Source organism: Carcharhinus amblyrhynchos, chromosome 18, assembly GCF_965287045.1.
Source record: "Carcharhinus amblyrhynchos chromosome 18, sCarAmb.v2.hapA, whole genome shotgun sequence".
Lineage (NCBI taxonomy): Eukaryota > Metazoa > Chordata > Chondrichthyes > Carcharhiniformes > Carcharhinidae > Carcharhinus > Carcharhinus amblyrhynchos.
The window spans coordinates 40,922,110-41,066,288 of NC_137341.1; the positions used below are offsets into that span (position 1 = coordinate 40,922,110).

Here is a 144,179-nt window from a genome sequence, read left to right on the forward strand (position 1 = left end):
TAGCATTTTCTGTTTTTGCTTCAGCTTTCCACACTCCTCAATGTTTTCCTCTCATACTAATGTTTATTATATTGATGTGCAAAAAGAATATAAAAGAGTTTAAGTGTACATAGGGAGGTTTTACAACTTGAAGTAATGAAACCGGAGCACCCAGAGGAAATCCACACAGGCATGGGGAGAATGTGCAGACTCCGCAGACATTGGGAATTGAACCCAGGTCACTGGCGCTGTGGGGCAGCAGTGCTAACCACTGTGCCACCCATATTTCACAGTTTGTGAACACATTATTTTGTAATAAAAATGGCAAAACTGTCAGTGTTCTTTGTCATTACTCCTCTGAACTTCAGCAACTTTGGGAGTCTGCATGCACATAGTTAAACACAGAAATACAGTAGTTGCTGTTAGTGATTCTACATTTTCCATATAGTGTGCTCACGAATTTCCTCCACACCCCTTCCAACCTGCAGTCTGGAATCAATTTTTAAAAAGTTGGGACTGATTAAAGCTTCCACCTTTATGCTATTAGTTTCATTGTGAAAACCTTTGAAAACATCACAACTTGTTGAATGAAATATAAACAGGTTTTTAACAGCATACAAAATTTTTAATTACTACTGAATAACCTCACTGGCCTCAACAAATTAATTTTATATTTATAGAATGTCAAATGTCTCCATGATGATATATTTTTTAAAGTTTATGATTTTGAGCTTCATCATAACCTTAGTATATATCCCAATCATTTCTTTTGCTCTCTGTAAATATTTTTGCATTTTGCTTCCTGTTTTGCAACCTTTGAGAATAGTTCGATATGATTGGCTGCTTACCATGCTTGGTGATATGACTATTGTTGGATACCTCAAGATCTTGTATACTTGGCACCAGATTCAAACTGGCCTCAAAAAATTCAAAATTCATCCCTCAGAGATAGCTGGATCTTTGTGGGTAGCTTTCTTTAAGGTCAAGATTGAATTCAGTAGCAGGAGAACAGTGGTGAGAGATGGAAGGATGATGTTTATGTCGCTAGACCAGTAATCCAGAGCTCAGGCTAATGCATCTGGAGGAATTTAAATTCAATTAATAAATTCTGGAATTTAAAACTAATCTCAGTAGTGGTAACTATGAAAACGACTAACATCAATTGTTATAAAAACCCACCTGGTTCACTAATGTCTTTTAAAGAAGGAAATCTGCCACCCTTACTTGGTCTGGCCAACAAGAGATTCCAGGCCTGCTGCAATGCGGTTGACTCTCAATAGGCCTCTAAAATGCCCTAGCAAGCCATTCAATTCAAGTATAATTAAGGATGGGTAACAAATGCTAGCCTTGACAGTGTTACACATATCTCATGAAATAATAAATCAAAAAAAGTCAAGTGAACAGCTTTGTTCTGCATGGTGTCATGCTTCTTGACAATTGTAACAGCTGTAACCTGTTCAGGTAAGTGGCAAGCACTCACTCTCTGAGAAAGTGATGCAAGCAGATTCACTCAAGATTTTTAGAAGAAAATTGGATCATTATAAGAAATTGCAAATCTACAGGGAAAATACTGCGGTAGGTGGGTTGTTTGTTATCATCATTGTGGGTCTTAAATGGGGTTGTCCATGACCAGAATTTACAGATACTGCTGGAGGCAAGGCTTTTAAACATTCTACCATGCACAGTATAAGGCTTAGCACGAGGTTCAATATAGAACTAGCTCTCAGCATAGTTTGTCATGTGATCTTACATCACTGATGATGTTGTCTGTCTACTAATACATTTAACATTAATCCTTTATACATCTAACCAAAAGTCTCTGACTGTATTAAATACATTATTTACATTGTCCTACAATTCTCCCCCAGTCTTTGCCTTTATTCATGGTTCACAGAGATAAGCTTTGTGGAGATCACACCAATCTTCCTGACCTTGTTCTCCGCTTTGAGGTTGTATAGGAAACAAGTTCTCCATGTTCTCTCTCAAACTCTGTAATAGTATGTGAATCAACCGAGATCATTGTTTCTCTTTCTGATCACCTGGATAGTCAGTCCATTCCATTAATAGTGGTCTTCTTGCAGATACAAGTACACTGCTGTTTCTTCCCACTGTTTCATTTCTAGTTTCTTCAGGATACAATCACGGATGTGGTTCGCAATTCACCCAATTTCAGGCTAAGTGCTCTCGCTAGCACAAAAGTGGGAGTGAATCACACCGGCACAAGGAGCATCTGTCAGGTGGGATTCATCAGACCCCCCCCACTCAGGCCGACCTTCTGCCATGTGCCTCGACAGTGCACTGTGCCCTAGCACACAGACCTTGATGTCTTGGGCCCCAGAGGGAGTCAAGGGGCTAAGTGATCTTCTCTCCTCTGCTACTGCTAGGCTGCAGAGGTAGGGTCTCCTGAGGGTTCTGGGGATTGGGTAGACGAGCTGGGATCAAGTGGTTGACCTCGCTACTCTCTCATGGGATGCGGGTCTTGATGCTAGATTGTCCCTTCTAGTCCAGGCAGTCCTGAAGATTTCAGGCAGTTCTGTGATTAACATCTTCATTCCTATCCAGTCAGCTGTGAAGATTTGAAGTGGCCTGTTTACTTAAACTCCATGTCCCCTGGACAGCTGGCAGGCTTTTAATTCGCAGTGGCACCCCTTTCTGCAGCAGGGATTTCCCTTTCTCTTGTCAGAAACTGCAGGTGTGAGGAGATTTCTTTGAAGTCCTGTGATAGAGAGATGTCACTTTCACCAGGGGGTTCTCTTCTCTGCAGCTGTTTGTTCAGCTCAAGTGTATTCACACAGCTTTTATTTGAAGTCTCTGAGCCTTCCTAGAAAGCTGAAATCTTTGAAACCCTCCCCATTCTATTGAAAACATTTCAACTTCATAGTGCATTGCTTTGAAATAGGCTTTGATTGACAGTTTGCTGAATTCCTGCTCAGCCTCCAGTCAGCTGAGTACTTTTACCTTTCCCTTCCCACTTGCATCTCAAATATCGCTGGTGTTCCTCATGCCAATGTTTACAAAGACTCTATGCCTGTGGTTTCTTCAAAGGGAGTAAGTGGTCTGCAAAAAAAGTGAAACTCTTGATGGCTTGAGAAAGTTTTGCTTTACTCACCGTTCTGTGTCTGAAAGAATTTAAACCCCTGCTCCAGTGTTTTATTGACCATAATGTCTGCGTCCAATAGCTGTTATTTGATCCTATAATTTCTCCCAAGAATGGTGCTTTGTTATCTTTTTCAACTTCAACTTTTTGAATGCTATATGATCTAAATTGCTTTGTCTTTAATTTTTGTGTTGGGAGGTTTTTGCTGTAGCATACTGATTTTAAATATAATTTCCCCCTACAGGAATGGCAGTCCACATTTCTGCTACATCATTCCCCATACCTATGCTGACCTTTCCCACTATAGGGAGAATATGGAATAATGGCAGCTGTCACACCCTCTTCTCTTCTTTCCCTGTTTTGCATTAGGTGTAGTGCTACTTCTGCGTCAGACATCTTTTTCCACAAGATTTCTTTGTCATCCTGAACAGCCTTTGATAGGGTTGGATTTTCCTTTGACTGTAGAAAACCTGATGTAATCTCCTCTAAGACACTTACAACAATACAGTCCCAAATTAATTTGTCTTTCTGGGTTCTACATTCACAATTCTCAGATAATCAATAAAAATCATTCAGTGAAGGATTTTGAGTGCCTCTTTGTTTATGCCCTGTCTGACTATTACATCATCTGCACAACTACTGATGGCATGAAGAAGTACTGACTACATAGTACTGACCAATTCCTTATTCATCTTCTCTGCTAGTCCCTAACTATTCTACATTTGATAAACCTACAGCACCAGTCCTGCCACGTCTCAGCTCAGTCCAGGCCTTCAACATGGTCAAAGCATTCTTGTAAAGAAAGGATATTCTTTGTGACTTGTCTTCACTGCAGCCTTTCTTCTGGTTCTGCTGGCAATTTTCTCCATGTTGTCCTTGTCCTGCAGCCATTTCTTTTGATGCGTCTTGCAGTCATCGGGCTTTTTATTTGGTGTTTTTTTCTGTCATGGTTTCCATTGTCATCATCTGTTATCTTCATTGTGAGTCTTTGACAGGGTTGTCCATGGTTAGAATTTATAGATACTGTTCATACAAGGCTATTGATAAACTTTACCTTTTATCAAATGTTCTACTAAGTACAAGTACGAGGCTCTACATAGAACTCTCCCTCAGCGTACTCTGTAGCCATGTGATCTTACATCGTTGATAGTATAGACTGGCCATTTACATGCTTACCATTAACATCTTAGATTGTAAGTTGCTCATGCAGACGATTGGCATGGACATGTTGGACTGAATGGCCTTCTCTTCTGCTGTAACCATTCTATGATTCATTGTAAAACGATTTAATTTTTGCAGATGGTGCTGAGGTACTGAGGTCAGCCACTTATCACAGGGTACCTAGCTTTTTTCTTTCTCTTGTAACTGTAATACTGATGCAATTAGTTCAGTTAAGCTTTTACACGTTCTGAAAATACTGAAATTCCCCCAAGAATTTGCATTAAACAATTAATTCGGTGAGCATCTTCTTTGATATTATAGACTAACAAGTTAAAAATATCAAAAAACCACAACCTCCTTGAAATATAGTCATTTTTTCTAAAGCTTAATTTCAGCCAAAATTATTTAAAAATAGTGGATGTTTATTGCTTAAAGGACTTTGAAAGACATTTTATATTGCGCATGTCGGTATTATGAAGCTTAGGTCAAACAACAAACGGCTTCTTGTGCTCAGATACTATCCACTAATTTTGTGCAAATGTGTTTTTTGTGAAATTCAATTCCTGCCATTCTATTGTTTATCAGCCGTACATTATACAAAACTTCACTGAATTTAGCAGCTGTAGAATATAAATGACACAGAAATGTACAACTGGGATGTGCCAAATCATCACTTGGGATGTGGCAGAAACATCGCCGAGATAAAGTTGAAAAACAGTTGGCTTGTTAGTAGCACCAACGCTGAAATGCTGCATAGCTGAAGCACTGTAACATAGTCCTACACATGGTTGGCTGGAAGCCAGTTACTAATATTGTTGGCCAATGGAAGTACAAGATTGGGAATAGGTTGATTTGGTCTGTCATATTCAATCGCTAAATGTCACGTGGTGCAGACACAGTTATTGTAAAACACTCGTGATTGATGTAGTTAGACTGTTGATTTTTTAAAAGTGCTATAACCTGCAAGGTTACAGACCAGGTGGTGGAAAGCAGGATTGAAACGAGCAGTTTGTTTTTTCCTTCTCCTTTTTTTGGCTGGCACAAACAGGTCTTTCTTTGCCATAACTTTTCTATGGTTCTAACTGGTGATAATTCTGAAGTGAAGAGTAGCATTCAACAACCAAGTTTTAAGAAGGCCCTCTTGAGCTTCCTTGCCAAAATTCTCCTTGATAAATCTTATCAAAAATGAAGGAAAATATTTTCTCTTAATTCCAAATGCAATATGCAAGATAAAAGTATATAGAAAAGTCAAAAAGAATGGTTGGACAAAGTCTTCTCTTAGGCAGTTCCTCAGGAGCAAGGATGATTTGTTTTGACTCTAGTTCAAAGGATCCTGAGATGGTTGATAAGTTCAAAGCACAATCTGCAGATTCTGCCCGCATGCAGGGTAAATGGTGCTTGAAGGGTTGGGTAGATGAATTGTTTGGAGATTTGTGCACTCCCTATGGTGGCCTGACTTTGCCTCTCCATGCTCCTGAATTCTCTCCCAGGATGGTCAGAATTTTACCCGCCCCACTGCCATGGGAATCAGAGCAGGCGAGAGGCAGATAAGGAGAAGGTCCGTTGATTTCAGGCAGCGTTTTATGGTTTCAGGACGAGTGAGTCTGTAAAATCCCATCCAAAGTGTTTGCTGCCTATCTGAATAAACCTTCTCCATTTTGTTCGTCACAGGCTAGGGACTTCCAATGAGTAGGCAGGGATGTTCCTTCTCTTCAGGGAAGCTTTGAGAACATCCCTAAAGCGTTTGCATTGTCCTTTCAAGTGTTTCCTGCTACTACCACATTCCAAGCAGAGCAGTTGCTTTGGGAATCTGGTATCAGGTGTACAAATCACATATCCAGCCCAGTTTTTTTGGGTGATTAGTGCCTCAACACTGGCATGTTGGCTCAGGAGAAGAAACTGTTGTTGGAGTGCCTTTCTTGCTACTGTATTTGGATGATCTATCGAAGACATAGCTGATGGTGCTTCTCCTGTGCTTTGCATTGTGCAGCAGATCAAAGAAAAATGCAAGGTAACACCAACCACTATACATGACTGTGTTTGGCCTCACTGAAAGCTTTTGACTCTGTCAACTGTGAAGGCTGTAGGAGTATGTTCCTCAAGTTCAGCTGCCGTCAAAAATTTGTCACCATTCTCTCCCTATTTCATGATGAAAGGCAAGCGTGATCCTCACCAACGGAACTATTACAAACCCTATTTGACTTCACTGAAGGTGGAGTCATAAGAACATAAGAACATAAGAAATAGGAGCAGGAGTAGGCCATCTAGCCCTTCGAGCCTGCCCCGCCATTCAATAAGATCATGGCTGATCTGTTGTGGCTCAGTTCCACTTTCCCGCCCTCTCCCCATAACCCTTAATCCCCTCTCTTATCAAGAACCCATCAACCCGCTTCTTAAAAATATTTAGCGAGGCAGCCTCCACCACTTCAACGGGCAGAGAATTCCAGAGATTCACCACCCTTTGAGTGAAGAAGTTCCTCCTCAACTCCGTTCTAAACCGCCTCCCCTTTATCTTGAGGCTGTGCCCCCTAGTCCTACTGTCTTTTTTGAGCGGGAAGAGTCTCTCCACCTCTATCCTATCCATCCCATTCATCATCTTATACGTCTCAATGAGATCTCCCCTCATTCTTCTAAACTCTAACGAGTACAAGCCTAGTTTATTCAGCCTCTCCTCATAGCTCAATCCCCCCAACTCCGGTATCAGCCTAGTAAACCTCCTCTGCACTCCCTCCAGGGCCAAAATATCCTTGCGCAGGTGCGGCGCCCAAAACTGCACACAGTACTCCAGCTGCGGTCTCACCAATGCCCTATACAGCTGCAGCAAGACCTCCCTACTTTTATATTCAATCCCCCTCGCTATGAAGGCCAGCATCCCATTCGCCTTCCTGACCACCTGCTGCACCTGCAAGCTGGGTTTTTGCGACTCATGCACAAGGACCCCGAGGTCCCTCTGCACCGTCGCCTGCTGCAGTTTTTCGCCACGTAAGTAATAGTCCTTCCTACCATTCTTCCTACCAAAGTGGACCACCTCACACTTGCCAACATTAAATTCCATTTGCCATTTCCTGGCCCATTCGCCCAGCCTATCTAGATCCTTCTGCAGACTCTCCACACCCTCCGCACAATTTGCCTTTCCCCCAATCTTGGTGTCATCAGCAAATTTCGACACCCTGCACTCGGTTCCCTCCTCCAGATCATCTATATAAATGGTAAATAGCTGAGGCCCCAGCACCGACCCCTGGGGCACCCCACTAGAGTCAAACCAGTCTATGTCATTGCACCAACCCTCCTCTCTATGCCTTGCTGCAATAATGCATCTCACCTCCAGCAAGTTATCCACAGCTGTGGAGATAATTTACAAAATAGACAGGAAATTGTTCAACCTATGCCACCTTCAATCTAAAATCAAAACCATTCCTACTTCAGTTGTTGAGCTCCAGTAAAGAGATGATGCTTGTGTATGTGCTCACTCAGAAATGGAGTTCCAGGCCAACCTTGTCTGCAGCATATGACAAAATAGCCCTTATACTAAACACCCAGAAATCTAAGGCTGTCTCTCAATCAGTTCCACAAGGTGACATCTCTTTGCATTGAAATCAATAGCAAGAACTTGGAAAATGTGGGTCCACATTTCAGGAGCCTCCTCTCGATGAACGCAGACATAGTGAAATTCATCATCACCTCCCATGTGCCAGCTTTGGTCAACTAAAGGAAAGAGTGCTTGAGGACCAGGATATCAAACCTGTCACTATGGTCGTAGCTGAGCAGGCAGCAGCGATTCCCACATATGCTTTGGAGATTTGAACACTATATGCTTTGAAGATTTGAACAACCTACAGCAGGTATCGCAAAGCACTGATCAGAGTGAAGACTAAGATCAAAAAGAATCCCAGTGTCAAAATCCTGGGGTGAACATGCCTAAATGTGCAATGAGTCTTGCTTTCAAAATAATGGGATGTAGGCAGGAGGATGTTTTGAGTATGTATTTGAAGTTAAAACGGATAACAATGTTCCAAGGACTAATAACCATTGTATACCAATAAAGTAGAAATGATGGGGTAAATTGTGATAAGAGAGAGAGGGAGGGAAAGGGAGGATGGATAAGAATGGCATATAAATTCAGAGACTATACAATACTTTGTCATAATCTCAAAACCATTGCCTGGGTATTTGAATTAGATTCTTAAAACACCTGCTAATGGAGCTCTTTGCCCTAATAATACATAACAGGTATTTCACACTGTAAATACCAATCATAATGTCATCTTTAGATGTAACAGCTAATAAGGGTAAATGCTTACCCCTTTGACGAAGCCTAACATAAGAAGTTTGAGGAGAAATGTTGTGACTCACAGCATTTTTAATATACAATGAATTGGCTGAACATTATTAGCAATGGTTTAATATCTATTGCTCTTTTTACTGATACGGCAAATTAGGAAATGCATTTTTTTAATGCACAATTCTTCAAACTAAGTATTTCGCATTTATTTAATTTTTACTTGGGCTATCTTGAGCTTAATTCTATCGCTATTTAAAGACGTGTTTTCAACTGTTTATTAATGCTTTTCCAATTGCTCCTTTAAGACTTCTCATTTCCTATCTTTACTGAATCCTGCCATATTTAGCATTTTTCATACATTGCCTCACCACCAAAATCTCTTTCCTTTCCTTTCACTTAACAGCACTGCTTTATTATTACGATTCATGCTGAAAAAAATAGATTTTACACCTTTTTGTGGGGGCTGGGGGGTGGGGGGAGCAGGCGGTTTTGATGGTTGGCTATTGGTATTAAAACACCAGATTCTGGAATGAAGCTAGTGCATTATATCTTCATTGTACGTAATGGCAGATGCTCTTTATATACTGACCAATATTCATGAATGTCTTACCACATAGACTTAATTTTCCAAAAACATTTGCTGTATAACAACTTCTGCTTGCAACATATTATCTTCAGCAGTCCTATTTGCTTTACAACTAATTTTATTTTCTCATGTAATGCTTGTTTTTTTGCTTTGTGAAAAGGGAGGCTGGGTGAGCAGAAAGGCACTATAGAACTGCAAGTCTTTTTGCCATGTGAAGTGGGAATCTGGGTGGGTGGATGGGCACTATAGAAATGTCGGTCTTTTTGCTGTGTGAAGAGGGAGTCTGAGTGAGTGAAAAGGAACTACAGAAATGCAGAACTTCTTGCTGTGTGAAGAGGGAGTCTGGGTGAGTGGAAAGTGGTGTCGAAATTTGCTGATGACACCAAGATTGGTGGAACGGCAAATTGTGCGGAGGACGTGGAGAGTCTGCAGAAGGATCTAGATAGGCTGGGCGAATGGGCCAGGAAATGGCAAATGGAATTTAATGTTGGCAAATGTGAGGTTGTCCACTTTGGTAGGAAGGACTATTACTTACGTGACGAAAAACTGCAGCATGCGACGGTGCAGAGGGACCTCGGGGTCCTTGTGCATGAGTCACAAAAACCCAGCCTGCAGGTGCAGCAGGTGGTCAGGAAGGCTAATGGGATGCTGGCCTTCATAGCGAGGGGGATTGAATATAAAAGTAGGGAGGTCTTGCTGCAGCTGTATAGGGCACTGGTGAGGCTGCAGCTGGAGTACTGTGTGCAGTTTTGGTTGCCGCACTTACGCAAGGATATTTTGGCCTTGGAGGGAGTGCAGAGGAGGTTTACTAGGCTGATTCCGGAGTTGAGGGGGTTGAACTATGAGGAGAGGCTGAATAAACTAGGCTTGTACTCGTTAGAGTTTAGAAGAATGAGGGGAGATCTCATTGAGACGTATAAGATGTTGAATGGGATGGATAGGATAGAGGTGGAGAGGCTCTTCCTGCTCAGAAAGGACAGTAGGACTAGAGGGCACAGCCTCAAGATAAAGGGAGGGTGGTTTAGAACGGAGTTGAGGAGGAACTTCTTCACTCAAAGGGTGGTGAATCTCTGGAATTCTCTGCCCGTTGAAGTGGTGGAGGCTGCCTCGCTAAATATTTTTAAGACGCGGGTTGATAGGTTTTTGATAGGCAAGGGGATTAAGGGTTATGGGGAGAGGGCGGGAAAGTGGAACTGAGCCACGACAGATCAGCCATGATCTTATTGAATGGCGGGGCAGGCTCGAGGGGCTAGATGGCCTACTCCTGCTCCTATTTCTTATGTTCTTATATTCTTAAAGTCACAATAGAAATGCAGGTCTTGCTGCTGTGTGAACGTCGGGTCTGGGTGAGTGGAAAGGCATTGTAGAAATGCAGTTTTTTTTTGCTGTGCGAAGAGGGAGCCTGGAAAGGTGCTATAGAAATGCAGAACTTCTTGCTGTGTGAACAAGGAGTCTGGGGAGAAAAGGCACTATGGAAATGCAGGTCTTTTTTGCAGTGTGAACAGGGAGTCTGGGCTGGAAAGGTACTATAGAAACGCAGGTCTTTTTGCTGTGTGAACAGGGAGTCTGGGGAGAAAAGGCACTATAGAAATGCAGGTCTTTTTGCTACGTGAAGAGGAGCCTGGAAAGGCACTATACCAATTCTGATATTTTTGCTGTGTGAACAGGGAGTCTGGGCTGGAAAGGCACTATAGAAATGCAGGTCTTTTTGCTGTGTGAAGAGGGAGTCTGGGGAGAAAAGGCACTATAGAAATGCAAGTTTTTTTGCTATGTGAAGAGGGAGTCTGGGGAGAAAAGGCACTATAGAAATGCAAGTTTTTTTGCTATGTGAAGAGGGAGCCTGGAAAGGCACTATAGCAATTCCGATCTTTTTGCTGTGCGAACAGGGAGTCTAGGTAAGTAGAAAGGCACTATAGAAATGCAGGTCTTTTTGCTGCAGGAACAGGGAGACTGGGGAGAAAAAGCACTATAGAAATGCAGTTTTTTGTTGTTAAGGAGTCTGGGTGAGTGGAAAGGCACTATAGAAATGCAGGGTTTTGTTTGCTATGTGAAGAGGGAGCCTGGAAAGTCACTGTAGAAATTCAGATCTTTTTGCTATGCGAACAGGGAGTCTAGGTGCGTGGAAAGGCACTGTAGAAGTGCAGGTCTTTTTGCTGTGTGAACAGGGAGTCTGGGGAGAAAAGGCACTATAGAAATGCAGGTCTTTTTTGACGGAAGGTGGAGGTTTATTTACTCGAGGTGGTTGCTCTTCTTTTTTTGTGCTGTCTTCTCTCTCTCTCTCTCTCGCTGTCCGTCTGTGTTGTGGGGTTGAAGCCACACCTCTTGCCTATGTGTGTGTAGTGCCGCCACCGCCATGTTGTGGAGGGGCGGACTGCAGTAGCAGCTCGAGCGAGAGAACGCTCGGCCGTTAGCGGGGGAAACGCCCAGAAGCTTCTAGGCGCCGGCGCCCGGGTGCGGCTGCGGAGCTGCCATGGAGGTAAGAGCGATTGAACAGTGGCTAGAGAGAGGGAGGGGAAAGGAAAGGAAAAGAAAAGGAAGGGGAGAAAGACATTGTAGAACGTTTGAGGAGAAAAGCGGGGAGAGAGGGGGGGGTGACAAGGAAAGCCGGATCCTTCTCTTTCTCCCCTCTAAAACAAAACCTCCTCCATGTCTTCTTCATCCACCCAGGGGCGAGCGCAGGCTTCGACCAGCAGTCAGGCCCGCCCCGGCTTCAAATTTGTCCTTCTTATCTATCATTTGCTGGCGCCCCTCTCCCAAGAGAGAGAAAATAAAATTTGCACCGGTTGCAGGCTGGCCGAGGGTGGTTTAAAGGGATCGGGCGATGTTGCTACTAGGTTTGTGTTGCTTACTAACTGTGCGGCATACCACCACCCCCCGCCCCAAGTCAGTATCTGTCAATGTGACTGAGGAGTGTTTTAAGATGATTTCAATAACAGGCTTGCCGTCGCAAGTCATCGCTCCAGTCTACTATGAGCTGTAAAAGCCATCAACCTGCTTTAGTTACCTTCACAGGTTTATTATTGAAAAAGAAAACAAGCCACTGTTTAAAAAAAATACAGAAGCTTACATCAATTCGTGTAAATAAGTTCCTTTTTTCTTGCAATGTAGTCATGTACCAGGCATAAAATTTTAAAAATATAAGTCTGGATGTTGATCAACTTTCAGCAGTGTCTGTCAATCTCCCCTCCCGTTTTGTTTTGCTAAATGTAACCAGGCATTTCTTTCTCCAGCTGATCTTTGGTTGATCATCATTGATTTGTGGCCTTCATCCCAAAATGGATGGAATATGAGAATTTGTTCCCCCGAATCTTGGAATTTTCTATTTTTAAAAAAGGACTTACTGTAAACCAGTGATCTTGATATTTGTTTCATTTTAAACAAAGGAAGAATAGTTTACAGAATTTGAATTCAGGCAAAAATATTTTTCAGGAAAGTTAAGATGAGGATTATAATGAAGGTGGATTAAAGAGTAAAATGTGTTTACAGTGCATTTTCAAAGACATGCATTTGTTCAACATTTTCACTGCAGGGTATCCTAAAACATTTCATAGTCAATCAAGTACTTTTGAAATCTTGTCATTGTTGTAAACTGGAAAAAAAAAGTTAACATCGTATTAATCGGAATATATTTTGCTGTCACTTTTGTTCATAAGGCTCAACTTTAAGTTACTCAAGAATGATGATTCATATTTTAAATTGCGCAGCTACTTGTAGGTTGTGGTGAGTTAGGAAATTTGTGACTTACAAGACAACTCAGATTCTAAGAATTTATATGTAGGTTTGGACAGAAATATTTGCATCTTTCTATTGAGTAAATTCTTGTCTGTTCAGTCACGTTCTCATTCTGACACACCTCAAACAATAACTAAGGTGTGTATTTCTATGTTCGTAAATGGAATTGGTCCAGATACATGACGGCATAAATTATATAATTATTTTGAGTGTTTTGCTTACACTGGTTTTATTTAGTGGAAAAGGCAGTGCTGCTAATACCTGCAGATTAAGAATATTAAAAGCTTTCAACTCTGTTACATTTCTTAGTAGTTTTTTTAAGTCTGATGGTTGTCGTTCAAAGCATTTGATTTCACTTGATGTAATGCATTTTTGAACTTGGTGAATATGATCTACTCTACTAATTTTTGGTAAGTATAAAAGACTTATATACTAAGTGGAGTTAAGATCTATGTTTAAGTAAAATCCATTACTTTGGAACTCAGTATCAGCAATGCAGCATTTTGTGTGATCTTTTACATGCTCTTACATGAGCTTTATCGGGTACAGCATTTGGCTGGTGGATGGTAACCACTAATAAGGATTATCCTTTAGCTCGAAGTTAAATGTCACCAAGCAGTTGGATTGACTTTTATGACAAAAGTTACTAAGCAATTGTGATTTAACACAAAGATTGTATTACATGTTGTATTTATTTTAGATGAGCTGTTGCATGTTCGAAAATATTCATTCAGGTCTCTTGGCCCTCCAGTGTCGGCTGTATGTGCTGTCTTTTAATTGCAGCTTTAACATCTTCTAAGTAAGGGACACGCCTCTGACAATGCAGAGTGCTTTACCAAAGTGTTGATCTAGATTATGTACCCAAGTTTTGGATGACACTCAAGCTTCTGTCTCCAGGTCTAGAATGCTATTAAGCTGGCACTCCCAAAAGCATATTTTCCTGACCCATGGTGATAATGCTGAAAACTAACCAGTAGAAGGTAATGTAACAACCGTACACTGGTACTTAATAATACAACCTTCCTCTCCTGTGGTCACCTGAATCAGTTGCAGTAGCATCCTTCCATTACTGGGCTTTCTTCTACAGCCTGTCACTTTGGGGATATATATTCATGTGTATTACATTAAAATATAATGTATTAACCTCTTATCGTACACTTGTCAACATTTTACATCATGAATTCCTTTATCTACATTTATGATAGAAATTGTCTATATAAACTTGTTGCACAAAATCGCATTCTGTTGCCACTGGTACTGACACATTAACTGCCCTACTTTGATACTGCAATTGTCTTGTAATATATGGATGAGGTGGGAATGGCGTGACTGCCTCTAGACAATACAAAGAAAACAGTAACTTGTAGGGGGCGGTACAGTAGTACAGAGGTTAGCACTGTTGCCTCACAGCATTAGGGACCCATGTTTGATTCTGGCATTGGGCAACTGTCTAGCTGTGTGGAGTTTACACATTTTTGACAGGTCGAGGTAGCAGGTAATCCATCCTGACTGTTTGCCCCTCTACTGCGACTATATTCACGGCCAGGTGTCCACAGGAACAGTTGATATCTTCTGTGCTTGCTGGACATCGCAGGGGCTGGGATGTATTATAGCCCCCCGATAACCATACTTTGATTTGATGTTTTAAATCTCTAATTATTCGTTCGTTCGGATCCCCCTTTTTATCCCTTAGTTAATTTGATTTTGTAAAATTGGTTGGTATCTGAAAAGAAATCCCCATGTCTGCATGGGTTTCCTCCCACAGTCCAAAGGTGTCCAAGTTAGGTTGATTGGCCATGCTAAATTGCTCCTTAGTGCCACAAAGATGTGTAGGTTAGGTGGGTTAGTGGGGTAAATACATGGGATTATGGGGCTAGGGCCTGGGTAGGATGCACTGTTGGAGAAGAGTTGGTGTCGACTCGATGGGTCAGATAACTTTCTTCTACACCTGTAGGGATTCTGTGAACTTTTGTGAAATATTTAAGCTGGATTGTCAAGAATTTGTGACTGTGATATTTGTTACAATAATTAAGCATGCATGCGGTGTATAGTTTTGCAATACTTCATGACAAATCTCAAGGGCTTAACATACAACGAATAATTTAAAGATTATTAACGTATGCTTTTGCAATTATTAAGATCTTACAAGCAGCATTTGAGGTGAATGATCTGTTCTTGGTACTATTTGGAACAAAATATTGATCAATGTTTAAGAAAGTTTCATAGGATTTTCAATGTGAATTACTGGATGATCAACAACAAGAGAAATGTGCATTTAAATAATACCTCTAAAGTAAAATGTTGCAAGGCACTTCACAGGAACAATTGTTAAATAAAATTTGACACCAATACAGGCAGGCATTCTTTGTTTAACATCTATTGCATGGTACCTTCATAATGTAAAATTCCCTCAGAATTGCATTGTACTTTTGTGATTCAGTAATTTCAATCAATAGGTATGAGTCTTAGCAGCCAAGTCAAGCTGATATACTTTGATTTATTATTGTCACATGTATCAGTATGCAATAAAAAGTATTGTTTCTTGCGCACTATACAGACAAAACATACCATGCATAGAGAAGAAAAGGAGAAGGTGCAGAATGTAGTGTTACAGTCAAAGCTAGGGTGTTGAGAAAGATCAACTTAATACGAGGTAGGTGTGTTCAAAAGTCCGATGGCAGCAGGGAAAAAACTCATCTTGATTTGGTTGGTACATAATTTCAGACTTTTGAATCTTATTCCTGGCAGAAGAAGGTGGAAGAGAATATGTCCGGGATGCATGAGGTCTTTGATTAGGCTGATTGCTTTTCCGAGGCAGTGGGAAATGTGGATGGAAGGCTGGTTTATATGATGGACTGGGCTTCATTTCACGACCCTCTGTCATTTCTTGCTGTCTTGGACAGAGCAAGAGCCATATACCAAACTATGGTACAATCAGAAAGAATAATTTCTATGGTGCATTTATAAAAGTTGCTGAGAGTCGTAGCAGACATGACAAATTTCCTTACCCTCTTGAGAAAGTAGAGGCGGTGGGCTTTCTTAATTGTAGCTTTGGCTTGGAGGGACCAGGACCGGTTGTTAGTGATTTGAACACCTAGAAACTTGAAGCTCTCAACCATTTACATTTCCCCCCGTTGATGTAGTTGGGGCATGTCCTCCACAATGCTTCCTGAAGTCGATGACTATCTCCTTTGTTATGTTGACTTTGAGAGAGACATTATTATCATTGTACCAATTCACCAGATTCTCTATCTCTTTCCAAATGGCAAAATGCTGGAAAATCTCAGGTCTAGCAGCATCTGTAAGGAGAGAAAAGAGCTGACATTTCAAGTCCAGCTGAACGTTTGTCAAAGTTGACAAAGCAACTTTGATAAAGGGTCATTTGGACTCAACGTCAGCTGTTTTCTCTCCTTACAGATGCTGCTCGACCTGCTGAGATTTTCCAGCATTTTCTCTTTTGGTTTCCGATTCCAGCATCTACAGTAACTTGCTTTTATTCTCTATCTCTTTCCTGTACTCGGTCTTATCATTGTGAGAGATCCGATCCACTATGGTGGTGTCATCAGCAAACTTGAAAATAGAGTTGGACGGGAATTTGGCCACACAGTCATGTGTATAAGGAGTATGGCAAGGGGCTGAGGACATCCTCGTGTTGAGGATGATTGTGGAAGAGGTGTTGTTACTTATCCTTACTAATTGTGGTCTCTGGGTTAGGAACTCTAGGATCCATTATTATTTGCAATAGTAATGAAATTTAGTCCTACCTTTCCTTAATATAGTAAATGTTACTATCCAATTATGAGAATATTTTTCTTAAGGAAACCATTTTTATTGGTTTAACAGGTCTAATAATGAATGGACAGTGATTTACTGTACTTGTGACTTTCGTATCATGTTTATTCGATTTTGTGTGTGTTTCTATATAAAATTTAGCAAGTAATTCCAGATTTTTGGCATTCCAATATTTTGGGAAATGGGCGAAGGAGAAGAGCATGTTGTGACTGAATTAATAACAAGTCTCACTTTCCAAGAACCATCCAGAGATCACGATAATTAGATGTGAGATCTGGAGGACTCACGTAAATTAATTTATCCATTAGAAATCCAAATGTTTCTTCCCCCCCACCTCACATTGTAATCATGTCTGTACGTTTATTCCATACATTGATCGCTCTGTGAAGAAGTTAGCAGTATCACTCCTAGAATTGCCCTTTGTTTTAAACCTATGTTACCATGTTCTGTTTCCACAGTTTAATTGAAAGATATATTTTGCTTTAACGTTTACCCTAACACTTTGAAATAGTTCCATCACACCTGCCTTAGGTGAAAATCCCCCACCTTGTATTATGCTGTTTGGCTGTGTTCTTCAACATGTTAACTCTGCATTGGTCAGACATATTTGGCACTGAGTCTATTCAGACATCTTTTTCAAATTTAGTTTTGGTTATTTGAACACTATTCATGAAATATAAACGTTGTCTTTCTTTTGTCCTATACATAGCAAGTTACATTAGTCTAGATTAAATGTCATCTCCTGTTGTTCTGCCACTGTGTTTTGTTATTCATTGTGTTACAATCCCAGTTGCTGTTAGTACTAGACAAGTTAGATCCTGGAATGAAACCTGGCTTGATAGGTGGTTTTTGTAGCCGTGGAGGAAATTTGCCAAACAAATTCACAACTTTTAATACAAGGAGTAAAATATTTATTAAAACAAGAAGAGAACACTACACCAGGCAAAATGTTGCAAAGATCCCAATACAAGCACAAGAAGATCATTCAAATTTCTACTATTCCTTTACCCCAGTAATAACTTTATAGGCACAAACCATTGGACAAGCCCAGATATAGACAGCCTTCATCTCGTGAATTTCTGAGCATTTATTTGATGCTTCTCACTTGTATCTCTCCCTAAGACATCCAAAAAATGCACTCTAACTCACTTTCTTCAACTACAGAGCAAACAAATGAGTTCCGTAGACTCAAGGCTTCAGGAAAAACTTTGCTCAACTGATCTCTTTACTGAGTCCCATAACTGATCACACAGTTAACTTGCTCTTCTCCGACAGCTTGAAATCCCTCCCTTTTTCTGATACAGGTGCATGTGCACACTAGGAACAGATCTATATAGACTGTCAGGCATAAACAAACAAACTTAGGTGCATAAACAAACTAAATGAAACTGAAACAATTTTTACCTTTCCTAACATACATATACAACTTAAAATATACATTGGAAACTAACAATTGTTAGTTTCCAAGGAAAACATCAGAACCAAATTTCAGATGATTACAAAGGAAACGAGTAATTATCTAGGGGAGGACGATGAGAGAGGCGGTCTTGATCATTCTGTGGTGAGAGAGTGGGGAGGGAGGACGGGGTGAGTCAGATGTACTTCTGGGAGGCCAGATCGTTCTCTTTTTTGTGGGGGTGGCGGATAAGATGTATCTGTAGCTGGGGGAGAGGCCCAATCGCTCACTGGTGGGGTGGGTTGAGAGTGGGGGGAGGGCAGGGGGGTCTGCAGCCACTCTGTGGGCAGTTGGTCGGGGGGAAGGGGGCAGGGGGTCACGATTGGTCTGGGTAGCAGTGGAGTGGTGTGGGTAAGGGGGACAGTGATGTCTGTGGATGCCATCGTTCCCACTTTTTGCTCCCAGGCCACTTTCTCCGCTTTCTGTGACCTGGGAGCAATCTGACACAGGGATGTCTTTTCAAATTTTTTTTTCTAACTGCACGTGCACAGTTCAGACCAGCGATCGTTTTGGGTGTGCTTCCCCCCCCCCCCCAGCATGATTCAGACTTGCGATTTTTTTTTTCAAGCTAAGAGGGGTGTCTGAAAGCAGATTTCCAACTCAGATCTGAATTGCGCCGAGATTCAGCACTTAGAATGAAAATGGTAAAATTGGGCTCCATGTCTGATTTCCTGACAACAATACCAAAATACAAAAACAGAGGACACTAGGAATGCTTTCAGTTCTTCATGCATTGTGTAACTGAACTTCACTGTAATTGGAGCAGTAGTGTATAATGGGTGAATTCAGCTAGTTGTACAAATTATGTCTTTGAATTTACTTAAATACTTTTATTTTGAAAACCACATTTATTGTATACATTGTGTTTTTGAATGCTTTTAAGTATTAACATTGTATTACACTTGGTATAAAATACCATGATTATGCAATATTAAAGCTCTAATGTCAACCTAAGGAGGCTGTTGAATTTTCTTAATATACATCTATGGCCTTGGTCAGTCAGTCTGGCAAGATGTTTATGGCTGTTCTAGCAGGCTGAGGTTACAGCAACACCTCTGGAGCAAGTGAGAATAACATGCAATATGGTAGTATTTCTTTTAGAAGTACTGGAAAAAATACAAACACCAGTTGGACATCAAATTGGTAACTTTTAATCAATCATAGCTTGCATACAATTGGGCATTGGTACCAATTATAATCTTCAGATGAAGCAAAAGTAGTGTTTGCAGACGTCATTTACTCTACGTCTTAAATGTTGTCCTTTAGTTTTATGTATCACTTTGATTTTATTTAAATAAAAGTTATAACTAAATTGAAAACGTTATTTGGGAATCAAAATAATACAATTGTTTGGAGTACGTAAGTACAAGGAGCTGTACTACAGCATGAAGCTGCAAATGAAAAATTGAGGCAGTGCACCAGCATTAGGAAGAGAGTTTAATTGTAATGGCTTCAGTGGTTTCACTAAATTGATACAAATTTATGACAAGAACATGACAACAGGGAATAAGGTTTTGTAGATAGAAAGTGATTTTTACAACTCTTTAAAATGCTCATCGCAGCATTGATTTTTTTCTTTTAGTAAAAGGTACATTTTTAATGTGACCTTAAATGGTAATGTGTTCTGGGGATATGATTCACTGATTCCTGTTGTCATATCTGAATATTGTGTATCAGGCACCAATGGTCTATATTTTTACTTTTTTCTAAGGAGGTTACAAAACTTTTTTTTTCCACAATGGTTATTAAAGACATCCAACTATAGTAAATGATGTACAGATCCTTGTTTCTACTCTAATTGCATGCTGAGATAAATATGAAATAATACTGGACCTTCCTAAGATCTTGGACCAAATTCTTAATCAAGAAAATAACAATCTAGTCTTTTAAGTGTGCTTTTTATGTTGGCCCTTTTGGAGTCATCTTCATCAGTGAGCTCTGGTACATGTTTTTTTCCCAAAAATGTTGACACCATGGAAGCAAAGGTGTTTAATAATTAGTGTAAATAGTTGTTCAAATTATTTTCCAAACTCTGTTTCATTAGAAATAGGATGAGGGAAATGGTTTGGTAAAGACTAATTTAGCAGCAATTTATTGCCTGAATCAGAATATCTTAGTTGTACTTTGGTAACACAGTGGTTAGCACTGTTGCCTCGCAGCAGTCTGATTCCTGGCTTGGGTCACTATCTGTGGAGTTTACCCATTCTCCCCGTGTCTGCATGTGTTTCCTCACATAGTCTGAAAGATGTGCCGGTTAGGTGGATTGGTCATGCTAAATTCTCCCTCTGTGTACCTGAACAGGTGGTTACATTGACACATTGTTGTGTTAATGTAAGCCTACTTATGATATTAAGAAATATGCTAAACTAAAAAAGTGGCTGGAAGGTTATATTTCTTTGAGCTTAGTTTCCTCTTGCCTTTTACTTACTAATGAGGTTCATATGAATATCTGGTGACACAACTTAGTTTAGAATTTTACTGCAGAAGAACCGTAGACTCTAACCAAATCCCATCACATCAGAAGAGTTAGAGACATGGATGAAATTGATGTGATCCTACATTGTCTACTATGGTGTGCACAGAACTTAATTATGCTGACTATATATACTTTAATTCAGTGTCTCCAAAGTTTTTAAGTCCAAGATCACTTTTAAAAACTGAACGCCGCACAAGATCTACTTTTAAAAGTTTGTAATATATATATAAATGACTTGGAGGGAAATGTAACTGGATTGATTGGTAAGTTTGCGGACAATACAAAGGTTGATGGATTCGCAGATAGCGATGAGGGCCATCAGAGGATACAGCAGGATTTGATCACAATCATCGAAATCGTACAGTGCAGAAAGAAGCCATCTGGTCCATTGAGTCTGCACCCACCACAATCCCACCCAGGCCCTACCCCAATATCCCTATATATTTACCCGCTAATCCCTCTAATCTACACATCTCAGGATACTAAGGGGCAATTTTAGCATGGCCAATCAACCTAACCTACACATTCTTGGCCTTTGATCTTTGATCAGTTGAAAACTTGAGCAGAAGAATGGCAGATGGACTTTAATCTGAACAAATGTGAGGTAATGCATTTTGGAAGGTCTAATATAAATAAGAAACATACAGTAAATGGCAGACCCCTTATGAGTATTGATAGGCAAAGGGACCTGGGTGTACAGGTACACAGGTCACTGAAAATGGCAATGCAGGTGGAGAAGGTAGTCAAGAAGGTATGCAGCATGCTTGCCTTCATCGGCTGAGGCATTGAGTTTAAAAATTGGCAAGTAATGTTGCAGCTTTATAGAACCTTAATTAGGTAGTACTTGGAATATAGTATTCAATTCTGGTCGCCACACTACCAGAAGGATGTGGAGGCTTTGGAGAGGGTACAGAAAAGATTTACCAGGATGTTGTCTGGTATAGAGGGCATCAGCTATGAGGAGAGTTGGAGAAACTTGGTTTGTTCTCACTGGAACAATGGAGGTTGAGGGGTGACCTGATAGAAGTCTACAAGATTATGAGAGGCATGGACAGAGTGGATAGTCAAAGCTTTCTCCCAGGATGGAAGAGCCAATTACTAGGGGACGTAGGTTTAAGGTGCGAGGGGCAAGATTTAAAGGAGATTTTTGAGACTTTTTTTTACACAGAGGGTGGTGGGTGCCTGGAACTTATTGCCATGAAAGCTGGTGGAAGCAGATACAATAATGACTTTTAAGGGGCGTCATGACAAAGACATGAATAGGTTGGGAATAGAGGAATATGGTCCTTGGAAGGTTGGGAGTCTTAGTTAAGTTGGGTAGCATGCTCAGTGCAAGCTTGGAGGGCCGAAGGGCCTGTTCCTGCACTGTAATTTTTTTTGTTCTTTACTAAAACCCCCAAAAATGTAAGATATGAATAAAACTCAGCTATTCTTAGTATGATATCTATGCTTGCACACTATTTGAGAGTGCTTTGAAGTTTGGGCCGTAAAATGAGATGGCCAATCTCATTCAGTCCACCAAATGGTCATCTGTGAGATGAGTGCACTTTTTGGACTTGATGATTTTCTTATCGGGAAAAGCCATCTCAGAATATGTGGAACCAAAGTATGCCTTCACCTTGAGTGCCCAGGATGTCAGAAGAGGATACTTCTCTCTGTTTACAAGTACTTAAAATTATTTTTCCCTTGACCTAGCTTTCAGCTCGATGGTATTTTGCATAGTGTTGATTTCCTTGTCAAGTCCAGTTTTGTTCAAACACCTGCTGAAATTTTGCGTCAGTTCTGCAGTGTTCACTTGAAGAAAAGGATTTCTGACAAACCTAATGATTTTTTTTCCATTTTGTCTACTTCCTTTTCCAATTTGTTCAAGTGAGCACAGAATTATTTTGATTGGACCGTCAGGTCGCTGTACACCTTATTTCTTGATTTAAGCAAGGTGGCAGTTCTGGGGAGCAGATCTAAAAATTTTTGGAGCAATTTTCCTCCATTTAACCATCTCACGTCTACATGAAGGATTAGCTCACTACAGGTGGCATCAAACTCATTGATTAATGATTTGAACAAGTGATATTGCAGAACTCTGGCAGTGGCATGAATTAAGTTGACAATCTTGATAGAATGTTATTACATTGTTCACTAGCACTTCTTGGTGGATAACACTGTGGTAATTGACAAAGCAGAAGATTTCAGAATCATTTCTACAAAAGCTGTATTGACACAGTGTTGGAGGTGTACCATCAGTTGTGATTGAAACCAGTTTCTTAATTGGAATGTTCTTGTCAGTCACATACCTTTTGAATTTGTTGTGAACATCATTATCCCTTGCCCTCCCTTTTGAGTGGCAGAAGAGTGAGAAAATCCTCCATTGTTGAGTCTTTGAATGTTGACCCATATCCATCATGTCTATTGACTCATCAAACTGCAGTGAGAAATATTCACAGCCTGATTAGTCTTGATGTATTTGCTGAGACATCCTCAGACAACAATTCCACCTTTTCTGGTTACTGTTAAAGCGTCAAGCAGCATGCTCTTGATGACTGTTATAGTTTCATCTTTGTTCTTGAAGTCTTTGAACAGTGTGTCGGCAGTAATCATCATAGCCTCCTTAATAACTTTGCCATCAGTGAATTGTTTCTTGTGTTTCACCAGCAGATGGCTAATGCAGAAAGACACCTATTTGCTGGCCTTGCCTTTAGCCACAGATTGTAAGAAGAGTGACTATTGAGCTTTCAAAATTCCTTTTAACTTCCCAGTTTTCATCTTCTGAATTGCACTGTGTACAGTGAAAATTTCTTGGAATTTTGCATGCATTGTCTTATGATGCCATTCCAAATTGCCTCTTTTACTGAAAGCTACAGTCTGGTGACCAAATGAAACAATTTGTGGGGAGGCAGTGGTGTGGTGATATTGTCATTAGACTAATAATCTAGAGACCCATGGCGACATCTGGGGACCTGGGTTTAAATCCCAACATGGCAGATGGTTAAATTTGAATTGAATTCAATAAAAATCTGGAACCAGTTTACTGATGACCGTGAAACCATTATCGATTGTTCTAAAAAATCCATTCTGTTCACTTGTGCTTTAGGAAAAGAAATCTACTGCCCTTACCTGGTCTGGCCTACTCCTAAACCTAGATCTACAGCAATTGATTGCCATTCAAATGCTGTCTGAAATGGAGGGCAGTTAGAATTGGGTAATAAATGCAGGCCCAGGCAACAACACTCAGTCCCGTAAAATAAGTTTTTAAAAATTGACATTTGTGATAAGAACTTCACTTTTTTATTCTTAGTTGAAATGATAAATTTTTGCCCTTCGATCTCCCTGACTCCTCGCTCGTCATTTTGCCTTTATCCAGCTTGTTCCAAATTTTGGTGCCAGCAAGAATCCTGTTGTCTGAGTCTCTTGGATATTTGGCGCAGTTCAGCAGGTAATGAGCTGATTCATCTGTGTGACTTTGGGATCCACCTGCTAACAGCGATCGACTATTTGGAGATCACAGTTTTAATTGTTTCATGTATGTGAGATCTGAATAATGTTGATATTAGTGCAGTTCAGGTATATATTTTACACTTTAGTGTGTATTTATTGAATTTTCAGTGCATTTATTTTTAAACCAGATGTTAATATTTTTATTCCAGAAGGATTAATGCTTGTGTTAAAACAAAAATGTGTAGTACATATTTGTATGCGTTCAACTGCAAAATCTCTTAAAATTCACTGCACTATATCATAATGCAAATTGAAGCCATTGGATAGAGGTTGTGTTTTATGCTAGTTTTATTTTTGAACTTGCACTTGAAACTTCAGAACAGCAGTGTTGATACAGAATGGCCTTCGTCATAGAAAGGATGTGACTATCTAGTGCATGTAGCCTGTATTGCCTGACTGATACTGCATTACTTAAATTCCTCACTTGAGCAGACTGATTGGCATGGTAATTCCCTAGACTAAATGAAAAGCCTGGTGCCATACTGTTTCACGGGGCAAGTCCAGGGAAATCTGAAACCTTTTGTTTGCTGAGACAAGGCATGCTATCTTTGATTCTATACTTGATCCTAAGATAAACTTCTGACTGCATCTTTGCACCATCACTAAGACTGCTTTTTTCCCACCTTTGCAATGTTACCAAATTTTGCCCCATCTTAGCTCATCTGCTGCGGAAACTCTCATTCATGTCCTTTTTGACTCAACGATTCCACTGCACTACTGGCTGGTCTCTCACATTCTACCCTCTATAAATTTGAGGTCATCTGCTGCCCATGTCCTAACTTGCACCAAAACCTGTTCGCTTTTCATCTCTGTGCTCGCTGATCGATATTGACTTCCAGCCAAGCACAGTCTTAATTTTAAAATCCTCATCCTTGTTTTCAAATCCGTCCATGGCGTGATTCCTCTCTATCTCTAATCCAACGCCTGAATCTTCCAAGATATATATGCATATCTAATTCTGACCTCTGAGTGTCCTGATTTTAATTGTAACATCTATTTGTGGTTGTGCCTTTAAATTGCCTTGGTCCCAAGCTCTTAAATTCCCTACTCACACCTCTCCACCATTCTATCTCTCTCTTGATTTAAGACACTTCTCAAAACATATCTTTTGACTTAGCTCCTTATGTGGCAGTGTTATATTTTATTTCATAATGCAGTACCTTGGGAAGTTTAAATGCTAAATAGATTGTTGTTCACACTTGTGTTGCATTTATATACCTTGAAAATGCGTGACTACAAATGTCAGGCTACAGTTCCATGAAAAGGCAAAATATCTCATTTGAACAACAGTTTAATCAAGCTATTTTATGCTATTGCTATGCAGTGGCTGTGTGAATGGTAGTTTCCACTAACAAGGTGCTTATGTCCATCCAAAAACATATTCTTATAATTTTAGAATCCCTACAGCACAGGAGGAGGCTGTTTGGCCCATCAAGTTTGTATTGACCACAGTCCCACTCTGGCCACATGGCCGTAACCCCACACATTTACCCTGCTAATCCCCCGACCCTAGGGTCAATTTAGCATGGCCAATCAACCTGACTCGCACACCTTTGGACAGTGGGAGGACCCAGAGGAAATGCACGCAGATAAATGTGCAAACTCCACACAGACAGTGACCCAAGCCAGGAATCAAAATACTTGTTGAAGAGTTCTGAGTGTGCTAATAGCTATACTAACAACCAATTGAAGATAATCAGTCAAGCTAATAATGTGACTCATGTACTTTTGTTAGAAGCATCATACATTCATACACAGGGATTCGTTCTCTGCAAATAATAAGAATATGTTCAATCCTTGTGCCTTTTTGAATTACCTGGAGCCTGTTGTTCCCTGTTCCTCCATGGCAGTGCTTCAGCTAATCTGTTGACTTGCCAACCAGTCTGCATCTGTAATACAAATTGTTGTGATTATTTGAAATTTGGCTTTTTTGTGTTGTCCTGACAAATGCAAGAAGGAAAGCTTCAGCAACTTGTCCCTCTTTTCGGTGATATTCAGATTTGAATTTTCTTTCCAGGAGCAATTGCCAGTACCTTGCTTTTGAATCTATTTACAGAAAATCTGATGATCCCCATTCATGCCTTTTAGTAAAAGAAACAGGGCATGTTTTGGCAATAATTTTCTGAACATTTGCTGACAGCTGTTTCCTTCGTCAAAGAGTAAGTTTCAAAATCAGTGCTTCAGTTTTAATTGCTATTGAATGAATTTGAGTTTCCAGTAATATTGATAGAGGTGATCATGAACTCGAGCTAATATCATGCTATAATCTGGCCAGCAAAAATCCTCAACAAGATCACCACCCATATTTTTACAAAATTATTTGCTATTAGTGTGGTTAAATTATATGTAGAAAGTCTGTTGAACTTTATCTAAGATTTGATAAATGTAGATTTTTTGAAGTTAAGTTTTAAATACTGTAGCCTTAATAAATGTTCTTTTTCTTTCACAGGTACTTTGCCCAATGAAAATTATTTTTGAAGGAAAGAAATGATTTCAGCAGAAGACCCACAACACATGTTGAAATATACAAAGATTTTGAGTGGTATTCCCAATAACAACTATTGGTTTTAAAAATTATTTAATACCATTTGAGTTATTGAAAGAAGCCTGGATTAATTTTTGACAGCTTTCATCATGACTACATCAGCTATTCGACGGCAAATGAAAAACATTGTAAACAACTATTCTGAAGCTGAAATTAAAGTACGTGAGGCAACTTCCAATGACCCTTGGGGACCTTCTAGTTCCTTAATGACTGAAATTGCAGACCTAACCTATAATGTAGTAGCCTTCTCAGAAATAATGAGTATGATATGGAAACGTCTCAATGATCATGGCAAGAATTGGCGACACGTTTACAAGGCTCTTACGCTGTTAGACTATATGATAAAAACTGGATCTGAAAGAGTTGCACAACAATGCAAGGAAAACATCTTTGCTATTCAAACTCTGAAAGATTTCCAGTATATTGACCGGGATGGCAAAGATCAAGGCATAAACGTACGAGAGAAGTCAAAGCAGCTTGTCACTTTGTTGAAAGACGATGAACGGCTCAAGTCAGAGAGAGCCCAGGCGCTTAAGACAAAAGAGCGTATGGCTCAAGTAGCCACAGGAGTAGGAAGCAATAATCAAATTACTTTTGGTCGTGGATCTAGCCAACCTAATCTGTCAACGAGCTATTCAGAACACGAGTATGGAAAATCAGGAGGATCACCTGCTTCATATCATGGTTGTAAGTAAACTTAATTCCTCGTATTTTTTTTTTGCTGTTACTTGATCATTACATCTTGGAGTTTGAGTATATTTTGTTATCCTAGAGACTTGTATAGAATACTTATGACACACTACTTTAGGGCTAATATTTTTATAGAAATTTAAAATTAAATTTATTGAGCTGTGAGGAGGATACAGAGATGCTGCAATGTGAATTGAACAAGCTGAGTGAGAGAGCAGATGCAGTGTAATGGGGATAAAAGTACGAGGAGCTACAAGGGTGAGAGAACAATTTTAAATCTGTCAACAAAGAAAACTGGCGCCAGGAAAATATGGAAACCACTGAGATAGTGAATTCCTTACAGATGGATGTGTGGGCATTCTAGTTTAAGAACATAAGAACATAAGAAATAGGAGCAGGAGTAGGCCATCTAGCCCTTCGAGCCTGCCCCGCCTTTCAATAAGATCATGGCTGATCTGTTGTGGCTCAGTTCCACTTTCCCGCCCTCTCCCCATAACCCTTAATCCCCTCTCTTATCAAGAACCCATCAACCCGCTTCTTAAAAATATTTAGCGAGGCAGCCTCCACCACTTCAACGGGCAGAGAATTCCAGAGATTCACCACCCTTTGAGTGAAGAAGTTCCTCCTCAACTCCGTTCTAAACCGCCTCCCCTTTATCTTGAGGCTGTGCCCCCTAGTCCTACTGTCTTTTTTGAGCGGGAAGAGTCTCTCCACCTCTATCCTATCCATCCCATTCATCATCTTATACGTCTCAATGAGATCTCCCCTCATTCTTCTAAACTCTAACGAGTACAAGCCCAGTTTATTCAGCCTCTCCTCATAGCTCAATCCCCTCAACTCCGGTATCAGCCTAGTAAACCTCCTCTGCACTCCCTCCAGGGCCAAAATATCCTTGCGCAGGTGCGGCGCCCAAAACTGCACACAGTACTCCAGCTGCGGCCTCACCAATGCCCTATACAGCTGCAGCAAGACCTCCCTACTTTTATATTCAATCCCCCTCGCTATGAAGGCCAGCATCCCATTCGCCTTCCTGACCACCTGCTGCACCTGCAAGCTGGGTTTTTGCGACTCATGCACAAGGACCCCGAGGTCCCTCTGCACCGTTTAAGATTGCATGCAACTACTTTATGGGGAAAAATAGTGGCTGTTATTGTAATGAATTGGATAATCTAATACTGAATGGTTTCTTTTCATAAAGATTTGCATTTGTACTATCAGATTTAAGTGTTTCCCATACTGTGAATTACTCAAGGTACAGTGACTGTTAGAAACAAATGTGCAGAAACTTTGCATATGCTAAGATCCCAAATAGTAATGAATCACTTCAATTTCTAAAGTAGGGCACCTCAAATTACTTTACAGTCTGTGATAGTTTGGAAGTGTAGTCACTGTTGTAATGAAGGAATGCAATGAGGTAAATGATCAATTAATCAGAAGAGTCTATGATCAGAGAGCATATTCTAAAAATTATAGCCAGATATTTTAGGAGTGAAATTAGGAAACACCACACACAAAGGCTGATAGATGTTTCTGTTCCACAAAAAACAATTGATACCAGAGCAATATTAATGCTAGATCAGTTGTTGAACTTAAATCTTAATTGAGATCTGAGAGACCATAAAACAGGTAGTAACTCCCTGGTTAAAATCTTCCAACTCTGTACATAAGAACATAAGAAATAGGAGCAGGAGTAGGCCATCCAGCCCTTCGAGCCTGCCCCGCCATTCAATAAGATCATGGCTGATCTGTCGCTGCTCAGTTCCACTTTCCCGCCCTCTCCCCATAACCCTTAATCCCCTCTCCTATCAAAAACCCATCAACCCGCGTCTTAAAAATATTTAGCGAGGCAGCCTCCACCACTTCAACGGGCAGAGAATTCCAGAGATTCACCACCCTTTGAGTGAAGAAGTTCCTCCTCAACTCCGTTCTAAACCGCCCCCCTTTTATCTTGAGGCTGTACCCCCTAGTCCTACTGTCTTTTTTGAGCGGGAAGAGTTTTTCCACCTCTATCCTATCCATCCCATTCATCATCTTATACGTCTCAATGAGATCTCCCCTCATTCTTCTAAACTCTAACGAGTACAAGCCCAGTTTATTCAGCCTCTCCTCATAGCTCAACCCCCTCAACTCCGGTATCAACCTAGTAAACCTCCTCTGCACTCCCTCCAAGGCCAAAATATCTTTGCGCAGGTGCGGCGCCCAAAACTGCACACAGTACTCCAGCTGCGGCCTCACCAATGCTCTATATAGCCGCAGCAAGACCTCCCTACTTTTATATTCAATCCCCTTCGCTATGAAGGCCAGCATCCCATTCGCCTTCCTGACCACCTGCTGCACCTGCAAGCTGGGTTTTTGCGACTCATGCACAAGGACCCCGAGGTCCCTCTGCACCGTCGCCTGCTGCAGTTTTTCGCCCTGTAAGTAATAGTCCTTCCTACCATCATTCCTACCAAAGTGGACCACCTCACACTTGCCAACATTAAATTCCATTTGCCATTTCCTGGCCCATTCGCCCAGCCTATCTAGATCCTTCTGCAGACTCTCCACACCCTCCGCACAATTTGCCATTCCCCCAATCTTGGTGTCATCAGCAAATTTCGACACTCTACACTCGGTTCCCTCCTCCAGATCATCTATATAAATGGTAAAAAGCTGAGGCTCCAGCATCGACCCCTGGGGCACTCCACTAGTCACCATCCGCCAATCCGAATAGCACCCGTTGACCCCCACTCTCTGCCTCCTATTTGACAACCAATCCTCTATCCACGCTAACACCTTACCCCCAACTCCATGTCCCTCGACCTTCTGCAATAACCTCTTGTGAGGCACTTTGTCAAACGCCTTCTGAAAATCTAGAAAGACCACATCCACCGGCTCTCCTCTATCCACCGCCCTAGACATATCCTCATAGAACTCCAGTAAATTTGTCAGACACGACTTCCCTTTAATGAAACCGTGCTGCGTCTGCTCTATCAAGCAATTCCCTTCAAGATGCCTCGCAATTTCCTCCTTAATGACAGATTCTAACATTTTACCTACCACAGACGTTAAACTAACCGGCCTATAATTCCCCGCCTTTTGCCTGGCACCCTTCTTAAACAACGGTGTAACATTAGCCGTTTTCCAATCATCCGGCACTTCCCCGGAATCCAGCGACGTCTGGAAAATAACCACCAAGGCATCCACTATCACCTCTGCCATTTCTTTCAGAACCCTCGGATGCATTTCATCCGGTCCTGGGGACTTGTCCACAATCAGCCCCTCCAGCCTGTCAAGCACCGCCTCTCTAGTAACAGTAATGTCATTAAGGCCCTCCAGTCCTACCACCTTTCCATCGCTAACAACCGGCAAATTATTCACGTCCTCCTCCGTGAAGACAGAAACAAAAAAGTTATTCAATACCTTAGCCATATCCTCATCCCCTACCACTAGGTCCCCTTTCTTATCCTCTAAAGGACCAACATTCACCCTAGCCAGCCTTTTCCTTTTTATATATTTATAAAAACTCTTGCTATCCTTTTTTATATTAAGCGCTAGCCCAGCTTCATAGTTTCTCCTACCCTTCTTTATCAACTTCTTTGTCAATCTTTGTTGACATTTAAACCTCTCCCAATCCGCTTCTCGCCCACTACTCTTAGCTACTCTAAACGCCTCCGCTTTTAATTTAACACTTTCCTTCACCTCCTTCGTTATCCACGGCTTATTACCTCTCTTCCTACAGTCCTTTTTGACCATCGGAATAAATTTCCGCTGAGCACCAAGAAAGATCTCCTTAAAGATCCTCCACTGCTCCTCAACAGACCCTCCCTCCAACGTGCTCCCCCAGTCCACATTCGCCAATTTTTCTCTCATCCTACCGTACTCCCCTCTATTCAAACAAAGGACGCGTGTCCGGGAACCCACTTTCTTCTCCTCCATCTGCACCAGAAACTCCACCATACAATGATCACTCTCCCCAAGAGGATCCTTCACTGCAAGGTCCCTAATTCTACCCGCCTCATTACATAGCACCAGATCCAAGATAGCTCGCTCCCTCGTCGGCTCCAACACACACTGTTCGAGGAAACTATCCCGGCAGCATTCCAAGAACTCTTCCTCGAGCCCCCCACGTCCAATATGGGTCGACCAATCAATATGCAGATTGAAATCCCCCATAACTACAGCCGTCCCATTCCTGCACGCCGCACTTATTTGCGCGTTAACAGCCCACCCCACCTCCAGATCATTATTCGGAGGCCTATAGACGACACCCACCAGCGTCTTCCTCCCTTTGCTGTTCCTAATCTCCACCCACAACGATTCCACCCTCTGCTCCTTGGCTCCAATATCATCCCTTGCTACCACCGTGATGTTATCCTTAATCAGCAGAGCTACGCCCCCCCCCCCCCCCCCCCCTTTTCCCTCCTGCCTATCCTTCCTAAACACTTGATAGCCCTGTACATTCAGCTCCCAGTCCCTGTCACCCTGCAGCCACGTCTCTGTAATGGCCACCAGATCGTATCCATTTGTGTCGATCTGCGCCACCAGCTCATCCACTTTATTCCGAATGCTTCGTGCATTCAGATAAAGTGCTTTCATCCCAGCCTTCACCTGGACCTTATTTGCCGCAACGCCACATCTGAGTTAAAAAACACATTAGCTGTGTTTAGACCTCACCAACCTGTGGAAGACCTGTTTAAAATGATGGCTTTTTATGTGTAGAAGTATGTCAGTTATTTGGGTGGGGGGAGGAGGGGGGGGATGCGTGGCTGGGGAGGAGGAACTTAAGTTGCTGGCTTATGCTTGTTTTTTGTGCCAATTTAGATATTGTGATGCCGATGAAGTTAATGTTTTCCTTATATGTTGTGACTTTATGTTTAGTGGAGGGGCAATGATTATTGAGGATGTTGATGAATTCTTCTAATTTTGCTTCTGCTGAGTCCAAATACCCCATATGTCAACACAAGCACAGAAATTAATGTGACTGCATCACCTAAATAATGATTGGTGAGAATGAAAAAGGGGCCTCTGAAAACCAAAAGTCCTTGAGAAAATTTCGAGAAGAGCCCTTGATTAAGAATAACTTGAAACAGATCAGATTTTTGAATTAAATGTGACAAGTAATGACCATGTAAGATTCAGGAGTGACTACCTAAATACAAGATTTAAAATTCAAATAGAAAAGGAGAAAGTTTGCAGAAAAGCAAGGGCAGCATGTTGGGCTAAGGCAGAGCTAGCTGAGGCAGAAGTAGAAATGAGCACGAAGAACAGTATTTCATCCATTGACTTTTTAAAACCTTAATATTTTTAAAAATGGTCACAGATTCTGTCAAAAGATTAGAGCATCTAACATTGAAGAAGGCATATGGGGGTCTATACATATGACAGTGGGATAGCAAGAAGTCAGTTTGAGGAGAAAACTCTCCAAAAAAGCTGTGTCAGTAAAAAAAAAAGTTGAAAAATGAGGTTGTTTTCTTGAAAGGAACAGATAATGTGTTAATCTCAGAGTAATAAGATTTGCAGGTACACTACTGGGATCAAATCCTTAATAGGTTAAAAGTGAGATGAGAGATATTGCAATAAAAATGTTAAGCTGACCTGAAAAAGGTCAATACTTCAACCTAATGGGATACACCCAAAAATTCTGAGGGAAATGAATCAGAAATTGTAGAAGCCCTATAAAGTTATATTGGGTTTCTGTTGAGAGCAGATGTGTGGTGGAAGACTTTATTTACTTCAACTTTGTCCCTCATGGGACTGAAAGAACTATGGAAACTCTGCCACCAGCCCTATCCTTTATTAAAGCCTCTTTTGCTGCAGCCAGATATCCATCCCACTCTTGAAGGTCCTTCTTAACATACTTCGCTAAGTCACCTTTGGCTGGCCCCAACTTATTCCTCCTGATGCATCCACTCTACTGTCACTCCAGTAGAGTATACATCTGGGAGGCAAAAGACTGACTAATGCCACTTTTCAAAAAGGATGACAGTGGTTAGCACTGATACCTCACAACGCCAGGGACCTGGGCTCAATTCTGGCCTTGGGTGACTTGTCATGTAGAGTTCGCATGTTCTCCCAGTGTCTGCATAAGTTTCCTGAGTGTTTCGGTTTCCAGCCTCCGTCCAAAGATGTGCAAGTTAAGTGGATTGGCCATACTATATTGCACCTTAGTGTCCCTAGCTGTGGAGACTATGGGCATTAGTGGGTAAATACATGGGTTATGAGTAATCTTGGACGGTATTAACTATGAGGAAAGGTTGGATAAACTCGGTTTGTTCTCACTGGAATGACGGAGGTGGAGGGGCGAACTGATAGAGGTCTACAAGATTGAGTGGCATGGATAGAGTGGATAATGAGATGCTTGTTCCTAGGGTAGAAAAGTCAAGTGCTACGGGACATAGGTTTAAGGTGCGTGGAGAAAAGTTTAGAGGAGATTTGCGAGGCATGGTTTTTTTATACAGGGTGGTGAATGTCTAGAGCAGGCTGCCTGGGGAGATGGTGGGAACAGGTGCGATAGCAGCATTTAAGGGGCACTAAATGAGACAAATACGTGAATAGGATGGGAATGAAAGGATATGGACTCGATAAGTGTACACAGTTTTAGTTTAGGCAGGCGTTATGATCGGCACAGGCGTGGGGGACCAATGGGCTGTTTCTATGCTGTACTTTTCTTTGTTTTTTGAATGCTCTGTTGGAGAGTTGGTGTAGATAGGCTGAATGGCCTCCTTCTGCACTGTAGGGATTTTGTGATTTATAAGTTGATAAATTGCAAGACAGTTATTTAACATCTGCAGTTGAGAACATTTCAGAATCTTTAATTAAAGATGAAATTAATAATGGAATAATCTACACTTGCTTGGATAAGTGCAACACTGGAAGCTCAAAACCATCTATAACAAAGCAGCCCACTTGATTAGATCCGTCTACCACTGATGCACAGTAGTAGCAATGTGTACTGTCTACAAAATTGCTGCAGTAAATTCACCCAAGGGCTCTTCAACATCACCATTCAGACTCTCAACCTCTAGCAATTAGATGGACAAGGGTACAAGTTCCCCTCCAAGCCATACCATCCTGACTTAGAACTATATGCCTAGCTTGGCCAAAATCCTGCAACTCCTCTTCCCAATAACATTGTGGGTATTCCTGCAACTCTTGAACTGCAGCTATTCAAGGGGGCCCTCCTTCCCAAGGCCTATTGGGGATGGACAATAAATGCTGGTCTAACCAGCAATGTCCAAATCCCATGAACGAATAAATAAAAGAATATTAGGAGAAAATTAAAGCACCCAACATGGATTTCAGAACGGAGACTATGCTTGAGAAACCTGAGTTCTTTGGAGGAGTTTTCTGAAGGAGTTCAGCAGCTAAATTTTTACAACTTTATGCTCCCAATGCTGACGATCTCAGTCTGCATTTTTAAAATAAAGTATGCTTTTTCTTTGCGAATTATTGAACATGGTAGGAAGTGCTTATATAATCTATTGCAAAGATTGTGAAGAGCTGTCATTTAAAAAAATACACCAGGCAGTTGTTAGTAAATGCTCATTTCTTGATTAAAAATAGATCAGCCACCATAAGCAAGGATGGTTGAGTTGGGAAACCGAAAGATCCATTGACTAGCAATTGTCCCAGCAACTGCAGTAGAAAAAGCTGAACATGTATTTGTGGAAAAAAAATAATTGGCTGAACTCTGTCTTCAATGATCTGTCTTAACATTGCAATATTCCTCTGTACGATTGCTGAGAGAATTTATCCTAATGATCATATGGTATGCCTTTCAACGGTCATTTTTATGTGATCATGTGCAAATTTAAGTTTCACAGCTCAAGGTCTTTGCTGTTCAAAACAAATTAAAAGAGACTGTTATTTTTTTGACAGGTTATTTGAGTGATTTATTTTAACCACCTGTTGTGAAGAAAACAATCCAATAGTGTTGCTGGGTCTTAAAATTTGAGATTAGAAAAATGTGTTTTTGAAATTTCCAAAATATTCTCTTGATGCTTTTGGTACCTGGCATTCCAGAAGCAATGTCCATGCTTTTCTTTTTGAAGGACTATTGAATAGAATTGCTGCTACCTGGTTCTGGTAACATGTAGACCCTATGTCTGTGATTAATGTAGCCATGTCAAATCCAGAAATCAAATCAGCTCTTACAAGCTTTAATTCATGATTTGGCCAGTTTGAAAAATGGATTCGCTTGAAGTCCAGGATGCTGATGATGATGGCATGAAATTTAAATAGAAATTATCAGGAGCTATCTGCTGGGTGGAGGTCCTATGGCTTAGTGATCACATCCCTACCTCCTGGGTTCAAAGCTCTGAGTTCAAGTCCTATTTTAGGACTTAATGGCCAAGGAAGGTGTGTTCATAATGTGGCCAAACAGGTTGATTATCAGCTTGTAAATTCTTTGAATATGCCTGATTGCAGGCGGTAAGAGCAAGAGAGTTTCTAATCAGCCATATTATAGAAGGCAACAGCAAACAACTGCAGTCACATATAATCACAGACCAGTCTACCCTCTTTGAGGATGTTATCTGAAGGAATTGGACCTACTGGGTTTTTGGGTTAAATCCAAGTTTCTAATCAGTACAAAATGTTAAACCTACTCAAGCTGGGTATCTCACATAACTTGGAAAAACTACGGTATACGTAATGCTTATCATTCCTGTTGGAAAAGCTACTGTTGTATGGATTTCAGCATACACAAGTGAGTTTTCATAGGTAATTGTTTGACTACTTCTCTGTATCATAATATCCTAATGCAGTGTGATACTGAAGGAGGCCATTTGGTATTGTACCTGTGCTGGCACTATAGAGCTAGCTAATTAGTCCCACTCCCCTGTTTATTCCCAATAGTCCTGAGGTTTTTCCTTCATATATTTATTCAACTCCCTTTTAAGATTCACTATTAAATCTGCTTTTACCACTCAAGTAGTGTTCCAGAACCTAACTTACTGTGTGTGTTTTTTTTAACATGTTTCCACACATTGCTTCTAATTTTTTTTGTCATTTAAAGCGGTGTCTTCTGGTTGCAGACTGTTCTGCCCTGGAATCTGTTTTGCCTTGGTTGCTATGTCAAAACCATTTATGGCTGAACACACATCAATTTTTCTCTTAACGTCTCTATTTTAAGAATAACTCTACCTTCTACAGCCTCTCCACGTAACTGCAGACCCTCATCGCTGGCAGTATTTGAACAAATCTCCTCCACACCCCCATCCAAGTCTTGACATTCGCTCTGAAGTATGATGCTCAGAATTGAAAACATTGTTCAGCCTCAGCTGGAGTAATCTTTTATAAAGATTTAGCACGACTTCCTTGCTTTGTATTCAGACTTTTATAACAGATTTATCAACTTCTGGGATTTGTAGAAATGTAGTCCCAAGTCTTAGTGTTCCTGTACTCTGTTTAAAGTTGTACCCTTTACGTTAATATTGCCTCCCTGCATTAAGTTTCAACTGTCACATATCATTTAACCAGCTGTATCCACCTGAAGTCTTAAACATGTAAATATTAATGGAGATAGATGGTCTTGTGTCAGTTAATTGTTGCTATTTTGAATGGAATTCTAGATGGTTTCACTGAACTTTCGGGTTTGCATAAAGTTTTGAAATTTACTTTAAATTTCCATTTATACAATTATTTTTGAAAACAGTTTAATCCAAGAACCATGCACCTAAAGAGATGTTTGAATAATATTTGTGTAGCAACACTGACTGAATATGATCTTATAAGTGTTAAAATTGCACTCAAATGAACTAAAAGCTAAAAAGTTGGGCATTAAATTAGTCATATAAAAGGTTAATTACAAAAGTAAGAGAACAGTATCAAAATGAAGTGTACAAAGTGGGATGCAAACATTAAAATGAAGCTTTACTTGTGAATAGCCTATCCTAGTCTGTAAAGTTTTTTTTTACTAACTTGCTTCAGTTTTTATGAACATGCATTCGCATTTTAGCTAAAACTGTTCATTATTGCCATGCTACTGTCTGAATTTGGAAAAGCTTTTTAAAAGTTCAGGTATTATATAATGGTGTAACTTGTAGAATTACAGTATTTTACATAAGACCATTCTGTGATTCACAATTAATTCTGTCAGGCTAAAGGGCTGATCCACTTATTTTCATTCCAGCACGTTTTCCCCTTGCATATGTCAGATCTTTAATGCAATAAATTCTTAGCTGCAGTAACTATTCATCAACAGAATATTTTCAAATAGTAAACAACTGACAAATATTTGTTTTAATTTTTATGTCTTTCAAGTTATGAGAAGGCAGCTGACACAAATCATGCCTTAGCACTGACATCATAAGTGGAAAAGAAATGGTGAAGAATTTAATTTTTTAAAGCTGAGTACAAATGTTTGCTTAACTCCTAAATTATTTGTTTGGCTCCATTTAGAATTATCATATAAACATGAAGTCAGCTTTGGGAGCACACAACTTTTATATTTTAAATGTTTGAAATGGATATACTTTTAATTTCAAGCATCACTAGCAGTGTCTCCTCTTACTGTACCTGCACTGTCGCCTCCGGAGATCCCCCAAGGTCTGTGGTTTCTTTTGCTACGTGCTGACCCTCAGTTATTTGGAGGCATCGGGACAGCTATAAATGCAAGCTGATGATATTCAACTCTAGTTCTAGTTCTCATTGATTCATTACAACACAGAAGAAGGTCATTCGACTAATTAAATTTATATAGCGCTCTGCGCAGCAATCCAGTCAGCTCCATTTCCCCGTTCTTATCACTGTGGCCCTGCAAGTTTATTTCCATCAAGTACCGGCTCAATTCCTTTTGAAATAATTGATTGTCTCCTCTCCCACTATCCTTGTAGGCAGCAAGTTAAAGGTCATTGTCATTTGCTGCATAAAACAAAAATGTTTTCCTTGTATCTTTTGCCAAAAACGTTAAATCTCTGTCCCCTAATCCTTGTACAAATAGCTTCCTTCTGTCTACCTCATCTAAAACTATCGTAACTTTAATGGATCTCCTTTCAATTTCCTTTGCTTCAAGCCAAAAACCTCAGCCTCAGCAACTTAACCCTGTGGAAAAATTCCTTCATTTGTGGAACCATTCTGGTAAATGTCTTTTGCACCTTCTTAAAGAAACTCACATCCTTCCTAAAGTGTGATGACCAGAACTGAGTTCCTAACTGGAGCTTCCTGAAGGTTCAGCTCAACTTCTCTGCCTTTGAGCTCCACATCTTTATTTATGAAACCCAAGATTCTGTATGTTTTGCTAATTGTTCACTGAAATGTCCGACCATCTTCAAAGATCTATGCACATGTCCCCAGACCCCACACTTTAGGATTTTGCCATTAAGTCTATATTCTGTCCCTCAACCCTCCTGCCAAAATGCATCACCTCCTTACAGTTCCGTGTATTAAATCCCACCTGCCACTTAATTGCATTTTCTATTAGCCTATCTATAATATGTTTCAGTCAATTTAGTATCATTATCACTGTTAACTGTACCTCCAAGTTTGGTCGTATCAGTAAATTCTGAAATTTTACTGTCTTCCCATATCTAAGTCATTTATACAATATAAGAGTATAGATACGTCCACATATCAAAAAATGTGGTGATCTTGGCATGATTTCTGGGGTACATCGCTAACTACCATACTCCACTGTGTTTTCTTTATCAAAAAATTCAAGTTTTTAAAATTTGTCCATGAAATTTGGGCATTGCTGGCAAGGCCAACATTTATTGCCCATCCCTAATTTCCCTTAAGAAATTAGTGATTAGAATAGTCAAACACTGTCTTTTGCAAATTTGTTCTGGCTCTCAGTTAGTCAAATTGGGAGGTGAGGGGAGTTGGGAAGTGGTGTGGATGAATGGATTATCCCAAGCCCTTCAGCTGCTCTGCCCTGGCTGCATGAGGTGTTTGTGTAAGACTAGGTTTCCACAGCAGCCCGAGATACAGCCTCATCGATTGAAAGCAGCCATTGGTGTGGGGCTAGAGAGGATTTGTTGACAGGGCTACAAGGCTGAGAACAAAAACAACCTGTATTTATGGTTGCTTGGTATTGCAAATTTGAACGTTGCTGACGAGAGTGATGTGGACCTGAGTAAATATGAACATAAGTCATTGAATATTTTTGGACAGTTTGAGAGCGTGGCTAATATAGCATATAGAATACAAGAGCAAGGAGGTTATGTTGAATTTATACAAGAAACTAGTTTGGTCTCAACTGAAGCATTGTGACCCATTCTGGGCTCAAGACTTTAGGGAAGATGTGAAGGCATTGGAGAGAGTGCAGAAAAGATCTGTGAGGATTGTTTCAGGGATGAGGCACTTCAGCTATGAGGATAGATTGGAGAGATTAGCACTGTTTCCTTGGGAGAAAAGAAGGCTGAGAGAAAATTTGTTAGAAGTATTCAGTCAGGAGGGGGCCTGGAAAAAATACAAAGGGAGTAAGTGTTCCCACTCGTGAGGAGATTGAGAATAAAAGGGTGCAGATTTTTAAGTAATTGCTGAAAAAAGAAAAAGCGAAGTGAGAAAACTGCTTTCATGAAGCAAGGGCCTAAGGTCTAGCATGCACAGCCTGAATGTGTCATTGCAGGCCTGTTCAATTGAAGCATTCAGAAAGGAATTAGACTGTTATGTGAGAAGGAAATTTGTAAAGGGTTGCAGGGAGAGGTTGGGAAATTTACTTGGGGCCATTCAGAGATCAAGTGCACACAGATCAAATGGTATCTATCTGTGCTACAATGATTCTGACGTTGAAGCTTTTTATCTTGTGTGAAAAGCTGATGGGAACAGTGGTGACAGCCTGCGGCATTTCATTATTCCTTTTAGTTATACTTCTTTTAAAAATATTTTAAATCTGAGATGGTGACATTTATTTCAGCATCAACATCTTGCAGATCAGACATAGAACATTTAAATGCAGCATAAAGCTCCCTTTACCTCTGCAAATCTACTCTACTGTGAACAAAAGAGAAACTACTGGAAAATCTCAGCAAGTCTGGCAGCATCGGTAAGGAAATAAAAAAGCTGAGGAGCTTTGACAAAGGGCCATCTGGACTCAAAACATCAGCTTTTTTTCTCTCCTTACAGTTGCCAGCATTTTCTCTTTTTTGTTTTCAGATTCCAGCATCCGCAGTAATTTGCTTTGATCCTGCTGTGATATTTTCTCACTGTGCTGTGATTTGTCTGGGTAAGATTGCATTGTGAATTGTGGGCAGTTTTGAAGGAAGGAGCTGTGAGAATTGGATAATAGTTGGTGCTTGTTGTCCTTCAAGTTTGAAGAAAACTATGAAAAAGCAGACCAGTTAATGATGAACACAGAAGTCGATATGTAGTCCCAACATGATGCATAGAGTTGGAAACAGTTGAGGTGTTGGAACTCCTGTGTTGTGACGTGGACAAATGCTGTTCTATGATGTTGTTCATGGACGTGATACTTTTCAAAAGCAATGGAAGCTCTGTGGATCAGGGTTTTCCACTGAGTTCCTTCTCGTGCTGATTCTTCCGACTCATTAAGCTCAATGCCACACCACTTCAGATTTCCCTTGTAACCCTTGTGTTGCTGAAATTGGTTTCTTTTGTCAGATGCTGGCACTCCAACCAGCAGCTGTTTCAGAATGCAATGGTCCTCAATTCTAATTGCATGCCCTACCCAGCGCTGTTGAGTTCTCAGGACTATTGCCTCAATACTTGTTGTTTGGGCTTAATGTAAGATTTTGAGGTTTGTGATCCAGTCTTATCAGTGGATGCCAAGGATGGAGCAAAGAGTGTGCACAAAGTTTTTCCAGCTGCTTTGTTTATGGTATAAAGTCTAAGACACTCCGTTGTAAAGCAAAGTAATGACAAGAGCATTGTACAACTGGAACTTTGTGGACAATCCAGTGCTGTGGTGGTAATTATTCTGCTGTGAAGCCATTTAAACATCTGGCTTACCATGCTGATCCTGGCTGATATCTCATTATCAAACGCGTCATTGTTAGATGTAATGGTTCCAAGATATTTGAAGCTGTGAGCATTCTTCAGCTCTGTATCATTGATAGAGATGCCTGGTTGAACAAAGCTGGAATTTGACAAGAGCTCTGTTTCCAAAATGATAGTCAATCCACACAGCTTTGATGCCTCTGAAAACCTGTCTGCTATGATCTATAAATTTCTGGTTTTGAGTTACTTGGGCGCACTCATGAGCAAGAAGGGCTTCCTGAATGAGTTTCTTAGAAGTTTTGATTTTTGCACTGAGACATTTTAGATCAAAAAGTGAGCCGTTAAAAGAACAAAGAAAATTACAGCACAGAAACAGGCCCTGAATCTCTCCAAGCTTGCACCAATCATGCTGCCCGACTGAACTAAAACCCCCTACCCTTCTGGGGACCATATCCCTTTACTCCTATCCTATTCTTGCATTTGTCCTGACGCCCCTTAAAACTCACTATCATATCTGCTTCCAGCAGCGAATTCCAGGCGCCCGCCACCCTCTGTGTAAAAAAAAACTTGCCTTGTACATCTGCTTTAAATCTTGCCCCTAGCACCTTAGACCTATGCCCCCTAGTAACCTGGGAAAAAGCTTCTGACTATCCACTCTGTCTATGCCCCTCAATCTTGTAGACTTCTATCAGGTTGTCCCTCAATCTCGATCGTTCCAGTGAGAACAAACCAAGTTTTTCCAACCTCTCCTCATAGCTAATGCTCTCCATACCAGGCAACATCCTGATATAAAAAGCTTTGGGATTTTCCTTAATCCTGCTGGCCAGTGATTTTTTTGTGACCCCTTTTAGCCCTCCTTACTCCCTGCTTAAGTTTCTTTCTACTTGTATTCCACACTTGCTTCGTGTGTTTCCAGCCTCCTAGCCTTGACAAATGCTTCCTTTTTTCTCTTTTGACTAAGCTCACAATATCTCATTATTCAGGGTTCCCAAAACTTACCATACTTATCCTTCGTCCTTATAGAAATGTGCCAGTCCTGAATCCCTATCAATTTACACTTGAAAGCCTCCCACATGCCAGATGTTGATTTGCCCTCAACTATCTGCCCCCAGTCTACATTCTTCAGTTCCTGCCTGATATTGTTGTAATTAGCCTTCCCTAGTTTACCACCTTAACTTGAGGACTACACTTTTTTCTTTATCTGTCAGTATCTTGAAGCTTATTGAATTGTGGTCACAGTGAACTGCTCCCCTACTGAAATGTCAACGATCCACCTGGGCTTATTCCCCACTACCAGATCCAGTATGGCCCATTTCATAGTTGGACTGTCTACTATTTAACAGAACTAGAGGGCACAGCCTCAGAATAAGGAGTGGGGGGGCAACTTAGAACAGAGTTGAGGAGGAACTTCTTCTCTGAGAGGGTGGTGAATCTCTGGAATTCTCTGCCCATTGAAGTGGTGGAGGCTACCTCATTGAATATGTTTAAGTCACAGATAGATAGATTTCTGATAGATAAGGGAATTAAGAGTTATGGGGAGCAGGCGGGAAAGTGGAACTGATCACTTCAGATTAGCTATGTTCCTATTGAATGGCGGGGCAGGCTCGAAGAGCTAGATGGCCTACTCCTGCTCCTATATCTTATGTTCTTATGTACATACGGTTTCAAGAAGGCCTCCTGGATGCTTCTTACAAACTCTGCTTCGTCCCCGCCCCTAGCACTGTGAGCCCCAGTCAATATAGGGGAAGTTAAAATCGCCCAGCACAACAATCCTGTTACTTTTACACCTTGCCAAAATCTGCCTACATATCTGTTCTTCTTAATCCTGCTGGCTGTTGGGCGGCCTGTAGTAATCATCCAACGTTGTGATTACATCCTTCCTATTCCTGAGCTCTACCCATATTGCCTCGCTGTATGTGTCCTCCTGCAGTACAGCTGTAACATTCTCCTTAACCAGTAGTGCAACTCCCCCATCCCTTTTACATCTCCCTCTATCCCACCTGAAATATCTGTATCCTGGAATGTTAAGCTGCCAATCCTGTCCTCCCCTTAACCAAGTCTCTAGCAACAACATCTTAGTTCCAAGCACTAGTCCAAGCTCCCAAGTTCATCTGTCTTACCTGTTACACTTCTTGCATTGAAACAAATCCTTCACTGTAACACTAGCAAAGCTTCCGGCCAGAATATTTATGCCTTTCCAGTTTGGATGCAACCTATCCTTCTTGTACAGTCCCACTTGCCCTGGAAGAGGCCCCAGTGGTCGAGATATCTGAAACCGTTCCTCCTACACCAGCTGTTTAGCCATGTGTTGAGCAGCACTATCTTCCTATTCCTAGCCTCACTGGCATGTGGCACAGGGAGTAACCCTGAGATTACAACCCTAGAGGTCCTGCTTTTTAACTTCCTACCTAACTCTCTAAATTGCTCCTGCAGGACCTCATCACTCTTCCTTCCTATATCATTAGTACTGATATGTACCATGACCTCTGGCTGTTCACCCTGTCCCTTCTGAATGCTTTCTGCCTGTTCAAAAACATCCTGGACCATGAATGGGATGGATAGGATAGAGGTGGAGAGACTCTTCCCACTCAAAAAAGACACTAGGACTAGGGGGCACAGCCTCAAGATAAAGGGGGGGCGTTTTAGAACGGAGTTGAGGAGGAACTTCTTCACTCAAAGGGTGGTGAATCTCTGGAATTCTCTACCCGTTGAAGTGGTGGAGGCTGCCTCGCTAAATATTTTCAAGAAGCGGGTTGATGGGTTTTTGATAAGAGAGGGGATTAAGGGTTATGGGGAGAGGGCCGGAAAGTGGAACTGAGCCACGACAGATCAGCCATGATCTTATTGAATGGCGGGGCAGGCTCGAAGGGCCAGACGGCCTACTCCTGCTCCTATTTCTTATGTTCTTATGTTCTTAACATACCATCCTAAAGTGTCTTTCACATCCACAGAAGTACCTTTCTACACCCCTTAAGGTTTTATTGGAGATATACTCCCTCTTTAAGATCCTTGGCAACATGGCTAAGGTAAAGAACATAAAATGGACTAATGCTAGATTGCACTCCTTCTTCACTCCATTTGAGATCTCCAAAGGGAGCTGCTGATACACTAATTAAAAGAACTGGTGGTATTTCCCAGGGATCAGTGTTGGGACCTTTTGCTTTTCCTAATGTTGTTGATTTGAACATTGGAAATTGACAGATGATATAAAACTTGGAAGCATTGTGAACTGAGGAGGATGGTGTTGCACTTCAAACAAACATAGACGAGCTCATGGAATGGGCAGACACATGAAGTGATTTATTTTGGTAGGAGGAACATGGAAAGATTATATAAATAGAGATGAGATAAAACTTTAAAGAGGGTGCAGGAGCAGAGGAACCTGGGAAAATATATACATCAGTCATTGAAAGTAGTAGGGCAGGTTGAGAGAATGGTTAATAAACCATACTATATCCTGGGCTTTATTAATAGGGCATAGAGCATTATGTTGAGCTAAAACACTAGTTTGGCTTCTGGATACCACACTTTTTATGCAGTATATGACTACATTTTGAGGGAATTCAAAAAAGACTCACTGAAGAATGTCTCCAGGGATAAGGAATTGTTAAATAAAGATTGTTCGGACTGTTTCCATTGGAGACATGAAGGCTGAGAGGAGATTCGATAGAGATTGGGGATCTGGGCAGAGTAGGTGGGAAGACTCTGTTCCCATTTATAAATGGATCAAGGTCGAGACGGCACAGGTTTAAGGTGATGTGAGAAAAAGTTTTTTTCACACAGTGTGATAGCAAGATCTGGGAATGCACTGCCAGTGTGTGTATGGGGGTGGCAGGTTCTGTCAAAACATTCAAGGGAATTAGATTGTTAACTGAAAAGGAAGAATTTACAGGGCGAAGGCAGGAGAATGGCACCAAGTGAATTGTTCGTTCAGAGAACTGGTACAGACACAATTGGCAGAATGATTTGATTTATTGTCACATGTATTAACATATAGTGAAAAGTATTGTTACTTGCGATCTGTACAGACAAAGCATTCCGTTCATAGAGAAGGAAATGAGACAGTGCAGAATGTAGTGTTGCAGTCATAGCTAGGGTGTCGAGAAAGATCAGCTTAATGCAGGGTAAGTCCATTCAAAAGCTTGACAGCAGCTGGGAAGAAGCTGTTCTTGAATCAGTTGGTATGTGACCCCAGGTTTTTGTATCTTTTTCCTAAAGGAAGAAGGTGAAAGAGAGAATGTCTTGGGTGCGTGGGGTCCTTAATTATGCTGATTGCTTTCCCAAGGCAGCAAGAAGTGTAGACAGAGTCAATGGATGGGAGGCTGATTTGCATGATGGGTTGAGCTACATTCACGACCTTTTGAAGTTCCTAGCAGTCTTGGGCTATGAACTTTACAAGAGCAGGAGCCATCCCAAGCTGTGATACAACCAGAAAGAATGCTTTCTATGGTGCATCTGTAAAAGTTGGTGAGCGTCGTAGCTGACATGCCAAATTTCCTCTTGTGCTGTAATGATTCTTAGATTCTGAAATCTTTGCAAGTGCCTTTTGATTCTGTCTCTCTCTCTCTTCTCCACCTCTCTTCCCCACCCCCCCCCCCATTGCTTTTAAAACCTTACCCATCACCTTTTATTCCATGACAACCCATCCATGTTGTCAAAGGATGCTACTCAACATTAATCATTGAACACGTTACATCCTTCTCCAATTTCATGCTGGGAATATCAAAGCTATTGTTTACAGCATCTACTATAAACTCTCTTGCCATGATTCCATCTTCCTCTGTAGCCATTTGTTGGAGATGAACTAGACAAATGTGTGCTGTTCAATGTTGATCTGAGCTTGTATTCCTGACTTTGTTATCCTCAAGACTTGGGATTTTTACCTCTGCAACATTACCCACCCTTACACCTACCCAACTCCTGTACTCTGAAAGCACTGTCATATTTTTTGTCATTTCTCATCTCTATTACTAATGCCTTTCTTTCTAGCTTTCTGTTATTCACTGGCCAAAAATTCAAATTTACTCTAAACCCAGCTGCCTATATCTTGGATCTTAAATCCAGTTCTTGCTGAGCTTATTTGTCTGAATGCCTAAGAAAGTGTATTAAAGTGAATACCATGACTGGTGGCATAGCTTTCATCGGCTTTGATGATCTTCACAAGTATTCCCCCTCGTAAACTGACATCTACTCTCTTTTCTTGAGTAAAAAAAATTATTTCACCATTTTCACCCACCCAATCTTTCTTTGGTGAAACAACATCAGTTTACTAATTTATTTTGTGAAGCAGCTTGAGATTTTTCTTAAAGGTACAGACTTTTGAAGATGATTCATAGCTATAATTTTCTGCCTGTAGTAGGTAGCTACTAGGCAGTAATTCAGTTGTGTTTTCTGACAACACCCTGAATTATGAGTGAACTTCCCTGCAGGTTGGAGATCTGTGAGACTGAATCTCTTTTGGCAATTCCTTGGATCAAGGATGATTTTTTTCTTGCAAATGAGTGGAAGGAAGTAAGACATCAGTGTTGGTTGTGGGTTTTTCAAATGGCTTATGAGCCTTGCTTTGCCTTTGCAGGCCGTCTCTCAATGAGGACACAGGTTGTGAGCTGGTAGAGGTGGTAGTGGATTGTTGGTTTGAACAACTGCACTCTTCTTCTCTATCTCTCACTGTGCTCTCTTCAATTGCTGCTTTTGTTGATTGTTTGGAAGCTCTTGCCACCATTTTAGTCACAATTAGGCATCTGCCCCCCATGCCTGGACGTTAATAGAACAGATCTTCATGGAGGCTTTGAGATTGTATTTGATTTTCCCTGGATCCCGGTGTGAACATTCTCCCTCAGGTAGCTCCTGAGTAAAGCACCTGTTTATGCAGTCTTGGAATTCGGCATCCTGACTATGTCTGATCCATCTCAATTGATGTTGCTTTATCGTGGCCTCTACACTTGACATCAGTGTCATTTGTTTTGTACTTTCTCACTTGATTTGCAACTCCTCCTAAGCAGAAATGGTGTTTATAAGTTGTCCAAGCTTCAGCAATGTAGAGAAGCTTGCAGCAAACCACTGCGATAGACTTTTTTAGTATTGGGTCTGGCATCTGATTCTTAAACTTGAGTGTCATAGATTGAACTATTCCCCTTCCAAAAAGTCAGCCTTTTCGAATAGATAGCTCCCAAAATATGGGAAGTGAGGGACATTTCACCATCAATCTGAATTGAAGACATTGGATTTAATACATCTTTTTGGTAGAGAACTTTGGCCTTCCTGGTGTTAATGGCAGTTTCCATGCTCTTGTAGATTTCAACAAATACATCAAGTATCTGTTATTTTTCAGGATGAGCATTAACTAGTGCATCATCATACTGCACATCTGTTATGGAAGTGTTTGTCTTGGTTGTGCCCTTTAGCTGGTTGAGGTTAAGCTGTTTACTATCACTACAGTTAGGTTATTGCCTCATCTGGAGGGACCCTGTCAGTATTGTAGTAAGTTTTGGCTTTTCTGCAAGGAAATTTGAAAATAGAATTGATGTAATAACCCCTTCCATTTCCAAACATGTCAAATAAAAAGTGTTATGTTGTGGGGCCATTGCACAGTACTGTTATTTACATTTGTCATGAAAAAGACTCATGATGTTTGTGAACTTAGCTGGGCATCTGTATTGTCTTAAAGCAGTTTCCAAATGGTAGTTTGATTCACTGAATCAAAGGCTTTTGTGAGATCAAAGAAAACTGTATACAAAGGAATGTTCTGCTTTCTGCACTTTTCCTGAAGTTAGTGTGCTGTGCAGATCACGTTGATTGTTCCATTGGTCAGTCAGAAGACACACTGGGACTCTGGAATGACTTCTGCAGTTCAAGAGGTGAGTTCTAAGATGTAATTTAGCTAGGAATTTGCCAACAATTGAGAACAAAGTTATGTCCATGTAGTTGCTACAATTTAATTTTTTTCTGTTCTAGAAAATTAAGATCATAATGGTGCCTCCAAGCTCACAAGAATTTCTTCTTTGCGCCAGAGCTTCATAAATTAGCATGTTTCTGGGAGATCATTATGACTCCATATTTCAATACTTCCACAAGACTACTCTGAAGACCAAAAGCTTTTGTTTAGGATCATTGTTTAGTTTATTTCCAATTGTATGTTGTGGGAGGATGCCCAATAGATACCTGCCCATCTGTGGAGTTTTCATTGCGTAGTTCTGTGAAGTACTCTTTCCATGTCTTCATTGTATCCATGCTTTCAAAGTTTTGCCATCTTTGGATCCTGGTGTTGTGGGTCCATAGGTATCTTGGTTGCCTTGAAAAAGTTGTACGTGCCATGCATGTAACCAAGAAGTTGAATTTCTTAAGCTTTCTCTGTCCATTTCTTCAAATTGCTGGTTCTTTGAACTTCTAGCTTTGACTAGTGGATGAGCTTCTTTACTGTGGAGTTTGGAACTTATCGCCAGGATTTCTGCACCTCTCTCATCAAATCAGTCTTTAGGCCTTTAGTGGTATACTTACAGATTTCTTAGTGATAATGGTTTTGTATAATTGCCAGTCATCTTGAAGGTTGTCTGATGGTGTGAAAATCATTCCTGTGGTTTGCAATTGACTTGTGGTTGAATGTTCAGGATCTGAACAATATCCAGGTTTGAACTGACAAGTGGCAAGTAATGTTTGCGTTGTACAAAAGCCAAGCAATGACCATTTCCAGCAAGAGTGAATTTAACCCTTGACATATAGTGGCATTACCTACACCATCACTATGAATGTCCTGGGGGCAGGTGGGGAGGGAGGGGGTTACCATTTTTGGCCACAGCTTGAACTAGACTAGCCACATAAATACTATGGCTTCAAGAGCAGGTCAGAGGCTAGGAATCCTGTGGCATTTAACTCACTTCCTGACTCCCTAAAGCCTATGGAATACTCTCCATTTGCCTGGATGAATGCAGTTCCAAGATGACTCAAGAAGCTTGACACTGTCCAGAATAGAGCAGCCTATTTTATTGACACCCCATCCATAAGCATTCAATCCTTCCACCAGCAATGCACAGTGGCAGCTGTGTATACCATCTGCAAGATGCAGTGCAGAACTCAACAAAGCTCCTTGGAGAGTGCCTTCCAAATCCATGACCTCCACCGTCTAGAAGGGCAGGGGGAACACAGCTAGAAGTTCTACTCCAAGCCACTCACCATCCCAATTTGGAAATATATCACCATTCCTGGATCAAAATCCAGGAACTCCCTCCCTAACAGCATTATGGGTACACCTGCACCACATGGATTCCAACAGTTCAAAAAGGTCGCTTACTACCACCCCCCTCAAGGGCAATCATGGATTGGCATTACATACCGGTCTAGCCAGTGATCCCCACGTTTATGAATGAATAAAAAGCTTTGATTAACTTATGGGTCAAGCTGATGTCAAAATGCAGATGCACGTGTAAAGTAAATTTTAAGCGTAAGTGCGCCTTTCAGAATTAAGTTGCTTTCGTAGGATGTGTTTATCTTTCTTGAATTCTTGTATTTTCATTCTGCATTTGCAATAACCAGTTGCATTCACTTAAACCTGAAGTGGATATTCTGTTACTGCAGTTTGCCATTCCTATGGTGTCATGAAATCAAGGTGGGGATACTACTGTTTGACTTTTTGTTTTAATATATACCATTTTCTTTTTAGCAACCTCTCCACGAGCTTCATCAGAGTTGGAACAGGCTCGACCACAAACCAGTGGAGAGGAAGAACTTCAGCTGCAATTGGCTTTAGCCATGAGTAGGGAAGCCGCAGAACAGGTACAACCTGCATATTAGTTTCACTTCATGTTTCTAGTATATTACTTATCAACAGTTAGGCTGAGACCCCTCTTGTTCACAATGGACAATCGCTTGTTGATATTGTAAGCTGATTTGTAAAGTTCATGTTTTTAAAGGACTGCATTTCTTGCAAGGAATCTCAAGTGCCAAATCAGGAGATTCTAGGAAATATATCATTCTGTTAAAACTTTTATATAACAGTTTGACATTAGATATTCTGTGTAAAAATACAACTTGTGAACATCCTTCCATCATCTCAGAAAAATTTGATCTAACTTTTAAAATTAAAAAAGGAAATGTTGAAACTTGGTTTCAGATTTTTTCATTATTTTACCAGCTGTAAGAGTGACCAAAAGAAGGAAAATTTATATTATTCCTTTTTATTTCTCCTTCCTGCCTTCTGTGACAGATTTTGCAGTTTTCTTGCCTTCTGGTTCTTAACTATTACTTCAAGTTATTTTGTGTAATCCCTTTAATTCCTGGCTCTTTGACTGTCCTGAAGCTTGGTAAGTTTCCCTTGCTACCCATTAGGGCGGTGTGGGCGGCATAGTGGTTAGCTCTGTGTCTGCGTGGGTTTCCTCTGGGTGCTCCGGTTTCCTCCCATGGCCCAAAGATATGTGGGTTAGGTTGATTGGCCATGCTAAAATTAACCCTAATGTCAGGGGGTTAATTAGCAGGGTAAATATGAGGGGCTATGGGAATAGGGCATGGGTGGGATTGTGGTCGGTGCAGACTTGATGGGCAGAATGGCCGCCTCCTGTACAGTAGGGATTCAGTGAGATTAAGAGGATTATTTGGAGTTGAGTGGGAAGAATCCCAGCCCCAAGTGACGGGCTTGGTCTAACAGGTTACATTAGTGAGCTAGGCTAGTCAAGTTGTTATTAGTGTCATAGGTACTATGGAGATGCACAATTTAGGATCAGCTTGTGTTATCTTCTGTGATGAGTTGACCATTCCCAGTAATAATAATCCCCATAATTTCCAACAATCCTCTGACACATCATCTTGGAATAGTCTTGGTCCTAAAAGATACCTGTGCACTTCTTTCTCTCTGGTCCCCGTACAGTGCGATTGAGTAGTTGATGATAACAGACAGGAAAGGTTTTGAGATCTCACTAGGTAAACAGTAGGTACCAGGAACTCCTCACAAACAGCATAATGTGCATCACAACTGACTAAAACTTTTGATGAGGACCCACATAGGTTCATTAACAAAATTGGAGCACATTCAATTGGGAGTATATGGGTACGGATTGAGAATCGAATAACAGAAAACAGTAGAAAAAATGGTTCACTCAGGATGGCAGGCTGTTACTGGTGGGGTTCTGCAAGGATCAGTGCTGACTCCAATCTATGTCAATGATTTGGATGTGAAGACCAAATGTAATATTTTCAATTTTGCTATTAAACAAAACAAGGTGGGAATGTAAATTGTGAGGAGGATGCTAAGAGGCTCTAAGGGAACCTGGACAGGCTAAGTGAATGGTAGAGAGCATGGCAGATGGAATAATTGTGTGGTCATTTGCTTTGGTAGAAAAAAATTAGAAAGTGGCAGGGTATTTCTTAAATAGTGAGATGTTAGGAAGGGTTGATGTCCAAAGGAACATATCTGTTCTTATTCATGAGTCACTAAAATGTAGCATGCAGGTACAGCAAGCAATTAGGAAAGCAAATGGTATGTAGGCCTTCAGCACAAAGGGATTTGAGTACAGGAGTAAAGATATCTTGATGTACTTGAATAGAACTTGGTGAAACCCCGCTGGAGTATTGTGTAGTGATTTGGTTTCCTGATCTAAGGAAGGATATACTTGCCATGGAAGGAGTACAACAGAGGTTTAACAGATCTAGCAATTCCAAACTATCAGATCCATGGGCTATCAAAGCAGCAGAATTGCACTGAACTATAATTTATAACCTCATGGCCCACCATATCACTCACTCTACCATTACCACCAAGTCAGTGGATCAGCTCTGGTTCAATGAAGAGTGCAGGAGGGCATGCAGGTGTAACACCTAGCATATCTAAAAATGAGGTGTCAGTCTGGTGAAGTTACAAAACAGGACTACTTGTCTATCAAATGGCATAAGCAGTAAGTAATAGACAATGTTAAGCAATTCCACAATCAATGGATCAGAACTAAGCCTGGCAGTCCAGCTACATCCAGCTGTTAATGGTGGTGGACAGTTAAACAGCTCACTAGAGGTGGAAGTTCCACAAATAACTCCATCCTTGATGTTTGATTGAGGACCCCAGCACATTGTTGCAAATGCATCTTCTGCACTAATCTTCAGCCAGAAATGTCAAGTGGATGATACATCTCTGCCTCCTCCGGAGGTCTCCAGCATCACAAATGTCAGTCTTCATCCAATTCGATTCATTTCATGTGATACCAAGAGACGGCTGAAGGCACTGGATAATGCAAAGGCTATGGGTCCTGACAATGAGAGCCTTTTTCCTCGGATGGTGACGGCTAACACGAGGGGACGTAGCTTTAAATTGAGGGGTGATAATTATAGGACGGATGTCAGAGGTAGGTTCTTTACTCAGAGGGTAGTAAGGGCTTGGAATGCCCTGCCTGCAGCAGTTGTGGACTCGCCAACTTTAAGGGCGTTCAAATGGTCATTGGATAGGCATATGGATAACGTTGGAATAGTTTAGGTTAGAGGGTCTTTAGATTCGTTCCATTGGTTGGCGCAACATTGAGGGCTGAAGGACCTGTACTGAGCTGTAATGTTCTATGTTCTAATATTCCAGCAATAGTATTGAAGATTTATGCTTTGGAACTTGCCACACCCCTAGCCAAGCTGTTCCAGTAGTTACTGCACTGACAGCTACCTGAGAATGGAGAAAATTGCACAGATATGTGCAGAAGAAATAGGATAAATCCAACCCTGTCAATTATTGCCCCATCATCTATGCACGATCATCAGTAAGGTGATGGAAGGGGTCATCAGCTCTGCTATCAAGTGGCACTTGACTTAGCAATAACCTGCTCACTGATGCTTAGTTTGGGTTCTGCCAAGATCACTCTGCTGCTGATCTCATTATTGCTTTGGTTCAAACATGGGTAAAAAATCTGAACTCCAGTGGTGAGATGAGAGTGGCTGCACATGACACCAAAGCAGCTTTGATTGAGTATGCCATCAAGGAGCCCTAGCAAAACAAATTGATGGGAATCAGGGAGAAATAGCACCACTGGTTGGAATCATGCTTGGCACAAAGGTGGTGATTAGAAGTCAATCATCTCAGTTCCAGGACACCACTGCAGGTCGTCTTCAATGTAGTGTCCTAGGCTAAACCATCTTCAGCTGCTTCTTTTATGACCTTCTTTCCACCATAAGGTCAAAAGTGGGGATGTTAGCTGATTGTTCCGCACCATTCATGACCCTCAGATACTGAAGCAGTCCATTTCCAAATTTAGCAAAACTTGGATAATATCCAGGCTTGGGCTGACAAATGGCAAATATCATCCATGCTGCACAACTGATGGGCAATGACCATCTCCAGCAAGGGAGAATCTAATAATTGCTCCTTGACATTCAAAGGCATTACCATCACTGAATGCCTCACTACTAATACTCTAGTGTTACCACTGACCAGAAACTGAACTGGACTAAACAAACACCGTGGCTACAAGAACAGTTCAGGAGCTAGGAATTCTATTCTGTGAATAACTCACCACCTGACTCCCCAAAGCCTGTCCACCCTCTGTAGGGCACAAGTTGGGAGTATGATGGAATACTCTACACTTCCCTGAATGAGTGCAGTTCCAACAAAACTCAAGAATCAACACCATCCAGGACAGAGCAACCTGCTTGATTGGAACCCTTTGCACAAACGTTCAGTCACTTCATCACCGACAAACAGTGACAACAGTGTATGCCATCATCAAGATTCACGGCAGGAACTCACCAGGACTTCTTAGGCAGCTCCTTAGAAATTTATGATCACTATTATCCAGAAGGACAAGGGCAGCAAGTACTGGGGAATGCCACTACCTGGAGGGTCCCCTGTTAATCATTCACTAACCTTACATGGAAATGTATTGCCATTCCTTCACTGCTGCTGGATCAAAATCCTGGAACTAATTGCCTAACAGCACCAACTGTACCAACGCTTCAGGGACAGCAACAGTTCAAGGCAGCAGCTCATCACCACCCCCTCGAGGGCAAATAGAAATGGACAATATTGCTGGTCTAGCCAGGTACACCAATAATATGGTAAATTAGTAAGTAAAATTTTAACATCAACTTCTTTGTCTTAAGCTGTTATCAGTATCTCACTGTAGGATGTAAGCGATTCAGAGATGAGAGAATGAATTTCAGACAAGGCAATACTTCATGAGTGGCATCAGGGCAATTTTATTAAGCAACAAAAATTATATTTGCCAAACTAAAGCAATCGGTATCCTATTTCAGATGGCTCTTGATTCTCATGACTCTAGGGGTATAGATGCTTGTGATTTATTTTCTCTTTTCTGTCTACTTGAAATCTTGCATCAAATCCCTTCTCTGTCCTTATTTATTCTCCGCAGCAAGAGATTTTTCATGTGTTTTAATGTTGCTGCCATGGTTTGATCTTGTTATTTCATCTGTCAGTACTCTTTAACTCATTAATTGTGGTCATGACCTGAAGAACCGTTCCAAAAAGTAGTGAACCTAACTTGTCATTGTAAATAAAGGGAATTCTTTCTAATTTTATACTGTGATCCTCATCAGGAAGATCGCCTTCGCCGTGGTGATGATCTTCGACTTCAGATGGCCTTGGAGGAGAGCCGCAGAAATTCAGCTGTAATAGTGGGTAGCACTGCTCCAAAGAAGAAAAAGGTGAAGGTTTTCTGCATCTGAATAGAATCTAGAAGCCATCAATATGAGATAGTTACGAATTTTTCAGTACGGAATTCAGGAGAACCATCTTTAATCAGAAGGTAGTTAAAATGTGGGACTCGCCACCGTGGAGTAATTGAGGTATAAATAGCAGAGATACATTTAAGGGAAACTAGGTAAGCACGTGAGCAAAAACAAATAGGGTATGTTAATGGGGTTCAATGAAGAAGTATGGGAAAATACCATTCTATGCTTGATACTGTTGAGGGTTTTATTTCAAGATTCAAGGTTGTAAATGAATTTTTCTTGAAAGTTAAGGCAAATATTTTAAGATTAATCTGTTGGGGTAAGGTATGGAGTTTGTCTTAATAAAAATGAACATTTAAGGTGTATCTTTTGGTTACAAAACATGTGGTTTATGCCTTCTGTGATCAATATAATGTTTCGAAATACTTTATCATTCTTCTAGCAGTACTGTACAAAATGTTACTTTTGTTAATCACATATTATTCCTATTCCCTTGTCAGAATTGCAATTACCTTTATGGGAGCTAAGGCTTAGCAGAAGGGGCATGTAAACTCCAAATGGATTTAGCTACAAAAACCAGAATATTGAATGTTAGTCTATCTTGGAATACAGGAATACCAGCTTCTATCAGTCTCCATTTATTTTATGTGGACAGCATGGTGGCGCAGTTGTTGGCACTGCTGTCTCGCAGTGTCAGGGACCAGGTTTGATTCCTGGCTTGGATCATTGTCTAATCTGCATGTTCTCCTTGTGTCTGCATGGGTTTCCTCCAGGTGCCCTGGTTTCCTCCCACAGGCCGAAAGACATGCTGATTAGATGCTTTGGCCATGCTAAATTCCCTCTGTGTATCTGAACAGGCACTGGAGTATGGCAACTAGGGGATTTTCACAGTAACTTCACTGCAGTGTTAATATCAGGTTACTTGTGACGCTAATAAACTTTAAGCTGTTAAACTTAATTTACTAATTTCTCAGTATCCATCATGCTATTATGGGACGTGATAATCAGATGAACACTTTCCATAGAAAGAGTCAGATTGGCCCTTCTTGAACATCTCTTGCAGTCAATTGAAACTGCCACTGAGAGAGATTTGTCTACTTGTACTTTCATTTGTAGCTGGTGCATGAAAGAAATACCAGTAGGGGGAACTTCTCGTCTGCACCATTTCAAAAAAAACATTCGCTCATAACCTTTCAGTCCTGAATGTAAGGGATAAATTTCAACTGTATAATTGAATGGATTTGAAGTGGGTTAAAAATCAGGAAGCCCCAAGAGTATGAGTTGTATAGCCTTAAATTATACAAAAAATAGTACAGACAGGAAATATTTTTAAAAATATTTGCCCCAATTTGGAATCTAAAAAATCTGAAAATTCAAATTTGGCATCTGAAAATACTGTGAATGATGTGTCAGCTTAGACTAAAAGATATAGGAGCAGACGTAGGCCATTCGGCCCATCAAGTCTGCTCCACCATTCAGTCCTGGTTGGTATCTTTCTTAACCCCATTCTCCTGCCTTTTCCATGAAACTTTTGATCCCCTTACCAATAAGAACCTATCTACTTCCGTCTTAAGTACACTCCATGATCTGGCCTCCACAACCTTCTATGACAATGAATTCCATAGGTTCACCACCCTCTGGCTAAAAGAATTCCTTCTCATCTTGGTTCTAAAAGGTCGCCTCTCTATTCTGAGGCTGTGCCCTTGGAGCCTAGTCTCTCTTAGTAATGGAAACATTCCCCCCGCTTCCCCCCCCACCACATCCACTTTATCCAAGCCTTTCAGTATTCTCTAAGTTTCAATGAAATCCACCCCCCCCCCCCATCCTTCTAAACTCTAACCTAGAGTCCTCAAACGCTCTTCGTACATCAAGCCTTTCGTTCCCAGGATCATTCTTGTAAACCTCCTCTGGCCCCTTTCCAAGGCCAGCGTATCCTTCCTTAGATACAGGGCCCAAAATTGCTCACAATATTCCAAATGTGGTCTAACCAGAGCCTTATAAAGTTTCAATAGTGCATCCCTGCTTTCATATTCTAGTCCTCTCGAAGTGAATGTTAACACTGCATTTACCTTGCGAACTACCAACTCAACCAAGTGAATTCTGACCTAGGACTCTCAAGTTCCTTTGCACTTCTGGTTTCTGAATTTCCTCCCTGTTTAGAGAATAGTCTATGCTTCTATTCTTCCTACCAAAGTGCATAACCTCACACTTTTCCTCGTTGTATTCTATCTGCCACTACTTTGCTATCACTCCTAACCTGTCCAAGTCCTTCTGCACCCTCCTTGCCTCCTCAATACTACCTGTCCCTCCATCTATCTTTGTATCATCTGCAAACTTAACCATACTGCTCTCAGTTTCTTCATCTAGATCATTGATGTATAAAGTGAAAAGTTGTGATCCCATCACTGACCCCTGCAGAACTCCACTAGTCACCGGCTGTCATCCTTAAAGGACCCTTTATCCCCACTGTCTGCTTTCTGCCAGTCAGCCTATCTTCTATCCATGCTCATAACTGGCCCCTAACACCATGGGCTCTTACCTTACTCAGTAGCCTCCTTTTTATGGCACCTTGTTAAAGGCCTGGAAATCCAAGTAGGTAACATCCACTGGATTCCCTTTGTCTAACCTGCTTGTTACTTCAAAAAATTCTAACAGATTTATCAGGTATGCGCCCCCCCGACTTTGTCCCTATTTTAATGCTGACTTATTTCAATATGACTTTGCCCTATTTTACCATGCTCTTCCAAGTATCCCATCCTTAATAAAATCCCATCCTTAATAAAGGACTCTCAAATATTAATAATGACTGAGGTCAGGCTAACCAGCTTATAATTTCCTAAGGAAAGGGATGACTTCCCTCTTTAAACAGGGGTATTACATTAGTGATTTCCCAGTCTTCTGGGACTTTCCCTGACTCCAGTGATCCCTGAAAGATCACTATTAATGCCTTCACAATCTCCTCTGGGGTGTAGTCCATTTGGTCCAGGTGATTTATCCACTTTCAGACCTTTCAGCTTTTTGAGCACCTTCTCCTTAGTAATGGTTACCATACTCACCTCTGCCGCCTGACTCTTGAATTTTTGGTATGTTACTGATGTCTTCCACGGGGAAGACTGACACAAAGTACCTATTTAGTTCCTCCGTTTCTTTGTTTCCCATTGCTACTTACCCAGCGTCATTTTCCAGTGGTCCAATGTCCATTCTTGCCTCCCTTTCATTCTTTATATATCTGAAAAAACTCTTGCAATCTTCTTTTATATTACTTAACCAGCTTACCCATATATTTCATTTTCTCTCCCCTTGCTTTTTTTTAATCTATCCTCTGTTTGCTTTTAAAGGCGTCCCAATCCCCTGGTTTCCTGCTAATCTTGACCACATCGTATGCTTTATCTTTAGCTTTTATGCTGTCCCTGACTTCCCTCGTCAGCCATGGCTGCCTCATTCTCCCCTTGGTATGCTCTTCTTGGGATGAAATTTTGCTGTCTCCCGAGTTACTCCTAGAAACACTCATCATTGCCTCTCCATCGTCTTTCCTGCTAGACTCCCCTTCCAATTTTTGCTCCAATCAACCTTTTACTCAACTGTAATACGGTCACATCCAATTCCGGCTTCTCCCCGTCAAACTGCAGAGTGAATTCTATCATATTATGGTCAGTGCCTCCTAAGGGTTCCTTTATCTTAAGCTCCCTTCTCAAGTGTGTCTGATTGCACGTCACCAAATCTTAAATATAATCCAGGTCCGAATTTGTTCCACAATGATTTTTCTTGTCGTATTTCTGTCAGATGACTTTTTTTCCTTATTAAATAATAGGCATCCGCAGTTACCCTGATGGATCCCTTGCCAACTGCAGCAACACAGAAAGCCTGGGGAGTAACTGTCCGACCAGTTATTATAGGAAAAGATGACCCATGGGGGGAAGTAAGCAGTCCAGTAGCGTCGGATCCATGGCAATCTGTTGGTAAGATTACTTATATGGTGAAAGTACTCCTCCTTGCATTTGTGTGTTGTGATAATGTTGCAGGGTCCTTTGGAATTCAGTTTACATGGTTTAAGTTTTCAGTACTAAATTTTGACTTTGCTGTGTTATTACTTTGATTAATTTAGTATTTCAGATTTTCTCAGTGTGAGAAATAATATTTATCAGAAGATGCCAATTTAGACTTAAATTTACAGGTCCTGCCCACAGCAAGAACTGTCAAAGGCGGAGGGGAAAATTTTGACGGGCCAGCAAAAGGTTCATTGACTTCGGGTGGGAATTTCCTGGTGGAACCTTAAATCCCTACCATTAATAATGAACTGTAAAACCTTTCATCCTGAATTAAACACATTGAAACTGTGCTGATATCTAAATATCTTTGAGGTATTGGGTGACTAGAGTACAACTTAAGCATGAACTGTGAGCCAAATATGATTAATTTCCTTTGTGTGATCAGAGATTTCTTTAGGCAGTGCCATCATAGTAAACTTAATAGTGAATTATTTAATAATTCATTACTGGACATTTTTTGAAGTTTAGTTTTTGAAATAATTACTTGAGTCTTATTTTTAGGTTGTAATCATCATGGACAGCACGGTGGCACAGTGGTTAGCACTACTGCCTCACAGTGCTAGGGACCCAGCTTCGATTCCCAGCTCGGGTGATGGTTTGGAGTTTGCATGTCTCTCTGTGTCTGCGTGGGTTTCCTCCCACTGTCTAAAGATGTGTGGGTTAGGTGGATTGGTCGTGCTAAATAGCCCCTTCGTGTCAGGGGGACTAGCTAGGGTCAATGCATGGGATTATGGGGATAGGACCTGGGTGGGATTGTGGTAGTGTAGACTCAATAGTCGAATGGCCTCCTTCTGCACTGTAGGATTTGATGATCCTTCTAGTTGCCTGGCCAGGAAATGGCATTATCCATCTATTGTAGGTAACCCAAGTTCATACTGTTACTGAATGGAAATTAGAGCCACATGTGATTATTTCATTCTTACAAAATTTGCATTAAAATAGTTTTCAGGTACTTACAAGGTTTTTGTCTTATTTGGTTCTAGATACCAAGACAGCTACTGCTGTTGATCCTTGGGGAACTTCTTTATCTGCCACGCAAACTGTTCCTAAAAGTGTGGACCCATGGACCTCTTCGCAGACCACTTCTACTGTTCTGAAGCCTTCAACTGACCCATGGGGACCAGGTCCTTCAGCTGATTCTGTTTCTGGTAAGTCTATTGAATTCTGTGAAGGTGAATGAATCTGTTGTTTTCCAGTTTGCCATCTATTGTCGATATTATGTACACCAAGCACAGACGTAATATGAGAATTATGCATAGCAAAGACCTTTGAAGTTGCTTCACATCATCTTCAAGCCCATGCCAATCATGATGCCCCCACTAATCTAAAAGAAATCTTCTGCCCTTAGTCTGTATTCCTTTCCTATTCATGTGCCCATCCACATGTCTCTCAAAAGTTGCTAATGTGCCTTCTGCCACCACCCCCTCTGGCAGTGTGTTCCAGGCACCCACCACCCTTTGCGTGAAAAACTTCCCCCGCACATCTCCCTTTAAACATTCCCCCTCACCTTCAACCTGTGTCCTCTTGTAATTGACACTTCCACCCTGGGAAAAGCCTCTGACTATCCACCTTTCTATACCTTCCATAATTTTGTAGACCTCTATCAGGACTTCTTCAGTCTCCATTTTTCCAGTGAAAACAATCCTACTTTATTCAACCCCTCCTCATAATCAACACCCTCGAGACCAGGTAACATCCTTGTGAACCTTTTTTGCACTCTCTCTAGTGCTTCCATGTCCTTCTGGTAGTGTGGCAACCAGAATGCACGCAATATTCTAAATGTGGCCTAACCAAGGTTTTATATAGTTTCAACATGATTTGCCAACTCTTGTCCTCAATGCCATGGTCAATGAAGGCAAGCATGCCATATGTAGCCTTAATCACCTTAGCCATCTGTGTTGTCACTTTTAGGGAACTGTGGACCTGCACATTCAGCTTCCTCTACGTTAATGTTTAATCCTTTGAATTAGAATTATCCATCTGAATGAAACTTGATATCATTTTGGTGCTGAATTCTGAGCCCATTGGACATATAGATGGTACGTTTATCAATCCATCTTGATCTACACATCTTTGGGACACTATGGAGCAATTTAGCATGGTCAATCAACCTAACCCGCACATGTTTGGTCTATGGGAGGAAACAAGAGCACCTGGAGGAAACCCACGCAAACACGAGGAAAATATGCAAACTCGACACAGTCAGTGACTCCAAGCCAGGAATCGAACCCAGGTCCTTGGAGCTGTGAAGCAGCAGTGCTAACCACTATGCTACCGTGTCTTCGATGGAATGGCAGCTAATCTTCTACCCCTTGCATATTTCCGGTATATGGATGATAGCTTTGCTGCATTTCAATCTGCAGCTGTATATAATTTTCTTACTTGTTTAAATAAGCTCCATTCTGTGCTGAAATTCACATTTGAAATGAAGCAGTCAACTGATCTCCATTTCCTTGACATACTAGTTCAGAAATCTGATGGGGTGCTCTACCATGACTATGCGTGTTGGGATTTTTATAGTGTCACATGCTATAAGATTGGTCTTATTGGCAGCCATTTGCTCACCATGCAACCTTGATACTGAAATAGGCAGTATTAGAGATGTCCTATGGGATAATGGATATCCTGATCAGATCATTTCGTGCTTTATCGAGCAAATTCATGAACAAACCTTAAGTCATCACTTTTGATCCCTAAAATTGCCCAGTCTATCTCAGATTATCTTGGGAAGGCAAGGTATCTCAAAAATTTGAACAACGGGTGAAACATCTAGCTGTTTCACACTTCTATTATGTAGTAGCAACACCAGTGTTTGCCACTAGCAGAATGGTGCTTTCAAGCCAAAAGGACATTCTGCTTATCTCTCAAATCAGAGGCAGCACGGTGGCACTTTGGTTAGTACTGCTGCCTTTCAGCGCCAGGGACCTGGGTTCGATTCCTGGCTTGAGTCACTGTCTGTGTGGAATTTGTACATTCTCCCTGTGTCTGCATGGGTTTCCTCCGGGTGCTGCGGTTTCCTCCCACAGTCCAAAGATGTGTGGGTTAGGTGGAATGGCCATGCTAGATTGACATAGTGTCAGGGGATTAGTAGGGTAAATATGTAGGATTACGGGGAATAGGGCCTGGGTGGGAATGTAGTAAGTGCAGACTCAATGGGCTGAATGGCCTCCTTTTCCACTGTAGGGTTCTATGATTCAGTCATGTGATATATGAATTTCGAGGCCAGTTTAATGGTAGGTATGTCCCAGAGACTGGCAGAACGAGTCAAGTAGCATATCCCAGCCACAATTATGGGCAAGGTATAGACCATACCTAACCAGCTCATGCTTACAATACTCAGAACTTGTGTTCTGAGTATTGTGATATTAGATGTGATTCTGTGGTTGGCTAACCACTTACTAAGTAATCCTGTGTGCTGAGAATTATGCTGACAACCAATTTAAGATTGTCAATCGAGATTCCAAGTGGCACATTTGCATGTATTAAAAATTACATATATTAATACACAAAGCCCAGTTTTTTACAGATAAGACAAACCTGTACAAGCGTTGCACATGTTTCAGCTAAACGAAATAAATGACAACCATTTGCTAGTTCATTCCCCAGGACAATGCCTTGACCAATCAATCAAGATGCCTGGCTTAAATTCCAAACAATGCTTTGCTGTTATCATCAACTAGTGTGTTCTCCATGACTTCACCTCTACTAATCAGAGTCCACTTGCCAACCAACCGGCAATCTCTTCTCATGCAGTACAAATTGTTTTCCTCTTTTATTGCTTTCTTGTGAAGTGTCTTTGAGCACAAGACAAAAAGCTTCAACATGTCCTTCTTCAGAAATACTCTGTACTACCAAATGACTAATAAATATTCGGATAGATATAACAAGAATATTTAGCAAATATTGTGTCTGATCTTATTTACAAAGCATATCAGTGATGCTGAAGGACAGTACATCTTTTATTGTATCTGTTTTAAATGGATTGCCTGATGTTCTACAAGACTAAATAGTTTTAAGATTATAGGATTTAGTTTGCAAGGCTACAAATTAAGCATGGAATTTTAAAGCAAATTCTCTGTTGTTCTTGTTTGGCTGTTTGATAATTGATAACCAACTTTGCAGTGCACTTCAGTCAAGTACACTGCACTCTTAAATGAAAGCATGCTTTTAAAAAAAGCAAGTAAAGATTTGGCTGATGTAAATCTTGGATATGTTTGTCTTTGACTCATAATCCAGTTCTCAGAATTGAACTGTGTAATTTGTTAATCACGATCTAAACACCAATAAGCTGACTTAAGATCACAACTGACTTAAATGAATTGCAGTTTGAAGTAAATCTTAAATTACAATCTCCATCTCTAACACTCCCACTGCAGGCAGTACAGCTTTTGACCCATTCAGCACATTAAATGGTGCAGCAAAAGACGACTTTGCTGATTTTGAAGATCTCCGAGCTTCATCAAAAAGAGCAGGTAATGAAATGTTTGTTTTGTTTACTTGTGCCTCTGCCATTTTCCCTCTTAATCCTGTTAATTTCCTGTTTCAGCATGTAGCCACATAACCCAGATGGGTGTCACTGCAATGATCTCTACAATGTTTAGTCCGATAAAGTGGTTCTGTTATTAGAGATGTCAGCTCACAGTTTACTTATGGAGACAGTGTCTCAAATATGCCATTTCCAATGTTTTCTTCAAGAATATGCTGTTGCTTGTTGATTTCAACATACAATTGTGCTTCATATAATTTAGTGGTAAGCCTTTGAATATGGATTTTAATTCTCTAAATAAATGCACAGACTTGTAGCTACAGCATTCAAGTAATTATGTGCCCTTTGTTTGAGAGTTAACTGATATTCAACAACTTGCTGTTGAACATTTGTTTTATGTTCATTACTGGTCAGCAATCATTTCTGGGGCTATAATTTATTCATACTTAAAATTATCAAAAAAAAATGGAATTAGCAATTTCCAAAAGTCACAACCCCAGGATTACAGTGCAGTCTTAAAATCCATACCACACTTTTAAACAGAATTAGTATTTATTTTCAATTAACTTTTTAAAAATTTATGTTCCTTAATTAAATTTAATGCGGGTAAAAGGATACTAGTAGTATTTTCATATGATCTGGCATACAGTAATCCAATTGGCCTTTCATCATTTGTACTAAGTTCTTAAAATTTTTGGAAGATAACTGATCACATTTTAACCTAAAGTTATCTTCATATCCTTAGAACCTGACTCATCTGTCAACTCAGTGCAACGGAAGCTGTGTTCCTTTTGTATAAGGCATATGCACACGTCAAGTTAACAGGAAATTTATTCATTCATGAAATGTGGGCATAACCGGTTAAGCCAGCATTTATGGCCCATTCCTAATTGTCTTTGAACTGAATGTCTTGCTGCTATTTCAGAAGATATTTTAAGAGTCAACCATATTACCACTGATCTGGAATCACATGTAGGCCAGACTGGGTAAGGACAGGAAATGTGTTTTTACAACAACTGCTTCATGGCCTTCTTTTAGACATTACAAATTTTACCATCTGCCATGCTGAGATTCATACCCAGCATCAAAATCTCTGGATTGTATTAGTCTAGTGACAATACCACCATGCTACTGCATCTCAGCTCTGCCACCCACTCCCCCAGCCTCTCATAGTGCTATCCCTTTTGAAATTTCTTTTAGTTTGATAGTTTCATGGAATTTGTAAGTCTGCATAATGTTTATTAATCTTCTATTGCAATGAGTTTTATATCCTTTTTTAAAAAGTGCAGAATACATTGGAGCGACACAGTGGCACAGTGCCTGGGACCTGGGTTCAATTCCTGGCTTGGGTTACTGAATGTGTGGAGTTTGCATATTCTCTCCATGTCTGCGTGGGTTTTCTGTGGGTGCTCCAGTTTCCTCTTGCACTCCAAAGATACGTGGGTTAGATGGATTGGCCATACTAAATTGCCCCTTAGTGTCAGGGGGACTAGCTAGGGGAAATGCATAGGATTATGGGGATAGGGCCTGGGTGGGATTGTGTGGTTAGTGCTGACTCGATGGGCTGAATGGCCTCCTTCTGCACTGTAGGATTCTATGAATTTCTATGGTTCAGGTAGCTAGCAGGAATGCAATGGTGCTGGAAAGATTTCCAACAATAATTGATGTTTCCATGTTTACACGGTCAATGGTAGGTATCAATAAATAAAAGTTAAGTATGAAAGCTGTGGGGACGTTGAGCAGAATTTTGATTTTCATGGTTACATGATACTGTAGGTGTGCATGTGGTGTTTGGCAGCACTGCTAACATCTGCAGAGAACTGTTATCTGTATAGTAAGAATGCAGTATTTATTGGATTGCTGTTAAAAATTTAATTTTGTTACTTTGCAAAGGAAATACTAGGGACCAACGGATATAAAAATGACAATTTAAAATATTATTTTCGTAGCATTTGAAAGCTTTGCACCCTGCATTATAGAATTAGCTCAAAGATTTTTAATTTTGAATTAAGTGTCTGTCAATTTTTACTTCAGGTGAAACTGATATGTTGGGAGGAAGTTCTAAACCCAGTGGTTCAATTAGTCCAGATTTATTTGATGCTCAACTTAGCAGTTCAGCGCCATCAAAGCAGACTGCTGCTCGAAAAACACCAGAGTCCTTTCTGGGTCCTAATGCAGCGTTGGTGAATTTGGATTCCCTAGTATCCAAGCCTGTGCAACCTTCCAGTATATCTAATCCTTTCCTGGCTTCAGGTATGTATTTAGGAAATGTTTAAGAAAAACATAAGAAATCTTATGTTCTTATGTTTTCCTTGTAAATTGAACTGGGCTTCCCATCCTGAAGGGTAGTGGTGATGCTCTGTAAATCAAAACTCTTAAGATTTTGATAAGAGAATTTTTTCCATCAGCTCTTTCCGTCTCCATCATTCCTTTCTATATCGACTCTCGCCTGCTTCCATCATTCCTTTTCATAGAGATTCTTTTTGAATTCATTGAGATTATTTTATGTCAGAACTTGAATCTTTTGGTTTCTTTTGATGTGGTGGAATTTATTGAAATAGTTTGAGACTTTCATACTAGCATTCAACTATATTTCAGTAAAATGGCTAATTCTAAATCTAATTAAAAGTAATTAGGTTACACATTTACCCATGCCCTACACTGGTTTAGTATTGCTTATTTTCCACCACATTTGAAAGATAGTTTCAACTGCTGTGTTTGTCATACAAAAATACCAGAGCTGTTCTAAGTGTTTTCAGTTATCGTGGTTCCTTCCAAGTCAAAAGAGCATTATTTTGTGATCCCTAGTATCACGGATGCCAATCTTTAGCCATTCTAATTGACCCCACATGATATCAAGAAATGGCTGACAGCCATTCAGCATCATTCATGACTCAGAAACTGAAGCATCTGTGTCTGTGTGCAACAAGACCTGGAGAACATTCAGGTTTTGGCTGATAAATGACAAATAACGCGGCATCAAGTGCCAGACAATGACCATCTTCAGCAAGAGAGAATCCAACCATCTCCCCCTGACGTTCATTGGCATTGTCATTGCTGTATCCCCCTCTGTGGGTTACCATTGACCAGGAACAGAACTGGGCTAGCCAAATAAATACTATGATCACAAGAGCAAGTCAGACACTTGAGGAATTCTGTGTCCTGTAATTCATTCCTTGCTTCCCCAAAGCCTTTTCACCATCTACAAGGCTACAACAGCACTCGAGAAGCTTGATACCAGCCAAGACAAATTAGTCTGCTTGATTAGCATCCATCCACCATCTGTGCACATTGTCAGATTGTGCGCCAGATGCAATGCAACAACTTACCAAAGCTCCTTCAAAAGCACCATTCAAATCTGTGACTGCTACTTGAAAGGAGAAGCAGGTGCATGGGAATGCCATCACTTGCAAGTTCCCACACTTTCCTAAGTTGGTACTATATTGCTGTTCTTTCATTGTAGGTCAACATTTTGGACTCCCTTTCTAATAGCATTATGGAAATTTCTCCACCACATGACCTGTAGTGATTCAAGAAGACAGCTCGAGGGCAGTTGGGGATGGGCTATAATGCTGGCTTAGCCAATGATACACACACCCTGCTGAAGAATATAAACCACCTCCTTTTTCCACACATCATTTCTTACCTCAAATCGACCAGTGTCTCAGATTGAACCAAACTATCTGTATATTCGGTATCTTATTCAACCCCAACTGAAGCTTCTAATTGCATATACTTTCCAATGTATAGGCTATCTATACATTGTAACATTCTTAATTGGGGATGGGCAGTAAATACTGGCCTAGGCAGCAGTCTCCATATCCCATGGAAAAAAAAAGAAAATCCACCTCTTAATATCTCTTCCTTTTGTTTTAACATTCATTTCTGTCTGGTTATATCTCTCTGAAGTATCATGGGACGTTTTTCTACATTAAATTTCTACATTAAAATGCTTACTTTATGAACTACTTTTATTCTGTTTTATAACATTGTATTTCTCAACCAGGAAAAATATCAAGGTGCATAGAATAGAATTCAAAATTGTACTCCGTAGTGTGCAATACAGATGCAAAAGTACATTACCATTGTAAATAAATTTCTGATTGATATATGACTAGAACTTGTGTTTTTCTATTGTGATATGTTTTTAAAAAAACAGAAGTGATTGAATTTCTTAAGGAGATGAGGTATTTATTAATTCTACCTATTATAGTGGCCGGAATTCTCCGGTCGTTCACATTAGTGGGATTCTCTGGTCCCCAGTGGCTCACCAGTTGCCAACGATTCCTGGTAGCATGGGGTGGCTTAATGGGAATTTCCATTTAAAGTGATGGAACCAGAGTCTCTCCACAGTCAGCGAACAGTGCACCACCTCCTGTTGAGAAAAATGCTGAACAGAGGCCAAAGAATCCTGCCCAATTTGTAGCCAAATAAAAGTGAGACCAGTGAAAGACTTTATAAGATACAAAATGGGCAGTTAACTTAAATACTTTCTAAAATTATAATTTAACATAGTAATATTTGTGCCTTGTCAAACCTTATTTCACTGATATTCAATTTACATTTGTTTTTGTAGGTTCAGCTCCAGTCCAGGTCACTCAGATTAATCCCTTTCAAATAAACCAGCCGCAGCCTCCTACACTGAACCAAATGCGAGCAAGTCCTTTGATGGCCTCAGGACAGTCTACATTTGGCACCGTACCTGCAGTCAGTATGGAACCAATGCCGCTCAGCTCCATGTCAGCACCAATGGCAATGGGCATGGTTCCAGTGCCAGTTATTGGGAGGATGGGTACAGGAATGAACATTGCTGGAACAATGCCCCAACCACTTTTATCAACAGGCATCCCTCCACCTACATCCCAGACGTCTACAACTAATCCTTTCTTATTATAAAAGACCAGAGGAAATATCTTCATAACAGAGAGAATATCTAGATAGGAGTGTGGCTAGCTAAGTTAAATGTATTCTAGACTGCATTTATGGCTGTGTGAGAAAACCTTCACAGTAGGTTCAGATTTTGCTGTGTTGGTTTTTTTATGAAGTGTATATTGACAGTGGTTAATTTTCACTATTTTCTAAAGAAGCTATTTGCTGCCAATGGAGGTATCATATGGTGACTGAACATGTAGTTGAACAATAGTAAAGTGAATTTAATATTCACAACTAATGAATCCTCCAATCCTTAAGTGCATATTACAGTTTGTCCAAAGGTAACATAGTGTTTTGTGTGGTATAATCACTGTTCTGCATATTTTGCAAGTCACCTGACTATTGACCTGTTTCAAAAAAAATTATACGGCCACAAAGACAGTTTTCGGGAGTTAGAAATTTGCTTCCTAATCATAAAAGCAAATATGGAACTTAGCCAAAATCACAACACCGATAAACCTATAAAACCCTGACTTCATAGCTGATGGATTGAAAATAATTTTGCAAACCTGTTCATAGCAGTGAGGAGTTTTCAATTGTGCTATCTTCTGAATAGGCTGTTAAAAAATTGCTTTTGAATTTTGACTCTTGCATGCACCTTTAAATTGCTGTTTGAAGTAACGTTCTCGGCACCAGATGCTATTTGAGCAGAAGGTATCAGTTTTTGTTCAGTATTAATCATGATTCAGTACTGATAGGATTTAAATTCCTTGGAAAGTTATGATCATTAAAAATCATTGCAACGAATAATGAACAAACTATTTACACAAGCTTCAGTAATTTGGTCGGCGGGGGGTTAAAGTGGGAGAAAGCTGCATGCATCAGTCTTTTCTGTTATTGAAATCTAAGATTTGCTAATGATGACAATGGCTATTCTCTAGACTATTTAAAACATGTGTCTAGGTGAGAGGTTGGGTGTAGTTGTTCAGCATTATTAATGAAACAAATTAGACACCAGACAATAGTAAAATAGAGTTTAAAGGAAAAAACTTACATCAGTGTAACTTTGGAATCTAGGTGCTTTTTATTTTATTTCTTTTAAATTTTACCAAGTAAAGCAAGCATTAAGCTAATTCAGACTCAACATCGGTATATGCAGTTAATCCTGTACACTTTGCACAGCTTTTTTAAATAGATGAGTCTTCATGTAAAAGTTAAATAGCCAAGTTTTAGAGTCTGTAATTTGCAACCATATTGTAGTTTACAGAAGTTTTATGCTATTTTTAATCTTTCTGTCTAGGAATTTTGGTAAGATTTTGCAAGCGTTTTTTATCTGCTTTAAAACATTGTGTTGACAGGTGCCATGGAATGTGTGGTCCAAATTGTATCTTTGCTTCATTGTCGAGTTAAGATTAAGCTCTGTATTTCAGAAAGAGAAAAGGGAATCCAGTAACTGAAGAGTGCATTTGTCTGTTGTGTTAAGTATGTCATGTTGGTTCAACACTAAGTACATAGCCGTTTATAAGTTTTGTAAGAATTTGAAAACAGATTTTCTTTTTGCATCAATGGATGACCTGACAGGTACTTGAGGATGAATTGCTATGCAGTGAAGCTAAGTAGTAGTCCTATGTTTGTATTTTAGTAACTTAATGGATAGACTGCAGTGATCAGTCCATGCATTGCTTTTAATAAATGAGGAATATTTCTGCTGAGTCCTCTTAAGAAGGCAGGAATGGGTTATGATTTTTGAGAGTGTATTTTTTTAATTTCCTTTCTTTGGTTCTCAATATCCTTATTTTTTGGCTAGGAAATGAGTTTGTAGACATGGCCAACAACATGTTAGTATTCTTTTAAAGGGAAAGTGAAAAGCTTGGATTTATTTTCCTTATCCACACATCTTTTTACAAAGAAAAAACAATAACCTTCATTTCTATACCATTAAGTTACAGTGGTGTCTTGGAGTGCTTGACAGGGCAGTGGATAGTGAGCAGTCTGGTATATAGTAGTGATGAACATTTGCGCGATATGGAAATTAATTGCTGGGTAACATTTCTTCCCATAACACTTGACATGCGTATAAAATATTTCATACCTACATTGGATAACTATTGTGAATAATCTGTTGCATTTTTTCTCCTGCTCAGATCTGCATTCAGAAGCTGAATAGAGATTTGTTCTGTATCACCTGTCATCCATATTTAAGTAAAATGCTGAGTTCCAACTGATATCATTTTGCTTAGAAATAGGCTGTGAAAAAGAAAATCACAGTAATAATTTAAAATATGGATGTGGAATAATTATTTGTCAAACTAATTTGTCTAGTTATAGCATTTACAAGCTACAGTGGTGTGCACCTTATTTTTTTTAAAGTCATTACTATCAATAAAAGTATGGCATATTATGTAACTTTTGAATTCTCAATTTCTGGATGAGTATTGCTCTTTGCAGTTAATTTCACTTTTTTTATGCAGAAAGTGGTGATCTGCATACCAAACATGGAAGTGCCACAAACAAAATTCATGCTAAGCAAGTTCATTTGAAATGTGACCCTATTTGATCTACCGCATATATGTTTATATTGTTCAAGTTCAGAAGAATTTATTTTGAGTTTTTGGGGTTCATGCAAGTGGGTGAGAGTATGCATGCAAAGAGTGCAGCCACTACCTGTACAGTCTTGCATTTAGTCACTAAAATTTATACAAAGCTTCTGGTAAGATTTGTATCAACAACTGTTTTCATTATGTACTGTAAAAAAAAATTGCTGTCATTCTATTACATAACTGCATCAGTGTAAATGTATGGTAGTGTGTCACCTGTAACTTGTGTAATTTCAGTGTACTATTGCTATGTATTAATTTTACTGCAGGAAGCTGTACAGTAGGTTTTGGTCACTTGCATAGTTAAGACTATAAATGCTTGTCCTTTATCATTCACACCATGAATTAAGTAAGCCTTAGAACTGGAAAATCAAAGAAAGGCATTGAAGATGAAAGCTAACACCCTACACCCACTTGCTTATCTTTTATTTCCATAAATCCTAATCTGTTCTTTACATTGCAGCCTCTCCTAACTGCCACATGTGTGACTTTGGTTTAGTTTATTTTCTGTACTAAATCATTTATTTGGTGATGGATCAGGGCTAAACCCATGTTCCCACTATGCATGGAATTCAAAATACCTTAAGTGATTGCAGTGATTCTTCCTGCCCTGTGTCACACTAATATTTAGAAACGCGTGGAGAGTAGCAGGGCCAAATGAACTGTCTAAATCAAAGTATTTACATGATCATGCTAACCTATTGTTCTGGCAATTTAAGTAGGTATGGACCTGCTTGTTAATTGCCATTTTGTTAAGTCATAGATTTTACCCCTATATGTGCTAGCAGACTGGAGAAAACCTGGGTTGTGTAAACCATTTGGTAAACTTCAGGGAATCTGAAGATTCCGACAAAATAGTTGCACAGAAGTGTTTATAGGAGCTGGACAGAGAACAAGAAAGCTAATTGGCTTACCAGAAGGCAGTATTCCGGACATTAGAACAAAATGATTGGTGCTCACATTGAGCAGCAAGGTCACAGCAAAACTACCTCAGCCACCAGTACTTTTTCATTGTTTGCACTCCTTCCAAAAAAAAATTAATAATTTCTCATAAAATTTACTTAGTTTCATATGTACATTTAATCTAGGATACATATGTGCTAATTTTATGCTTTCATTCAGTTCTTTAAATTTTGATTCAAAAATATTAAACTTATTTTGTCCTCTAATTGAGATAAAGTAGAAGTGTTTTTTACTGAAGGTGGATGACAAAGTCCCAAAAGTTTCAACAAAATGCACAATTGTTGTGCATTATTTATAATGCATAAACTTGAAGACATTTTTGAATAAAAATACTTTCTGGAATGTGTGGCAATTCATGCTTCTACCTTAACGTGTATCTTCGTTATTTCCCCAACTTATTTAGGTCTCTAAATTATGTACAATTTGTCATCCTGAAAGTATTTAAGCATTTTGCTTCCAAGCTTCTGTCAATAGTGCTCTTCTCCCTGACATAAAGAGATGGATAAGAGCGAATGAATGATGTCTTATTCCTTGCTGCTGTAGGGAAACGGCTGAAATCAGAAACCTGAGAGTGGCAGACTGTGGCTGCAAACCTGTTTCTGTGCCTTGACATAGTGCTGCATGAAGTCCTAAAAGGCTTGAAACCCTTCATAAGCAAGTGTCTATTTGATCTGTTTTAAATTAATGAATTGAATGACAAAAGTTTTTTTTTGCTCTCAACTGAGAACTTTAGCTTCCTCCAAAACTTTGCACGCGCAGTTATCTCTTGCACTTTGTCAAGATTCATTTTCATGATTTGGTTTCAAAGGTTGTCATATTATTCAGCGTGAGTAATCAGTATAATCAGATGATGAACTTTGGACAAGTGCAAATACTTTGCAATTAACTTTGGTATGTGATTGCTGTAATGCAAATTGGATTAAGTGTCTATTCTAGTTCTTAATTTGGAGCTGATATATTCTTACAGTACTCATTTCAAGTAGATTGTGGTGGAGACAATATAGCCACAGAAGCATGACATTCTTAGACATGAGATTGGTTGATTTGGTTTGGTTTTAGACTAATTTACACCTGTTTATTTAAAAATTAAAGTCACCATTTTTCTCAGTGGGAATTAGAGGCAATGTGCACTTACTATGCCAAGGAAAGCAAATTAAGATATTGATTGAAAAGCCTAGTAGAGGCACTGATACCTTTAATTTTCCAGTTGTTTGGCTTACATCTTTTAGGACAAAGGATGAGGACTACTGCACATAATGGTGAGTAACCTACCTTTTATGTTTTGTATATCTACCAAACTCATTCATGATGCTGGGAGCAGGCTGCTTTTTATGATATTGTGCTCAACTGTCATTACTGTATAATATAATTTATCATTTGTACTATTGTAACATATGTTCTGTATCTTATTTTCTATGTAATGGTTTTGTAGCAAGTCACACAAAATCTTATTGTTTATGCCATTTGAACAGCTGAAAAGATCCCGGGGCCTGTTGCTTAAATGACGGAATTAAATTGTTGGTATCTGTTACTGTGGTTTTGATAATTCATTTATTTTCCATAAGAAAATATATTTATATGGTTACTAATTTATATGCAAATCCCAATTTCTGTTCTTGATTATGTTTTATTAACTATATAAACTTGCATTATATACATACATGATTGCATTATTGACAATTGGCCATTAAATGGGAAGTGTTAAACATTGGAGTTGACAAGGAAATGTATTTCATTGTCATCATGCATAACAACAGTAATTGCACTTCAAAAGTAATTAATTCATTGTGAAGCGATGTGGTACATCCTAAGGATGTGATGAACTGCTGTATAAATGCAAGTCCTTTGCAGAACATGGAATAAAATATCAACGTGTAGTAGGCATTTATCATTTTCACTAATCAATGGAATTGTCTTGCCAGTTCATAAACCTAAGCCAATGCTTTGTAATGGATATTATGGATTACCAAAACTGAATACAAGACTGAGGGATGTTCCTGGTCATTGTGGCTTTCACAGCAGGTGGCCAAAATGCAGTTAGCCACTCAGTTTTGACAAGAATCTTAGATATTCTAATAGTACTCAAATTGGGTAGCACTTGCATGAAAATTATTTGTTTAATAATACAAACTTGAGTATTTTTTGGGAAAAAAGAGACATGCTGTTGAAGCTTTCCATCTTGTACTTATCAGGATAGATGCATGAATGCTAAATTTCAAGCAAGTAAACTCTGATCAAAGCATTGTCATGATGAATGCACCAGGGAACTACTGTCTCCCAGAGTTTTGTTTAATTCAAAAAAAAGGTGCAATGCTTGGATATATTCCTTTTGCCTACAGAGGACAGGTCCCTGCATATGAATATATGTAGTTTCTAGCAAATATTAGCCATACTGCAAACCCAACTGATCTTAACTTGGTGTATTCTTGGCTCAAAAGGTTGTTCAGCAAGTACAGAGCAATCGCAATCACAGCTAACATTGGGCATTGTTTTCTGAGTTTTGCAAGCACTGGCTGGTTGAGTTGTTAGTACTCTACCTTTTGTAAGCAGCCAGAGGGGGGCACTGTTTAATATCTTCTTGCCAGTCTTTGGGATGTACGGCCTTACATTGGCACTAAAGTTCATACTCGTTATTGATGTTTGTTTCGGGCAGAACATCTTTTTGTCCTGCCTACAGCATCCTGTTAGCAGAAATATTACTATTTTCAGATCACTTATCCTTCACTGGCCACCTTTCAGGTCCAAGATGGCCTCTTTAAGTCCATTTGCAAAAATGTGTAATACACAGTGAACAATGATCAGATCAAGGTAGTTAGCCTGCTGTATAATTTTGCACCCTACTTCAGTGTCAGGCTTGCACAATGAGCAAATGTGGGCTCTATTTACAAGATCCCAAATAAGGTCAATCTTGTAGTGCAGAAAAAAGGAATTCTCAAATGTTCTCAAAGGTTACGGGATTGGTTTCACCTGAAAGTAGGGTTGGCTGAGAAACCGTCTCGCTCTCTGTAGCCAGACATCTATGCGACCACCTGGTAGTGGTAATCATTAGAAAGCAAGATGGATAGGAAGGACCCAAAAAAAATGATCCTAGTATTAAGGTAACTGGAGTGGCCATGTCCAGGGAAATGGGAGAAGTGGTTTCCTTGTGGAGACTGCTTCTGCATTTTGTTCGTTGTTAGAATTCTCTAGTGGCAAGCTATTTCACCTTTGTGCAGAACGGTAGAATCTGAGGCCAAGGTTTGCACTAGAAGAAAAGTAATTTAAAACTAGTCTGAGAGAGCAAGTAGCCAGACTATGGAATGGGCTCCTATTATTTGCAACAGTTTCCAGTTATTCAAATACATCACCAATGCTATTTGGCTCAGTGTAACAGTATGCATAGAAGACCAAGGGTTTTCTCTGCTGGAGACTATTTATCTCCATTCTGATCAAATTAAATGAACAACTGCTAAATAATGCCAGTCTCATTGGTCAAAGCCTCAATCTTAGATGATCATGTGATATTGCTAACAGATTTCTGAAATGAGAATAGTCTTGATACTGAGAAAAACGCATCGATAGAAGTAAAATTCTGTCTCTTTAGTTTTATTAAAATATTTTACATAAAATTTACGATAGAAAATTCACCCCATAAACTCAGTTCAAATTTTCTTGAATCATAGCTATTTCAAATGCATTTTATTATAACAAGATATTATGAAAACATGCTATGTGAATATATTACACGTTTGATCATTACTTCAAACAAGTCATGGAGACCTCCTGCCTATTTAAAATGTCTCAGCAATGGAATTGATGAAGTATACCTTCACCTCAGTTAGCATCAAATAAAAGGCACAATACTAATATTGAGCCATGGCTAACACCTGTCAGAAGTTCTGAGAAAAAAAGTCAGTGGTGTTGAATAATGGATTTTATTGTGCATCTGATGTGGGCAAGTGCAAAGTTACCCACATCAAAGCCCTTATCTCTGGTTTCTGAAATGTTCAAGACAGTAACGTTTTGGAGACCTTGCCTGTAGAAGATTTTTTTAATGTATGTAATATCATACCACTTGGCTCAGGCATAGTCATATAGCCCCAGTGTTTTGTTTTTGTATGGTACCATAACCAGTAGCAATTGATTGAATAGTTGTGAATACTCTTAGTTCATATGATCCAGGGCCTTGAATACTTTTAAGACAGAACACTGATACATCTAATGTATTTTTTAATATATTGTATGTTATCTGGATCACATTATTTAGCTAATGCTTTCCTGATCAGAGAGGATTTGAGGAGTAACTAGTGATAGTTAGGAACTTTCAAGTGCTTATTGGATAGGCATATGGAGCACTCCAAAATTATAGGGAGGGGATAGCTTGATCTTGGGATTGGACATAGTGTTGTACTGTGCTGTAATGTCCCTATGATAATGAGTCTGATAATAGCTACTGCAGATATACAAGCATAAAGTTGTTTTAAAAAAAAGTATCTGCTAAACAAGGATTGGTCAACAGTTCAATAAAAACACATCACTTAGACATCTGACAATACAGGATTATTAGTAGGGATTGAATCATAGCCAAGTTTCTTCAAATCCTTGGTGACAATGTTGAAAGAGATGGTAACAAAGCCTTGTGACAAAACCCTGGTCACTAAACATGCAAAAGAAAATAGAATTTGTTGCCATTAACACAATTGTTGTAAAAAAAATTAAATGTGAAATCATTCCTTGTATTTAAACTAATATTCTCTATTTCCAAGTTGCATAGGAATTGCTAAATAAGCAAATTCAGCCCTTTAGCCATGATCTGATTGAATAGCAGAGCAGGCTCAATCTCTCCTTGTCTCAAATCCACCTCCCCACTCTTTCTCCAGATGTCTTTAACCTTTTTTATTAGAAATCTATTTATCTGAAGTGCATTTTTGATTAATTCTTTTAAGGTACAGGGCAAGCCTGTATCTGTCTTGTCTTGTTTGCTCTAAAAACCAAATTCAAATTGAATCCAATGATGGTCACCACAAGAGAGACGTACAAGATCAGACTTTGCAATCCATCTTTGGGCATGTTCCAGAAGATCCCACCTGGTGGAAATCAATGGGAGTTTGTTGACAGGTTTCCAGATCAGTTCAAAGGTGAGTCAATAAAAGGCTGTGGAGAGTTTTTGGTCAGCTTCAGGGGAGAGTGGTGGCAGGGTCATTGAATATTTTGAAGGCTGTTAGGTAGATTCCTGGCCTCAGAGGGTATAGGAGGTAGACAGGAAAGTAGAAGCCATAATCTGATCAGAACGTATCAGAATAGGCTCAAGGGGCTTTTTCCTAAATACAACTGTCACAATGATGCCACCAGATTAATGTATCTCTTCCTCAAGTCATTTTGTCAGCTAACTAATTGCTTGTAAACAGTAATAATCTTTGAAGAAACCAGGGTACTTTCTTGTTTTGTACAAATTCGCCATGAGGAGCGTGTCCCTCAAAGTGTTAGTTATATGTAACCCTGCTGTCAATTACAACATGCCTAAACAATGGCAGTTATCTTTCTTCAGCCTGGTTATAACCTTGCTCCAAAACTGGGGGTGGGAGGTATGGAAAGATTTTGTTCAAACAAGAATCAAATTAGCTGCTATTGGTTACTACAATATTTAATTTCTATAAAAGCATAATTTTCCCCAGGGTCTGAAGATGAATTCAGAAGTTACTGCTTGTCAAATCATATGATTTGTTCATATAAAGCTGCCACCAACAAGTAAACTGGAAATAACACACTACTACAAACCTTCTCTTCCTTCCCCCTGTGCAACCACTTTCGGATCTGTGAATTCTGGACGCCTTCCCATGAGCCAGCTAAACAAAACACAAGATACAGTCATAATCGCTATCAAAAATCCAAAGAAAGTTGCTTAAGAACATAAGAAATAGGAGCAGGAGTAGGCCATCTAGCCCTTCGAGCCTGCCCCGCCATTCAATAAGATCATGGCTGATCTGTTGTGGCTCAGTTCCACTTTCCTGCCCTCTCCCCATAACCCTTAATCCCCTCTCTTATCAAGAACCCATCAACCCCCTTCTTAAAAATATTTAGCGAGGCAGCCTCCACCACTTCAACGGGCAGAGAATTCCAGAGATTCACCACCCTTTGAGTGAAGAAGTTCCTCCTCAACTCCATTCTAAACCGCCTCCCCTTTATCTTGAGGCTGTGCCCCCTAGTCCTACTGTCTTTTTTGAGCGGGAAGAGTCTCTCCACCTCTATCCTATCCATCCCATTCATCATCTTATTCATCTCAATGAGATAAGTAGGAAAAAACCTGCTGCTGCCCTGACAACTCAGCAAATGCACTCTTAAAGTAATCTATAATCTGACCATTTTCCTGGCTGAGGTACCTCCATACATTGAGCTGGACAGGAGTGTCTTCTAAAGTTCTCACAAGTATCACAATTTTATTTCAGGTGGCAGTTTCTTTATCAGCCTATTAATCTGTAATAGTTTTATACCTGGGTTTAACTACATTGTAGAAAAATGGATCTGCAGCATTCACTGTCAAAATCTTGAGTTGTAGAAAATTTATACATGTCCAGTAGAAAATTGTTTTAAAAAGAATAAAAATGCAAATCATGTCCAACTTTCAAGCTGAGACTGGCACATTTTCTTGTGAATTGAAAATTCCCCTAGTTCACAGCTGCTGATGATTAAAAACAACAACAGGCAACACAAGGGTGGGGTACAAACCTCAATCTCATTAACTATAGATTATTCTCGATGATGGAGACACTTGGAATAATAAATTAAACTGACTTCATTGATTACTGGGGGAGTATTATCAAGAATTCAAGGAAAAGAATTAAATGTAATACTAATTTTCCCCACTGTGTAAAATAAATTCAGATGTCTTTGCTTCCATAATTGTGATTTTTCACACTAGTTCAGGTCTGGCAATGTGGTGGAGGCAGTTTCAATTGAGGTATTCAAGAAAGCATCAGATGATTACTTGAATAGAAACAATATGCAGGGTATGGGGAAAAGGCAGGGCACTAAGCCATAATGCTCATTTGGAGAGCCTGTGCAGACACGATGGGCCTCCTTCAGCACCATAACAACTATGTGATCAAATGAAACTTCCATTTGTCAAAGCATTGCAACTTCACCTGTGAGAACAGAATAATCTGTTCTGAGGCAGTTATTGCATAATTACAGCTTTGAGTTATGATGTCAGTACACTTAATTTTTGATTAAGATGTAAATCAAGAGAAATGGAATGCCTTTGTTATGGAGGTAAGCAAGTTTCAGCAACCCAGTCCCTCAAGATTTTAATGACTCAAATACTGAGCCACCCTGACATATAATCCTATCATAATTTCTACAAATTGCATATATTTAAATTGTTTGCTTTAATTTCCTCTTTACACATTAGTTTCACCAGCGGTAAATTAAGCCATTGGCTTATCATTAGACGCTGTCCACTTAGGGCTGTTCCCACATTCAACAAATGCCAGAGTTATCCAAGGGCATTAGTTTTTGCCTTCAGTCTGCCAGCCCCATTTTAATGGGCTATCGCCTCCAAAGTGGACCAGGCCTCCTGCACTATATCTGGCAGCTGGTGATCAGATTCCACCAGTCACCCAAAATCTGTGTTCCCAATGTTGACATCACTTTTGCAAGACAACAACATCAAAGAGATCATATGTATACTGAGCATCAAGCTGAGTAAAGAGGGAGATGGGGAACTGCATTTCTCCACTGAATAGAAATTTAGCAAAAAAAAAGTCATAATTGAACCGAGTTAACAAAGAACAACACAGCATTGGAAACAGGCCCTTCGGCCAAACGAGTCCACGCTGCCATTTTAACATTGAGTGCCCTCTACCCATGACCTTTGTCTACACCTATTGAGGGAAGACCAATTTAGGGACAATTTGTTACACCAATCAGCCTAAAAGCACGTTTTTTGGGATGTGGGAGGAAACCAGAGCACCCAGAGAAAACCCACGGAATCACAGGGAGAATGTGCAAACTCCCGCAGACACCGGCCCAAATCCATGTATCTGCACAGCAAACAGTGATAGTCACCGAGCTGTCACGTTGCTTGTCAGATGGTCCAGTTTAAGCGTACACCAACAACGTGAAGCACTAGGCAACTCTCGAAGCAACATCCAACAGCAGCCATCACACGACCCACCGTGTGTATGCCCCTTGTTGGTCAACAAGGCGGACTGAATCAGCTGTTGATTTATCTCTTACTCAGATTTTTTTCTCCCCACTCATTATTAGGATTACACAGGCAAGATCAGCATATTGCCCTGCAAAGGTAGTGTTGGACCATCTTCCTGAACCATTGCAGTCCATGTGTAATTCCTGTTGTTATTTTGGAAATGTTTCATGGTAGGGGTTGGAGGAGGAGGAGGCCAGTTATAGACATAAATGAATGACTATTATAGTGTAAAGTTCTTGATCATTTGATTGAAAACTATCGCCATAACTATTTTAATGTACTGCTTATGTTTTATTGTTTTCGCAAACTTATAAAACTGTCATTGTTCGATTCAGAAATAACCTGACTTAACCATGATATCCAGAAGTGCACATACCTTGTAAGCTTTTGCAGTTTAGATGAGGATTCTGGAACAAACATTGGAATGGTTCTCTTATGCCTACAGAAAAAGCAAACCTCTGAATAAATTGCTGATGATGTTTCATTAAAAAAAATTCTGTGCTATAAAGATGTGGCCAAAAGTTGTAAAAGCAATCTGTAGAAGATTAAAAGACGTTTTGGCAGTGAGTACTACAAACCATCCATTGTACAATTAATTACAACCAATTAGAAGAAATTTGCAAATTTCTTCTTGCAATCCATCAAAGAAAACAAACAGCTGAATGCACGGACAATAGCAAGGATTTTGGGTTTTGACAACATCTACCAATTCTGTTGGAGGCCCAGTGCACCAGAGCTAACTGTTCTACCTGCCAGTTTCAATCCGGCTATGACACTGACTGATACACTGACAGCGCTCCGAAAGCTTGTAGCTTATACTACCAAATAAACCTGTTGGACTTCAACCTGGTGTTGTCAGATTTCTTACTGTACTGACAGTTATTGCCTAGGTACAATTCTATTGATTCAGACCAGAATAAATGTGTCCTGTTTCATCAGCCTCCTCTCAATCCTAATCATCAGTCCCATCAAGTGGCCCTGCTCACTATTAACTCGCTCATGGGTGCTAAGTAAGGTTCTGACAGAACTTCACTCCAAACCTCATTTTGAAATTAATTCAACACATTTCCTCATTGGGTCTAACAAGCTTTCAAAATTATTCTAATACTAGACTTACCTTCCAGGAGTTATGGGTACGTGAACACTTCCATAACCACGGATCACATCATTTCCAAACAAATCAGCACCATACACACTTATAACAATTTGTGGCCCTTTAGAGAAGGACAAACAGTGGTATTCAGTATACATGCTTGAAATGAAAAGGGCATTCTAATTTCATGAAATGTGCAAGTTATATTTTTGTGGTTATCAACTGAAAGATTTAAAAATTGAGTTAGTTTAAAATATTTCCTGAAGAGACAAACTTACAGCCAAATGGGTTGGTGCTTTTGAATGTGATCTCCATAGGAAAGTTCCACACAAAGCACTGGTTACAGTCCCTGTTTTTAGATGTTATCTGGGATATCCCTTCCTCTAGACCCTAAAAGAAGAAAAACGCAAAAATAATAAAATAGCCACTGCAATTACAATGAGTAAGTCTTTTTTCTTGCAGATAGTCTTCCATTCCACATGTCTTACGCAACTGCTGACATTCCATAACTGACTACTAAGCCTTGATGCCTTCTCCTGGAAGCACAACTGAATTTGGGAACTGCTGCTGAGGTGGTCTTGCATCCTGCCTCTATTATTTTGTTGAACTCCAACTCCACAGCCATCTGTACTAAGGGAACAGAATTTTGTTATAACAAAGGGAGAGTATTGGAGATTATTAAGTTGCAAACTGGATAGCTAAGCCTTGCTTCATTATGTGCAGTGTTTACTGGTTCTCTGCTGCCCTCAAATGTGAGAGAGCAAGAATACAATAACAATGAGCATTATCTACTGCACTTTATATTACAAAATTATTTCCAATGAATGAAATCTATTTCATTTTTCCCATAATTGCAATGGTGAAGCACATAATTTTAAAAAGCATACATACACAACTCAGAAATGTGAGATGGTGCATTGAAGAGGTCAATCAAGCCAGAGGATTCAGAAATAAAGTGACAGACCTTGGAGTGAATGTTCACAGAACCCTGAAGTTAGCAGGACAGATTGGTTTGGATGGTTACGGCACATGCAATTGTTTCATTTATCAGCTGAAGCATAGCGTGTAAGAGCAGGGAATTTGCGCTGGAATTTAATGAACCATATTTGCCGCAACTTGAGTACTGTTTGCACCTCATTAATGCAAATATATCCTTTCAGTAGAGAGCATAGACAAGATTTCCGATCCTGCTGACAGGAAAATTGCAGGATCTGAGGAAAGATTGGATAGGCCAGTGTTGCTTTCCTTAGAACCAGGGAGGCTAGGGAGAGATTTGATTGAGGTATACAAAATTCTGAGGGGCCTGGTTAGTTTGTTAAATAGGCCCTTCCTATCCAGAGATGAGTGACTAAGGAGTATAGATTTATTTGATGGAAAAATATGAGGGGAGTTGAAATATTTTGTGGGGGAACTCTGCTTGAAAGGATAGAGGCAGAAACCCTCAACTCATTTAAAAGGTTTCTGAATGTGCACCTCAAGTGCCATAAGCCCGAATGCTGGAAAGTGCGATTAGACTGGGTGGGATTGAACTAGGTGACTTGCTTTTTGGCTGGTGCGAACACATTGGGTGGGATTTTCCAGCTGCGCTTGCTCCAAGACTGGTAAATCCCACCCGAGGACAACGGACCTTTGCATCATCCGTGTCTCACCCACTATGACTGCCATGGCGAGAGCGATGAGAAAATCCCATCCAATAGGTCAAGTGGTCTCTATGTGCTGTAAATGTTCTATGATTATACAAGGTATTGAATTAACAGCAAGATCTTATTTTTGATTTATTATTGTCACATGTATTCAGATAGTGAAAAGTATTGTTTCTTGTGCACTATACAAACAACATACTGTTCATAGAGAAGGAAAAGAGAGAGTGCAGAATGTAGTGTTACAGACATAAGTAGGGTGTAGAGAAAGAGCAACTTACTTAATGCAAGGTAAGTCCATTCAAAAGTCTGACTGCTGCAGGGAAGAAGCTATTCTCGAGTTGGTTGGTACGTGACCTCAGACTGTTATACGTTTTTCCCGAAGGAAGAAGGTGGAAAAGAGAATGTCCGGGGTGCGTGGGGTAGTTAATTACGCTGGCTGCTTTGCCGAGGCAGCGAGAAGTGTAGACAGAGTCAGTGGATGGGAGGCTGGTTTGCGATTTCAATTTTCAAACTTAGCTGGTCTAACCATAGAAAATCTGAATAAGGACACAAGAAAAAGGAACAGCCATTTGCCAAATGGTCCTTCAAGCCCACCACTGAGTAAGAGCATGACGGATCTAATCTTGACCTGAATTCTATTTTCCTGCATCTTCTCCATAACATTGGACTCCAATGTAGTTTAATTTCTTCCGCTCACTGAAATAGCGCTGAACAAAGAACTGAATTGTCATAGCCTGTATTTGTGGAAATTAATACAGAATTATACAGCGGAATGGAGCTTTAATTACTCCATACACATGTTCATCTATAGAAACCTTGTTTCTTAATTGCCTTCTTGGAACTAAAGGTTAGAAGTACTTAACAGTTGTCATAGCTCAGCTTATGTCTTCGTGTTCTTTTACATTTAAAGTTCCTCAGGAAGTTGTTAAATATGGGAAAAATGTGCAATAACTTACCAGGTTACAAGACTATGGAACTACTTATTGCATCCATGAGTGACCTTTAGTAATGCATACGAATAATCATTTGATAATGGTCATAATTGTTAGTTCTTTTAATTATTCATATTTAAAAGAGACTCTGGGAATAATCACATCAGATAAAAGATAATTAAATGTTTATTTCTCAGCCTATTTTAAAGGAAAAAATGATAAGCAATGTTAAGGACAAAAGGCTTCAGAGATGGAAATCCACATGATGGATTTAACAATATACAAAAATTATCCCTGTAGACTTACATACACAAACATAGTGAATGGCTGTTCATCTCCATTACCATGGCTTGCAGAAAAGTTTACAATACAGAGTATTACTGCAATTTGTTTTACGGATTTGCAAGATTTGATCCATGACATTTAGCAATGGGAATCCTGACGTTCAACCAGTACCAACAGGAAATTTTTTTATTGCTCTATATTCCCCTGAGAAATATGACTGAGTATGGTGTATTTTAACAGATGTGGAAATCATTTATGAATTCAAAATATCATGAGAGCATGAGATATAAATTGATGTTCCAAAAATTATTTTTATCATGTTAATTTTTATCATGCATTCTACGTCCATTTTGAGCAAGAGGTCAGAAAGAGTACGCCCTCCATCCTGGAAGTCTTGGATGAACCTGTATCTGAGGTCACCATTGCAGATGTCAGCAGTTTTCTGAAACATCAACAGCCGCAGACAAGCACCCAGGTCCTGTGTGGATCAACCTCTCTTTACAACAATCTGAGGTCTCTATCTGCTTTCAGAAGATAATTATCATCTTGTTACCAAAGAAAAGCCAAGTATCGTGCCTTAATGACTATTGTCCAGTGGCTCTGACATCCATCATTATGAAGTGCTTCGAAAGGTTAGTCTTGGCACGAATCAGTTCTATCTTCCCAGATTGCCTGGGTCCACTACAGTTTGCCTATGGCTGCAACAGGTCCACAGCAGATGCCATCTCCCTGACCCTGCACTCAACCGGAACACCTATGTAACAAAGACAGTAATGTCAGACTCCTATTTATTAACCACAGCTCTCACCATTATTCCTCAAAACTCAGCTCCAATCTCCATGGTCTGGGACTCGGCTCCTCCCTCTGCGACTGGATCCTGAACTTCCTAACCCACAGACCACAATCAGGAAGGATAGGCAACAACACCACCTCCACGATCATCCTCAACACTGGTACCCCACAAGGCTGTGTTTTCAGCCCCCTTTCCTTCTTACATACATAAGAACATAAGAAATAGGAGCAGGAGTAGGCCATCTAGCCCTTCGAGCCTGCCCCGCCATTCAATAAGATCATGGCTGATCTGTCGTGGCTCAGTTCCACTTTCCCGCCCTCTCCCCATAACCCTCAATCCCTTCTCTTATCAAAAACCCATCAACCCGCTTCTTAAAAATATTTAGCGAGGCAGCCTCCACCACTTCAACGGGCAGAGAATTCCAGAGATTCACCACCCTTTGAGTGAAGAAGTTCCTCCTCAACTCCGTTCTAAACCGCCTCCCCTTTATCTTGAGGCTGTGCCCCCTAGTCCTACTGTCTTTTTTGAGCGGGAAGAGTCTCTCCACCTCTATCCTATCCATCCCATTCATCATCTTATACCTATGACTGTGGCCAAATTCCCCTCCAATTCGATTTTCAAATTTGCTGACGACACCACCGCATTATACGGAGGGGATAGCTTGATCTTGGGATTGGACATAGCTGGGCACAACACTGAGGGCTGAAGGGCCTGTACTGTGCTGTAATGTTCTATGTTTCTATGTAGTGGGTTGAGTCTCAAACAATGACAAGACAGAGTACAGGAATGAGATAATCTGGTGAACTGATGCAACAACAATTATCTCCCCCTCCATGTCAACAAAACTAAGGAAACTGTCATCGACTTCAGGAAGCATAGTGGAGAACATGCCCCTGTCTACATCAACGGTGACAAGGTAGAAATGATCGAGAGCTGGTGTCTAGATCACCAAAAACCTGTCCTAGTCTCCCCATGTTGACTATAGTTAAAGTTCACCAACACCTCTACTTTCTCAGAAGACTAAGGAAATTTGGCCTGTCAGCTATGACCCACCAACTTTCACATATGCACCATAGAAGGCATTCTTTCTGGTTGTATCACAGCTTGGTATGGCTCCTGCTCTGCCCAAACAAAAGGTTGTGAATGTAGCCCAATCCATCATGCAAACCAGCCTCCCATCCATTGACTCTGTCTACACTTCGTGCTGCCTCAGCAAAACAGCTAGCATAATTAAGGACCCCATGCACTCTGCACATTCTCGTTTCCACCTTCTCCCATCAAGGAAACTGTACAAAAGTCTGAGGTCACATACCAACCAACTCAAGAACAGCCTCTTCCCTGCTGCCATCAGACGTTAGGTCCTGCCTTGCATTAACTGATTTTTCTCTACACCCTAGCTATGACTGTAACACTACATTCTGCACTCTCTCATTTCCTTCTCCATGAACAGTATGCTTTGTATAGTACGCAAGAAACAATACTTTTCACTATACCCCAATACATGTGACAATAATAAATCAAATCAAATTGTTTAGCAGACGGAAAAACAATTTTTCAATGGTGAAACTTCCAAGGGGCTTGCACGTTTAAAATTATTGAGCTGTTCTCTGGTCTGTGCAAAGCTGGCTGATGTTATCTTGGACTGCTGTTGGGACATTATCAATGGAGGTGGTTGGGTAGGTAGGATGGAGATAAATCATTTCTGAATGCTGTTGAATGACATTTGTTTAAAAGAACATACATGTTGGATAAGGATGGCAGTGTTAGATGCATTATCCTGTAGGATCCATACTTTTTGCTCACACATCTAGAATGGCCACCTCAGTCAGTTACTGGAAGATGGATAATAATTATGAAGCAGCACTCAGGCAAGAATTAACATGCTCAGAAGTATTAATAGTACTTGGAACTTGCATTTTTAAAGTCTATTGCTGCCTAACCACAGAGGCTATAATTCCACCCATAAGAACATAAGAACATAAGAAATAGGAGCAGGAGTAGGCCATCTGGCCCTTCGAGCCTGCCCCGCCATTCAATAAGATCATGGCTGATCTGTCGTGGCTCAGTTCCACTTTCCCGCCCTCTCCCCATAACCCTTAATCCCCTCTCTTATCAAAAACCCATCAACCCGCTTCTTAAAAATATTTAGCGAGGCAGCCTCCACCACTTCAACGGGCAGAGAATTCCAGAGATTCACCACCCTTTGAGTGAAGAAGTTCCTCCTCAACTCCGTTCTGAACTGCCCCCCCTTTATCTTGAGGCTGTGCCCCCTAGTCCTACTGTCTTTTTTGAGCGGGAAGAGTCTTTCCACCTCTATCCTATCCATCCCATTCATCATCTTATACGTCTCAATGAGATCTCCCCTCATTCTTCTAAACTCTAACGAGTACAAGCCTAGTTTATTCAGCCTCTCCTCATAGCTCAACCCCCTCAACTCCGGAATCAGCCTAGTAAACCTCCTCTGCACTCCCTCCAAGGCCAAAATATCCTTGCGCAGGTGCGGCGCCCAAAACTGCACACAGTACTCCAGCTGCGGCCTCACCAATGCCCTATACAGCTGCAGCAAGACCTCCCTACTTTTATATTCAATCCCCCTCGCTATGAAGGCCAGCATCCCATTCGCCTTCCTGACCACCTGCTGCACCTGCAGGCTGGGTTTTTGCGACTCATGCACAAGGACCCCGAGGTCCCTCTGCACTGTCGCCTGCTGCAGTTTTTCGCCACGTAAGTAATAGTCCTTCCTACCATTCTTCCTACCAAAGTGGACCACCTCACACTTGCCAACATTAAATTCCATTTGCCATTTCCTGGCCCATTCGCCCAGCCTATCTAGATCCTTCTGCAGACTCTCCACACCCTCCGCACAATTTGCCTTTCCCCCAATCTTGGTGTCATCAGCAAATTTCGACACCCTACACAAAGAACCATTACTATTTTCAGTTACAAGGTGAATCAGAGAGTCTATTCATAGTACTACAAAGCAGTTTAGTTTCATACCGACATTAAGCTTATGTAAATAAACACAGCCTAAATGCAGAATCTGGTTTGATTTGATATTACACTGGAGGAGTTGCAGATAGACAACAGCAACGGAACATTATAATGCCCATTATTTTATAGACCTCTATAGTGCTCTGTTGTAGCATTATAGAGGTCTATAAAATAATGAGGGGCGTAGATGAGCTAGATAATCGACATCTTTTCCCAAAGTAGGGGAGAATAAAACTGGAAGGCATAGGTTTATGGTGAGAGGGAACAGATACAGAAATGTCCAGAGGGGCAATTTTTTCATACAGAGGGTGGTGAGTGGAACAAGCTGCCAGAGGTAGTAGTAGAAGCAGGTACAATTTTGTCTTTTAAAAAGCATTTAGATAGTTACATGGGTACAATGGGTATAGAGGGATATGGGCCAAATGCAGGCAATTGGGTTTGGCTTAGGGGGTTTTAAAAAAAGGGTGGCATGGACAAGTTGGGCCAAAGGGCATATTTCCATGCTGTAAACTTCTTCTATGACCTATGTCAGACTCCTATTTATTGGCTACAGCTCAGCCTTCAATACGATTATTACCATGAAACTCATCTCCAAACTCCGTGGCCTGGGTCTAGACATCTCCCTCTGCGACTGGATCATGAACTTCCTAACTCACAGACCACAGTCAGTAAGGATAGGCAACAACACTTCCTCCATGATAATCCTCAACACAGTTTCCAACAAGGCTGTGTTCTCAGCCCCCTACAATACTCCTTATATACCTATGACTGTGCAGCCAAATTCCCTTCCAATTCGATTTTCAAGTTTGTTGATGATAGCACCATAATGGGTCAGATTTCAAACAATGATGACACAGAGTACAGGAATGAGATAGAGAATCTTGTGAATTGGTGTGGCAACAATAATCTCTCCCTCAATGTCAACAGAACGAAGAAGATTGTCATTGACTTCAGGAAGCGTAAAGGCTCATGTCCCTGTCTACATTAACGGGGACGAAGTAGAAAGGGTCACGAGCTTCAAGTTTCTAGATGTCCAGGTCACCAACAACCTGTCCTGTTCCCCCCATGCTGACACGATAGTTAAGCAAGCCCACCAACATCTCTAATCTAGCAGAAAACTAAGGAAATTTGGCATGTCAGCTACGACTCTCATCAACTTTTACAGGTGCACCGTAGAAAGCATTCTGTCTGGTTGTATCACAGCTTGGTATGGCTCCTGTTCTGCCCAAAACTGCAAGAAACTACAAAAAGGTTGCGAGTGTAACCCAATCCATCACGCAAACCAGCCTTCCATCCATTGACTCTGTCTACACTTCCCGATGCCTCAGCAAAGCAGCCAGCATAATTAAGGATCCCACGCACCCCAGACATTCTCTCATCCATCTTCTTCAGGAAAAAGATACAAAAGTCTGAGATCACATACCAACCAACTCAAGAACAGCTTCTTCCCTGCTGCAGTCAGACTTTTGAGGAGACTTACCTTGCATTAAGTTGATCTTTCTCTACACCCTAGCTATGACTGTAACACTACATTCTGCACTCTCTCATTTCCTTCTCTACGAACGATATGTTTTGTCTGTATAGCGCGCAAGAAACAATAGTTTTCACTGTATGTTAATACATGTGACAATAATAAATCAAAGAAAGAAGGTTAACGTCCAACAGGCTTATTTGGTAGCACAAGCTTTCGGAGCACTGCCCCTTCATCATGGGAGTGCAGAATTCGTTTCACAAACAGGGCAGATATAGACACAGACTCAATTACAAGATAATGGTTGGAATGCGAGTCTTAACAGATAATCATGTCTTTACAGGTGCAGACAATATGAATGGAGAGAGAGTTAAGCACAGGTTAAAGGGGTGCAAATTTTCTCAAGCCAGGACAGTTGGTGAGATTTTGCAAGCCCAGACAAGTCGTGGGGGGTTATGGATAATGTGACATAAACTGAAAATCCTGGTTGAGGTCGCCCTCATGTGTGCGGAACCTGGCTATCAGTTTCTGCTCAGCAATTTTGCGTTGTCATGTATCTTGAAGGCCGCCTTGGAGAACGCTATCCGTGGGTATCCTCATGATGTTCCACTTCTCCGGCTTCCACCCTAAGCACATTAAAGCAGCCATCCCCTCAGGACAAGCTCTCCGTACACACAGGATCTGCTCAGATGAGGAGGAATGCAATAGACACCTACAGACACTGAAAGAAGCCCTCATAAGAACAGGATATGATGCTCGACTCAATAATCAACAGTTCCGCTACGCCACAGTGAAAAACCGCACTGAACTCCTCAGAAGACAAACATGGGACAGAGTACCCTTTATCACCCAGTACTTACCCAGAGCGGAGAAGCTACGATATCTTCTTTGGAGACTTCAACATGTCATTAACGAAGACGAGGATCTCGCCAAGGCCATCCCCACACCTCCACTACTTGCCTTCAAACAACTGCGCAACTTCAAACAGACCACCGTTTGCAGCAAACTACCCAGCCTTCAGGAGAACAGTGACCATGACATCACACAACCCTTCCACAACAAGGATGTGTCGGATCATCAACATGGATGCCATCATCTCACATGAGAACACCACCCACTAGATACACGGTACATACTCTTGTGACTCGGCCAATGTCGTCTACCTGATACACTGCAGGAAAGGATGTCCCGAGGCACAGTACATTGGTGAGACCATGCAGATGGTACAGCAACGGTTCCCTTCCTGTTGGATAACATTTAAGTAGTCAAGGGCATTCAGCCTCTGATCTTTGGGTAAGCGTTCTCCAACGTGGCCTTCAAGACACATGCCAACAAAGAATCGCTCAGCAAAGACTGGTAGCCAAGTTCTGATCATGAGGACGGTCTCAACTGGGATCTTGGGTTCTTGCCTGGACTTGCAAAATGTCACGAACTGTCCTGGCTTGAGATAATTCGCACCTCTTTAACCTGTGCTTAACCCTCCACTCGCATTGTCTGCGCCTGTAAAGACTTGATTACCTGTTAAGACTTGCATTCCAACTGTTATCTTGTAAGTGAGTCTGTGTCTACATATACCCTGTTTGTGAACCCTATCCTCCCCGCACCTGATGTAGGGGCAACACTCCGAAAGCTTGGGCTACCAAATAAACCTGTTGGACTTTAACTTAGTATTGTAAGACTTCTTACTGTGCCTACACAAGTCCAACGCCGGCATCTCCACAAGATGGGTATAGAGGGTGAAGGACTAGCTTAGTGGTTTTAAAAAAAAGGAGGCATGGACAAGTTGGGTCAAAGGGCCTGTTTCCACGCTGTAAACCTCTGACTCTAAAATATGATACCGGTCACAAGGTCAGATGACCAAAAGCTTGGTTGGAGAAGTAAATTTTAACGAGTGATTAAAAGAGGAAGGTGGAAAGATGTAGGGAAGGTTTTCCAGAGATTAGGCCCTAGGCAAGTGAAGGTGTGGCTTCCTTGGAACGATTAAAATTGAGGATGCTCAGAGTCTAGCTTTAGAAAGACACAGATATTTCAGAGGGTTCTAGAGATTACAATTTTTTTTGGGGTGTTGGGAGGGGCAGTGAGGCCATGGAGGGATTTGAACATGAGGATGAGAATTTAAAAATCAAAACGTTGCTTCAGTGGCTGCTAGCCAACGTAGGTCAGTGAGCACTGAAGTGATCAGTGAACATTCTATATCTCAGTCACCTCAGTTTTGGAGATAAAGAATCAGCTTGAGTGAAGATGAGAAATAATAAAGGTAAGAAGGCTCTTGTGAAATGGTTTATAGGCCCCTTAACAGTAATCATTTGTAGGATGTAGTATACTGGAAGAAATCATGGGAGTTTGTGATTTCAATCCACATATAGGTTGGATGAGTCAGATTGGTAAAGGTGGCCTAGATGTTTTAAAATGCTTTTGTGACAGTTGCTTAGAGCAGCACATTCTAGATCTAGCCAGAGAGCAGGCTATACTAGATCTGGTCACGTGCAATGAGACAGGATTAATGAACATTCTCATAGTGAAAGCAGTGTTCATAACATGGTTGAATTTCACATTCAGTTGGAGAGACAGAAGATTGGCTCTAAGACTAAATTTAAGTTAGAGCAATTATGAGGGCATGAAGATGGCTGATTAAGGGAAATGGGAAATGAGGTTAAGGAATAGATCAATAGGGATGCAATGGCATACTTCTGAGAAGATCTCTCAGACTGATCAGAAAATATACATTTCAGTGAGAAAGAAAGACTCTTGGGGAAGGACACACCATCCGTGGATAACTAAAGTATCAAATGGAAGTAAAAAACATATGATTCCACAAAGATGAGTGGCAGGTCAGAAGATTGAGCAGAATATAGAGAACAGCAAAAAATGCCAAACAGATTAATAAGGAAGGAGACAAAACTGGCAACAAATGTTAAGAGAAATAGCAAGAGTCTTTTTAGGAAAAGAGCAAGCGAATGTTGCTCCTAGGGTGAGAGTCTGGGAAATTAATAATGGCAAATGAATTGAACAGATATTTTGCATCTATCTTTACCTGAAGAGGATACTGATAATATTCCAGAAATAACTGAATCAGGAGGTGAAAGCACAAACTTAAAAATAATTACAGTTACCAGAAAAAGGGTACAACAAAATTAGAACGAAAAGCCAACACTTCACTTACAGTTTTAAAAGTGGCTGCTGAGATAGTAGATACATTGGTTTGAAGTTTCCAAAATTCCCTAGATTTTGGAAAGATCCCATCAGATTGGAAAATACCAAATATGACCTCTCTATTCATTGAAGGAGGGAGAGAAAACAGGAAACTACAGGCCAGTTGGCCTAACATTTGTCATAGGGCAACTGCTAGAATCCATTATTAAAGAACAAAGAACAACACAGCACGGGAAACAGGCCCTTTGGCCCAACGAGTCCGCGCCGCCATCTTAACAAAGCATTTAAGGAGGTTTTAGCAGGTGCGGTCAAATGGATGATGGCCTGGTTGGCTAATTAGGCCAAACATAAAATTGGACACTTTAATATACAACTAAACTGCTTCTACAAGTAAGGCCTGATTGACTGCAGATGAGGTTACCACATGTCAAAAGCCAATGCGTACCAGAGCTGTCTCGCATATGAAACAGAGGTACTTGACCTTAATAATGGGGAAGTCATTATTACCTGAAACCACTCCTCTTGCATATTGAATAGAAAGACTCAAACTTAACAATGGAAGAGTCGTTATGGCCTGAAATGCATCAGGAGGTACTCAGTCCGAAGAATAGAAAAAACACATTGATTGTGTATTCCCTAATTTCAGTCAGACTCCCTGCTATTAACCATGCCCGAAAGGAGATTTGTATAACTAAAATGACCTGGTGTAACCTCACAGAGTGCTGTTAACCCCACCCTGCCAATCTATTGGCTGAAAGCCAGAGAACATTACAGAAAGGCTTGAAGAAGGGGGCTGGATAGTTTGTGTGGACAATGGTCTGTTTGAGGTTGTGCAGCTGTTTGAAGGCAAGTAGGGGGTGGTCCTGGCGAGACGTTCGTCTTCATCGGTGACGAAGATGAAGACGAACGTCGAGAGGATGCTGAGTTAATCTGTCGATGTGAGCTCAATGAATTGAATCCAACAGCAATTGACTGGTATCTATTTCTCAGGCAATTAGCCCAGTTTGAGGAAAGGTTAACTTAATTTATTTTGCAAGAATTGTTTCTTTAATCTGTGAGTATTTTTAATAAATAAAAGTTCAAACCATAGTCCTTTGTCTCAAAGTAACAGCATTTGGGTAAACACATTTTGAGCAATAACCTGGTTGAGTATTTGTATAGAGTATTTCACAAACAACATTTGGTTAGAAGTGACTCAAGATTGCTCTGAAATTGAACCCACCAGCCTTGTATTTGCAAACATCCAGCCTGAGCCCATAATTAAATGGGCAATAGCCCCATGTGAAGGCCAGGATATAAGCGGGTGAATGAAAATAGAGGCAACTGGCTAGTAATTAAGCCATTAATCAGGCATTTTAAAGTGAGATGAACAACCACAGACTTTGAAACTATGTCAGTTAATGGTGAACACACGTTTCTGGCATTCTGCAGACTTAGGAGGGATTGATACGGCAGGTCAGTGAAAGCCGAACTGCAACCCCAGTCACAAATTTTAGAGAGAGAAAATAGAGAAAATGATAGTGCCCAGAATGGGAAAAGGTATTAAAAGAAATACCTAAACAATGAGTGGCTCAAGTACTGCAGTAAACCAATATAAGGTCCAGGACCCGTGGGCAAAAGTGTTGGGAAAAGGAGCGTAGAGAACGAGGCAAGCGCCCTTCCAAGCTGAGCAAGGCCACAGCCAAAGCAAGGTGCATGGAGCAGCTACAAGAGAAAGATTAAGAGAATATTAAATTAAAACTGGAGTTAGATGAGATGAAGCAGGAGGTGAAGAAACAAAAGAATAAAGCAATAGAACAGGAGCAGAGGAACCAAGTGAATTTATTGTACATGAGCCAGTTCCAGGCTCAGTGTAAAAGGGCTTACCAAAAGACACAACATGTAATCTGTGATCTTAACAAAGCCCAAAAAGCTGGCCGAGTTATCCGAAAAATGCAAACATTTACAAGGTGCACTCAAAGCCCTGCCCCAAGGAGGCAAGAAAATAAAGCCCAGGCTGCAGAATATTCTAAATGCCAGCATGAGATGGCTAATTAAAGTCCCAGTTTTTAAGCACAAAGAGAATGACATGGAAATTGGGACAATAGAGTCAGAAGGGGAAAACGATTCAGGGGTGGCCTGGGGGGAAATGAAGGAATAGGCTCACAGAGACGTAGAGCATGGCGGTAACTGGAGACCCGTACCTCCATTCCCAGGGAATCAGAGCCCTCTGCATGCCATGCGCTTTCCCTAACTCGATGAACCATCTGACGACAAGCCATCAGGATGGCCAAAATAATGAAAATCCAATCACACAACCTTCTCCACAGTAACACAATTGACAGATTAGCAAAACAGATCCTCAAATTTGAGCTCTCTGATGACCCTGATATGTTCTTTGAGAATACCCGCCAGAAAAGTTTTACATAGGCTCGATGATACGGAGGAATCTGCCGGAATTGAAATTTTCACGTGTCTTTTTATCCTCTTCGGTGGCATGTATTACTAAAATTCTGGTCCAATACGTGAGATTTTGTTCCCCCTAACGTTGCTCTGGTCATATTCACAAAAGACCCCAGTGAAGTGAGTCCACAGGCAGGCGACTGGCGAACGTGGTGTTCCTCTTTCTTTTGCCGGCATTTGGTTAACACCCCATGGTCCATCCTGCCTTACCCAATCTCCAGGACATAGGGCAAGGGCATGACAGCAACAATCGACTACAACAGAGAAGATCCAATGCAGAGCTTAAACAAATGCCGGCATTTGCATTTGCAGGGCACAGACATGACTGTGGCCACATGACAGGGGAGGTAGTTGTGGAAGGCCTGACTAAAACCCCAAAAACATTACAGCTTTCCAAAACAAACAGAGGGTGAGGTTGCAAAAGTGATCACCAGCCTACTACAACAGGGAGTCTTACTCCCAGTAACTTCAACAAACAATTCACTGATTTGGCCTGTTAGAAAACCAAGCAGTTCTAAGAGGCCAACAATCAACTAAAGGGAACTTAATAAAACAAGCCCACTAACAGCACCAACAGTAGCAAACAGCTCTGCAACTATGAGAGGCAAGCCCCATCGACAAAATATTTCACTGTTCTAGATATCAGTAATGGATTTTGGTCCATCCCTTTAAACCAGCAGTGTCAGTACAAATTTGCCTTCACGTTCCAAGGGCAACAGTACACATGGACCTGCTTGCTCCAAAGATTTCACAAATCCCTGTGCATTTTTCACCAAAGGTTGGCCAAAGGGCTAGAGTGTTTTTGACAACCGGAATGCCTGATTCAATATGTAAGCAATCTCCTCCTACAGACAGACATCCAGGAGGAACATTTCAAATTGCAAGGTGAATTACTGACCCTCCTTAAAACACTTGAATTAAAACTCAATCCCATAAAAGGCCCAGATCATGGATCCCCAAGTCACATACTTAGGGACTTTAGTGAGCCACAGTAAACACAAGATTGAAAGGAAGTTAATACAGACAATAGTCCAATCACCCCACCCAAAGATGTGAGCTCGCTATGCCCCTTTCTAGGATAGGTGGGCTATTGTAGGCCTACATTGACGATTTTGCCACCAAAGCCTCCCCATTATCAGAACCCTTAAAAAAACGCCCTGTGGAATTGGATGGAGCAGCACACATAGGCTGTTTTCAAATTTAAACAAGCCATGGTGAAGGCTGAAGCATGACAGGTCCCAGATCCACAACTATGATGAGGCAAGCTCCACAGACAAAATATTTCGCTGTTCTAGATATCTGTAACAGATTCCTCCAGGTGCTCCTGTTTCCTCCCACAGTCCAAAGATGTGCAGGTTAGGTCGATTATCCAAGCTAAATTGATCCTAGTGTCAGGGGTATTAGTGTGGTGAATATGTGGGGTTACGGGGATAGGGCCTGGATAGGATTGTGGTGGTGCAGACTCGATGGGCTGAATAGCCTCCCTCTGCACTGCAGGGATTCTAGAATTCTATAATTCCCCTATGCATTAGAAGTTGCCAGCACGGGCACAACACTTGTGGCCATTCTTCTCCAAGAACGTCACAGGAGACTCTGGCCAGTGACCTACGCCTCATGGCTCCTACTTCTGGGTTTCTCAGTGTGCAAGAGACACCTAGCATTTTTCTGGTCTACATCATTAGACTCAATCCCTTTACCATGTTAACAGAACACACCCACATACAACTCCTATTGGACAGAAAAATGACACAGTTAGCCAGAACCACATAATACAGTGGACCCTGATGCTTCACCCAAACTGCCCACCTTTTAGCAGACAACCTGAATTATGGTGGAGAGTCCCAAGAGTGCCAAATAGTGTCAATAAATGATCCCAAGGGACCATTTGTGCCAAAACATAAGGAGGGAGGACCCAAAGAAGGCAGAATTAAAATTTTTGTAGATGGTTCCTCTATGGTGAAGGATGGAAACTGAAAAAAAGGGTATGGGATTTATGTGGACTAGAGCCATAGTAGAGCTAGCTTTAAAGCTGCCAAGCAAAATGAGTACCCAGTCTGCTGAGTTAGCAGCAGAAGCCTACGTAGTTAGTTATCCCAGTGAGTTCCCCCACCCACGGACACACATTCAGACAGCATGTCTGTAACAGCCTGGCAGACTTTCTGCCACTGTGGGAAGTGAGAGGATTTGTCTTGCCAGAGAGAAAATCTCTACCATCTGCACCCCTGCTAAAACACATCTTCTAGACAGCCAAGGCCATGAGTATGGTATTGCTAAAGTTAGGGCTCACCATAGAATCTATCCAGATGGAAACATAGGGGCCGACAATTTAACCAAGCAGGATGCCAGAAAAGTACCACCATGGCAAACCCCATTCTGGAACAGCCAGACACCGCTACCGACAGTCAGGCCAAGATCAAAGATCCTGTGCAAGCACAGAGCAGCGACAGGGAATTAAAACAAATACTAGAAGAAACATACCCCACCTCTTACAATCGGAGAAAGGACAAATTACAGTTAAAAGACAGACTTGTCTTTAAGGAGGGACGATACATGGTGCTAACGCGGGACCGCAAATAATTTACCAATAGCATGATGTCCAAGGCTTTCAGGGAATAGGAACCACTATAGAGAAAATTAAGGAACTGTGTTGGTGGCTAGAAATGGCTGTGGATATAAAATATTGTGTCAAAAATTGTATCACCTGTGCACAAAAGTACCCAGACAGATATACACACAAGGCACACTCAGTGAGTGGAGGGTCCTTGGACGAATTTGCAGATTGATTATAACAGCCCTTTACCACCTTGCAATGGGGGCATAAATACATCCTGGTCATAGTCAACGTACTTAGTAAATGAGTAAAGGCATTCTCTATCCATACCGACACAGCCAAAATCACAGCAGATATTCTAATGCGACAGGTATCCACTCGATGGGGGCTCCCACAAAGCACTGAATTAGTTCAAGAGATCCATTTCACCACCTAAGTAATACATTAAGTCATGACCCTACTTGGAATAAACCAAAAAGTTTCACATTGCATTCCATTTCCAATCAAGTGAAAAGAATGAAAAGAGAGATGAGGTACATTAGAATGATCTGTTGGGGTGTACTGTGCCTTGTGTCCTGCGCTTTGCCTCATGAGGCAAACCATGTGTACCCAGTGTATATAAATCCTTGTTTTCTTGGTGTCTTTGGTGAATGGCTCCCAGCGATGAATCCAGATATTAAGCATGGAGACGATGCACAACTAACGGTCTCCACGCGTATATTGAAGACTCTTTTGTACATAACTGTAACAATTCATTTTGTATGAATTCACTAAAATACAGTATGAACCCATTTTTATTTTTATAATATTTTGAGAGTTGTGTTTCCATTTTGTTTTGACTTTTGCAATATTTAAGTTGTGGATGAAGTTTAAATGCAATGTTTTTACAGTCCCTAATTAAGAATGTTTGTATAGTGAAAAGGATTAGGGGTTTAGGCTGGCTGTCAGAGGCTCGCTCAGATGCTTGCCTGTGAAAGGAATTTGACTTGAGCTGTGTGGTCCTATTTGCTGAGGCTCAAAGGATCATGAGGAGGGGCAGTGATCAAATAGACAACGACCTCAGCAATTAGGCCCAGCATAAAATTGGACACTCTAAATTAATACACAGCTAAACTGCTGCTAAGCTACCACAGGATACTCAGAAAATCATTATGATCAGGCAGAGTCAACATGAGTTTGTGAAAGGGAAATCTGTTTATCTAATTTATTAAAGTTCTTTGAGGAAGTAATGAGCAATGTGGATAAAGGGGAACCTGTAGATGTGGTACACCTGGAATTTAAATAGCATTTAATTAGGGACCACATCAAAGGTTACTACAAAATATAAAAGAGAAAATGGTTTACGGGGTAACATGTTAGCATATCTAAAGTTTTGTTAACTAACGGGAATCAGAGATTAGGGATACATGTGGAGTGCCACATGGATCAGTGCTGGGGCTGCAACTATTTATAACCTATATCAATTATTTGGTTGAAGGAACCAAACATTTGGTAGCTAGATTTGCTTATGATGCCAGGGTATGTAGGTAAATGAGTTGTCAGGAGAAAATAAGAGTTTGCAAAGGGATACAGATAGTTAAATAAGTCAGCAGAAAAAGATGGCAGGTAGAGTAATGCAGTAAAATGTTCACTTTGACAGGAAGAATAGAAAAGCAGTTTATGATTTTGATGGAGAGAGATTGCAGAACTTAATGGTATAGAGAGATCTTGGTGTCCTGGTACATTGATCACAAAGTTAGTATGCAGATACAGCAAGTGATTGGGGAGCAAATGGAATTTGGTGTTTTTGCAAGGGGAATGGGATATAAAAGTAGTGAAGTTTACTGCAGCTGTACAGGGCCTTGGTGGGACCACATCTGGAATATTGTCTAAGGACGTTTGGTTAGCTTATTTGCAAAAAAAATCCTATTGCATTAGAAGTAGTACAGAGAAGGTTCACTCTACTTATTCCTGGGATGGAAGGCTTATTCTATTTAATTCTATTTTGTTTAAACCCGTTATAGTTTAAAAGAATGAGAGGTGGTCTTACTAAAGCATTCAAGATGTTGAGGAGACACACAGTTCAAGAATGGTTTACCATTTAAGATGGAGATGAGTATAACTTTTTCTTGTAAACACTCATTTGGATGTGAAATTCTCTGCCCCAAATAGCAATAGAGACGTAGTAATTGAATTTACCCAAGGCAGAGTTAGACAGATTTTTGATAAACAAGGGAGCGGTAGGTTGAGGAATGGAATCAGTGCCAAGGGTGGAGCTTGGAACTTGGACTGAAAACAATGAATGGCTTCAGCCTTCCCAACATTTAATTAGAGAAAGTTTCTGTGCACCTGGGACTGAAAGGTCAGATATGTTTGCTAATTTGCCAATAGTGGAGGAGCCTAGAGAGGTGGTAGTGAACTGGGTGTCTTCAATGTACAGGTGTAAATTAATGCTGCTCTTCCACATGATGTCATCGAGACCTGGCATATAGATGAACAATAGGAGGGGGTCACCAGAACTAATGTGCAGGAAAGAAAAAATGCCATTGCAAGCGATATTTCGGTTATGAGCAGACAAAAATATGGAACCACGTGAGAGCATTCCCACCCAGCAGAGTGAAAATGAAGGGGCATTGAAAAAGAATGGTGTGGACAACCATGTCAAAAGCTGCAGATATGTAGGGAAGGCTAAGGAGGAAAAGATGATCTTTTTGCCAGTCACAAAGGGTGTAATTTGTGACTTTGATAAGAGTTGTTTCAGTACTGTGGCAGGATGGGAACTGATTGGAGAGATTCAAACATGGAGCTCCAGGAAACGGTGGGATGTATTTGGGAAGTGTCAACACATTCAAAGACTTTGGAGGAAAGGGATGTTGGTGCTGGGGTGTTAGTTCACAAGGATATTGACATCAAGGAAGTTATGCTTGAGGGTTGGTCTTTTGGGAGGGATGATTGCAGCAGATTGAAAGGAGAGGGGACAAACCTAACAAGAGAGAATTGTTAACAGGTAATGTGAGAACCAGGAAGTGAAGTTGGGTGGTCAGCAGTTCAATGGGAATAGGATTCAGGGAGCAGGGGGTGACTTTCACAGACAAGTTCAGAGAAGGCTTTGGGGGAGATAGGCAAGAACTCAACCAAAGACTCAAGTTAGGGCAGACGAGAGGACATCTTGCCAGGTGGGCAAATGGAAGGGAAGTATATGGTAGAGTCAGATGGTCTTAACCTTAGCGACAAATAAATCCATGAGCTTCTCACGCGCTACTGGAGGTGAGGATGGAGGAGACGGGACAGGAGTTTAGGAAGATGATTTACAGCACCAAAAAGAAGCCAGGTGTTATCTTTGCATTACAAGATGATCAGTTTTAGCAATCAAGATTTTAAGGAGTTCAGCTAGATCTGGCGATAGAAGTCGTATAATAGCTACTTTCAAGTCTGCAGCAGTTGGGCATAAAGGAGCAGGGAAAGGGGCCATATTAGGGAGGACAGGCATGGGGAGAGAGAATAATGGCTTCATCAGGGACTGGAGCAGCAAAGTTGCAGGAAGTGCAGTTAAGCAAATCAATAGCTGCAAAAATAGCGGGGTGAACAGACAGCCAAAGATCCAGACAGTTGAGATATTGGAAGTCGTAAGTAAATAAGGGTTAGTTTTTTTTTTAACCCCCATGGATTGATACAGGCTGGATCCTGGAACAGTGATGTGGATGGGGATTGATACCCAAGTGACCAGGGATAGCCTTAGCTGTAATGGACATAGCGGGACTAGTGTGATGATGTGAAGTGAAATGGTGAGGCCATGGCTGTGAATATGGCTTAAGGAGTTTACATGGACTGAGAGATTTATGCTGGGCAAAATGGCAATGAACTCCAAGAAGAGAGAACACTATCAGCTGAGATGGAGTTTGCAATCACAAAGATAAGAAGTCATTTGGTGCAGAAACTGAGGGAAGAAAGCAGTGAAAATAAATAGGTGGGAAAATTTTAATTTCAGGATTGAGGCAAAATGGGAACAAAACTAGTAAGGAAGAGTATTCCAATTCTGCACTTTCCATAATAAGCTTCCAGTGGAGGAAGCTTTGCATCAGGAGCAAATGGTCAAATTGCCTTTAAGAAGCTACACACTAGTGCAAACAGACTGTAAGAATGCACAACAGCAATTTCCTGGTCAAACTGTCATGATGTGTAAGGTAATGAAGTTCAGAATGATTATATGCACACAGCTAAAGGCAGCAGGAGAAAAAGCAGGAGAAAGATTAAAATTCAAATTTTGCCCTCACTAAATAAGACTGGTAGAACAATTATTCTAGATATATTCTAGAAGATTAAAAGCATTTAGTCAAATGAGTCTAGGAAGCACAAATGACTGGAGGAAAAACTAATTTTCAAATAAGTTAAAACATTTATCAACAAGTGAAGTGTAACATAGGCACAACCCCATTAATTTATTACAATTCCTTTATTTGGTGAATGATGAGTATTTATAAATAAAATCACTTATCTGTAAAATTCAAGTTTGCTTACAAAGCAACCAGCTGAATGTGAAATTTTTGTTTAAGACTAATACAAAGATTAATTCAACAATTACTTTTTCAGCAAGTCTAAACTAAACTAGCACTCATTTTATTTTTTGCAAAACGTTTCTAGGTTATTTTCTTTTGCCTCTGAAAAGATTGCTAATTTTAAAAAGCAGCAGATAATTTTTTCACTGACTGTTTAATGATGATACCAATTAATAAGAATCATTTACTGAGAGACAGAAAGAAAGGGCACCAATTCCATTCAACATAACACTTGGTATTACCATTGTTCTCTTCAAAATCTCCCGTGTGTGTGAGGCAATCACTGAATTGTTAATTTAGAAAAAAGATTTCACAATGCAGCATCTGGCAAGAGGCGATTTGGGCTTAAAGATGAAAATACAACATGCGGACGAAAGAGAATACAAGAATTCTTCCAACCCAATTCCAATTTTCATTTGCAAAATTACATTTTATCTTTTTCCCGCAGGTCTCATTTATATGTAAATAAGGTTCTAAGGAAATGTTGGTGAACTCACCAAAAGGAAAGAATGGCATAAATCTTGCTATAACTGATTTAGCTCAAAATACTCTCCCAGTACAACCCAAGTTTCAAAGGTTCAAAATCTATAATACTACAGCTGTTTCTCTCAGACAAAACAGATGCATAATAAAAATTCTACATACTGATTATTGCACTTCACTGGAAGTGACAGCGCTGCACAGTGTAGATTTATGGCCTTTCCAAATGTTAATTTGTCCACATTGCATCAAGCTACCTCATTAGTAAAACTACATAACAAGTCTGGTCATTGTAAATGTCAGGAAGGTGTCCCAAACTGTTCCAAATATTAGAAAACAGCATTTCCAAAATTCATTTTATATTAAAGTACATTTGTACATGTGATGTACAGGAAGTGTTGAAAAGCTGCTTTACAAAAACAAAAGCACATTACTTTGCACTCATTAGTTTATTTAAATCCATCAACAAAGTTAAAGGAACAGAAAAAGTGAACTCAGGATTTTGACAGTACAAAATAATTCTAAGTAATTTATTTAGTTTAATATGACTGACAAACACAACATAAACATTGAGAAGTGCATTGGGCTGTAGTAACACAAACGTGTGCAGTTACGTCACCATTGAAGTGACATTTCATTTGGATTTATGATTTTAATTAGCTACAGTAAATGCAAATTTAATGCCCCAAAGCAGCTGCAATTCCACAATGACTCCGTACCAAGGGAATAGGATTCAAATTGTCACATTGGAAAAACACAGAATGCAGACAGCCATTGCAATAAGCTTGCAATCATTTATTTATTATTGCAGGAGGAATATTTGAAATTGTGCTAATCTGAACAAATTCAGTTTAATACTCACAGTTGTTGGAGCCCAGTCATGTCCGTATACGTAGGAATATTTACAATACAGCTCGTCAAACTCTGGAAACTGGAAAACGAAAATGTACTCAAATTCCAATTGAACATAAATTATAAATCTTTCCAAATGTTAATAATGCAACTTCAAAGTTTTACATTTAATATTGATGTGAGCCAAGTCTTCAGTGAAACTAGCAGAGACCCAAATGTCAAATTAGTATTTTAATTGCAACTGTATTTCTTTAGATACAGAATTTCTCTCTGACATTCCCTCAAATTTTAACAGAATCAAAACTTCTGAAATCTGAAGAAAGCTACTTAAAGCTATTCATATCTAAAAACAAGCCTAGAAATATAAATACAAATTTTAAAAAAGAGAGTCTGGCATTGTGACTTGAATATAAAACTCAAATTGGGAATTGCTTTCTCCTGAGTTGAAAAGGCCATTTATAATTGATGGGCTCAGTATAGTTCGAGGAATAAACAGTTTATTCTTGCATTCTGCCTATTATAATTTCCATCATTTTTCATAAAAGGAAACAACTTCCTAACTACCGGAGATGATGGCATATAAATCAACATGTGAAGTTTTGAAAGTTCTCCTGAAAAAGGAAGAATAAATGTGAACATTCTCTGTTGGTGCAGGAGGACGTATTCCTGTTTTTTGGTCGCCATGTGAGGTTGTGCTGTGTCTTAAACACCTGTGCACCTTTTTGGCAACAAGACCTGTGCTGCTGAATCTGAAACAAAAACAGAAAATGCTAGAGAAACCCAGCAGGTGGGACAGCATCTGTGGAGAGAGAATAGAGCCAATATTTCAAGTCTGGCTGACCCTTCATCAGAGCTCACAAAACCTAGTATCATTATTACGTTATGGGTACTTTTGAAGTGAAATCATTATTGTAAAGTAGGGCAGCCAGTTAACTTTTGGAGAACAGCAAAGTACAGGTTGAGTTCTCATTAAAATACAGAGCAGTGGCATAGAGTGCAACACAATTTATCTTAAAACCTGAGTCTATTTCTACCATTCCTGTATCCAGAGCCTGGACACACAACAAATACCACTCAATACACAATACAGAAAGTTGGGAGCAACAGAAAGAAAAGACAGGAAGACTTCACTGCCAATTTGCAAGCTCAAATTTCCCCAAGCAATAGCTTGTACTTGTACATCAGCTTTAAATGTAACAAAAGGCTCCAGGACCATTATAAAGCAAAATGTGACATTGAGCCATACAAGGAGATATCAGGCAGATGAATAAAAGCTTGCTCAAAGAGAGCATTAGATAAGAGAAAAGAGAGATGTGCAGAGGGTATTCCAGACCATGGGTTTTTAAGCTGCTGAAGGCAAGGCAACCAATGAGGCAGCAATTAAAATTAGATATGCTCAAGATGCAAGAATAAAAGGAGCCCAGATCTCTCCAGGGGCCATGGTGCTGGTGGCAATTAGATACAGAGATGGGTGAAACATGGAGATATATGAAAACAAGGATATAAATTTTAAAATCAAGGTATTACTTAACCTTGCAGGTCAGCAAGCACAAGCTCAGGGGGAAATAGAGCCTGAATAAATTATCAGATCATGTTTGTGATGGTGCTGAATGCAACAAGAAATTACTCCAGGGACAATATCATTGCTGGCCAGACATAACGAAAGAAAGAAAAAGAAAAGTACAGCACAGGAGCAGGCCCTTCAGTTCTCCAAGTCTGTACCGATCATGACGCCCTAACTAAATTAAAAAACATCTTCTGCCCTTACTCGGTTCATATCCATCTATTCTCATCCTATCCGTTATTCTTCCAGATGCCTTTTAAACGTTGCTAATGTGCCTGCTTCCACCACCTCCTCCGGCAACATGTTCCAGGCACCCACAACTCTCTGTGTGAAAAACTTCCCCTGCACATCTCCCTTACACTTTCCTCCTCTCACCTTGAACCTGTGCCATATTGTAATTGACACTTCCACTCTGGGACACAGCCTCTGACTATTCACTCTGTCTAGACTTTTCATCATTTTGTAGACCTCTATTAAGTCTCCCCTCAGCCTCCATCTTTCCAGTGAAAAAAATTCTAGTTTCCCTATGACTGTGCAGCCAAATTCCCCTCCAATTCGATTTTCAAGTTTGTTGATGACTGCACCGTAGTAGGTCAGCTCTCAAACAATGACGAGACAGACTACAGGAATGAGGTAGAGAATCTCGTGAACTGGTGTGGCAACAATAATCTCTCCCTCGATGTCAACAGAACGAAAGAGATTGTCATCGACTTCAGGAAGTGTAAAGGAGAACATGCCTCTGTCTACATCAATGGGGACGAAGTGGAAAGGGTCGCGAGCTTCAAGTTTCTAGGTATCCAGATCACCAACAACCTATCCTGGTGCCCCCACGCCGACACTACAGTTAAGAAAGCCCATCAACACCTCTACTTTCTCAGAAGACTAAAGAAATTTGGCATGTCAGCTACAACTCTCACTAACCTTTACAGATGCATCATAGAAAGCATTCTTTCTGGTTGTATCACAGCTTGGAATGGCTCCTGCTCTGCCCAAGACCGCAAGAAACAATCATGAACGAAGCCCAGTCCATCTCGCAAACCAGCCTTTCATCCATTGACCATCTACACTTCCCACTCCCTCGGAAAAGCAGCCAACATAATTAAGGACCTTCTGCACGCCGGACATACCCTCTTTCACCTTCTTCCATCGGGAGAAAGATACAAACATCTAAGGTCACGTACCAACCGTCTCAAGAATAGCTCCTGCCTTGCTGCCATCAGACTTTTGAATGGTCCTACCTCATATTAAGCTGATCTTTCTCAACACCCTAGCTATGACTAACACTACATTCTGCACCCTCTCCTTTCCTTCTCTATGAATGGTATGCTTTGGCTGTATGCGCATAAGAAACAATACTTTTCGGTATATACATTTGACAATAATGTCAAATACCAAATTTATAATTATTTTGCCTTTCCCTTGCACCAGGGGTAAAGATTAGATTTGAAATAGGTGGTGTATTTATTATGGGAACACATTTGCTTTTCACAAAGTAATGGTGTTTGAAGTCTGCAATGAAGAAAGGACACAGTGCTATTGGCCAAAAACAGGAGCAATGACTGTGAGTTGGTTATGATGTGGAGATGTTGGACTGGGGTAAACAAGTCTCACAACACCAGGTTAAAGTCCAACAGGTTTATTTGGTAGCACAAGCCAATAGCTTTTGGAGCACTGCCCCTTCCTCAGGTGAGTGGGAGTTCTGTTCACAAGCAGGGCATATAATGACACAATTCAATTTACAAGATAATGGTTGGAATGCGAGTCTTTACAGGTAATCAAGTCTTAAAAGGTACAGATAATGTGAGTGGAGAGAGGGTTAAGCACAGGTTAAAGAGATGTGTATTGTCTCCAGCCAGGGCAAGTCAGTGAGATTTTGCAAGTCCAGCCAAGTTGTGGGGGGTTACAGATAGTGTGACATGAACCCATTATCTCAACTGAGGCCGTCCTCGTGTGCGGAACTTGGCTATCTGTCTCTGCACAGCAATTCTGCGTTGTCATGTGTCGTGAAGGCCGCCTTGGAGAACACTTACCCAAAGACCAGATGCCGAATGCCCATGACCATTGAAATGTTCCCCCAACAGGAAGAGAACACTCTTGCCTGGTGATTGTCGAGTGGTGTTCATTCATCCGTCGTCGTAGCGTCTGCATGGTCTCCCCAATGTCTCGGAACCTTGCCTCGGGACATCCTTTCCTGCACAGTATCAGGTAGACAAAGTTGGCTGAGTTGCAAGGGTATGTACCGTGTACCTGGTGGATGGTGTTCTCATGTGAGATGATGGCATTCATGTCGATGATCCAGCAGAAGTTGCTGTGGCAGGGTTGTGTGGTGTTGTGGTCACTGTTCTCCTGAAGGCTGGGTAGTTTGCTGCAAACAATGGTCTGTTTGAGGATGTGTAGTTGTTTGAAGGCAAGTAGTGGGGGTGTGGAGATGGCCTTGGCGAGATGTTTGTCTTCATCAATGACATGTTGAAGGCTCTGGAGAAGATGTCATAGCTTCTCCGCTCCCAGGAAGTACTGGACGACGAAGGGTACTCTGTCTACCATGTCCCGTGTTTGTCTTCTGAGGAGGTCGGTGTGGTTTTTCACTGTGGCGCGTCAGAACTGTCGATCAATGAGTCAAGTGCCATATCCTGTTTGTATGACGGCATCTTTCAGTGTCTGGAGGTGTCTTATGCAATCCTCCTCATCTGAGCATATCCTGTGCATACAGAGGGCTTGTCTGTTGAGGATGGCTTCTTTAACGTGTTTAGGGTGGAAGCTGGAGAAGTGGAGCATCGTGGGGTTAGCTGTAGGCTTGTGGTACAGTGAAGTGCTGAGGTGACCGTCATTGATGGAGATGCATATGTCCAAGAATGCAACTGATTCCGGAGAGTAATCCATGGTGAGTATGATGGTGGGATGGAACTTGTTGATGGCATCATATAGTTGTTTCAGTGATTGTTCACCATGAGTCCAAAAGGAGAAAATGTCATTGATGTATCTAGTGTATAACATCAGTTGAAGGTCCCGTGCGGTGAAGAGGTCTTGTTCGAACCTGTGCATGAAAATGTTGGCATATTGAGATGCGAATTTGGTCCCAATGGCTGTTCCATGTGTCTGGGTGGAGAACTGGTTGTTGAAGGTGAAGACATTGTGGTTCAGGATGAAGCGGATGATTCAGCGGTCACAGGCATTTGGCTTCTGATCTTCAGGTATGCATTCTCAAAGGCAGCCTTCATGACATATGACAATGCAGAGTCACTGACAGCCAAGTTCCACACACAAGGACAGCCTCAACCGGGATCTTGGGTTCAAGTCACACTATCTGTAACCCCCATGACTTGCCTGGGCTTGCAAAATCTCACTGACTGTCCTAGCTGGAGACAATGCACATCTCTTTAACCTGTGCTTAACCCTCTCTCCACTCACATTGTCTATACCTTTAAAGACTTGATTATCTGGAAAGACGTGCATTCTAATCATTATCTTGTGAATTGAGTTTGTGTCTTTATATGCCCTGTTTGAGAACAGAACTCCCACTCACCTGACGAAGGAGCAGTACTCCAAAAGCTAGTGGCTTGTGCTATCAAATAAACCTGTTGGATTTTAACCTGGTGTTGTGAAACTTCTGACTGTGGTTTGGTTGACATGATATGGAGGTGCCGGTTTTGGACTGGGGTAAACACAGTAAGAAGTCTCACACCACCAGGTTAAAGTCCAACAGGTTTACTTGGCAGCAAACGCCACTAGCTTTCAGGGCTCTGCCCCTTCGTCAGGAGAGTGGGTATATAAAGGCACACACTCAGTTTACAGAATACTGATTAGAATGCGAGTCTTTACAGCAAATCAACTCTTAAGGGTGCAAACAATAAACCTGTTGGACTTTAACCTGGTGTTGTGAGACTTCTTATTGTGTTTATCCCAGTCCAACGCCGGCATCTCCACATCCTGTGGGTTGGTTGCCAGGGGACCAGGCCTGGGACCGCATGGCACTCTGGGAGTTGTAGTCCTCCTACTTCCAACCCCGGCCCGCTTCCTATACGCGACTCCGCGCGAGAAACTACAACTCCCAGAAGACACAGGCGCAAGATACAACCCCCCCCCCCCGCCTCCCCAAATTCTTATCAGACCTCTCTGAACAACAAACTCCGTACTTACATCCGCGCTCTCAATCTGCCCGTTGACCATGAGCAGGAAAACCGAAGGCTTCCCGGCTAGCATCTTTCTCAGTCTTCCGCTGTTGAACTTCCCGCGGCCCAACGACTCCCCGCTCCAGGCCTCACCGTCTCCAGGACAATGCCCGTCGCTGCCACTGCGCCTGCGCGCGTTCTGATTGACAGCAGCAACAATCCAGGCACACCAACCCAGGACATCCAACTGGACGTTGGAAGCACGAGATCTGTATCCATTCATCTTCCTCTCACCAAATAATCACCTACATCACTGCTTGATAAAACATAACCTTTTATCCCCCCAAAAATTCAGATTGTAAAACTTGTGGTGTGAAAAATATGGTCTATTATTATTCAAAATTAATTCAAAAAGTGATCTATTATTCAAAATCGATTACACTAATTCCTATAGAATCACAGGGTGGGATTTTCCAGCTGTGTTTGCCCCAAAACCGGAAAATCCCAACTGACGTCAATGGACCTTTTGCATGGTCTGCACCCTGCCCCAACTCTGATTCCTGTGGCAGACAAAACAGGATGGAAAATCCCACTCCCCCCCACACTGTAGAATCCCTTCAGTGTAGAAGAGGCCATTCAGCCCATTGGGTTTGCAGCGACTCTATGACAGAGTATCTCACCCCGTGCTTCTCCCCCACCCTCTCCCTGTCACCCCACACATTTGCCATCCCTAATCCATCTAACCTACACATATTGGGATACTAAGGCCAATCCACCTAACCAGTACATCTTTCAACACCAAAACTGACTTGTGATCACCTTCCTCAACTCCTTGTGTCATTGGTTGATCTCCAACCAAGAGTGTGCAATTTCAAGTAGAAAGCTGGACATCTCAGAAGTAAAATTGGGACAACACGCATTCATGGTTTGGTGTTGAATTAGCGAAGGGCCAAACCAAGAAACCTGTGGGGTTGAGGCTTGATACTCAATATGCTCATCCAAATGCAAAGTAACAATCCGCTACCTGAAATACTGTGAACAGTTTTGGTCCTCTTACCTAAAGAAAGGTATACCGGCATTGACAGTTCACTAGGTTGAATTGAGGAATGGAGGGATTTTCTTATGACGAGAAGTTAAGTAGGTTGGGCTTGTACTCATTGGAATTTAGAAGAACGAGAGGCGGTCTTATTGAGATGTATCGTGTTCTCAGCATTATTCTGTTAGGCTTCCTGAGAGGTTGTTTCTACTTGTGGGCGAGCCTAGGACCAGAGGGCATAACCTAAGGGGTCGCCCACTTAAAGCAGAGATGAGGTAGAATTTATTCTCTCAGAAGATAGTGAATCTGTGGATTCAATTCCCATACCAGCTGAAGTTAATCAGGAAGACCCAGCCTTCTCAACCTTGCCCCTTGCCTGAAGTGTGGAGATTCTCCGGTTAAATTATTTACCAGTCAGCTCTCCTTATGGCCATTTTACCTGGACAGATTTTTAGTTAGTAAGGGAATCAAGGATTATGGAGATAAGGAGGTCAAGACCATCATTTCAAACCAGTTACAATCTCATTGAATGGCGGAACAGACTCAAGGGGATGAATGGCTCTGACCTCTCATGTCTAATCAACCAAGTATGTGGGTCACATGATATTTTGATTACTGGATGCTGAAATTTAAGGGTGACATTTTGGTCCCAAAAGTAGTGCAGAGAATGGCCTGAGGTTGAAATCTTCTTTGTATCAGTAGTTGACTTAATCAACATCACTAAAGCAGATTATCTGGTCATTGTAACATTACTGACATTGTGGAGCCTGTTATGCGCAAATTGATCACTGCATTTTAAAAAATAGTTTAATATTCCAACAGTGAATGCACTTCAAATGCCCTTCACTGGTGTAAAAAAAACTTTGCTATAACTGAGGTTGTGAGAAGTGCTCAACAAAAATAAAGACATTCTTTAATCAACTCATTGGCTGATGTTTCCCAGGTTCTGATTGACTGACACTCAGATACTGGTTATTACATGGACTGCCCAACATAAGAATGGGGGCAATATAATACAACCCCCATCCCTTTCTGCACTCTTAGCATACAGTCAGGTCCAACCGCCTGATCTATCTTAAGGGCCTCAATACTAGCCAGAACTTTCAGGACTTCCAAAGATTTAATTTTTGCAACTTTGCTCTCCTACAGTAGCTTACCAACTCCTATCTACACTCTCCTACAGCAGTACTAGCTGACCAACATCTCAAGGAGTTGATTTGCAAGTGCAGCAGGTAATTAAGAATTTAATCCTTCTTTGCTAGAGGGATGGAGTTTAAAAACAGCGAGGTTATGTTGCAGCTGTATAAGGTGCTGGTGAGGTCACACCTGGAGTACTGTGTACAGTTTTGGTCTCCTTACTTGAGAAAGGATATACTGGCACTGGAGGGGGTACAGAGGAGATTCACTAGGTTGATTCCGGAGTTGAGAGGGTTGGCTTGTGAGGAGAGACTGAGTAGACTGAGGTTATACTCATTGGAATTCAGAAGAATGAGGGGAAATCTTATAGAAACATGTAAGATTATGAAGGGAATAGATAAGATAGAAGCAGGAAAGTTGTTTCCACTGGTGGGTGAAACTGGAATTAGAGGAATGGCCTCAAAATAAGGGGGAGCAGATTTAGGACTGAGTTGAGGAGGAACGTTTTCACACAAAGGGTTGTGAATCTGTGGAATTCCCTGCCCAGTGAAGCAGTTGAGGCTACCTCATTGAATGTTTTTAAGGCAATGATAGATAAATTTTTGAACAGTAGAAGAATCAAGGGTTATAGTGAGCGGGCGGGTAAGTGGAGTTGAGTTCACAAAAAGATTAGCTATGACCTTATTGAATGGCGGAGCGGGCTTGAGGAGCCAGATGCCTACTCCTGCTCCTGGCTCTTATATTCTTATCTCAAATTGTGAAAACAGGCGTGAAGTATCCATCTAACAATTCTGCTATAACCTGATTCTCAGAATCTCTCAAAAGCCCTGTGGGGTCCTTTATCTTTCCCTTATCCATGAAATACCTGGAGATGATCTTACTGGGACTATCCACCGTTCACAATCTTCTTTTACACTATGGGGGTAATTTTACAAGAAAATTTCGAAGTGTCCAGCTTGTGTGAAAATAGGAGAGTTGCAGATCCATTTTTTTGGGCGTGTCTTTACTCCCAATCTTATGCGTGTAGTGCATGAAAAAGCTGGGCCGGACTGTTTCTAGCTACTAAAGACAATGGACAAGGCTTAATTCGCCAACCAGCTTGCTCTAACAGCAGAAGGAGCTGTTGCGCATTTGCAGGCCTCTGTGATTACACATGCACAATTGCCAGAGCAGATGCCTGACAGAGAGAAAGAACTGTCAAGCCTCTGCTGCTGCAGCTGGCCTCAACCCAGCACCCACCCACCCCCCACTATTGTGGGGGCCCACGACCAATCGCAGAATATCGCACCCCCTGCCACCACCCAGAAATATCGCACCCCATACCACCCAAACTGATTGCACTGCCCCACCAAATGCAATCCCTGAAATGCCTGAAAATATCACCCCCACCATCCACCCCCCACCACCCAAACTGATCACAAGACCCTCACACCGATCAATCTGCAGAGCAGTACCAGGTTCCCCCACCTTTCTGGATCAGGCTGCCCTCGTCTGGCTTTGCCCACTTGAGCCCTGCCCCTTCAGGCCCTGCTCCCATAAGTCCTGCCCATTTCAGATCCTGCCATCTGGCACTCCCTTTCTCTTGACCTCCCTGGAGGGACTCAATGGCCTCCAGTTCTACCGACCAGGGCAACATGACTGTTCCCTGTTCGTGGGGAGCAGTTGTTTTTCTCTCTGGAGAGAACCTCTCCCAGTGCGGCCACAAAAGCAAGTGAGCCCAGACTCGTCAATAACATGCCAATTAGCATGCTAATGACATGCAAAGTAATATGCAAATAACATGCAAATTCATGTTTAAATAAATTTAAATAGATTATTCAAACTCTTGTCGGAAATGGGCGAAAGGCTGACTGTGCCGGAAATCCGGTGCCAGTAAGATCACCAGAGCCAAGGAATCAGGCACAATCCTGATTTCTTGGTTCTCAAGCAATTTTACTGGATTGCTCTGCCCATGGGTGGGGCAAACCAGTAAAATTGCAGCTTGTGTTTTAATCGCTGGCATTGTTACCTCAACTTAATCTTACACCAATCCCAAATCTCTTCCTTTAGCAAAATCTGATCTAGGAAAATACGTGTTTCTAATGGTTTTTGTTGATGAATAGCTTTATCAAGCCATTTGTGCTCCTTTGCAGCGCGGATAAGAATCAAGATAAATAAACTATCAAATTTCAAACTTCAAATAATACGCATTTATGCAGCATCTTCAATGTTAAAGAAAACTCATGGCATTTTACAGAATTATAATCTGACAAAAATGTACACCTATGCAAAGATGGTGCTATTAGGAGGAGTGACCAAATCTTGGTCAAAAGTAATGAATTTCCACCTTCCAGAATTTTGTCACCTTCCTGATTACCAATAGTAGCCAAAATACAATGGCTTTAGTTTCTTTTTAAATACTTTACATACTAGGATGCTCCTGGGACTTGATGGTTTGACTTATAAGGAGAGGTTGGATAGACTAGGCATTTTTTCCCTGCAGCATAGGAGGCTTGGGGGTGATCTTGTAGAGGTCTATAAAATAATGAGGGGCATAGATCAGCTAGATAGTCAACATCTTTTCCCAAAGATAGAGGAGTCTAAAATTAGAGGGCATTGGTTTAAGGTGAGAGGGGAGAGATACAGAAGGGTTCAGAGGGGCAATTTTTCTATACAGAGGTTGGTGAGTGTCTGGAACAAACTACCAGAGGTAGTGGTAGAGGCGGTACAATATTGTCTTTTAAAAAGCATTTAGGCAGTTACATGGGTAAGATGGGTATAGAGGGATGCGGGCCAAATGCAGGCAATTGGAACTAGCTTAGGGGTTAAAAAAAGGGTGACATGGACAAGTTGGGCTGAAGGGCCTGTCTCTATGCTGTAAACCTCTATGACTCCATGACATTTTTACAGAAGCTTTCTACAATTTCCATGACTGAGGAACTGGAGAAAACTTTAGTTTTCCGTTTCAATTTAACAAGAATCTCTGGAGGGGCTGCAGTCAGCCACTTCGCGCTTTGAGTTCTGTTGTTCATGTCAGATAAGAAAATAAGCTTCTCCACCGTAATGAGTTCAAAGCAGTTCAGACAATCAGGATATATTTATCACAGGCAAAGCTTTGAAGGCCATCTATGGGTCGCGCATGCATTTTTCCAGCTAATTATTTACAATAAATTACTTGCATAAAAAATAGCATTCCACCAGAGAGAACAGTTGCAACATGAATTTTTGTCAACTACTCAGTTTCATAACCAGTGTTTTTTAAAAAATTTTTTGCCTCACTTTTCATCACAACCTCTCTGAGTCAAAGAATGGGCAGGTGGCCTGTTACCAAGTTTTTGCCAGTAGCACTATGTAACCAGTCCTGGAGTCATGCCAGACTGTTCCATGGTAATCTTTCCTTTTCTTTCTGCTGGATACCACTGCACAACAGCATAGTATATAAAGTTTAAAGTTAAAGTTTATTTATTAGTCACAAGTAAGGCTTACATTAACACTGCAATGAAGTTACTGTGAAATTTCTTCTCTTCACCACAGTCCAGCGCCTGTTTGGGTCAATGCACCTAACCAGCGCATCTTTCAGAACATGAGAGGAAACTGGAGCACTCGGAGGAAATGCACACAGACACAGAAAGAACATGCAGACTCCATATAGACAGTGATCCAAGCCAGGAATCGAACCTGGGTCCTTGCTGCTGTGAAGCAGCAGTGCTAACCACTGTGCTACCGTAACTTACTAACTCAATCATTTTGAGGATCTAGCATTACTGTACCAGATGCGGAGTTCCGAATCAAACTGCCAATTCATACCCCATTATGCATGTTGTAAATTTGATCAGAAATAGTTGCTCATTAGCACAGAACTTCAGTATTGCTGAAAAGAGAGGCATGTTGCTGAAGATATTTACTTTGTACTCATCAGGAAAAATGCAAGAATGACCTTGCAAACAATCACAACAAATATATTGTATAAATTGTTCTGAACGTTTGAAATTTGGCATTCTTGCACTTGTCCTGATGAGTGCAAGATGAAAAACTTCAGCACTTATTTCAGCAATATTCTTGGTTGGACATGTTCAGTCAGTCACAATTCTAATGACAGTGATTTGCATTTGACTTCTGTCATGTTAATATAAAAGACAGAAGCAATAACAGAATGAAACAGAAAGGAAATTATTTTATATCGTGCCTTTCGTAACCTCAAGATACCCAAAAGATTTTTACCGCCAATTAAGTCCTTTTGATGTGTAATCACTATTCTAACATAGAACCATAGAATCCTACAGTGCAGAAGGAGGCCATTCAGACCATCAAGTCTGCATTGACCACAATCCCACCCATAATTCACTATTCCCATAACCCCACGCATTTACCCCAGCTAGTTCTCCTAACACTAAGGATCAATTTAACATGGCCAATCCACCTAACCCACACATCTTGCGGGAGGAAACCTGAGCGTCCGGAGGAAACCCATGCAGACACGGGGAGAACGTGTGGACTCCACACAGACAGTGACCCACGCAGGAATCAAACCTCAGTCCCTGGCGCTGTGAGGCAGCAGTGCTAACCTATGTGCCACCGTGCTGCCCCCAACATAGGTCTTTTTATGGTTAAATGTTTTGAATATCGGTCTATTTTTCAAGAACTAATAATTAAGTTGACAAATTACAATGCTAGAATGCAAAGGCAATCTGTTGAAAATATATTGTTGGTTCTTAATAAATCAAATCAATTTTTATTAGTATATTTAAGCAACATTAAACATTGAAGACGTCAACTTCAAAACTGAGGTTTGTGTAATACTGATGAAATGATGTTTCCAACAAAGTTGCTTTGCAATTTGAAGCCTGTTAAAATGTAAGGTTCCAACATCTTATTGTTCCTAAATCAAGTACGAAAGACTGCAGTGTTAATGTAAGCCTACTTGTGACACTAATAAATAAATTTTAAAAACCTTAACTGACAGTCACTGATGGTTGGTGAATAGTTCTCCTAATCTGGACTAAGAAACATCGAAAATAATTTTTAAAATCGTCTTAGTAATGCTTTATCTGCTGGAACTATTCATAGAATCATAGATGTGTACAGCACAAAAATAGTTCATTTTTTCCATCATGTCTGTGTCAGCTCTTTGAAAGAGGTATCCTAATTAATCCCACTCCCAGTTCCTTCACCAAAGACATGCAATTATTTTTTTCCCTTTAAGTATATGTTCACTCCCTTTTGAAAGTAACTGTTGAATCTGCTTCCACCACTTTCAAGCAGAGCATTCCAACCATCCGACACATAAAATAAATTCCTCTCATCTTTACTCTGCCTCGTTTAGCAATCATATTAAATCTGTGAACTTTTTTTATGGTACTTCCTGCCACTCATAGAATCCCTACAGTGCAGAAGTGGCCATTCAAGTCTGCACCAACTCTCTGACAGAATAACTTACCCAGGCCCTCTCCCCTGCCCTACCCCACAACTCCCCGCCCCCCCGGCCCCCGCACATTTCCCATGGCTAATCCATCTGACCCACACAGCTTTGGACTGAGAAAGAAATGAAGCATGCTGAGAAACCCACGCACATAGCGGGGGAATGTGCAAACTCCACACAGACAGTGACACAAGGCTGGAATTGAATCCATGTCCCTGGGGTTGTGAGGCAGCAATGCTGACTGTTGCGCCACCATGCCTCCCCTGGAAATACTTCATTTCTAATTAATTTATAAAAAATGTTTGCAAATTCCTCAATCAAGATGTTGAATTATTAAGATTTAAAAGATGGAGATCCACTAGAAAATTAAAGTTAAGAATTGACTCAATTCTTTTTAAGGACCCATAGCTGGTTAGACTGGTCACCAATTGGAGTATTGGTAGCACATATTTCACCCATTTAGATGTTTAAATATTAATTTAACCAATGGATCAAATCAAAGCATTGCTGCCCTGAATGGTGGTGCACAATTTAGAAAACTAACCAACGGAGTGGGCTCCGTAAATGTCCCCTTTCACAAAGATTGGATGCCCAATACATCAATGCAAAAGATGAGGCTGAAACTTCGCAACCATCTTTAACCAGAAGGGAATCTTAGCCTCCTCTGGAAGTCCCCAATATCTGAGATTTCAGTCTTAAGCCAATTTGATTCACTCCATTTGATTTCAAGAAAAGGTTGAAGGCATTGGACACCATAAAGGCTATGATCCTGACACTATCCTAGATGTAGTACTGAAGGTATGCTCCAGAGCTAGCTACAGCCCTAGCCGAGCAATGCCAGTATAGTTACAACACTGGTATCTATCCAATAATGTGCAAAATTGCCTAGGTATTTCCTATCTCCAAAAAGCAGGGTAAATCCAACCCAGCCAAGTACCACCCCATCAGCCCACTCTGAATCATCAGCAAAGTGATGGTATTATTGACAGTGGCATCGAATGACACATAGTCAGTAGTCATGGCCCATTGACGTTCAATTTGAGTTCTGCCATGGTCAGTCTAGCCTTGGTCCACAAACATGGACACAAGAATTGAATTCCATAGGTGAGAAGAGAATGATTGCATTTGACATAAAGGCAGCTTCCAATTGTATCAAGGAGTCCTGGCAAAATTAGAGCCAACATGAAACAGGCAAAACTTTCCACTGGTTAAAATCATACCCAACACAAAGTAAGATGGTTAGAGGTCAATCATTTCACTCCAGGACATCACTGCAGGAGTTCCTCAGGGTAGTGTCCAAGACCCATCCATCTTCAGCTGCTTCATCAATCACGTCATCAATGTCCTTGCCTCTAATATAAGGTCAGGAGTGAGGTTGTTTGCTGAAGATTGCACAATGTTCTATTTCATTCAGGATTCCTCTGATCATGAAGCAGCCCATGCCTGCATGTTAACAAGACCAGGCAATGTCAAGCTTGGGATGGTAATTGACAAGTAATAACCATGTCACACAAGAAACAAGGAACAAAGAAAAATACAGCACAGGAACAGTCCCTTCGGCCCTCCAAGCCTGTGCTGATCATGATGTCCTAGCTAAACTGAAAAAAACCTTTTGACGCCTCTTTAACAAATGACGGGAAATGGCCATATCCAACTAGTTAAAGTCAAATCCTCTCTCCCTGACATTCACCACTATCAACATTATGGGGTTTACCACTGAGCTGGACCAACAATATATATACTGTAGCTACAAGAGCAAGTCAGAGGCTAGGAGTTCTGCAGTGATTAACTTAGCTTCTCACTCTCCGAAGCCTGTCCACCATCACAAGTCAGGAATGTGATGGAATAATCTCCACTTGACCAGATGAGTGCTGCTCTAACAACATTCAAGAAGCTCAACACCAAAAGGACAAAATAGCCTTCTTCCTCAGCACATCTTAACCAACTTAAACATTCACTCTCACCCTCGCTGGCTTACAGTGGCAGTAATGTTTATTTACAAGTTGCACTGCAGTAACTCACCTTTGACAACATCTTGCAAACCCCAAACCTCTATCTACTACCAGAGCGATAAGGACAATGGTTTCAATGGGAGCAGCACCATCTGCAAGTTCCCTTTCAAGTGACAGACCATCCTGACTTGGTATGTTGGCCAATCCTTCAATGTTGCTGGGCCAAAACACAGGAACTCCCTGTCCAACAACACTGCAGCTGTACCTACAGCACACGGACTGCTGTTGCTCAAGAAGTCAGCTTTCAGTCACCTTCTCAAGCAAATAGGAATGGAAAGAAAAATGTTGGCCTTATCAGTAACACCTCACACCCCATGAACTAATATTTTAGAAAACTGGCCTCCTATGTGCATCATCCAACCGGGGTTGTTCATGAAAAAAATGGCCTGTCAATGAAACAGGCAAGCTGTCCGAGCAGCGCCAGAGTTGATTTGGGAGGCAAGTGAGCCACAACTGCCTGTTCATGTCAAGATGCGACAGCTTAATTGACCCAAGTTAATTTGCAAACATTTAAATGTCAAATCTGTAAACCAAGATGAAAGGTCAGTACATCTGTGAAACCACTAGATGTCAGCAAGTCACTCTAGCCTCGGCAGTGCCTTTTGTATGGGCTTCCACTGGCTCTGTTCATATAGACGCACCAGGAAATGACTTGCTTCCTACCACAATGGTTATTATTTTTTAAATTTAGTCAGCTAATTAAGAACTATGTTTCATGTGATGACAGTGACTTGATAATTCGCTCATTATTTGACACAATTCTGAAAACAAGAAGCAATGGTCCTGAAAACTGAAAAAAAGGTGCAATTCAATTTGGAACAGGTTACTAAAATGATATGAGCACTTACATGCAACCAACTAATTAGTCCCATGCCAAATAAGTCTAGCTATAATTTGATAAACCCTTTGAGATCCTCAGTTTGAGTGTTGTGTTTATTCAACATGGAATTTTAGTTTTAATCATATGAAACAATGTCGTAGGTTCATACTGATAGGGTTAGAGGACATTCCCATCAAATCCATGCCAGCTCTTTATCGAGCAATCCAATTAGTCCCAGTCTCCCATTGTATCCCCAAAAGCCCTGCAAGTTTATTTCCCTCAAATGCCCATCCAATTCCCTGTTGATATCATTCATTGTCTCCACACCCACAAACTTCGAAGGCAGCAGGATCAAAATCATTACCACATGATTCATAAATAATTTCTTTCTCGCATTCCCCTACCCACTTTGCCCAAAACCTTGGGCAACACGGTGGCACAGTGGTTAGCACTGCTGCCTCATAGTGCCAGAGACCCAGGTTTGATTCCTGGCTTGGCTCACTTTCTGTGTGGAATTTGCACATCCTCCCCATGTCCGTGTGGGTTTCCTCAGGGTGCTCCGGTTCTCTTCCACTGTCCAAAGATGTGCAGGTTACGTGCATTGGTCATGCTAAATTCTCCCTCAGTGTACCCGAACAGGCATTGGAATATGTCGACTAGGGTATTTTCACAGTAACTTCATTACAGTGTGAATGTAAGTACTTGTGACTAATAAATTAAACTTGTATCCCCTAATCCTTGTATCTAAAAAACAAATAAAATACATGTTGTGACACATAAAATGGAGTGGTTAGTGGTCTTACATCCCTGAAATCGGTGTTTATTTTGAGTCGATTATACTGAATTAGGAGCTGATGACATAGATGTTGGAAGAGTGGCAGACCAAGTCTGGTCTCTTCTCCATTTGGTCATTTTTGGCATCTCTGTCAGAAGGAGGGGTGGGCACCTCTAAGAAGCTGGCCCAATTCCATGTGGGCTTCATTACAAGTAGCGTTGTGCTGAGTTACAGTTTAGGTTCAGTTTAGAAGAACCCTAAAGCTTTCTATAGGTATATCAGGAATAAAAGAATGATTAGGGCAAGATTAGGGCCATTCAGGGACAGTAGTGGGAAGTTGTGCATGGAGCCTGAAGAGATAGGAGAGGCACTAAATGAATATTTTTCATCAGTATTCATGCAGGAAAAAGTCGATGTAGTCGAGGAGAATACTGAGAGGCAGGCTTTTAGACTAGATGGGATTGAGGTACATAAGGAGGAGGTGTTAGCAATTCTTGAGTATGAAAATAGATAAGTCCCTTGGACCGGATGGGATTTATCCTAGGATTCTCTGGGAGGCTAGGGAGGAGATTGCAGAACCTTTGGCTTTGATCTTTATGTCATCATTGGCTACAGGTATAGTGCCGGAAGACTGAAGGATAGCAAATGTTGTCCCCTTGTTCAAGAAGGGGAGTAGAGACCATCCTGGAAATTATAGACCGGTGAGCCTTACTTCTGTTGTGGGCAAAGTTTTGGAAAGGATTATAAGAGATAGCATTTATCATCATCTAGAGAGAAATAATTTGATTAGGGATAGTCAACACGGTTTTGTGAAGGGTAGGTCATGCCTCACAAACCTTACTGAGTTCTTTGAGAAGGTGACCAAAGAGGTGGATAAGGGTAAAGCTGTTGATATGGTGTATATGGATTTCAGCAAAGCGTTTGATAAGGTTCCCCATGGTAAGCTACTGCAGAAAATACGGATGCATGGGATTGAGGGTGATTTAGCGGTTTGGATCAGGAATTGGCTAGCTGATAGAAGACAGAGGGTGGTGGTTGATGGGAAATATTCAATCTGGAGTTCAGTTACTAGCGGTGTACCGCATGGATCTGTTTTGGGGCCACTGCTGTTTGTCATTTTTATAAATGACCTAGATGGGGGTGTAGAAGGATGGGTTAGTAAATTTGCAGATGACACTAAAATTGGAGAAGTTGTAGACAGTGAGGTTGAAGTGGTGGAGGCTGCCTCGCTAAATATTTTTAAGACGCGGGTTGATGGGTTTTTGATAGGAGAGGGGATTAAGGGTTATGGTGAGAGGGCGGGAAAGTGGAACTGAGCAGCGACAGATCAGCCATGATCTTATTGAATGGCGGGGCAGGCTCGAAGGGCTGGATGGCCTACTCCTGCTCATATTTCTTATGTTCTTATGTTCTTATGAATGTTACAGTTTGCAGAGGGACATAGATAAGCTGCAGAGCTGGGCTGAGAGGTGGCAAATGGAGTTTAATGCAGAAAAGTGTGAGATGATTCATTTTGGAAGGAGTAACAGGATTACATAGGGCTAATGGAAGGACTCTTGGTAGTGTCGACGAGCAGAGAGATCTCAGTGTACATGCGCATAGATCCCTGAAAGTTGGCACCCAGGTTGATAGGGTTGTTAAGAAGGTGTGCAGTGTGTTAGCTTTTATTGGTAGAGGGATTGAATTTTGGAGCCATAAGATCATGTTGCAGCTGTACAAAACTGTGGTGCGGCCGCACTTGGACTATTGTGTACAGTTCTGGTCGCCACATTATAAGAAAGATGTGGAGGCATTGGAAAGGGTGCAGGGAAGATTTACCAGGATGTTGCCTAGTATGGTGGGAAGGTCTTATGAGGAAAGGCTGAGGGACTTGAGGTTGTTTTCGCTGCAGAGAAGAAATTTAAGGGGTGACCTAATTGAAGCATACAAAGATGATCAGAGGGTTAGATAGGGTGGACAGTGAGAGTCTTTTTCCTCGGATGGTGATGGCTAACACGAGGGGACATAGCTTTAAATTGAGGGATGATAAATATAAGACGGATGTCAGAGGTAGGTTCTTTACTCTGAGGGTAGTAAGGGCGTGGAATGCCCTGCCTGCAGCAGTAGTGGACTCGCCAACTTTAAGGGCGTTCAAATGGTCACTGCATAGGCAAATGGATAATATTGGAATAGTTTAGGTTAGAGGGTCATTAGATTGGTTCCACTGGTTGGTGCAACATCGAGGGCCGAAGGGCCTGTACTGCGCTGTAATGTTCTATGTTCTATATCCTGGAGAAAGGCATGCAGAGCAAGCAGGTTTTGAAATAGGTTGCCAACTTTGGTTGAAAGCATCCATAGAGGTTTCATGGGTGGCACAGTGGTTAGCGCACTGCCTCACTGCTCCAGGGGCCTGGGTTCAACTCCCAGGTTGGGTCATTGTCTGTGTGGAGTTTGCACATTCTCCCCATGTCTGCGTGGGTTTCTTCTGGATGCTCTGGTTTCCTCCCACACTCCAAAGATGTGCGGGCTAGGTTGATTGGCCATGCTAAATTGCCCCTAATGCTATGGGAAATGCATGGGGCTATGGAGATAAGCCTAGGTGGGATTGTGGTCGGTGCAGACTCAATGGGTCAAATAGCCTCCTTCGACACTGTAAGATTCTATGATTCTATCCTGGGACCCCTGACATCCAACTGATCCAAGTCGATCAAACGGAATTCTTTTCCATCTCTGACATATTTTGTAACTGCCAAACAAAAGCATTCAAATCAAATGAAAAGACAATTGCACTCTTTCCATGCCCGAGTGCATTTTCCTTTTACCCCGAGTTGCTTGCAACAGTGACCAGGAGATTAATGGTTAATTCCTGGAGACTCCAGGGTTATCCTGAAGGATTGGCAACAATGTTTTGAATTTTAGCAACAATTGTGGAGTGCAGGGTTTCACTGTCTGCCACATTTATGAAAATGGCCCCGAGTGAAGCAGTTCTGGAAGAATCGGGGTGCAGCTCATCAGTAGACAGAAGCCTTGCTGCAGTATTGTTCAACTTGGAACGGAAATGGAGGATTTTTAAAACAGTGTAACAAAGGGAATCAATTCGCATGAGATAAATAGAGTTTTGCATTTCCAGAGCGCTTTTGACGAGCTCAGGACATTCCAAAGCACTTTATAGCCTAATTAACAAGTTTTGAGGTGTAGTTACTGTGGCAAGGTAGGAAACATTGCAGCCTATTTTCACACAGCAAGATTACACAAACCACAATGAGATATAATCAGATATGATCATATAAGTGACATTGGTTGGGGGATAAATACTGGTCTTGACATGGGGCCATTTGTGTCCTATCCATAAATAGCAAGATAAATTGGACCACCAGCAAACCACTCCCCAGCTGAGTACAATTTAGGCATGAAATTGCTCAGGGAGAGAAATGATGGGATTGAAGGTACTTCCAAGTTGCATTTTTTTACACTTAAAGCTCATGAGTGAATTAGGAGTGTGAAAAAAAAGTTGGCCAAGTACATTCAAGGCTGTAAAATGTAAAATCTGAGCAGGAAAAAAAAGGATTAAATGGTTCATGTGGAGTCTAAAGTGCTTTCTAGGGAAAAAAATTTAATAAAGAGGTTGCTAGATGCAAGAAGAATGGTATTGTGCGAACTACTTATTTATCAACGGCATGGAAGAAACGCAGGAAACTCTGGACTCCGTTAGTGTACCAAACTTTAAACTCTGAGTAGAGGATACACAATTGGAGGGATTAAAAACCTCCCATCAGGCCTTTAAGTGGTTTGTTCCCCTTTGCTGCAAACCTCAAACAGTCAGGGTCTGAGTGCCATTGTGCTGGTTGGTTGCTGGGAGTGCAAAAAATAAACAGGAACACAATGAGCACCATTGTGGCACTAAAATGTAAAATCTCAGCAGAAGAAACATTCCAAAAAAAAGGATTTAAGTGCTCTACCTGCTTTCCTTGGTTTTGGTGTTCACTGAAAGATGCCAGCAGGCAAGATGGCACAAAACTAACATCAATGGCAGTGGAAGGAAAAGCATCAGCACCATTTAGGGTAGAAAGGTGTCAAATAAGATATGACAATGTGACGTATTAGAAGCAGCGGAAAGAGACATTGCCTTCAGGTGTGACTTTAGATATTCTCCAATGCTCACATAGCATGTATCAAATCTCTTGACTGACAGGAAGAAAACGGAACATGGGAAGTTACGTGTGGGCCTATGAAAAGAAGTAGGTCTGAGTTTGACTTCCGAAATCTTTCTAATCTCACCTTCCACAGTGATCCATAGAATCCCTGTTGTGCAGAAGGAGGCCATTTGGCCCATTGAGTCTACAACAGCCACAGTCCCACCGAGACCCTATTCTTATAACCTCACACATTTACCCTGCTAATCTTCCAACATTAGGGTCAATTTAGCATGGCCAATCAACCTTAGCTGCATACCTTTGGACTGTGGGAGGAAACCAGAGCACCCGGGGGAAATGCACGCAAACTTGGGGAGAATGTGCAGACTTCACACAGATAGTGACCCGAGGCCAGAATTGAACCAGGGCCGCTAACCACTGTGCCACTATACCACCTGTGCTGATCCTGTTTAGGTTTTGTTCACTTCTGTTTTATGATTTAGAAATGTAGCATTTTACAGCACAAAAGATTGCCAACATCCTTGTGCCAATACCAGCCCTTTGAAGAAGCTCTCCAGCTTGTCCCACTCCCTCAGTCTTTCCCATCATCCTGCAACTTTCTCTCCTCCAAGAAGTAATCCAGATTCCAACAACGGTCTCCTTAGATACACTTCTTCCAAAGATATTTACAAACCATTAAACATAAGTTTATAGTAACCATTAATTTTAGTTTCAGCTGTTCAAGAATTTTTTTTTAACGTAGCATTTCTTGACCATGACCCAAAATAGATGCTGGATGCTGATTGAAACCATATGTTTTAGTAAAGTTTCAACCTCTGCATATCAATATGTGGACTCTGGGGAGTTGGTGTCCTGTGAAACATCAACGTCAAAGACAGTGGAATTTATGTACAGAGCTTTAGGGTTGGATTTTCAATATCAAGGCAGGTAACTAGACCATAAGATGTAGGAGCACAAGTAGGCCATTCGATCCATTGAATCTGCTCCATCATTCAATGAGATAGTGACTGATCTAATGTGATAGTCCTCAACTCAATTCTCCACCTTATCCCCATAACCTTTGATCCCCTTACTAACTAAAAATCTGTCCATCTCAGCCTTGACCATATTTAATGACACAGCCTCTACAGCCCTCTGCGGTAAAGAATTCCAAAGATTCACTACGCTCAGAGATGAAATTCCTGCTTTTCTCTGTCTGAAATGAGTGACCGCTTACTCTGAGATTATGTCCTCTGGTCCTAGACTCTCCCATAAGGGAAAATAACCTCTTAGCATCTAGCCCGTCAAACCTCTTGGGAATCCTATATGTCTCAATAAGGTCACCTCTCATTGTCCTAAACGCCAATGAGTTCAGGCTTGGAAAATTTTGAGTTGTAAGATTTCCTGACTCAGCAAACCTACCTCTCTTTAGACCCAATTTTAACTCTGGGGTGCTGGGAGCAGAGTTGGATCTGCTAATCCTAGAAGTAGATCCTAGAACTAAGTACAATGAACTGAGGCAGGCTGTTAGAAGGCCCACCATCATTCTTTAGGACTGCTGCCTAGTTGTTTTTAAAAGATTTTAGGCCCTCATTAATCACAGACCCACCTGCATTCATGCCCCCACATATCCTCATGCCAACTCATGCCTCCACCAACCAACTTCATGCTCTCTCATCTCCCCCATGCTACATCTATAGCCATTCACCCAGTATCCAACACAGGTAGATATGTGGAGGTAAAAAAAAACTTCTAATGATTGAATACATCTCTCACTCATACTCATTTGATAATGAAAAGCTCCTGTTCATGAACCCATTCAAAGCTTTCAAATCTGAATTGATTAATCTGTCATAAAAACAAACACATTTATTCAGTAGCTATATCAAAAACAGTTATCCTTTAATTGCCTCATTAGCTATCTAACTGAGAACTCAGCCCTCCCGCTGAGATAAGTGATTTTATAGCAATTGAAATTCAGCCAAGAATTCACAATGACAAATTAACAGCCCTGGAGAAATGTTAACAAAGAACTCCATTTATTATGATTTTGTTATGAATTTTTTTTAAAAAAACCTACACCAGATGGCCTATCAATCAAATCAGGCCAGAAGATTTTTTAAAAAATCACACCGGTGATTAAGCCTTTTTTTTAAATAGGTCTTGAGAGTATGGGATTTAAGAAACTTAAGATCATGACACTTAACAGACCTTATTGCCCATCAAGAACATTTATGTCTATTTCTATCAATTTGTGACTCTGATCGGTATGGGTATAGATGTCCCTTCAGAAATGATTCCAACTTTTTTGCCAAATCTGAGCCAAGCTTCAAGCCAGCATGGAGCTGAATTCAATTTGCTGCAGAGTCCCACTTTCACATTCAACTTGATGGCAAATTTTTAATACATATTTTCAGATTCAAGTTTCAATTCAGCTAAAACCCTGTCAGTCTCCATTTTCTAGCAGAAATCTGCAGTGCGGACCTGGCCCATCATCCATATTCCCTCAATTATTCAAGCAGTTTCTGCTAAAAGACGCTTTGTATTATTTATGGTTCCCTTTCTCAGCTCACTTTTGCTGAAATGTTACGTTTTAAAGAAGCAAAAAGAAGTGCAGAAGACAGGAAGATTGTAAACAGATATAATAAGGCTAATCATCACTTGCCAGCAGAAGCTTATTAAACTTGTCTACAAATTCTGGCGCTGTGGTATTTTTTTTTCAAATCAATCCCTACTCTGGTAAATATTATTGTGTTGACATACATCAATAGTAATTTTACAGTCTTTGCTTTTGGTAAATGCTTTTATTTTGTAGGGTCACTGACGAACACAAACACTCGAGAAATCACAAACCAAATATTCAACTACAACGTGCTGCAGATCAGAATCTGCTTTTAAACAAATGTGTAATCTTGGCAAAAAGAATGTTGTGACTTTAACACAAAGGCATCTTATCTCACAGAATGATTAATTTTAAATATCAGTGGCTTGCAGTAAAGTAATCACGAATGCTGGCACTGTAAGATGAAATACATTTCAAATGATTAAATACTCTTCTATTTGTTCACATAAATGAGTGTTCAAGAGTGGCTATGCAGCTTTCTCATTCAGCCAGAAATATCATATCACAAGTTTGATCTTCTGTGTGTCAAGAACTATATAAGGATGATGCACCGCATGGATACAGAAGTGCATGGGAGTTAATTACTGACTTGGACTTTGTTGTTAGTGGCAAATGAATGGCCCTTATAGAATCCTACAGTGCAGAAGGAGGCCATTCGGCCCTTCGAGTTTGCACCGACTACAATGCCACCCAGAACATCCTCATAACCCCATGTATTAGTCACTCTAACACTATGGACAATTTAGTATGGTCAATCAACCTAACTTGCACATCTTTGGAGAGTGAGAGAAAACCAGAGCAACCGGAGGAAACCCACACAGACACAGGGGGAATGTGCAAACTTCACACAGACAGTGAGGCCAGAATTGAACTCTGGTCCTTGGCACTGTGAGGCAGCAGCGCTAACCACTGTGCCACCCTAAATCACTCATTACACCCCATGGTAAGCTACTGCAGAAAATGCAGATGCATGGGATTGAGGGTGATTTAGCAGTTTGGATCAGGAATTGGCTAGCTGATGGAGGACAGAGGGTGGTGGTTGATGGGAAATATTCAACCTGGAGTTCAGTTACAAGTGGTGTACCTTGAGGATCTGTTTTGGGGCCACTGTTAAGAACATAAGAAATAGGAGCAGGAGTAGACCATCTAGCCCTTCGAGCCTGCCCCGCCATTCAATAAGATCATGGCTGATCTGTCGTGGCTCAGTTCCACATTCCTGCCCTCTCCCCATAACCCTTAATGCCCTCTCTTATCAAAAACCCATCAACCCGCGTCTTAAAAATATTTAGCGAGGCAGCCTCCACCACTTCAACAGGCAGAGAATTCCAGAGATTCACCACCCTTTGAGTGAAGAAGTTCCTCCTCAACTCCGTTCTAAACCGCCCCCCCTTTATCTTGAGGCTATGCCCCCTAGTCCTACTGTCTTTTTTGAGCGGGAAGAGTCTCTCCACCTCTATCCTATCCATCCCATTCATCATCTTATACGTCTCAATGAGATCTCCCCTCATTCTTCTAAACTCTAACGAGTACAAGCCTAGTTTATTCAGCCTCTCCTCATAGCTCAACCCCCTCAACTCCGGTATCAGCCTAGTAAACCTCCTCTGCACTCCCTCCAAGGCCAAAATATCTTTGCGCAGGTGCGGCGCCCAAAACGGCACACAGTACTCCAGCTGCGGCCTCACCAATGCCCTATACAGCTGCAGCAAGACCTCCCTACTTTTATATTCAATCCCCCTCGCTATGAAGGCCAGCATCCCATTTGCCTTCCTGACCACCTGCTGCACCTGCAAGCTGGGTTTTTGCGACTCATGCACAAGGACCCCGAGGTCCCTCTGCACCGTCGCCTGCTGCAGTTTTTCGCCACGTAAGTAATAGTCCTTCCTACCAGTCTTCCTACCAAAGTGGACCACCTCACACTTGCCAACATTAAATTCCATTTGCCATTTCCTGGCCCATTCGCCCAGCCTATCTAGATCCTTCTGCAGACTCTCCACACCCTCCGCACAATTTGCCGTTCCCCCAATCTTGGTGTCATCAGCAAATTTCGACACCCTACACTCGGTTCCCTCCTCCAGATCATCTATATAAATGGTAAAAAGCTGATGCCCCAGCACCGACCCCTGGGGCACTCCACTAGTCACCATCCGCCAATCCGAATAGCACCCGTTGACCCCCACTCTCTGCCTCCTATTTGACAACCAATCCTCTATCCACGCTAACACCCTACCCCCAACTCCATGTCCCTCGACCTTCTGCAATAACCTCTTGTGAGGTACTTTGTCAAACGCCTTCTGAAAATCCAGAAAGACCACATCCACTGGCTCTCCTCTATCCACTGTCCTAGACACATCCTCATAGAACTCCAGTAAATTTGTCAGACACGACTTCCCTTTAATGAAACCGTGCTGCGTCTGCTCTATCAAGCAATTCCCTTCAAGATGCCTCGCAATTTCCTCCTTAATGACGGATTCTAACATTTTACCTACTACAGACGTTAAACTAACCGGCCTATAATTCCCCGCCTTTTGCCTGGCACCCTTCTTAAACAACGGCGTAACATTAGCCGTTTTCCAATCTTCCGGCACTTCCCCGGAATCCAGCGACGTCTGGAAAATAACCACCAAGGCATCCACTATCACCTCCGCCATTTCTTTCAGAACCCTCGGATGCATTCCATCCGGTCCTGGGGACTTGTCCACAATCAGCCCCTCCAGTCTGTCGAGCACCGCCTCTCTAGTAACAGTAATGTCATTAAGACCCTCCAGTCCTACCACCTTTCCATCGCTAACACCCGGCAAATTATTCACGTCCTCCTCCGTGAAGACAGACACAAAAAAGTTATTCAATACCTTAGCCATATCCCCATCCCCTACCACTAGGTCCCCTTTCTCATCCTCTAAAGGACCAACGTTCACCCTAGCCAGTCTCTTCCTTTTTATATATTTATAAAAACTCTTGCTATCCTTTTTTATATTAAGCGCTAGCCCAGCTTCATAGTTTCTCCTACCCTTCTTTGTTGACATTTAAACCTCTCCCAATCCTCTTCTCGCCCACTACTCTTAGCTACTCTAAATTCCTCCGCTTTTAATTTAACACTTTCCTTCACCTCCTTCGTTATCCACGGCTTATTACCTCTCCTCCTACGGTCCTTTTTGAACATCGGAATAAATTTCTGCTGAGCACCAAGAAAGATCTCCTTAAAGATCCTCCACTGCTCCTCAGCAGACTCTCCCTCCAACGCGCTCCCCCAGTCAACATTCGCCAATTCTTCTCTCATCCTACCGTACTCCCCTCTATTCAAACAAAGTACGCGTGTCTGTTGTTTGTCATTTTTATAAATGACCTAGATGAGGGTGTAGAAGGATGGATTAGTAAATTTGCTGACGACACCAAAGTCAGAGGAGTTGTAGACAGTGAGGATGGATGTTACAGTTTGGAGAGGGACATAGATAAGCTGCAGAGCTGGGCCAAGAGGTGGCAAATAGAGTTTAATACAGAAAAGTGTGAGGTGATTCACTTTGGTAAGAGTAACAGGAGTACAGAATATAGGGCTAATGGAAGGACTCTTAGTAGTGTTGACGAGCAGAGAGATCTCGGGGTACATGTGCATAGCTCCCTGAAAGTTGGCACCCAGGTTGATAAAGTTGTTAAGAAGGCATACGGTGGGTTAGCTTTTATTGGTAGAGGGATTGAATTTCGGAGCCGTGAGGTCATGTTACAACTGTACAAAACTCTGGTGCGGCTGCACTTGGAGTATTGCGTACAGTTCTGGTCGCCGCATTATAAGAAAGATGTGGAGGCTTTGGAAAGGGTGCAGAGGAGGTTTACCAGGATGTTGCCTGGTATGGTGGGAAGGTCTTATGAGGAAAGGCTGAGGGACTTGAGGTTATTTTCATTGGAGAGGAGAAGGTTATGAGGTGACCTGATTGAGGCATACAAGATGATCAAAGGATTGGATAGGGTGGACAGTGAGAGCCTTTTTCCTTGGATGGTGATGGCTAACATGAGGGGACATAGCTTTAAGTTAAGGGGTGGTAGTTATAGGACGGATGTCAGAGGTAGGTTCTTTACTCAGAGGGTAGTAAGGGCGTGGAGTGCCCTGCCTGCAGCAGTTGTGGACTCGCCAACTTTAAGGGCGTTCAAATGGTCAGTGGATAGGCATATGGATAACATTGGAATAGTTTAGGTTGGGGGTCATTAGATTGGTTCCACTGGTCGGCACAACATCGAGGGCTGAAGGGCCTGTACTGCGCTGTAATGTTCTATGTTCTATTATTCTTGTGCCACCCTACATCACTCATTATTCTTGTGCCACCCTATGTCACTCATTAATCTTCACTCACACCTTGTGAGCTTTTGCCGTAAAGCTCGTGATGATTAGAAATCCATTTCAGTGCAGTGTCCCCTACAAGGCATCTGGGATCTGCATGAACAGGGCATTCTTTTCAACCAATCAGACTGAAGAATTCTTAATGAGGCAGGCAGAGTCTAAACCAGGAAGTGTCAGTTAGAATGTTTAATTCAGTGCAAAATAATGTACAGCAGGTGAAATAATTAAAAAATGAAGGAAGATAGGACTCAGAGAAATATAGGGCAGAATTTTCTTGTCCTGCCCATCATGCAAATCATAGTGGGAGGGACACAGAGCGAAGGGCCGTTGACCTTGGGTGAGACTTTGTGGCACTGCCCACAATAGACAAAAAGTTTTAAAAGATCATTTTATTTTACTTTTTATCATATCCAACAATAATTAAAAACAAAAGGAATGTGAGAATGAGGCTCCAAATGTACATTTTAAAATAGTGCAGGTGAACCTGTTTGGTTGTAATTAAGACTCATCATGCTGTTGTTAATTTACTTGCAGAAGATTGTCAATTTATCAGTGAGGGTACATTTCAGATAAGTAACCCAACTTTATGCCCTTTACATGTTTGAGTGCTAAATTTCTCAGTGAGGTAACAGTGTAGCAAAGCCTGTGGAAGAGCAGGGAATTTCAGACAGCAACTCCCTGATGTGCATGTTGACCCATAAATCTCTTTGGACTTCATTTATTCCTAACTTTTCACCATTTTATAATACTTGGATCTCATCTATTTGGTTATATTACACATTTATTATGGTAAAATTTGGGCTTCTTCTTCTCTAGTGTTTCAATGGCATTAGTCCTCCTGAAGCCATTAATCCAATCTTCCTGAGCTTGAAATAAAGGTGACAGCATTGATCGGCGTGAGGTGAAGGAATCAACATTATTCTATGCCACAGACCAGCCACGTAATGTTGGAAAAGAACTCCCTTCTGCCTGTTGAGTTGGCAAGGGTAAACTCCATGATAAGTGTTGACAGTTACCTTGACAGTTCAATGGGGCAACAGGGACAGAAGGTGCAAGGACTGAAGCTTTAAGGAATTCTGATTAAGATCAGTTTTGGAAACACAAGTGCACTGGCACTGGTGAAAATAAGTAGAGCAGCTGCTTGCAAAGAGCAAAACAAGAGGATGAATTGACTTTAATGGAAAAGGCCCAACACTGTGACTATGCTCCCACACACTGTTTGTTTCGTGTGGGTGCTGAGCATCTGGAACACTGTTTGTGTGCTTTGATATACTACGGCCTCATTTCCAATTTATTTACAGGGCCTTAATGAGTTGAATATGTAAAGCTTCCAGTGCATTGAGCCTTAATGAGAGCAATATATACCATAGATCGTAGCTTAGAAGTTGACTCTGCATAAAAGATGACCCAATTTTTCCAGTGTGAAAAATCATGGCTGGGATTCTTCGGCTGTTCATGCCCCACAACTGCTGCAATCAAGGATGGAGAATTTGGCACTCAAACCAATTCTCCCATCACTGCAGCAGGACCAGAAAATCCTGTTGGCGTGAAAGGCCAGAAAATTCCTCCCATGAATTTAAAAATCTTGCATATACTTGGTGTATAAATCAACCCCCACATCAGCCCCCCCACCACCCCTCCACCCCCACCACCCCACCCCTGCCCAGGCCTATTTTTTCAGCCATGACATGCTACAACTACATGAGTAGTCAGCCTCAACTTTTCACCACACAAATGGATGTTTTACTTATAGATTATTACTTGGTGTAAGGGACCATGTCAGCAACATAGGCTATGCCATGAAGGTATGTGGACTTTAAGACATGACCATGCAGAGCACACCCTACATGGTGAAAGACAATTGTAATGACACATATAAATCGACCTTTGTTTCCAGAAGAGTGTGTGGTACTCATGGCACTGGAAAGAAATGCTGGTATTATTAGGATCCTTCTTCATCACTTATTGCACAGGAATGAAGTCATTCTCTTACCAAAATTATTTTTCAGAACTGGTCATGAGAATTTCTCCTGTAATTATCTTCTCACACAAGATTGAGTGGTGAGTGGTCAATGTGAGTTCTTGCTCCTTGTTTGGATTGGGTGGACTTCACAGCTCTGGTGGTGTTTTCCTGTTCCTTTCATATGTTTGTGTGACATTTTGTTGGCTTCTCATCGACCTTCCTCACAGACTTTGGGCTTCTCCGTGTTATAGGAATGTTAATGTCGGAAATGTTAACAGTGACATGAAGTAAATGAGCAGAATCACCACTTGCATGGGGACTCACTTAAGATTGCTGACTTAGATAAATGTGAGGCGATGCATTTTGGTAGAACAAACCAGGGCAGGACTTATTCATTTTATGGTAGGGAATTAGGGAGAATTATAGAACGAAGAGATCCAGGGGTACAGGTTCATAACTCCTTGAAAGTGGAGTCACAGGTGGACAGAGTGGTGAAGATGACATTCATTTATCAAGCCTCCAAAGGTTGGTGAATACACTGCTGTCTGTTTGAGACTGAGTGTCACTGAGGCTCAGTTGGTTGCTCACCTCTGAGGTCATAGAGTCATAGAGGTTTACAGCATGGAAACAGGCCTTTCGGTCCAACTTGTCCATGCCACCCTTTTTTTTAAGCTAATCCCAATTGCCCACATTTGGCCCTCATTCCTCTATACCCATCATGCCCATGTAACTATCTAAATGCTTGTTAAAAGAAAGTTGTGCCTTCAATTTCCACTCAGGACAATTGAGCACGTAAATCTAGCAGATACTCCAGTGCAGTACCACGGAGCTGCTGCAACGGAGGACATACCTACCATTGATTGAAACATTAAGCTGAGGCCACAAGTCTCTGAGATAGATGGAAAAAGTTCCATTGCACTACTGCAAAGAGGGGAAGGAGAGTTTTCTTGGTCAATTATTTATCCTTCAATTAACATCATTAAAAAGAAACAATATCTGATAATTGTTACATTGCTGTTTGTAGCAACTTGCTGCGTACAAATTGGCTGTCACAGTTTCCAAATTCCTAATATTTTAGGGAGTACTTCATTGGCTGTAAAGCTCTTTGGGATGTGCTGAGGTCATGAAAGGTGCTGAACAAATGTAAGTCTTTTTTTAATAAAGCACATTGTAGCATTGGTTTGTATACAGTAACACTGCTGAAAGTATTTCCTAAAGTGCTCTGTCTTCCATTTACCACTGCTTTCAACATAAAAACCAATCCTTGCTAGCCCCCCAGACAGCCTGCTGCTGTACACTGGAAAAATATTAATTTTTGCAAGTAATTAGTGCTCTGATTATTGACTGATGACAGCATTGAAACACAAAGTCGAGATTCTATACATTTACCATACAAAGGAAGAGAACCATTGTGCAGAATTATCTCTTGTCTCTATCCTTCTCCTTTACCTATCATGCACATAATAGGTTTACAAATTCTTATCAGCAAGATTATAAATATATGCTTTCTTAAATCTGCCCTTATGTCTTTTTGTTTCATTTCAGGATTACGATGTTCTTTAGTCTGGCACATTTTTGGGTTTTGTTTGAGCTGGGGTACTTGGTGGCAGCCTTTGTCTCTTTCAAGATGGCAACAGTTGACTTGCTTAAATACTAGGGAACACAATAATCTAGATATCCCTGCATGTGACAGTTCAGCTCTTGCTGTAGTGAAGCCTTGAGATACTTGGCAACATACTTCACAGAAGAGTGTGTGGTACTCATGGTACTGGAAAGAAATGCTGGTATTATTAGGATCCTTCTTCATCACTTGTTGCACATGAATTCTCTTTCTGAAATATTTTTCAGAACTGGCCATGAGAATTTCTCCCATATTTATCTTTTCACACGAGATTGAGTGCTGAGTGGACAATGTAGCAGTGGTTGCTCCTTGTTTGGGTTGGATGGATTTCACAGCCCATGGTGATATTTTCCTGTTTCTTTCAAATGTTAGTGTGACATTTTCTTGGCTTCTCATCAACCTTCCTCACAGACTTAGGGCTTCTCCATGTTCTTGGAAAGTTAACGCTGAAAATGTTAACAGTGCAATGAAGTAAATGAGTGGAGAACGAACACTTGATGCGGATTCACTTAAGCAACATGGCTTTTGCTGTCCCCTTTAAAAGAAGCATTGTAAATCATTATATTGTCCACACTTATCCCAGATGTCTGCCTATATCAGGCAAATAGCACTAGTCATTTTTCATCAGCATTGAAATCAATTGCAAAGGCATTGCTTCTAACATATTAACTGAGTTGGCTATGTCAGGCCAATACAGTAAGCTAAAGCATTCGGGAAACTGAAGAATTTCACAACCACCTCCACCTATAATTGCAAATTGCATTCGCGCAAACATGTCTGCTATGTGCAGTTGTAACTATACATGGGTGGGTTGAAAGCTCAGGCCATTCCTAAGGGCAAATGATATTGGTTTCACCAATCAAACTGCTCTTGCAGATCTTCATTAGCCACCAGAGAGGGATCGGCTGCAAGACATGTAGCAAGTCATGACTTTCAAACAAACACAGACCTGCTGGACTACCTGTCCACACATTGCTGCTCCTTCTTCTGCCAATGTAAGTGGGGCTGAGCCAAAACAGCAGTGTGTTATGAAGAAGATATTACATGTTTAGAAGGAATCAGGCATCTTGATTCAAGTCAATGTCACAGGGAGTGTATTTATTTTTAATTGACAAAGTTAAGGTGAGGACCATGTCACATGGTTCCAATTTAAAAGTGTCACAAAGAATCTGCTCAGGAAGCAGCGAATAGGTTGTGTTTAAAAAGCTTTAGGATTGTTGACGGCTTTCCTGGGATAATTTTCAAAAGTGATTGTCTCTGCAGTGAATGAAAAAAACAAAAATAAAAATAAAATTAAAAATTAAAATAGTTTTCCTGATGGAAGTGGAAATGGTAAGTATGTTGACATGTGTCTACATTTTTTTTATTTATATGAAACAGTTATTTTAACATTCCATCTTCATGCTCCATGGTGCTAATTTCTAATTACTTGACTGAATTTAAGAAATTTAAAATCAGGCAGTAAGATTTGAATTTGCTAAGGATATTTTTGCAATTGGTCTTGGTGGAGAACAGCTGAACATGAAGCATCACAGGATTGAGCAAAAGTCACAGCAGTGTTGTTCCGGAATGCACCTGAGACCTGGGACTTGAGATTGCATTAAATAATTCAAAAGGGGTTTGCTTTCCACTCCTCTCTTTTGCCTAGTAAAGTACCATCAGGTTGGTGGGTTCTGAGAGCTCATAGCTAGATCCTCACTGAGCACTATTCACTCGTCCCATCAGGCTGACGCATTCTGATTCACTCTTCCTGGGATTAACATGTTGGTACAACATGTGCAGCCTGACACCTCAGAGCTTTTCCTTTTGTTTTAGCCGCCAACATTTTCTTGCAAATGAATTAAAGTGAGATTAAACAAACTGCAAATGTAAGATTAATATTGTGTGACGCAGGTCGATTATAGATTGGCGCACTAACCCTAAAAGAAAGCAACAAATTGAATCAACTTAAGTTGTCCCTCCTGGTATTTTATGAATGATCATCTTGTTGTCTGTTGGCTTATCATCATTACCACCTTCACTTATAAGGTCTGAGGAGCTTAGCATTAAAGATATCCGTGAATAAACAAAGCATGTTTGAGTAAAGGATTGCTAGCTGTACTATGGGACACTGAGCTGTTTCCTGTGGTTGAGCCAACATGATTACCCATCAGCAATAAAGTTGTCAGTGGGTTTCCATGGCCAAGGTCATGGCTTGCTGATGAAGAAAATTGTGTAAAACCACAGGATCTAGGTGATATACTACGGTTATAACAGGCTGGAAAATATTCAAAGCTATTTATTTTAAATTTCCCTTCCCACTATCAATTTTGCCCGCTAAACAATTGCATGGTTGACTTGCCTATGGATTTAGGTTAAAGATTTTTTTAAAAATTCTGCATCCAAAGAGCTTCCAAAGTCATGATTGTGCCAATTGGCATCTTGCCTCACCCCAGGGCAGCACGGTGGCACAGTGGTTAGCACTGCTGCCTCACAGTGCCAGGGACCCGGTTCAATTCCAGCCTCGGGTCACTGACTGTGTGGAGTTTGCACATTCTCCCCATGCCTGTGCGGGTTTCATCCGGATGCTCTGGTTTCCTCCTACAGTCCAAAGACGTGCAGGTTAGCTGCATTGGCCATGCTAAATTGACTGTCGTTTCAGGGGATTAGCAGGATAAATATGTAGGGTTACGGGAATAGGGCCTGGGTGGGATTGTGGTCAGTGCTGACTCAATGAGCCAAATGGCCCCCTTCTGCATTGTAGGGATACAGTTGCCATACTTTCAGTCATTGATGCTCCCAGCTCTGAAATTCCCTCCATGAACCTTTCTCCACCTATTTTTCTCTCCTCCCTTTAATATGTCCCTTGACTAAGCTTTTAGTTACTTGTTCTGATATCTCCTTCAATGGCTCCGTGGCAACATTTGTATGATTATGTCCCTCTGAGCTGCCTTGGTGCATTTATCACCTAAAAGGCGCTGAATATTTTACCCTGTTTTACCCTGAGATGACAAACTGAATTTATAGTTTGTGTTCATTAGATGGCTCTGTGTTCACAGTGTCTCAACCTCACAGTGCTCCAATATCTGTAAGCAAGTTAGATTTTTTGGTGCAGTTACCAAGTGCTTTATTTTCCTTCTGTTAGAGCTTGGTAATTGGGTTTGTTATCAAAAATAAATATTTAAAATGCAAGCCAGTGACAAACGAGTAGCGGTTGCTGGGAACAGCCAGACCTGTTATGTCCTTTTGAAGAAAAAGGTGTTTATTCACTGCCAGCTGGGTTTATAGTGTGATCACAGCTGCTATGTGACACAAAGACACATTTCATCCAGTCTGTGTTACGTGGAATGGCTAGAGCACAATGTATTAATTAATCAATTTTCTGATGACAGATGCGCATCTTGCTGTGTTCATGGGTATTGTCTGACCAGCTTAAATGAAGGAGTGCAAGCATTCACTTTATTCTTCTGTTTTGTCAAACAGACCTTTAGAGGAACCTGGTCAAGTATCCCACATCAATGCTCTCAAAAGTAGATCAATGGATTGAGAATCTCATATAAGACAGCCCGTTTCAACATTCAGTTAGATCATGTCTAACCTGCATCTCAACTAAAACATGATAATTTCCAGGAATTGATGGTTTATTAATGTGATTGTTACGTTTCTGGTGAAGGATTGTTGCTTTGTAATGGGTTAGCTACATGCTGCTCATGGGGAGAATGAGGCTGGCTTGCACTTCCTGTGCAAGTGAGAGAAACAATTCAGTTAAATAGCCCAAATATGAAAATTTTGTTTGTGATTTTGACTATTTTTATTTAAACTTTAGGGGTGGCACGGTGGCACAGTGGTACAGTGGTTAGCACTGCTGCCTCACAGCTCCAGGGACCCAGATTCAATTCCCGGCTTGAGTCACAGTCTGTGCAGAGTATGCACATTCTCCTCGTGTCTGCTTGGGGTTTCCTCTGGGTGCTCCGATTTCCTCCCACAGTCCAAAGATGTGTGGATTAGATTGATTGGCCATGGTAAATTGTCCATTAGTGTCAGGGGGATTAGGAGGGTGAATAAGTGGGGTTATGGGGATAGGATCTGGGTGGGATTGTTGTCGGTGCAGACCTGATGGGTTGAATGGCCTCCTTCTACAATGTAGTGATTCTATGATCTCTGATAGCTTAGCTGAAAATCACCAGTGATTCAAAATGACTCTTAAATGCTACTGAATATTCTTTAAATACCAAGTTATTTTTCTCCTGAGGAACTCAATCTCTATTTTATGCACCATAAAGTATCATGTACTATCACATTTGGATTTTTCAATTAAAATGGACTTTAGTGGAGCCCACCAGAGAAGGCATGATGGCAGAGGGATGGGTGGGAGTGGGAGGGGGAGATATTGAGGAAGACCTGAGAGACTCAGGTGATTTGATTTGATTTGATTTATTATTGTGACATTTATTAGTATACAGAGAAAAGTATTGTTTCTTGCACACTATAAGAACATAAGAAATAGGAGCAGGAGTAGGCCATCTAGCCCTTCGAGCCTGCCCCGCCATTCAATAAGATCACGGCTGATCTGAAGCGGATCAGTTCCACTTTCCCGCTTTCTCTCCATAACCCTTAATTTCCCTGTCTATCAGAAACCTATCTACCCGTGACTTAAATATATTCAGCGAGGTAGCCTCCTCCACTTCAATGGGCAGAGAATTTCAGAGATTCACCACCCTTTGAGTGAAGAAGTTCCTCCTCAACTCCAATCTAAACTGCCCCCCTCCCCTTATCTTGAGGCTGTGCCCTCTAGTCCTGCTATCCTTTCTAAGCAGGAAGGATCTCTCTCAACCCTATCTAACCCCTTCATTATCTTATACGTCTCTATGAGATCCCCCCTCAGCCTTCTAAACTCCAATGAGTACAGACCCAATCTATTTAGTCTCTCTTCATAGGCTAACCCTCTCATCTCCGGTATCAACCTAGTGAACCTTCTCTGCACTCCCTCCAAGGCCAATATATCCTTGCGCAAGGGTGGCGACCAAAACTGCACACAGTACTCCAGCTGCAGCCTCACCAGTACCCTGTACAGTTGCAGCATGACCTCCCTACTTTTATATTCTCTCCATCTCGCTATAAAGGCCAACATTCCATTCGCCTTCTTGATCACCTGCTGCACCTGCAGACTGGGTTTTTGCAATTTGGGAACAAGGACCCTCAGGTCCCTCTGCATCATAGCATGCTGCAGCTTTTCATCTTTTAAATAATAATCCCTCCTACTATTATTTGTCAAAGTGGATAACCTCACACTTGCTAACATCATAAGAACATAAGAAATAGGAGCAGAAGTAGGCCATCTAGCCCTTCGAGCCTGCCCCGCCATTCAATAAGATCATGGCTGATCTGTCGTGGCTCAGTTCCACTTTCCCGCCCTCTCCCCATAACCCTTAATCCCCTCTCTTATCAAAAACCCATCAACCCGCGTCTTAAAAATATTTAGCGAGGCAGCCTCCACCACTTCAACGGGCAGAGAATTCCAGAGATTCACCACCCTTTGAGTGAAGAAGTTCCACCTCAACTCCGTTCTAAACCGCCCCCCCTTTATCTTGAGGCTGTGCCCCCTAGTCCTACTGTCTTTTTTGAGCGGGAAGAGTCTCTCCACCTCTATCCTATCCATCCCATTCATCATCTTATACATCTCAATGAGATCTCCCCTCATTCTTCTAAACTCTAACGAGTACAAGCCTAGTTTATTCAGCCTCTCCTCATAGCTCAACCCCCTCAACTCCGGTATCAGCTTAGTAAACCTCCTCTGCACTCCCTCCAAGGCCAAAATATCTTTGCGCAGGTGCGGCGCCCAAAACTGCACACAGTACTCCAGCTGCGGCCTCACCAATGCCCTATACAGCTGCAGCAAGACCTCCCTACTTTTATATTCAATCCCCCTCGCTATGAAGGCCAGCATCCCATTCGTCTTCCTGACCACCTGCTGCACCTGCAAGCTGGGTTTTTGCGATTCATGCACAAGGACCCCTAGGTCCCTCTGCACCGTCGCCTGCTGCAGTTTTTCGCCACGTAAGTAATAATCCTTCCTACCATTATTCCTACCAAAGTGGACCACCTCACACTTGCCAACATTAAATTCCATTTGCCATTTCCTGGCCCATTCGCCCAGCCTATCTAGATCCTTCTGCAGACTCTCCACACCCTCCGCACAATTTGCCGTTCCCCCAATCTTGGTGTCATCAGCAAATTTCGACACCCTACACTCGGTTCCCTCCTCCAGATCATCTATATAAATGGTAAAAAGCTGATGCCCCAGCACCGACCCCTGGGGCACTCCACTAGTCACCATCCGCCAATCCAAATAGCACCCGTTGACCCCCACTCTCTGCCTCCTATTTGACAACCAATCCTCTATCCACGCTAACACCCTACCCCCAACTCCATGTCCCTCGACCTTCTGCAATAACCTCTTGTGAGGTACTTTGTCAAACGCCTTCTGAAAATCTAGAAAGACCACATCCACCGGCTCTCCTCTATCCACTGCCCTAGACACATCCTCATAGAACTCCAGTAAATTTGTCAGACACGACTTCCCTTTAATGAAACCATGCTGCGTCTGCTCTATCAAGCAATTCCCTTCAAGATGCCTTGCAATTTCCTCCTTAATGACGGATTCTAACATTTTACCTACCACAGACGTTAAACTAACCGGTCTATAGTTCCCCGCCTTTTGCCTGGCACCCTTCTTAAACAACGGCGTAACATTAGCCATTTTCCAATCATCCGGCACTTCCCCGGAATCCAGCGACGTCTGGAAAATAACCACCAAGGCATCCACTATCACCTCCGCCATTTCTTTCAGAACCCTCGGATGCATTCCATCCGGTCCTGGGGACTTGTCCACAATCAGCCCCTCCAGTCTGTCGAGCACCGCCTCTCTAGTAACAGTAATGTCATTAAGACCCTCCAGTCCTACCACCTTTCCATCGCTAACACCCGGCAAATTATTATACTCCATCTGTCAGCTCCTCGCCCATTCGCTCAGCCTATCCAGATCCCTCTGCAGACTTTCCACACCCTCCACGCAATTTGCTTTCCCACTCATCTTCGTGTCATCAGCAAATTTCGTCACCCTACACTCAGCCCCCTCCTCCAGATCATCTATGTAAATGGTAAACAGTTGAGGCCCCAGCACCGATCCCTGCGGCACTCCACTAGTCACCAACTGCCAACCAGAATAGCACCCATTGATTCCAACTCTCTGCTTCCTATTAGACAGCCAATCCTCTATCCATGCTAACACCTTACCCCCAACTCCGTGTACCCGTGCACTACATAGACAAAATATACCATTCATAGAGAAGGAATTTAGAGAGTGCAGAATGTAGTGTTACAGTCATAGCTAGGGTGTAGAGAAAGATCAAGTTAGTGCAAGGTAAGTCCATTCAAAAGTCTAATGGCAGCAGGGAAGAAACTGTTCTTGAGTCGATTGGTATGTGACCTCAGGCTTTTGTATCTTTTCCCCCAGAAGAAGTTGGAAGAGAGTATGTCCAGGGTGTATGGGATCCTTAATTATAATGGCTACTTTGCCGAGGCAGCAGGAAATGTAGACAGAGTGTCAATGGGTGGGAGGCTGGTTTGTGTGATGGATTGTGTTATATTCATGACCCTTTGTAGGTGTTTACGGTCTTGGGCAGAGCAGGAGCCATACCAAGCTGATATACAACCAGAAAGAATGCTTACAATGGTGCATCTGTAAAAGTCTCTGCACCAGATCCTGATGACAGGAAAACTGTCCCTAATTAAGTTGTGGCTGGAAAGGCCCAACAAGGAAATCCCACCTGTCGATGACAGAATATCACATAACTCATTAATGAGCACTCAGAAGTAAGAATCCCGCAGTGATCCTTGCAGGGATCTTGGGGATGCTGTGAGAAATGGAGAACTGCCAGCCTCTGACTGGCCTCACGGGTGGGATTTCCACTAAATAGAGTCCTGATTGCATGCCTGAAAGGCTGGCAGCTGACCAGTTAAGTGCTTGATGGCAGTGACTTCTCTCACTGGTTCTCCAAATAGATGGTGGCCCATATTATTCTTTAAAGTTTAAAGTTTATTTTATTATTGTCACAAGTACATTAACACTGCAATGAAAATCCCCCGAAAGCTGCAACTTTCTCCAGTGAATGATTACTGTGTGTTATGACACTATTAATGAGAAATATAATTGAGAAATTTCACCTCATTTCACCCATCTTTCAAGTGAATTCACTGAAGCCAGGTCAAAGTTTCCTGTGGCTGATCTACCCAAAGCTTGGTGGCTGACCTTTTGTAATTGACATTTTGGCAATCACAAGATATCCATAACCACTGCGTGAAACAAGAACTATCCCCCTTAAATATCTTGATCAATGCCTATTAGTGTAGATTGAGAGAACTATATCCTGTGTTGGGGCAGTAGAGAACAAGAGGCCCTAACCACTAGGCCATTGCAAGCTGATGTGAGGAAACAATTCTTTCTTTAACTAAAGATGGAATATTCTCCCCAAATTGCTCTTGAGAAAATGGGCATAATTTCCCATATTTTTTCAAAGTTTCAGGCTGATTGAAATCCAAAATGTCGCGGACACAGAATCACCCTGTATGTGTCCTTTGAAAACTTTGAAACTGGAGTTGATTGGTTATATTAGGTAAGGGCATTAAGGGTTATGAAGTCATGGCAGGTAGATGGAATTAAGATACAGAACCACCGTGATCTGATTGAGTGGCAAACTGCTCAAGGGACTGAATGGCCTACTCCTGTCCCCATTTTTCAAAAACTAATCTCAAATGGGCAAAATCTCATGACGTATTTCACCCCAATATTAATCGTCTAGGACAGTCTCTCCACTAGAATTGCGGACAGTACTAGTGTTCACCAAGGAAGGGATGAGTAACACAGCTTTCACTTACCTTGATTCCTTCTGCTTCCTAAGTCTTCCCAAGATTGCTGGCCAGCGTTGAACGAATACAATCAATCATTCTCTCAATCCTTTCCCAAGACTTAGCTGGTGGGCCAGTCTGGCATCTAAATGGCTGATTTCTGGAAGTCCCATGCTGATGAGGTAATGTCTGAATGCCTGATTGACATCAGATTGCTGGTTATTATAACTTATTATGGAAATGAGTCTTGGACCTCCATCATTAACAAACGTCCCACTGCTTTTTTTCTATTAACTTCATCCAATCATAACATTATGTCAATCCTGAAAGAGGCGCCTCTTATTTATTTTCTTTACTTTATCATGGGATGTGGCCATATGTTGCCCATCCCTAATTGCCCTTGAACGCAGTAGCTTGCTGAGCAGTTAAGAGTAACCAATGTCCCATGTAGATCAGAATGGATAAGGACCAGTTTTCTTCCAGATGGGTTTTTATCACATTTGATAGCTTCCTGACTACTGAGACCAACTTTAGATTCTAGATTTTATTAATTGAATTTAAATTCCACCAGCTGCCGTGATGTTCCCACAGCGTTTGCCTGGGCTTCCTG

General features: G+C 41.2%; 2 protein-coding genes across 4 annotated transcripts; one reads left to right on the forward strand and one right to left on the reverse strand.

Moving 5' to 3' along the window:
* Positions 1-11,487: 11,487 nt before the first annotated feature.
* epn2 (epsin 2) lies at positions 11,488-68,241 on the forward strand. Its single transcript, XM_080206885.1, has 9 exons — positions 11,488-11,581; positions 26,503-27,285; positions 49,823-49,935; positions 54,676-54,783; positions 58,622-58,769; positions 59,843-60,007; positions 63,236-63,331; positions 65,380-65,598; positions 67,922-68,241. The coding sequence occupies exons 2-9, from the start codon at positions 26,688-26,690 to the stop codon at positions 68,239-68,241; spliced, it is 1,767 nt and encodes a 588-aa protein (XP_080063011.1). The 5' UTR covers positions 11,488-11,581; positions 26,503-26,687.
* Positions 17,564-109,039, reverse strand: b9d1 (B9 protein domain 1). Of its 3 annotated transcripts, XM_080206887.1 has the most exons (8): positions 108,885-109,039; positions 103,194-103,262; positions 81,334-81,445; positions 81,080-81,176; positions 80,339-80,401; positions 77,535-77,602; positions 25,870-25,942; positions 17,564-22,980 (listed from the first exon to the last, which is right to left on the reverse strand). In XM_080206887.1, exons 1-7 carry the CDS (start codon positions 108,945-108,947, stop codon positions 25,908-25,910), a joined length of 507 nt encoding a protein of 168 aa, XP_080063013.1. In that variant the 5' UTR covers positions 108,948-109,039; the 3' UTR covers positions 17,564-22,980; positions 25,870-25,907. The 3 variants fall into 3 exon arrangements, with proteins under 3 accessions (XP_080063013.1, XP_080063014.1, XP_080063012.1); XM_080206888.1 differs by lacking the exons at positions 17,564-22,980; positions 25,870-25,942 and adding an exon at positions 70,355-70,464; XM_080206886.1 differs by lacking the exons at positions 17,564-22,980; positions 25,870-25,942 and adding an exon at positions 75,356-76,413.
* Positions 109,040-144,179: the final 35,140 nt, after the last annotated feature.

Coding starts and splice junctions, on each gene's coding strand:
- epn2 (XM_080206885.1), top strand. CDS start 26,688: ATGACTACATCAGCTATTCGACGGCAAATGAAAAACATTGTAAACAAC. Junction 49,936..54,675: donor GTAGGGAAGCCGCAGAACAG/GTACAACCTGCA, acceptor GATCCTCATCAG/GAAGATCGCCTTCGCCGTGG. Junction 65,599..67,921: donor TAATCCTTTCCTGGCTTCAG/GTATGTATTTAG, acceptor TTGTTTTTGTAG/GTTCAGCTCCAGTCCAGGTC.
- b9d1 (XM_080206886.1), bottom strand. CDS start 108,947: ATGCTAGCCGGGAAGCCTTCGGTTTTCCTGCTCATGGTCAACGGGCAG. Junction 81,177..81,333: donor AAGCACCAACCCATTTGGCT/GTAAGTTTGTCT, acceptor CCTTCTCTAAAG/GGCCACAAATTGTTATAAGT. Junction 80,402..81,079: donor GTACCCATAACTCCTGGAAG/GTAAGTCTAGTA, acceptor CTTTTTCTGTAG/GCATAAGAGAACCATTCCAA.